Source organism: Alligator mississippiensis, chromosome 2, assembly GCF_030867095.1.
Source record: "Alligator mississippiensis isolate rAllMis1 chromosome 2, rAllMis1, whole genome shotgun sequence".
Taxonomy (NCBI): domain Eukaryota; kingdom Metazoa; phylum Chordata; order Crocodylia; family Alligatoridae; genus Alligator; species Alligator mississippiensis.
This window is the reverse complement of record NC_081825.1, coordinates 39,645,482-39,789,660: the sequence shown is the minus strand read 5'-3', so window position 1 is coordinate 39,789,660 and position 144,179 is coordinate 39,645,482. Positions and strand designations below refer to the sequence as shown.

General features: G+C 44.7%; 2 protein-coding genes and 1 long non-coding RNA gene across 3 annotated transcripts; 1 reads left to right on the top strand and 2 right to left on the bottom strand.

The window, feature by feature from the left end:
- Positions 1–45,633: 45,633 nt before the first annotated feature.
- Positions 45,634–53,252, bottom strand: SMIM20 (small integral membrane protein 20). Its single transcript, XM_006260433.4, has 3 exons — positions 53,096–53,252; positions 50,164–50,220; positions 45,634–46,207 (listed from the first exon to the last, which is right to left on the bottom strand). The coding sequence occupies exons 1-3, from the start codon at positions 53,202–53,204 to the stop codon at positions 46,170–46,172; spliced, it is 204 nt and encodes a 67-aa protein (XP_006260495.1). The 5' UTR covers positions 53,205–53,252; the 3' UTR covers positions 45,634–46,169.
- Positions 53,253–61,428: 8,176 nt separating this feature from the next.
- Positions 61,429–64,276, bottom strand: LOC132248527 (uncharacterized). The gene is made up of 2 exons (XR_009459742.1): positions 63,963–64,276; positions 61,429–63,017 (listed from the first exon to the last, which is right to left on the bottom strand). It is a non-coding gene; the product is annotated as an uncharacterized LOC132248527 (long non-coding RNA).
- A 147-nt stretch (positions 64,277–64,423) lies between these two features.
- Positions 64,424–121,587, top strand: SEL1L3 (SEL1L family member 3). Its single transcript, XM_014607631.3, has 24 exons — positions 64,424–64,567; positions 69,069–69,636; positions 71,889–72,015; positions 74,996–75,117; positions 77,650–77,765; positions 80,187–80,242; positions 81,740–81,872; positions 82,585–82,717; positions 83,893–84,039; positions 84,914–85,095; positions 88,043–88,222; positions 90,443–90,562; positions 90,785–90,925; positions 91,781–91,843; positions 94,750–94,926; positions 98,015–98,142; positions 99,318–99,401; positions 103,236–103,326; positions 103,420–103,504; positions 107,564–107,673; positions 110,000–110,127; positions 115,783–115,885; positions 115,985–116,057; positions 118,431–121,587. The coding sequence occupies exons 1-24, from the start codon at positions 64,502–64,504 to the stop codon at positions 118,571–118,573; spliced, it is 3,276 nt and encodes a 1,091-aa protein (XP_014463117.2). The 5' UTR covers positions 64,424–64,501; the 3' UTR covers positions 118,574–121,587.
- Positions 121,588–144,179: the final 22,592 nt, after the last annotated feature.

Below are 144,179 nucleotides of genomic sequence, written 5' to 3'. Positions count from 1 at the left end.
ATGGATAAATGGGTGGGAGATGGCAATAACCAAAAAGGTTTATAAATTATTAATTTTCCTTGTACTTAGTCTGAATTCTTCCATCTCAAAAACACTAGAAAGATTTTTAAGCATCTCAGCTTGCTATGTATAAAATGATCATAACACACCAATACATGAAGCAGGGAGTCCTACCATGTGTAGGAAAGCAGTATTTTCATTTGTCAAGGCCACAACAAGCTCTACAAGCTTTCTGGTGCCAAAACAGTTCTTTCAGATAATAGTAGTCTACAGTTCACTCCTACAAGCTGATAAATACCAGGTACTTTGGCTACAGTACAGGTACCTAAGGTTTTTGAGCCTATGAAAAGAAGTAATTCTTAATGTAGGCCTCACACCCTCAACCCACACTAATAAATTTATATTTCCAAGTGTGTAGTGAAAACCAGCTGCCATATTTTGGTTGGCAAACAGACTTTACTCCTTAGTTCCTCTCCTCCCTCACCCACATTCTGCCAAATCACCATCCTACCTAAAACAAGCAGACTTGACTAACACAGTTATGATCATGGTTAAGTAGTGGGGCTAAAGCAAGCAGCTCCTTCACATCCAAATCACTAGTATGAATAGTTTAAGTCCAATGCCAAAAGACACCACACACGATAAAAGCAATAGGAACTAGAGCACCAGCTAAGTACTTACTGGGCACATCTACACAAGACATTCACTGCACAACTGACTAATTAGCTGCACAGTAACTGTCTTGGCATCTACATATGCACCTCTCTTAAACTGGAGTAAAATAATTGGCTCTACAGCAGGATAGTACTTGTAACTACAAGTACTATCCTGCTGCAAAGTAAAAAAACTCCACAGCAGCGCACATGTAGATGATGCCTCACTGGCTGGGTCACAAAGGTGCTTCAGTGCAGGGGCTGCCTGCTGGCTAGCCTTGCTCTGAAGCTCCCTTGTGCCCCAGCCAACCCCTCAACAGCACATTGAGTTGAGGGGGAGCAGCCCTAGGCTGGCAGGCTGACCCCAGGATGCCCTGCCAGCGGAGCTGCTCCACCCAGGCTCCACATGCTGCACCTGAATAAAACTGTGGCGCTTATGACGCTCCCAGGCACCCAGAAGCAATTAACTCTGGAGCAATAAGCTCCACAGTTTATCAGGTGCTGTAACTGGATGTGTAGACACACCCACAGTAATGCGCTGTGCTCCATCTCCATCTCTTCACATTGCCTGGGGACTCTGCTCTTGAACTGAGGACAGTTCACTGCCTTGCAGTCTACATTTCTGGTGTGAGAAATATGATTATATTTTCCTACAGTTTAGAAAGGCATCTAGTAGTCTGATTGCTAAATAAGCTGCCAGCATGCATTGTAGGTTCACTGGGTATGTATTCTTTAGTGGATGGTGTTCACCATTAACTGGAGTTTCTTTACTGTTTGCTTTGTGACCTTAACATTGATTGATTTATACCTGTATAAACACATGGATTTCCCAAATGCCTGGTTTTGGAAAACCCTTATTAAATCAGATGCAAGTAGAAGGCTCCCTGATGCAATGAGAGGTATTATTATGCTAGTTTCTGACTCCCACTGTTAAGGCCAAAGTTCTTCAATCCTTATGAGTTAACTAAGCTCTGTGTCAGTGGTGGAAATGCACAGTAAAAACAACAGGAGAAAGATAATAGCTTTTCCTCTGCTTAGCCATTAAAGGCCAGATTCATGTATACAAAAGCAGGTGACCAGATGGAAGAAGTTGGATAAGCTATTCATTCATTTCAATCATATAGAAAACTATCATGGCTGAATGTGTACCTGGATCTAACACAGGCCATTAGTCACCAAATAAGGATGCCCTTGTGTTTTTGATTCATGGTCAGTCTTAGGACACCAAATCTTGATTAAGGGTTCAGGTCAGCATGTTCTAGCTTGACCAACAGGATGACACAAGAACATCTCCAAATTTTCATCAAGTAATGTTGTAAGTCTTCGCCTGAGGAGGGCAACAAAAAGAGGCTCAGAGCTTTGGTATCCTTCACCAAGGTTCCCATCTGCAGTTCTAATGAAGATCCCACATGAATCAGTCAAGACTAAGATTGGGTTATCACATTATCAGCTTTTAGAAGAGCTTTTTTTCAGCTCCAGCTTGCTAGAAAACTTTGGTCCTTCTTCCTAGATGAGGACCTGACCATCCACACTATTCAACTTCAGGATTAAGTTGCTGTGATTCATGATACTGAAGCCAAGTGTGAAGATGACACAAACGCTCCTTTACAGAACGCTGCTGCCCACTCAACATAGTGTATTCTGAGTCGTAAAATGTATGCTCACACCCCACTACTAACTTCCAGTCCATCTCTGATGACCGTTTAAAGACTGTCATTTTCAAAGTAATCAATGGAACCTACCTTAGGTACAAAGAATTTTAATCCATGAGCCACAACAGCTGCTTAGCTTCTTTGGGACAGCGTTAGGAAGAAGCTCAGCAGAACTGGGAGAAAGCCTTCACAGTCGAGGAAGCTGTGCAGGGAACACATTGGAATACGAGGACAGTCCAGATATTAGCAAATGCTACAACATGCCAAAAGGGGAGCACATAAAAAGTGGAAACAGGGAGAGATCACCAAAGACGAATATACCTCCTCTGCTCATGCTTGTAGGGAGGCAGTTAGACAGGCCAAAGCTACCATGGAGCTGAGGATGGCAACCCAAGTAAAAGACAACAAGAAATTGTTTTTTAGATATATAGGGAGTAAAAGGAAGGCCCAGGGAGGAATAGAACCCCTGCTAAATGGGCAGAAACAATTGGTGATGGACAGGGGGGACAAGGCTGAACTCCTCAACGAGTTCTTTGCCTCAGTGTTCCTAAGTGAGGGACACGACAAGTCTCTCACTGGGGTTGTAGAGAGACAGCAGCAAGGCACCAGACTTCCATGCGTAGACCCTGAGGTGGTGCAGAGTAACTTGGAAGAACTGGATGCCTTTAAGTCGTCAGGCCTGGATGAGCTCCATCCAAGGGTGCTGAAGGCACTGGCCGACATCATTGCAGAGCCACTGGCGGGAATATTTGAACACTCGTGTCGCATGGGACAAGTCCCGGAGGACTGGAAAAGGGCCAATGTGGTCCCCATTTTCAAGAAGGGGAGGAAGGAGGACCTGGGCAACTATAGGCCAGTCAGTCTCACCTCCATCCTTGGCAAAGTCTTTGAAAAAATTATCAAGGCTCACATTTGTGAGAGCCCGGCAGGACAAATTATGCTGAGGGGAAACCAGCACGGGTTCATGGCAGGCAGATCGTGCCTGACCAATCTAGTCTCTTTCTATGACCAGGTTACGAAACGCCTGGACACAGGAGGAGGGGTGGATGTCGTATACTTAGACTTCAGGAAGGTCTTCGATACGGTATCCCACCCCATACTGGTGAACAAGTTAAGAGGCTGTGACTTGGATGACTACACAGTCCGGTGGGTGGTGAATTGGCTGGAGGGTTGCACCCAGAGAGTCGTAGTGGATGGGTTGGTTTCGACCTGGAAGGGTGTGGGCAGTGGGGTCCCACAGGGCTCGGTCCTTGGACCGATACTCTTTAATGTCTTCATCAGCGACTTGGACGAGGGAGTGAAATGTACTCTGTCCAAGTTTGCAGATGACACAAAGCTATGGGGAGAAGTGGACACGCCGGAGGGCAGGGAACAGCTGCAAGCAGACCTGGACAGGTTAGACAAGTGGGCAGAAAACAACAGAATGCAGTTCAACAAGGAGAAATGCAAAGTGCCGAACCTAGGGAGGAAAAATGTCCAGCACACCTACAGCCTAGGGAATGACCTGCTGGGTGGCACGGAATTGGAAAGGGATTTTGGAGTCCTAGTGGACTCCAAGATGAACATGAGTCGGCAGTGTAACGAAGCCATCAGAAAAGCCAATGGCACTTTATCGTGCATCAGCAGTGTCAGGGCCGAGGGGCTGTGGCCAGCAGCCCGGGCACGTGGGTCGGGGAAGTTGGCACGGCGGACTAGAATTAGGCACTGACGCGTGGAGGTTGATTAAAGATTGTTTTACTTACACCATAGATGGTCGCGGTGCAGGCAGGAAAACTTGCTTGGTTACAGTTGTAGATAGAAGAAAAGAAGAAAAAAAGAAAACTTGAATGATGAGAGCTCTCTGAACCGATACGAGAGTCCGAGCTGTGACTCTCCACGAGAGCACAGGGCAGGGATACGTCAGGGATCGTTTGGTGACGGGGAGAGACTCTTGATGGCTGATCAAACCACCATTCGGTCCGAGATATACGTAGAAATCCACGAGGTAATCGTGGACTCCTTGCCAGAATTCTCTTGGATTTCTCCCGGAATTCTTGGAATCGGGGTTCTCAGGATCCTCCTGAGATTCTTGGAGATCTCCAACTTGGGCGGAAACTGCTCAAGCCTCTTATACAGCTAGCAAGCCAATCGCTAGCCGCCACGTGGGAATAATTTAGAATCAGCCAATAATGGGGTACAAATTTGCATGAGAGTGGCAGGAACTCCTTTGCACCGGGGTTTTCTCTCTGCAGCTGAGAATTGCACCGTGCAAAGAAAGCTCCATGTGGCGGGAAATAATTCTGCAGTGCCGAAGCACACAATCATTGGGTCATGACGAGCAGATGCATGACAAATAGGTCCAAGGAGGTGATACTTCCCCTCTATTGGGCGCTGGTCAGACCGCAGTTGGAGTACTGCGTGCAATTCTGGGCACCGCACTTCAAGAGGGATACAGATAACCTGGAGAGAGTCCAGAGAAGGGCCATTCGTATGGTTAAGGGCTTACAGACCAAGCCCTACGAGGAGAGACTAGAGAACCTGGACCTTTTCAGCCTCTGCAAGAGAAGGTTGAGAGGCGACCTTGTGGCTGCCTATAAGTTCATCACAGGGGCACAGAAGGGAATTGGTGAGGTTTTATTCACCAAGGCGCCCCCGGGGGTTACAAGAAACAATGGCCACAAGCTAGCAGAGAGCATATTTAGATTGGACATTAGGAAGAACTTCTTCACAGTTCGAGTGGCCAAGGTCTGGAACGGGCTCCCAAGGGAGGTGGTGCTCTCCCCTGCCCTGGGGGTCTTCAAGGGGAGGTTAGATAAGCATCTAGCTGGGGTCATCTAGACCCAGCACTCTTTCCTGCCTATGCAGGGGGTCGGACTCGATGATCTATTGAGGTCCCTTCCGACCCTAACATCTATGAATCTATGAACCTTTTTGCCATAAAAATAACAATACTAATATTTCCTTTTACCAAAAAAACCCCCTAAGAGATCACCCAAAGTTCTACCGCAACCAAAACACTTTTTAACCAAAAGGAGAGAAGTATCAGAGACTAGTAGAAATCTGCTGGTGACTTTGGCAGCAGTTTTACACAGAAGGTATTGAGATCACATGGTGATAAGCAACAAAATTAAGCCCTAAAACAGGAAAGGCTCAATCCCTGCCCCATAGGCCAGATCTAGCCCCTACAACGTACCCACAGGGCTCCCCAAAGGTCTGAGAGTTTGGTGGCAGGGCAGCAGTGGCAGCGTTAATTGCTGTTCTCCTGCTGCCAAATTTCTGTAGCCATGGGTAGGACTGCAGGCTAGATAACACGGCCCGGGAAATGAGATCACACCAGCACATGGGACCAGGCCAGAACACATCTGGATTTTGGTGTGCAGGGCCAGGCTGGAAAGCAGCTCGATTTGGGTGTGCAGGACTGGGCCAGAATATGCTGGCCGCACATGGGATCTGGCCTGTGGGCCAATCCCACACCACTCATCTAGCCCACGGGGCCAAAACAGATAAGCTATTAAGGAAAGATAAGCAAGACCAGGGAGAGGAGCGGAGGACTTGAAGAAGAGAGTACTGGTGACTGACTGAAAAGAGTAAATAGAAGAGAAAATAAAAGGAAGGTACTAGAGAAGGATAGGAAAAAGGAAAAAAAAAAGTCACAGGACTATTCTTTTAAAAAATGGTTTATTCTAGATACCATAAGATTTAAGAGAACCTGGCTTTGGGTATCATCTCTGAATAACACGTATCATTATTTTTTATATGAAAGAATGAGAGTAACACTGTGCTAACCTGCCAGATTACTTGGTATATGCTTGCTGCTTTGTGCCACTGTGGTGAGACAAAGCAGCTGGGATGCACTACTGAACATGGCCCCATATTTTACACCATTAAGTCTGCCCCAGGCCCCTCCCATCTCTGCTCCCTTTCATCCTTGTCCCCTCCCCCCCACTTTTTTTTTTTAATACCCCCCAACTCATTTTTTTCTTTTAAAATGATCCTCAATTAAGTTATGAAACAATGCTTTCCTTGCATAGTGTGTATGTAAAGAATGGCATATTTCAGTTCCTATTTGGAGTTAAGTACTGACTCCATTGCATGGAAAACCTCTCTGAAAAAAAACAGTTTGGGGGGGTGCAGGAAATCATTTCCAAGTGGTATTCCATGCTCCTCCCTCTCATTGGCTCAGAGGAGTAATTGCCTAGCTGGAAAATGAAATAGTGCTGCTATTTTAGTATGGCTCTGGGCCCTCAGCCTGGTTTCACATTTCAGATTAATAGTTTCTCTGCCTTTTGGCAATCCAGGATAGCAGAAAAGATACATTTTTAGATGGATAGCAGAAGGCAGGGCAGGGTACTACTTTACAGAGGAACTGGCTCTGAGAGGCATGAGCTTTCTTAGGCAACAACCTGCTTTCTTGATATGAAACATAGGTTCTGACAAAGTCTACAAAATTTCATGCCTCTTTGAACCATGTTTCTACCCTGTCCTACCTACTGCCTGACTTAGAACTAAATACCTCTCATTTTTAGATAGACTCTCAAATACAGCATTCAGATCTTTTTTTAGAAACTTGTACCCTCTTGTCCATCTCCTGCTTTGCAATGTCCCAAGGAGTGAACTTCTAACCTATCTCTACAGAGTCACATCACTTATTCCTGACACTTCTACCCTCAGTCTCCAATTACTGTGATATTTTTCCAGTTTCTTTCCAGATGATTTTTCTAGTTTGTGACAGTCTTTCTGAATCCTGATCATGTCCTCCAAAGTGTCTGCAGCTCAGAGTGGTGTTATCTGCAAATCTGCTAACTGTGCATTCCATCTCATCTTTCAAACCATTCAAGGTATCAAGCAGTACTGGAACTAGAACAGAGCCCTGGGAAACTGCACTTGAGACCTCCTCCCAACTAGACATTGAGCCACTGATAACTATTTTTTGAGCATGATGATCTAACAAGTTATGCACCATACTGAATAAGTAAGGGCTCAGGCAAAGAGGAGTGTAACACTGATCCATCAATTGACTGCTGCATTTATGTACAGTACAACTGTCAATCAAGACAAAAATAACCATCGATATCACCAAATGTCTCCACCTCCCTTGCATCCATCAATAAAGGTAAAAATAAAGGTATATGATCCTGTAACAGGTTCAGCCCTATGAAGCCAGAACTGATGCCCTCTGGCAGCCAGACCTACCTGCTGTGCCCCCCAGTCTGTTAGCTGCTTCCAGCTGCTTCCAGCTTCCTTTGTATTTTTTTTTTAAATTAGGAGGCTGTCCTCAGTTGCTGAAGGAGCACCATAGGTACTTTTTCCCCCAACCATCTCCCCATAGGGCGTCCTGCCTGGGCTACCCAGCATTCATTCTGGAGAACCCACCAGCAGCTACCTATTGGCCTGCCAGGCTTGCTCAACTCCTAAAGTAGTCTAAGGCTTGATTAGGCCTAACTGGACTCTGGCCTGTTGGCTCTCCCTCAGTCTGCTTGAGTCAATTAGCCCGCCAAAGAGTCCATATAGGTTGGTTAGCTATATCATCTCTCACTCTAGAGGACACCTTCCCCATGGCTGGCAAGGCCAGGCTTGTAGCATTTTCCAGGGAAACTTCTTTTTCCTCTGTGTCCTAAACCAGAGTAAACCATCAGCCCAGGTACCAGGCTCATATAGTTCTTATCTCCACCCACTCTGGTCACCCGACTTTCCCTTCCACACCAAGGCACAGACATTTTACATCAGCAGCCCTCTCAACTCTGCTGCAGCGGACAGCTTTACAATACTGCCCTCTTTCCACTTAAACAGTAGCGGGTAGGGGCCCCCAGGTACAGATTGCAAAAGGGCTTTATAGGTCTGTTCTCTTGTTTGGATATTTTAGAGAATGTGATTTTATTTAACACAGGAATTGTCATAATGGCTAAGAGCCAAGGTCTGTCTAGACTAGCAAGCATACTCTTTGTGGCTGGTCACTGCCAGGAAGGAAGGTACAAGAAACCTCATATTAAACAGATGTTGCTCTTATCTTCCTCTCCTCCACTACACACACGTGGTCTTGTCCTAATCCCTTAATAAAAGTATTTTAAGAAGGAAAAATGCTCTGTCATTTGTACATCTAGCTTGATGTACGTTCATGTAACCACAACAGTCCTTTCCACCATAAACTCTCTTCCTAAACCAATGCAGCTTATTATTAAAGTAAGAGAAAAAAGAAGTTACAGAGCTATCAGTAAAAGAATTAAGCTCCCATCTAAATCACCTAAAGGCATTTCAAAGCACCAGCTGACAGCAGTTATTGTTCCATGTAGCATCTACTCCTTCCTCTATAATCTTGCTCATCATACAAATCAAAGTAGTTGATAATTATCAATGATTATTGTCATGCACAAGGGAAAAAAACCTATCATTAGCACTGATGCTAACATAAAACACAAGAGATACTGTTCTCTGGCGCATTCCCACTTGACCTTTAGATGGAAAGTTTGTGCACAGATCATTTCTAAAGAGGGCAGTACGTGAAGGACAGCTTGAATTAATAAACAGCAGCCACATGCAACAGTTGATTTGTATGACTGTGTCCAAATTTTTCCAGAACTGGCTAACATCTCACTCTATGGCTTATGAAAGACTTTAGCTTTGCTTTCAAATGTGTTATGCAAAATGCAGCAGGAACACATCGTAGTGGGCACATTAGTCACTTAATATTACAAGTTAAATATACCTCTACCTACTAACTTTCAGACAGAAAAACCCCACAGTCCACACTCATCTTGCACCTGCCAAGCATATTACTGAATGTGTCACCAGGTTTTTGGTGTCTGGAAATAATTTCAATGGTTAATGTGAAAGCGTGCAGGGAGGATTACCTGGGTCAACAGTCAAGATGGAGATGAGATTAGGATCAACACTGCAGGAAATGACAAAAATCCCTTCCTCTTGGAGGGTTCGGAAATTCTGGCATCATGTACTTTCTTATGCATCCAGTATCCTACAACAATGATTTACTACAGCTTCCCATTAGTCAGTACTCCTTTCTATTGTGCAATCCAGCACATAAGTTTGACCATATTCCTGCACAAACCAGGGAGCTAGTTATTTCCAATAACTCCTATACACTTCAAAAATGCCAACTGTTTATTTTTCATGGTTCCCTGTCATGCTAGCCATCATATCCCATGCCCCTGAAAAACACCAATTTCTGCTATGTTCAGTTTCACAGTAGTGGCACACACCTCAGATTTCCCACCTCCAAACTTTCTGTCCACTATTCAATAGAAGATAGGATACATTATTTTTTCTTTCCTAAGAGAGCAGTGATTGCTCATTCTGGTAGCCTTAATATGACAATATCAGAATAAATTCTTCAGAGACAGAGATAAACACCCCATCCTTATTCTGAAGCCAAGTTATTTGTTCTAAAGTCTGAAAAGCAATTCCTTGCCACTTGTCTGTACTTGCATGGTGGACACAAAATGTAGAGTTTCATACGGCAAGAATGTTCTTCTAGCGGTATGTTGAGGCATTGCTCTGGGATGTAACTTGAATGTTGCAGGAAGAACTCCAGGCTCATCTTCTGAGTCTTCAATGGAAATCTCATTTGCTAAGCAATAGCTGAGCAATCTTCCTGGTCTCTATTTAAGCAAACAGATTCAAAATATCATTAGTATTTGGACTTTATGGGCATTCTCCCAGGGAATTATGGGCTTTTGAAGCCTTCTTCCAATCTTCCTAACAGAACAGACCTTTGAAGAATGCTACTTTATTGCTCGGAAGAAAGCAATTTCAATTAGGCAGCAGCTCCTTCACAAGTGTCTGCCTGGGAAAATTGACAAAGATGCTAAAGGATTTTAGAATTCATGTTCCACAGTGACTCCTGTTTCTGGCTCATATTTTATTTCATAGATTTCATAGACATTAGGGCTGGAAGGGACCTCGGAAGATCATCGAGTCCAGCCCCCCGCCCAAAGGGCAGGAAGTCAGCTGGGGTCATAGGATCCCAGCAAGATAAGCATCTAGTTTCATCTTGAAGGTGTTCAATGAAGGCGCTTGAACAACCTCCGGTGGCAGGCTGTTCCAGACCTTGGGGGCTCGGACAGTAAAGAAATTCTTCCTTATGTCCAGCCTGAAACGATCTTGTAGTAGTTTGTGACCATTCGACCTTGTCATCCCTTGGGGCGCTCTGGTGAACAAATGTTCCCCCAGATACTGGTGGTCACCCCTGATAAACTTGTAGGTGGCCATCAGATCACCCCTGAGCCTGCGCTTTTCCAGGCTAAAGAGCCCCAGGGCTCTCAGCCTGTCGTCGTAAGGTCTGCTTCCCTGACCTCTGATCACGCGCGTGGCTCTTCTCTGGACTCTCTCAAGCTTCTCCACATCCTTTTTGAATTGTGGAGCCCAAAACTGGACGCAGTACTCCAGCTGCGGCCTCACTAAGGCCGAGTACAGGGGGAGAATGACGTCCCGGGATTTGCTTGAGAAGCATCTATGGATGCAAGCCAGCGTTTTGGTCGCTTTACTAGCCACAGCATCGCATTGCAGGCTTATGTTCATCTTGTGGTCAATGATGACCCCCAAGTCTCTTTCTTCCATAGTGCTAGCCAACATAGCACTGCCGAGCCTATAAGGATGCTGCGGGTTTTTCTTCCCAAGGTGGAGAACCTTGCATTTATCGACGTTGAACACCATCAGATTCTTGTCCGCCCACTTGCTGAGCCTGTCCAGGTCAGCCTGGATCATCCGCCTGTCTTCTGGTGTGGATGCTTTGCCCCAAAGTTTTGTGTCATCTGCGAACTTGGCCAGTCCGCTTCTGACTCCAGTGTCCACATCATTAATGAAGATGTTGAACAGTACGGGTCCAAGGACAGAGCCCTGGGGGACTCCACTGGTCACAGGACACCACGATGAGTGACTTCCATCAATTACTACCCTCTGGGTCCGACCCCGGAGCCAATTTTCCAGCCAGTGAGTCGTGGAGGACTCAAGGCGACAATTGGCCAGTTTCTCCAAGAGACGATCATGGGACACCAGATCGAAGGCTTTTTTGAAGTCAATATATATGACATCAATCTCATCTCCCTTGTCCAGGTGATAGGTCACCTGGTCGTAGAAGGAAATGAGATTGGTCAAGCAAGACCCACCCGCAACAAACCCGTGCTGGCTATCCCTTAAGATGTTGGCGTCGGCCAGTCCATTAAGGATGGCCTCCATAATAAAGTTTTCTAAGATCTTCCCTGGGATAGAAGTCAGGCTGATGGGCCTATAGTTAGCCAGATCCACTTTCCTCCCTTTCTTGAAGATAGGCACCACATTGGCCTTCTTCCAGTCTTCGGGCACTACACCAGAGCGCCAAGAGTTTTCAAAGATCTGCGCTAGAGGCTGGGCTATGATGCTTGCCAGCTCCTTGAGTAACCTGGGGTGAAGATTGTCAGGGCCGGCTGACTTGAAGGTATCCAGCTTCTCAAGATGTTCCTTCACGAAGTCAGCATTAATGGAGGGCAGGGGATCACCCTCACCCGGACTTCCCGGCCCTGTAGCGGGCATGGGTGTCCCATGGGGCTGATGAAAGACCAACGCAAAGTACCTATTTAATAGGTTGGCTTTTTCCTGGGCGTCAGTTGTCAGTTGCCCCATCTGGTTCAGCAGGGGTCCAATGTTGTCCCTGCTTTTCCTCCGGCTCCCCACATATCTGAAAAAGGACTTTTTATTGTCCTTGATGCTCAAAGCTAGCTGGAGTTCAGTTGCAGCCTTGGCTTTCCTGGTCAGCTCCCTACAGGACCGGACCAGTGCAGAATAATCCTCCTTGGAGGTGACTCCCATCCTCCATCCTTTGTAGGCCTTTCTTTTTAGTCTCAGAAGGTCTGCTAGGTCGCTGGAGAGCCAGGGGGGCTGCTGTGCCCTCTTGCTGCCTTTCCTCCGAGATGGAATAGACTTAGTTTGTGCATTGAGGATCGCTCCCTTGAAGAGCAACCACTCTTCTTGAATTCCCCTCTCCCTGTGGTCACAGTCCCTTAGGGCCTCACTGACAAGCCTCCTGAGCTTGTCAAAGTCGGCTTTCCTCAAGTCAAGGACTTCCGTGTTGCTGACTGACTTGCCAGTTTTTCGGCGGATGGTGAAGGTGATCAGCTCGTGGTCGCTGTCACCCAGCTTCCCATCGATCACTAGGTCGCCAACTAGGTCATCCCCAGTAGTCAGTACCAGGTCGAGCAGCGCTTTGCCTCTCGTTGGCCCATAGACTTCTTGAGTCAGGTAGAGGTCATCCACGCACGAGAGGAAGCTCTGCGACCGCTCAGATTTTGCTGAGCGATCCTCCCGCGAGATGTCTGGGTAATTGAAGTCATCCATGACAACCATGGTCCTGGAGCAAGCTGCCTCAGCCAGTTCCTGGGCAAACTCCTGGTCAAGCTCAAGACTTTGGGTGGGAGGTCTGTAATAGACTCCCACCATTGTGTCCCCTGTGCCGTGTTCCCCATGGATTTTAACCCAGAGGGTCTCCAGCTGTCCACCCTGGTTGCCAATATCGGCTTGCAGGGACGCGTAGCTTTCAGTTCTTTCATTTATCATTTTCACTACCTTCTCTCCTTATTCTCCATTCTTATTCTTTCCCTTTGGTTCTCTTTCTTTCTCCTTGACTTGTTTGGTTTTCCTGTCTTTCCTTTCCCATTCTCCATGGTCTCCACCTTTTATATCCAGATATTATTCCCTCCCCCTCACCCATCCTTCTTCTATCTACCCATTTCCATCAATTCCAATATCTCTGATGGCATGACATACTTATTAGTGCAGGTGTTATCAGTTAATGCATCAGAGATCTGTATTTAAAGCTGGAAGAGAAATGATGGAGCCTCTGCCAATTGTGAACTACAAAAAGTTGATCCTGAGAACCCTGGTTCTCAGAATCAACCATCTATGCACTGCAGTGTTTTCTATTTATCTAATATAAATCCTTGTTCAAAGCTGCTATATATTTAATGTTTATCTCTGGGAAAAGTAATTACTAAAGGAATTCTACCTAGAATAATTTATTAATCCAGTATCTGTGTCTACTTATTTCCCTCCTGAGAAGAAAATAACTTATTTCTAGAGACCAAAGTTTATTGACAGCCCCAAGTCATGACAAATTTAACCCTGGGGAGAAGTGGTGGCTCAGCATTAGCTGAAGTACACAGTGAAGCACAGTTCTAGTGCTAATGGGCTTCCAAAAATGTTGACTGGTGAGAATATCACATGTGCATAAGAGCTTAATCAAGCCCATGATTCCTCAGGGTCACCAGGAATTAATTACCTTCCAGTCCAAAAAACATGAATCCCTTCCCAAAGCAGCAACGTTTTAGTGTGACAAACACACTGCCACCACTTTCTTGCTGGGAATCCCTCACAAAGTAGTTAATCAGCGTTGTTCCCTTTTTTAACAGAATAATTCCTTGGATGAAAAGCAGTGTGCAAGTGGGGATCATTAGAAAAAAAAAAGCATCTGACTTTGAGACTTCCCAGGTCTGCTGTTTTCTTTCTAACAACTTGCGGACTAACCATTTTCAATTTTCAGTCACTCCTGAATTAGATTCCAGGATCTTTTACTAGTTTACAAGCATTAATTACCCCCTTAGTGAGACAGGTAAATTACAGCCTGATTGATGGGTGCTCGGCACCTGCAAATCTAATTGACTTCAACTGGAGAGATGGGTTTTAGTCTCTGCTGGGAAATAGAACCATTATTTTTTCAAGAAAAGAAAGATTTGAAGGCAACTATCCAGTTACAATTTGCTGTTGATAGGGAAGCTGGGCAACACAGGCACAGATCTATTCAGAAGCACTCTTTCCTATTCTCCGTCTCTGAACTGCAATTTACTTTCCCAATCTACCCATTCAATCCTTTACACTCAAAATTTAGGGGAGAAGCCAGTGTAGAGGGAGAAACTTAAAAAAAAAAGGAGACCAAGAAAAGCATTAGTAAAAGTACACACCGAACTATAGCTCTGGTGCTAATGAGTGCTACCACAGGGTCTGACAGGTTTGAAAGGAAACCTGGAACTCCCTAGTTCATGAAGTTAAATGGTACTGAAGGAGACACAATTTCATCCCCATTTTCTCCTTATAAATTCTTTACCATAACAGGCAAACTTATCCCTGCTTTTGTTTGGATGGTAAGGGACTACTTGTGCATACCCAAGAGACTTATGCTTCCCACAAGAACATGTCTTTGAACAGCAAGCCCAGATCTTTCTCTTCAGCCTGGCCACTTTGACCTGCACTGCTAGATCTTGTCATGGCCAGCACTTCGTTGAAAAGTCTGAAGTTCAAAGATAGTTACTTCAACTTTTGGAAGTCCAGCCAGTGAGGAAGTAAATATTTATCATACAATAATGCCATTAATTAGGGTGGCCATCATAGAGGACAATCTGGTTGTCCTCTGTCCTCTATTGATACAAAACCCAACGCCTTTATGTCCTCTATTTTTCTCTTCAAGAGAAAAACTGGAATGTCCTCTATGATGGCCACCCTACCAGTAATCCTTCCCAGATCAAGGGCCCTGTTTAAGTGATGATCTAATAAAAGGAATCTTTATAAACTGAGACATTATACATAGAAGTGAATGAATTATCAAGGAAAATGGATTTAGATGATAAGTTGATACATAATTATAAATAGGAACACTTTAATACCTGTAAATCAAAACAGGGAGAGGAGATTAGCCTATATTTCAGGGGACTGACAAGAGAAAAGACCTCGAAAAAGGCCTGTTGTCAGTTCCTGGGTATGCAATGCCTTTGACCTTCACTTGGGGATTGGCACTTCTTTCAGTGACAGGCCACCACCTGCATTTCTCTGAGAGAAGAAGCCAATGATTCACCCATTTTTAGAATGGGTCTCTCAATTTTAAGACTCGCATTAGATAGCCATGTTCCCTCAACATATCCAACTAGGTTTGGCTCCAGCTTATGGCTCAGTGATCAGTGATTACAGTGACAGAGAACAAACTCCTCCAAACAAAAAGAGAAAAGGAAGAGAGTTTAAGAAAAAACCTACATACATATTTTCTGACCTAAGCTTAGCATTTCCCTGAAGACTTAAGTAGGCCTAACCTGTCCCAGATACTCTAAAATGAGGAAATGAGGCCCAGTCTGCTTCCTTCCAGATCCTGCCTTTTTCCTCAGCATCAGAGCTGTGGTGTTTTCAGTTTCTAAGTTCTTTATTCCAGGCTCCCTCCCAGAAGTTCCTCCCCATACCAAACTTACTTGGTGACAATGCCAGAAAGTAGAGGTAAAACATCAGATTATGACACCTAAGGTGAATTGCTTACCGAGGGTCAGTAAGTAGTCTATCTATAACCATCTTCACCTTCCTGCAGAAGTATAAAATTATCCCAGACTTAGGTAGGTCTTTGCAATCTCACTGCAGAGGATGTGCTAGTTATCAGACCAAGGTACACATACATACTTGTAAAATAATACATAGAATCATAGATGCTAGGGTTGGAAGGGACCTCAACACATCATCAAATCCAACCCCCTGCCTAGGCAGGAAAGAGTGCTGGGGTCAGATGACCCCAGCCAGATGCCTATCAGCCTTCTCTTAAAGACCCGCAAGGTAGGGGAGAGCACCACCTCCCTTGGAAGCCCATTTCAAATTTTCACCACTCTTACCACGAAGAAATCTCTTCTTTACACACAACAAATTGATGTGATTCTCATATAAGAAATGGGCTGAACATTAAGGTGTGTTTTATTCAAAATACAAGGTAATAATCATCCTAAATAGCTGGAGCATGTACAAGAGAATCCTTCTCTACATATGCTATCAGAATATAAACATCTTCTTTTGTGATTACTTAGCTATAATAGCACGTAAGTACAGTTTCCTTGTGAAGTATGAAGTGCATCTGTGAGACTGGAAAATAGAACCTTGTCTGTTACAAGGTGTAGCAGGAAGCCTAGCCCTGGGCCCTGCTACACTCACTTCTCTGGGCAAGTCTGATCTGGAAGTCTGACTTTAGAGGGGTACTGGGTTGGACATGAAGCAGTTAAGTCACACGCCTCTCCTCTCAGTCTGGCTGGGGGGAAGCAATCCCCCAGAAGACTCTGGGAGTTCCGGTTGTCCTTAAGAAGGAGACTGCAAAGAACAGAAGAAAAACAGGGATCCTTACCTGGAACCTGCACAGAAGCATGAGCTATCTGCTGCTGAAGCGCCCAGAGGATTTCACCCCCTAGAACCGCAGGAAAGCAAATGCTGAGGCTGCCTCTGGGTTGGATCACTGCTTACAGGACTGAGATCTCACAAGTAAAGGGAGGGGTTGTGGGATACTGCCTCCCCTCCACCCCCATAGAGTATGGACTATCTCTGAGAGAAGGGAAATCCTGAATACTGACCTGAGGTCTGCACAGAGGCACAGATGTGCTGCTGGTATTGTGAGCTGTGAATCCCCAGTGCCAGCAGAGGCAATGAGAGAGGGATGGCTGACTAGGTCCTGTGCCAGGAATGTGGGTTGACCATGGAAAGAGAGAAAATGAAAAGAAGTAAGTTGATCAGGCAATAGGGTAAGATCCAGCATACAGCTGGACCCTAATTAGGATGCTTAATTGAAGCAAGTTGACCCCTGCAGAAGGCGGATGGGCTGGGCTGAGTACAGTCTGAATTAAAGAAAGCTTTGAATGTTATACAGCATCTCACAGGAAGAGAAGCCAGTTCCCCTCCCTGTACATGGACTGTGTCAAGGAAAGACTCTGAGAACTCAGTTTGACAAAAGCAGTGAAGGCTGACTTAATTGATTATTCAGAGCATAGGCAGTACTGCAAGGATTCTGAGAGGCATTTGCTGGCTTACAGTAAGGACTGTCTCAAGAGAATCCTGAAGCTATTGAGTCTAGAAATACAGGAAGGGATTAAGTACTCAGAGGACAGACTCCAGTGACAACAACCTTAATGTTGTAAAGAATAGAGAGTATAGATGCAGATTATGAGTAAGGTGATCTGGGCTATGAAGGAGTCAGCTGTGGCTTGAATCAGGATTAGGGTGAGGAAGCTATTAAGAAGGCCCAAAGGGGCCAAAGTCACTAATTCCTGTTTTGATTGAATTTATGTATTTGTGGAGTTGAACTTGACTATGATAGACAAAGAGAAATCAATAGGCTAATTGAGCAAAGAAGATTTGGGAGAGGAAATGTTAAGATTTGTAACTACAAAGTACACCAGGTGAATGATGGACAAGGGTGTAGGGGAGGAGGAGCCCTGGAAAAGACCAACCATAAGAACTAGCAGTGGGAAAGGCATCCCGGGGCAGACATTCTTTCTGTCCCCCACAATAACAGCAAAGTATGGCTGGTGATAAATGTCACAACCCAAAGGTGTGATTTTTTGTTTGTGTGTGTGCTTCGGCACCTCTAAATTATTTTCCCGCTATTTGTCGCTTTCTTTGCACGGTAGAGTTCTCTGCTGCAAGAGAGAACTCTGGTGCAACGGGGGATTTCCCGCCAGATTACAGCTTCTTTGCAGGGTGCATTTCTTTTGCATCATAGTGATGCACACTGCAAAGAAGTTCCCGCCATTTGTATTAGGATTCACGCTACATTATTGGCCAATTCCTAATGTAGGCACATGTGGCGGCTAGCGATTGGCTTGCTAGCCATACAAAAGGCTTGGGTAGTTTCCGCCCAAGTCGGAGGAGATTCTGTGTGAAGATCTCCAAGCACTGCGGACCCTCGCGGACCCAACACGCCTCCCCTAAGCAGACAATAGAGGCAATAGAACCGAGCCTACGGAGCTTTCGCTTCTAGCCTCTCCCCATCGCCGAGCGCAATCCTAGACGTATCCCTTTCCTGTAACTTCGGACCCGCGGAGCCTAACTAACTCCGGGGAAACTTTTCGAATCTAACAAACCAGACCCGCGGAGCCTGAACAACTCTGTGGGAGCAATCGATTTGTCGTGTTCCTCTAGTGAGGATCCAAGCAGGAGCTGTGCCTGGAAACCTGTCCAGCCTACACCAATACCATCTTTGGGTGTAAGTAAACAATCTTTTCTATCAACCATTACACCTCCGTAACTAATTCTAACTTGCGTGCGCTAAACCGCCCAGCGGTTCTCTCCAGCCCCGTGTGCGCGGGCTGCTGGCCACAGCCTGTGTGCAATGAAGACAGGCCCGGCTTGCCCCTGGCTCGCACATGGCGACGGAAATGAGATCGGAATCGCCGCCGCACATGGTGACAAAGGTGGGATCGGGAGAGAATGCGCATGTAGCAACCCAGTCGGGATTAAGAGAGAATACGCTAGAGTTAGAATTGGTTAGGAACTGCCCTTGGCACGATAACCAACGCCAAGTGAAAAGCTTTGAAGAATTAGAGATACATATCGCTTACCACCAGGCGGGCAGAACGGGTGAAAGATTTGTAAGTGGCCATCTGTCGCTAAAGGGAGAAGAGGGAATCTCCGAAGACGGAGCCCTGAGAGAAAGGGAAGTGTACTTGCTCCCTGCGGCGTTCGGGTGTATAATGAGAGATGAGCAGGTCCTGTTTAGGCCCCTCGATACTGTGTCCCTGGCTGAACCCAACCTGGCGGGCGAAATGAACCCAACTTCCACCCAGGAGTGTGCCCGATGCCTACGATATGCTCGGGAGAGTGAAGAACCGGAGCCCATCGGCCCGTTCCCCCCGGGGATGATAATGTCTAGATTACGGGGTCGCGAGCTTCCATCCGAGCTCCGCGAAGATCTGGAGACAGAGGAATGCCCCGCGGATGAAAGAGTGGTCTTGCGGTACGACAAGAGGAGAGAAGGTAGTGCAACCATTCGTGCTATAATGAATCTAATGCAAAAAAACCTAAGTTTGAAAACCCAGCTGCAGATGGCGATCCGATCGGTCAAAGAAGCGGCTGAGAAAAAGGAGCCTGAAACGCCAGTCCAAGATGGCGCCGAGCAAGAGGGAGACCGTGTGGAAGAACCAGAAAAGAAGGGTGGAGCTTCTAATGAACCCGCGAGAGTTCGGTCAGCGACTCCGCCCATTGACACAGCGTCGTCGCCGGCAACCCTGCCTAGCGATGCAGCAGCGTCTCGGCTGACCATGCCTTCCTGCCGACGGAGAGAGTCAAGCGGAGGGGAGCATCCGCCCCTCCTGCCTGAAGCAGCAACAGCAGCAGTAACCCCTGCGGCAGCAGTTCAGCCTATGACAATATCGACTCCCGAAAAAGCAGCTTGCCCTACAGCCACAGTCAACCAAGCAACTGATACACAAGATACTGCCATCAGTCGCATTCGTGCTTGGACAGATCTACAACAATGGTATAAAGAATCTGAGATGGAATCTGAAGAAGCTATAATTTCATGGCTAGATCTTATGGCTACAGAATTTAAACATGATTAAAGAGTAATCTTCTTTGTCAATTGCTAAGACTGTGTATCCTGATGGAGCAAAGATTGTCTTTTGATTGGGACTGTCAACACCCGACCAGGACCCAAGGCACCAGACGATGTGGATCCAATCTTCCACCACTGCCACCGAGAACCCTAGAGGAGCGATACATGTTTGGATTTCTCCTACAGCGTTCCGGACTTAACAAGCGGCAGCTTCGGATTTTAGGGGACGCAGGCCAATGGCAGTTAGCTTATGAGTTAGGTTTCCGGTATTTAGAAGAACCAGATGATGAATCTTTGACGATTTTGTCTAATTAAGCCATGAAAATCATTTAAAATAGTTTAAGTTTGTTAAAATAGGTCATTAATCTGTTTTGAGAGTTTTCTGTTTACAGATCCGGGATTCAGAGCGTATGGCAAGGAGGAGCCTTAAGAAAGATGACATCACTGAGGAGAGTAAGGAGACGTGTAACCTCGTCACAATGCCCACTGAAGCCCTGATCGTGCAATTTTGTTATGAATCAGATTATGTGTTTATGTTGATTATTATTTCTTGATTGTTATGTAACTTGATCCCAGGACAGCGAATTTTAGGTTTGTATATTTGTTTATTGGCTTGTTGACTCGTTTGATGATCACGACAAACTTCTAGATTGCTCGGAAGAGTATGGCATAATTTAGCTATGCTGTCAGCAAGGGGGGATGTCACAACCCAAAGGTGTGATTTTTTGTTTGTGTGTGCGCTTTGGCACCGCTAAATTATTTTCCCGCTATTTGTCGCTTTCTTTGCACGGTAGAGTTCTCTGCTGCAAGAGAGAACTCTGGTGCAACGGGGGATTTCCCGCCAGATTACAGCTTCTTTTCAGGGTGCATTTCTTTTGCATCATAGTGATGCATGCTGCAAAGAAGTTCCCGCCATTTGTATTAGGATTCATGCTACATTATTGGCCAATTCCTAATGTAGGCACATGTGGCGGCTAGCGATTGGCTTGCTAGCCGTACAAAAGGCTTGGGTAGTTTCCGCCCAAGTCGGAGGAGGGAGGATGAGAGAGATTCTGTGTGAAGATCTCCAAGCGCTGTGGACCCTCGCGGACCCAACGCGCCTCCCCTAAGCAGGCAATAGAGGCAATAGAACCGAGCCTATGGAGCTTTCGCTTCTAGCCTCTCCCCGTCACCAAGCGCAATCCTAGACGTATCCCTTTCCTGTAACTTCGGACCCGCGGAGCCTAAGTAACTCCGGGGAAACTTCTCGAATCTAACCGAACCAGACCTGCGGAGCCTGAACAACTCCGTGGGAGCAATTGATTTGTCGTGTTCCTCTAGTGAGGATCCAAGTGGGAGCTGTGCCTGGAAACCTGTCCAGCCTACACCAATACCATCTTTGGGTGTAAGTAAACAATCTTTTCTATCAACCATTACACCTCCGTAACTAATTCTAACTTGCATGCGCTAAACCGCCCCGTGGTTCTCTCCAGCCCCGTGTGCCCGGGCTGCTGGCCACAGCCCGTGTGCAACAAAGACGGGCCCGGCTCACCCCTGGCTCGCGCATGGTGACGGGAACGAGATCGGAATCGCCGCCACACATGGCGACAAAGGTGGGATCGGGGCTCAGCCCGCACAATAAACAGGTGGACAGTGGAGTGCTACCCTGGTAAAGAGACTAAGCTTCTGATTAATCAGTGTCCACTGTTACACAAGGTCTTATTCAAAGCCAACTGATATCCAGGGGTACTTTAGAATCATATAATCTAGAAAATTAGAGTTGGAAGGGAACTCAGGAAGTCATCTACTCCAATCCCCTGCTCAAAGTAAGACCGTCTCCAAGTATATCATCCCAATGAAGGTCTTCTCATTGCCTTCACTGAGATTTGGGTGAGACTAGTGTAAGATAATAATAAAGTGGTGGCAGATTAGCCACAGACAAAGCCAGAACCTATGTTCCAGTGTGTTGTAAAGGTAACTATGAGCTTTGTAAGCACATAAGGATACATGGTCTGAAATTATTATACATAGAATCATAGAAATTAAGGGCTGGAAGAGACCTCAAAAGATCATCAAGTCCAACTCCCCTGTTCTGGGCAGGAATACAGCTGAGATCAAATGATCCCATCAAGGCTGTCTGTCCAGTCTCTTATTGAATACTTACAAGGTTGGGAACTGCATCACCTCCTTGGAAAGTCTACTCCAGATTCTGGTCAGCCTTACCATAAATAAGTTCTTTGTTACATTCAACCTGAAACCATCCTCTAACAGTTTATGGCTGTTGCCCCTTGTCCTTCCCTGGGGCACCCTAGTGTGCAGTTTTTCTCCCAGCTCCTGATATTCACCCCTTACATACTTATAGATAGCCACCAAGTCCCCCTCATTCTTCTCTTCCCCAGGCTGAACAGTCCTAGATCCCTTAGTCCTTCCTCGTAATGTTTGTCCTCCAGGCCCTTAATCATTCTTGTGGTCTTTCTCTGGACCCCTTCAAGATTGTCCATGTCTTTTTTGAAGTGCGGTGCCCAGAACTGGACACAGTACTCCAGCTAGGGTCTCACCAGCGCTAAGTAGAAAGGAAGTACCACTTCCTTAGCCCTGGTCATAACGCATTGGTTAATGTATCCCAATATGCAATTAGCTCTGTTTACTACAGTGTTGCACTGGCGGTTCATGTTCATCCTGTGAACCATAACCCCGAGGTCCCTACCAGCTATCATGCTGGCCAGGACGTCTCCTCCAAACCTATATTCATGTCACTAGTCACTTTTCCCCAAATGAAGCACTCTGCATTTATCCTTCTTGCACTGCATCCAGTTCTGCTCCACCCACCTTTCCAGCTTGTCTAGGTCTACTTGGATCTACATCCTATCTCCTAGCGTGACCACTTTTCCCCATAACTTAGTATCATCTGCAAACTTGGCTAGCATGCTTTCCACATCCTCATCTAAATTGTTGATAAAAATGTTGAACAGCATGGAGCCAAGAATCAAACCCTGTGGGACAGCACTGGCCATTGTAATTTATACAGTAAATTACTATTGTAATTTGTACAATTGTACTATTGTAACTAAAGTTATTATTTCATTAAATTAAAATTACATTATGCTTGGTTTCATACTTTCATTAGCAATGACCATTTAGTGATGAGGCCTGAAACATATCTGTTTGCTAGAAGTTTTATTCAAATTTAAGATTCAGCCCATAGGCCAATTCATATTTGGGTCAGGAAAATTGTCCTCCAGTGTCAGCTAAGCACTGTGAGTTATGTGATGTGAGGAACATCGTCCTCTAAAACATTCAGCTCTGGCCATCATCAGAGGCAGAATGCTGGGCCAAGGTACTTTCCACTCCATTCCACTCCACTAAAGCACTACTAAGTGCTCCACTAAGGCATTTTCCACATTCTTAGTATCCCTGGTTGGAAAAACATCCCTAATTTCAGGACTGAAAGTTAAGACTAAACAAAGCTATGGTTCAGTCTGATCAAGGAAAAGCTTTGAGCAGATCATTTATTAACCGACTTAAATATAGAGAGTAACCTGGGTGATAGCGACCATGAAACTATCTTGTTAACTGTCCATCACCAGACAAACAAATCAGATAGTGGGACTGAAGTTTTGGACTTCAAAAATACAAATTTCAACCAGCTCAGGTCATTAGTAGGGGTAGTGCTGTGGGACTAGGAACCAAAGGCAAAAGGAGTGCATGAAGAGTGGTAGTTCCTTAAGGACATGATCCTTTAAGCACAAAGGAAGTCCATTCCCATGCAGAGGAAAGGTACCAGAAGGGCTGGGAAGCCCTCTTGGCTAAACTGGGAAATCATGGTCCTCCTAAAAAAGAAGCAAGAGGTGTACAAACAATGGAAGCTTGGGACAGGCCCCAAGGACAAAAACAGCCCGCACATCAAAATGGGCACTTCAACAGCCTGCATGGGAAGTCTCCCATGACAACCATGCACCAAGAGTGTTTAGCCTCAGCTAGTTCCCTGGTAAATTCCTGGTTGAGCTCTTGTTCCTGGTTAGGGGGTCTGTAGCAGACTCCTACCATTGTGTCCCCTGTGCCACGTTTGCCATGTATTTTAACCCAGAGGGTCTCTAGTTGCTCTCCCTGGGTGCCAATGTCAGCTTGCAAGGATGTGTAGCTTTCCTTGACTCTATGTCCTTGACTCTATGTCAAGGAAAGCAATACGTCCCTGCAAGCCAACGTTGGCACCCAGAGAGAGCAACTAGAGACCCTCTGGGTTAAAATACATGGCAAACATGGCACAACGGACACAATGGTAGGAGTCTACTACAGACCCCCTAACCAGGAACAAGAGTTCAACCAGGAATTTGCCAGGGAACTGGCTAAGGCAAAAGCACTCTTGGTGCATGGTTGTCATGGGAGACTTCAGCTACCCAGACATCTCATGGGAAGAGCACTCAGCCAAATCCGAACAGTCGCAAAGCTTCCTCATGTGCATGGACAAGCTCTACCTGCCCCAAGAAGTCTATGGACCAACAAGAGGTAAAGCGCTGCTGGACCTGGTACTGGCTAAAGGGGATGATCTAATCAGCAACCTAAAAATTGAAGGAAAGCTGGGAGACAGTGACCACAAGCTGATCACTTTTACTATTCATCGTAAAGCTGGCAAGTCAGTCAGCAAAGCAGAAATCCTTGACGTTAGGAAAGCTGACTTCGATAAGCTCAGGAGGCTTGTTGTCAAGGCCCTAAGGGGCCATGACTCAACAGGGAGAGGAGTGCAAGAGGAGTGGTCACTCTTTAAGGGAGTGATACTGAAAGCACAAGGGATGTCCATCCCATCTTGGAAAGAAAGGTAGCAAAAGGGCACAGCAACCCCCTTGGCTCAGCAGGGAACTCATGGACCCCCTATGCCAAAAAAGAGAGGTTTATAAAGGATGGAAAATAGGAATCACCACAAAGGAGGATTATTCTGCACTGGTCCATACCTGTAGGGAGTAAACCAGGAAAGCCAAGACTGCAACTGAACTCCACCTGGCTACACATATCAAGGACAATAAAAAGTCCTTTTTTAGCTATGTGGGGAGTCGGAAGAAAAGCAAGGGTAACTTTGGACCCCTGCTAAATCAAATGGGACAACTGACAACTGACACCCAGGAAAAAGCTAACCTGCTTAATGGGTACTTCGCACCGGTTTTTCATCAACCCAAAGGGAACGCCCTGCCTAGCATGATGCGGGATGGCCAGGGTGAGGGTGAATTTATACCCAGCATCAGTGTAGACCTACTAAAGGAACACCTTGCAAAGTTGGACACCTTCAAGTCAGCAGATCCTGACAGATTGCATCTCAGAGTACTTAAGGAGCTGGCAGGAGTCATAGCCCAGCCACTGGCAAAGATATTCGAAAACTCCTGGTGCTCAGATGAAGTACCTGAAGATTGGAAGAAGGCCAATGTGGTGCCCATCTTCAAGAAAGAGAGGAAAGTAGATCCAGGGAACTACAGGCCAATCAGCTTGACCTCAATCCCTGGAAAGATTCTGGAAAAAATTATCAAAGGGACCATTCTTGACGAGCTAGCTAATGGCCACATCCTGCGGGACAGCCACAGTCCGATGGCTGGGGAATTGACTCTCAGGCTGGACTCAGAGTGGTGGTCAATGAAAGTGAATCATCACAGTGCTCCATGGCCAGTGGTGTCCCCCAAGACTCCATCCTTGGACCTGTTCTCTTTAACATCTTTATCAACAATGTGGATATTGGTGTCAGAAGTGGACTGGCCAAGTTTGCCAATGACATCAAACTTTGGGGTAGAGCATCCACACCTGAGGATAAGCTGGTGATCCAGGCTGACTTGGATAGGCTCAAAAGGTGGGCAGATACAAATCTGATGACATTCGATACCGACAAATGCGAGGTACTCCACCTTGGGGAAAAAAACCCGCAGCACACTTATAGGCTCAACAGTGCTACACTCACTAGCACCATGGCCAAAAGAGACTGTAGGGTCACGATTGACCAAAAGATGAACATAAGCCACCAATGCGATGTCGCAGCTGGTAAAGCGAACAAAACTCTGGCTTGCATCCATAGACACTTCTCAAGTTAATCTCAGGATATCATCCTCCCACTGTACTCGGCCTTGGTGAGGCCACAGCTCGAGTACTGAATCCAATTCTGGGCTCCACAATTCAAGAAGGATGTGGAGAAGCTTGAGAGAGTCCAGAGGAGAGCCACACATATGATCAGAGGGCAGGAGAATAGGCCTTATGAAGAGAGGCTGAGAGCCATGGGACTCTTCAGCCTGGAAAAGCGCAGGCTCAGGGGTGACCTGGTGGCAGCCTATAAGTACATCGGGGGTGTGCATCAGGATCTGGGGGAGCACCTGTTCACCAGAGCACCCCAAGGGATGACAAGGTCCAATGGTCACCAACTCCTCCAAAACCATTTTAGGCTGGACATAAGGAAAAACTTCTTTACTGTCTGAGCCTCCAAGGCCTGGAATAGACTCCCTGCAGAGGTGGTGCAAGCACCTACTCTGGACTCCTTTAAGAAGCGTTTGGACACTTATCTTGCTGGCATCCTTTGACCCTAGCTGACTTCCTGCCCTCTGGGTAGGGGGCTGGACTTGATCTCCCAAGGTCCCTTCCAGCCCTAATGTCTATGAAATCTATGAATTAGAAAGGCTAAAGCGGTGACTGAACTTAAATTATCAACAGGAATCAAAGACAACAAGAAGTCCTCCTTTAGGTACATAGGGAGCAAGAGGAAAACAAATGGGAGTTTGGGGCTCTTGCTCAGCAACTCTGGACAGCTGGTTATTGGCACTCAGGAGAAAACTGAACTTATGAATAACTACTTTGCCTTGGTATTTTACCAGGCCAAGGGGAAAATCATGCCAGGCAGAGTACAAAGTGAGCAGGGCAGGAATGACTGCCTTCCTACTATTGCCGTAGAACTGGTGTGTGATTAATTAAAGAAATTAAACATATAAGTCAGCAGGACCAAATGAACTCCATTCGAGAGTGCTGAGGGAGCTGGCTAAAGTCACCACAGAACCCCTGGCAAAACTCTTCCAAAACTTGTGGTGCTCTGGAGAGGTCCCTGAGGACTGTAAGAGTGCCAATGTTCTGCCCATCTTCAGGAAAGGGAAGAGGGAGGACCTAGGTAACTACAGGCCAGTTAGCCTAACTTCTAATCATGGATCATGGACACCAAACTGTGGGGAAGCGCAGACACACTGGAGGATAGGCTGGAAATTCAGGCCAACCTAGATAGGCTTGCAAGGTGGGCGGATACAAACCTGATGACCTTCAACATAGAGAACTGTAAGGAGCTCCACCTCAGGAGGAAAAACCACCATCTTACCTGTGTCACAACCCAAGGGTGTGATTTTTGTTTGTGCGCGCTTTGGCACTGCTAAATTATTTTCCGTCACTCGTAGCTTTCTTTGCAGGGTGCATTTCTAGGTTGCAAAAGAGAAATGCATGGTGCAAGGAGTTCCCGCCATTCGCATGCAAATTTGTGTCCCACTATTGGCCAGTTCTAAATTATTCCCACGTGGTGGCTAGCGATTGGCTTGCTAGCCGAATAAGAGGCTTGAGCAGTTTCCGCCCAAGTTGGAGAACTCCGAGGGGAACCCCGCAAGGGAGGACTCCACAACCATCTGGAGGAGGAGAACTTCACATCTCGTGAAGATCTCTAAGCGCTGCGGAGCCTATCGGACCCAGTGTGTATCTCAAGAAGGCTATAGGGGTCTGATCAGCCTCTCACCTCTCCCCGTCGCCGCCTGATCCCTCGACGTACCCTTCCCTGCGCGCAAGTTCCACGGAGCCTAGCAAACTTTGTGTGAGTGTATCCAGAGCTCTGTCCGGGTTTGAGTCCTGCAGGTTTATCTTCCCGTCGCCAAAAACCCATTGCGACATACTCTCGTGTTTTGCATCTTCCCATCGCCAAAAACCCCCTGCGACGTACTCTCGTGCCCTGCAGGTTCGAGTTTTGTTTTGTTTTGTAACTGCAACTCAAGCAAGTTTTCCTGCCTGCACCGCAACCATCTTCGGTGCAAGTAAAATAATCTTTAATCAACCACTAAGCTTCCGTGCCTAATTCTAGCGTGCCGCCTGCCTTCCCTGACCCGGCGTGTCTGGGCTGCTGGCCACAGCCCGCTGCGCGAAAAAAACACCCGAGGGCCTCGGACCGCTCCCGGCCCGCACAACCTGTAGGCTCTGCCATGCTTCACTCACTAGCACTACATATGAAAGAGGGGGGAGGGGTCAGGATTGACCGCAAGATGAACATGAGCCACCAGTGTGACGCCGCAGCTGGCAAAGCAAATAAAACTCTGGCTTGCATCTACTGATGCATCTCTAACAAGACCCAAGATGTCATTCTTCCACTTTAGTTGGCCTTGGTGTGGCTGCAGCTGGAGTACTGCAACCAATTCTGGGCTCCACACTTTAAAAAGGACTTGGAGAAGCTTGATAGTGTCCAGACGAGAGCCACGTGCATGATCAGAGGTCAAGAGAGCAGACCTTATGAGGAGAGGCTGAGAGCCATGGGACTCTTCAGCCTAGCTAAGTGCAGGCTCAGGGGGGACTTGGTGGCAGCCTAAGTATATCAGGGGTGTGCATCAGGAACTGTGAGAACATCTGTTCACCAGGGCTCCCCCCAGGGAAAACAAGGTCCAATGGTCACAACTCCTGGAAGACTGTTTTAGAGTGGACATAAGAAAGAACTTCTTTACTGTCTGAGTACGCGGAATCTGGAATAGACATCCCCCAGAAGTGGTGCAAGCACCTACTTTGGACACGATGCGCTTCGATTATTATCTTGCTGGGTCCTCTGACTCCAGCTGACTTCCTGCTCTTGGGCAGGGTGCTGGACCAGATGATCTCACGAGGTCCCTTCCAACCCTAATGTCTATGAAATCTATGAAAATCCTGGAAAAATGAATTAAGGATATGTGATAGGCTAGCAGAAGCCAGCATGATTTTGTCACAGGCAGGTCTTGCCTCACCAACCCCATCTCCTTTTATGATCAGGTAACTTGCCATCTGGATAAGAGAGAAAAGGTTGACATTGTATACCTTTACTCCCCAAAAGCTTTTGATCTTTTATCCCACAATGTTTGTGCTATAAAATTGGGGGATTGTGGGTTTACCTGCTCAACAGTTAGGTGGGTAGGAAGCTGGCTGCGGGGTAGGACCCAGAGAGTTCTAATGAACGGATCTGTGTTGTCCTGGCAAGAAATGGCCAGTGGTGTCCCACAGGGGTCAGTGCTTGGTCCAGTGCTTTTCAACATCTTTATCAATGATTTGGATATGGGGGCGAAGAGCTCACTGGCCAAGATCATGGATGACACCAAATTGTGGGGAAGCGTGGTCACACTTGAACATAGGCTACAGATGCAGGCAGGTCTAGACAGACTAACAAGTTGGGCGAGTCACAACCAGATGAAGTTTAACGTTGAGAAATGTAAAGTGCTCCATCTGGGGACGAACAACTCCCTACACACCTATAGGCTTGGCGGCGCCAAACTGACCAGCACCACGAACGAAAGGGACCTGGGAGTAATAATAGACCACAGTATGAATCTGAGCCAACCGTGCAATGCTGTAGCCAGCAGGGCAAATAATACTCTGGCGTACATCAATCAGTGCATCCCCAGCAAAACCAAGGAAGTGATTCTTCCACTTTACTCAGCATTGGCTAGGCCGCAGCTGGAGTACTGTGTCCAGTTCTGGACCTTGCACTTTAACAAGCTTCAGAGAGTCCAGAAAAGGGCCACCTGTATGATCAGAGACTTGCACGGCAAGCCATACAAGGAAAGGCTGTGAGATCTGGGACTCTTCAGCCTGAAAAAGAGAAGGCTGAGAAGGGACTTGGTAGTAGCTTACCACTACATCACAGGAATACATCAAGGGCTCAGTGAACAACTGTTCACCAGGGCAGCCTTGGGGAAAACCAGGAGTAATGGCCACAAACTCCTGGAAGACTGTTTCAGGCTCAACATTAGGAAAAACTTCTTCACAGTTAAGAGTGTCCAGACTGTGGAATAAGCTCCCTCCAGAGGTCATGCAATCACCTACCCTGCAATATTCAAGAGGAGCAATCTTCAAGAGGGACAGTCACTTTGCTGGGGTCACCTGACCCCAGTTGTCTTTCCTGCTTGGTGCAGCAGGGCTGGACCCGATGATCTTCCAAGGTTCCTTCCAACCTTACAGTCTATGAATCTAGCCTATGTTGTTCTATTTCTTTTATGAGCATTAGAGGGAAGAGCAGTCGAGAAGCACGTAAATCAGATGCATGCTTATGGTGAGTGTAGGAAATCCTTTAAATAATGCATTACCCTTTGTATTCTTCTCTGTTACAATAAACCTGGATTTATTCAGATTGTCTAAATCTTCTGAAACCTCCCCGTAAGCTCACATTTTATATAAGCAACATATCAAAATCAAAAGGGGGGGGGGAATAGGTGCTCAAAGACTTGATTACAAATCTTTGCCTCCTTCGTTTGAAAAAAGAGAAGAGCTGAGTTTGTGATTTTTCTCTAACAATAAATAATAAACATTGCAATGGCTGAAACATTAGAAATTTAACACAACACAAATAGTGTGCAGGCCAGTCCAGTTGGAAACAATCTGTCTTTTGTGCATAACTCCTAGCAGAAGTCTTGGCCACTTGCCAAAATGTAAATATCCCTGTGTGTACGCAGGAAATAGTTTTTAGCAAATTAGCATTGGTCTATTGGTAGGGGAGATTCTAAATGTTGGACGAGACATATACAGGCGTATACTGCTGTACCCTCTTATACTGGAACAGGTTTAAAAGGGCTCATGGCAGCATATTATAGATGATACCACTGAGAATTAAAGCATGCAGCATAATGGTAAAGTAATTAATGAAAACAATTTCTAGCAGTTGCACAATGGAGTGTTTAAAAATTCCTCTGCTCATTTACAATGATGTGGAGAGTGGCTGGCTTGGGAGAGACATTCCTTCAGTTCCTCTCAAAAGTTTGAAAAACCCCTGGATAGGAAAATAGGGCTGAGCAGCCAATTCTTTCCACATTTGGCTCAGCCCAATACCCAAAATACACAGAACACTACTTCACTTTGAAAGGATTGCAATACTCCTATCTGAGTCATCTGAAAGCAAATAAAATGAGACCTAAACAAATAAACCTAATTGTGCATGGAAACAAATCCAGCTCTCCAACTTGGCTGTGGCTTTGTTTTTGTTAGGTCAAAGCCAACATATGCAGTTTTAGTGGCATCAGGCGTTACACAGATAATGACAACAAATTGTCAATTTTTTCCTTTAGGTGCCCAACGTTGAAAAGCCTACATGATGCTTCTGAGAACCTTCCATGCCAAGCCCAAGCCACAACTGATGGGAGCTGGTCCAATCTTGGGATCTTTTCTGAAGAGTAAATGTAAACATAGCAATGATGTTCATTTACAATGTTTATGATTATTATCCTCTGGAACTTTTTTGTTCAACTATAAACTTATCTGAACTAAAATCCAGGCTTTTGAAACAGCATTCACATATTTGCACTATATCCAGGAGAGTTGTCACATGCTTCATCCATTGCTTGATGATTTGCTGCTGGTTCATGTCTTCTTTATCCTGCTTTTTTCATGGGTCAGCCAAGAAGAGAAATATACATGGAGAAAAATGAGAAAATCAAGATGCACTCTGAAACCATGACATTCCACCTTTTAAAAATGCTATATCACTTTTTTCCTATGGGGGAGCAGTCATCCTGAAATAAAAGCCTCATTCTTATGATTTCCTAGTGCAATCAGTCAAAGGAAAAAGTAGATACTGAGTTACTTGATCTGAGCATTTTGTGGTCTGGGTGGAAAAGGGACGATCTGTCAAAGTCAGATTTGCCAGAACCAAAGGAAAGTGAGGCATACTGGCTTTACACCTGACTGTTCAGCAATGAAACAGCAAGTTTTCTTCTTCTTTTCCTCAGAATCACAAGGCACTTATCATTATAGCTGTCCAGAAAACAAGACTTCTGTTTTGTGCAAAATCCCTGAAGTTTCAACATTTGCCCCTATTTCAGTAAATGACATTTTTTTACTTTTTTCACAAAAAGAGACAGATGTGCATACCCACCCTTATCAATAGCCCAGTAATTATGGCACAATTATGCAAGAGACCTATGTGCACAACCAGTTCAGGCTAGGGCCTTGAAGCTGGGTATTTCATACTTCAGATAACTGCCCTAGTTGGCAGGTTATTGGCTAGCCAGAGTAGGTCCCCCTAATTTTGAGCAGAAATTCCATTCTGCAGAGGAGATACTCTCCTAATAAATGCTTCATCAAAAATGGCATTTTCCTGGCAAAAATTTTGGCACTTTCTGGCAAAAATTATTTCATTATAAATTTCTGACCAGCTTTAAGTGCCAGAACCTGAATTATTTTAACACTATATTCCTCTGCTACTGGTTACAAATGTTGTTCAGAGATAGAGGGCTTGATAGGGCAATTTTTCCACAAGTTGAACTCAGTGGGAGTTCCAGCATGGATCAAATGCAGAATCAGGACAGTACTGCAGAAGCATCCATGAATGTATTTGTGTTCAACACTTTTTCAACCCACAGTGGAAGGCAATGGAAAGCATAACATAAGATTTGTGATTCTGTAGGAAAAAAAGAAAACAATTTCACCAGTTCTGGAGCTGCATCAATCCCAGAATAATGGGCAGCATCCACGCTGTGAGGAAAAACTGAAATATGACAAGTCATCAGGGCATAGCGAGTTACATGATATTCAGACAGCTGCTGCAGCTGCAGTTTGAATTCACCAACTGGCACACAGAAACAAATCTGAAATGCAAAAGGCTACGTTAATGATCCATTTTGGCAGAAATCTGACATGCACACAAGTCAGGAATTCCACTTCCCAGTCCCTGCAACTACCACACTTCATCATACACATGCACAGGGGGAGCAGGCAGCTGCAGTGTTTGGGTTGCAGGTACACTCAGTTTGGATTTGCTGACTGGGGTCTGAACAAAATCCCCCCCCATCATGTTTTGTTAGTGTTTTCTTTGCAGTCTTTCACCTTTTTTTTCTACATGGAAAACAGCAGTTATTTTTCTGTATGTGAAATGACTCCTCATGACATATCACTGGCTCCGTAGTGCCACAACGATATTTTATTGGGTTGGGCAGCAACAAGTTGCCATGACCCTCCTGCCAGAGGATTAGTGATGGAATTCTGCCCTCTTCATAGCCGAAATGCACTGCAGGTCCCATGGAGGAATCAGAGTGTATTCCTTTTAAGCTTTCAAGATTAAACCAACAGGGAGTTATTTGAGGAAAAAGAGCAGCTGAATCTGTCCATCAAGTGGGCTAAGGTAGCATCTGATAATACTTTCACCCATCCCTCCAACATACACAAACTTACCTGGCCTGGGAACACACTGGAGACATTTCAACTCAATAGACATATTTTCCAAAAAGAGTATAAAGCCCTAAAAACAGGAATTTAAAAAGAAACTGCCTCCTCTACCATAGCTATTGCCACTGTTTTATGAAGCAGCGGTGCCCAGGTGCCAGACTGTGACCCCTGTTCACATTGTATAGCACTTCGTTCTGCAGGTGGTCCCACTGGATTGTTCTCAGAGCCAGGCACAGCAGCTTACTAAGGCTCCAGCCCCAAGATTTTTTAAATAGCATCTATTACTGCGATAGCTCAGCTCTGAGACATTTCAGCTCTGACTATAGTGAGGCAAACTCTTGTTTTCCTCCTTTGCTGCCATTGTGGGTGGTCATTTAACTGTCTATTATCATTTGCACAGTCCTGGACACTTTAAACCGTACAAAATGTTCCATATGGCATGCTAAGGAAAACACCACATGCAGAGCTGTGTGCTTCCAGTGCTGTAGTTAGTTGTATTGTTATCTGACATTAGTATATAGAGCCACTGGCATGTGTTTCACTTGGAACTTCTGAATTAAAGATAAGAGAGAAAATATACTCTTCTCCCAGTTCATATAAATGAGTGGTCACAACTTCATGTACTACATTCAGAACAACGTGTACTTGCAATTTTCATTGTCCTATTTCCTTGGCTTCTCTTGTTCTCTCCTAGGTCTTTGTAGAGCATCTACCACGATAACATGTGAGCTTCCTGTGCTAGTTATTTGTGACCTGCTACTTCTGAGATTCCTCAGCAAGCTATTTACATTGCTGAAATGACATAAGTTCCTTTCCTCCCTCGGGCTGTCTGGTTTTCCCCAACAAGTCTGGCTGAAGTGACAAACCCTCTGCCCCAGCCAAACATTTGCTTTATGTGGTATTTTTATACCATCACTTCTTCCCCTCATCTCCCCCGCCCGCCCACCCACCACAAACATGCCCCATTGTGAGAGGACATTTTGGTTTCACATTATTCACAGTACTGATGTGACAAATTTCCCCACCTCTCAGTCACTTTTTTCAATACCTAGGTTTGCAAATGTAAGTCATAAGTGGCTAATTTCCCTTTATCTTTGCTCTCCTATGCAAATAGATTTATTTCTACCCATTTACCTAGAAAATCCAATGGAAATGAATAGAAAATGGTTTCTATTCTATAGATTTTTGAAAGAACTTATTTTTCCTGCAATATAGCCAGGATTACATTTTCTAGAATGCTAGAGTCATTTCTGCATATCCCTGTGATACCAGTTTTTGAAAACAAGGCAAAATTATCATTCTGTAATCTTCATTAACTCAACACAATGCATCTTCTCTGTGTAACGAAGAACAGAGTCATTTCCATCTGGAGAACACCTAACTTCTAGTGTATTGAACATCAGGCTTGGAGCTCTGACAATCTGAACTTTTAGCCCTGCAAGGATCAACAGAACAAACTTTGGCTCAAAGTAAAGCTAAGTTAGCCATGGCAACCAGTGAGAGAACTTAGCAACAAAAACCTTAGTGGCAACCAAATACTTGATTTGGTCAGAGTACAAAAGGGTAAAAAAGTCACTTGAAAAAATAGGGTGGGTCAGCTCATCCACTGTAGCTGAGAAAGAAAGTGCAAAAGCACTTGCACTGAATCTTCCCTTGAAGACAAAGTTGTTACGGGGTGACTTCCATTTACCATGTGGTAAGAACACACACTTGGGTGCACTGTGCAGAATAACTTCTATGCCCTGCTCCGCATGCTCACCTATCGAGGAAATTATCAAAAAGAACAAGTTACAGTACATGCAGTACAGCTCCTTGGGATCAAATACATTTTGCTGCCATTATACCGTACAGATTCACACAGCACATTCAGTCAGGCAGATGGCAGCATGAGAAGAAACAAAAGCCCTCCATACACCAAAGAGCCGTAATGACTCAGGACAGGACATGGGCTGTTGGAGCACTGCACCCTGTGCTTTTGTTTTGTTTAGACTTGGATGATTTGAGGAGAGTGTCAGCAGAAAAGCAGCAGGAATGAGCAGGACAGATGGAAACAAAAGACGTTTTCATTAAAATATACAAGTGGGAAGATCCTAAGCCACTTTCTCTAGCCCAGGAATTCATATTATTTTCCAGAGACCACTCACCAGCTTTGTGTTTTGGAATAGCACTGCCAAAAGTGACCAAACCATCATAAAAGCCACTGGTATCTGAAAGACAATCCACCAAATGATCACAAACCACCAGGAACATGTTTAAAAACCTTGAGTTAATCCTCTCTAATTGCCTGGATCATGACAAAAAAATATGGCCATAGCCCAGGCCAGGAACCAGTGAAAAGTAACAAAATTACTCCAACCTCTCTGTCTGGGGTTAAGAGTCAAGAGAGGTATCAGAAGGAAATACATGGCTGAATCCAATGCAACCAAGAATGAAAACTTTTTAAGAGCGTTTCTTACTTTCATCTCCTACTTTTAGCAGTGGACATTGCTCTATAATTGCTGTGACCAGGGAATAGGCTCACTATGAAGTACATCACAGTCTCAGCATGAAGCTGTTTTTCTTGACTCTAAAGGCCAGTTGTAGCAGTGGGGTTTTTTTCTAAAAATTAAAACAACCTTGTTTAAGGAAGAAACAGTGAAGTGAGATACAGCTCACACTTCAGTTGTGTGACCTGGGACAGACTTGTCATTTCCATCTTGGGCCTCAGATTTCCTATTGCTGAAATGGGAATAATTCACTGCTTATGGCATGTGACATGCATGGAAATACCTCAAACCAGCTTTAAACTACCTACCTCAGGTCCTACCAGCAACATAGATAACACAGGCCTGAGCAAAAAAAAAAAAGCTCCATGCTACTGTGGCCAAATCACTACCAGAACACAAGCTGGCTTAGGTATGTCTGTGTTAGCTGCAGGCATGTCTGTGACTGCAGTACAGCCATACCCTATCATTTCCAAAATGTTTTGAGATCTTTGGATTAAAAATGCTGCATAACCACAAAGGGAGGTTGCAATAATATGTACATTTGGCCTCTTCTGGGGTATCCCTTTGGCTCAGCTGAATAAAATTATTGTTCATTTCACAGTCTCAGGAAGCAAGCATCTGCTGTCTATGAGGAGCTAAGTAAAAAAAATTCCAGATTGAAATCCTCCCCCTCTCCCAGCTAGCTGTATACACAGCTTTTCTCAGAGGCCTGCTAGTAATAGAACTTTTGGCCTACAATAAATTGCAGTGTTTTGTAGGTGCTCTGAACTGTCCCTGCCATTGCTGGCTCTTGGTCTCCTGCCTCATGCTGCACTCAAGGTTACGTCCCAATTCAAATTCCTGAGGAGCCTATGCAGTCTAAGCTGTGTTTTATACCTATCAAGGGAATAACATGTTGCTTATAAACTGTGATTCCTTTAGTCAGCAGTGGGGTAGAACAAGAGGAATCATCTGCATTAGGAGAAGGTCACTAATGGAATGTGCAAGGAGGGGCTTCAAGGAGGGCTTTAAGGAGAATAAGGATGTTTGGCTTACTGGAAGAAGGAGATTGTTCCAGGAATAGGGAACAATGTGGAGAAAGCAAAGGGAGCAAGAAGGCGAGGGGAGCAGTGAAGTCAGAGGGTGTGAGACAGCAAATAAACTGACAATGGATGAAATGAAAATTCTGGCAGAGCCAGGTAGTGGGCAGGAGTCTGAACTTCATCCAGAATACTGGGAGCCTGTGACAACCTATGAGAAAGCGGAAAGGAGATGTGGGGAATTGTCAGGTATTTTAACTAAGGGATGGTGAATAGATTGAGAAGGCAGCTTGGGAATCTGGAGAAATGACAGGAGTTTGGTAAGAGAATAAAGTCAAGAACCAGAATTCTGAGAGCTAGAGACAGAAACATTTTTTTAGAAAAGCTAAAGAGGGAGAAACAGTAAGTTTTGGTGATAGCCAGGGTATGAATAAAGGGGAGAAATCAAAACAACCCTTGCATGACACAAAGGATATGGGAGTATAAACTGCCCCCCATAAGCATTGACTGAGATTAGAACAATGCCTTCACTCTATGCAGTGGACTTTGGAGACAGTGGGCCAAATCCTACCTATTTACTAACACGGTACAATGAGGGGAACTTAACTGACTTCAGTGGAGCTGCGCTCAATTTATAGTAGTGTAAATTTGGCCTAGTAAGTACTACCTCCCTTTCAGCCACATCTAGACTAGAAGTATCCTACCAACTATCAGAGGTCACGTATAATGGATCAGGAATTTTCTGACTTGACATTTTCTTTAGAAAGTGCTGAGATAGGCTTCTCACATCAAGGTTGGCGTTTCTGGTGAAAAGGAGAGAGGAAGACAGACAGACAGACAGACACTGACTAACTCTAGAGTAGCAAACAATCTAGTGGTTAAGGCCCTCGCATGGGATGTAAGACTCAGCTTCAAATCACAGCTCTGCCTAATTCAGAGCCATGATTTGATCCTAGGTCTCCCATAAGACAATGGGTCATGGTGGATATTTCTCAATATCTCTTGTCCAAGCTGTTCTGCTTTGCATAACTGACATAACGTCAAATGGGAGAACAGGTGACTGACAGCTTTAGAACTTATTCACCAGAAATGACAGGAAAAGGATTCTTTGGGGAAGGGAAATGCAGGAGTAAAGCCTGCAGGAAGCAGGGATTGAACCTACAACTTTTGGATTGGCAGACCAGTTGAGAAGACAGCTCGGGAATCTGGAGAGAACAAGAATTTGGTAAGAGAATAAAGTCGAGATCCAGAATTCTGACAGCTAGGGAGAGAAAGGGATTTTTAAAAAAGCTACAGAGGGAGAAACAATAACCTGCCTTCTCTACCAGCTGCAACATAAAAGGCCCAGGTTCAAATCCCTACATCAAAAAACAGTTAATTTATGTAAGGCAGAATAGCTACAGGAGAAGTGAGTTGGAGAAAATCACCCAGAACGCTTACATGGCTAGGACAATCACCTAGGAAATTGGACAAGAACAGGGCAGGGACTTCCACATGAACCTTCCCAGATCCCAGGAGAGTGCTCTGACCTTTCAGGCTATTGGCTGGATCAGGGGAGGGCTCTCTTTCACTCGTGCTTTTTACAAAAACCTTCCAAATCTTTCTGTTTTACCCAATGGGAGGTAGGAACACTTTTGAAACCTCAACAACTTTCAGGGGACAGGAATGGGTGTTTCCCCACCCGCATTAATCTCATGTTTGCGAAGAAAATAATTCCAGTTACATCAAAAGGACATCATTTGAATTTTAAAGGGCAAAGGCAAAAAAGCTCAAACTGTTATTTTATGTTGAGAGCCAAAGAAGGATACATTTTAACCTAGCTTTTACCAAGACACATTTTCTCCTAACTGCCGTATCACTGGCCCCATCTAGTGGTCAAAATAGTTTTAAATGAAGCTTAGCATAATTAAGTTCCCTGATTCAGCAGAGTCCTCAGGAACACGTCTAGACTTAAACAGGTGCTTAATTTCTACCGACTTAAGCAGGATGGAAGGACGTGCTTTAGTGGAAGAGGAAAAAAAATGTAAAAGACATTTTTAATCAAGTAAAAAGAACTCCTGAGATAAATCTTCTGTAATATGAAATGTTCTGTTATATTTTATTTTACACTAAAATGAGCTAAATTAATTTAACATTATACAACAAAATTTGTAGAATCTAGAACACAAATAAGTGAAGCCAGGCTCAGTAGTGAGGCTGTCAGATACTATGGTATTTTATGGAATAAAAAGGAGTGGTGGCTCCCTTGAGAATATCTGAGGTTCCCTGATGCTCAGTGACCATGTTGCTTCCATTGTTGCTTGCATTCCTCCTTGCAGGGGGATAGCCTACCCTAAAAATATAGCCCACAACAAGACAGCCTGCACGTAAGCAAAGAGTTCAAGTGAAGGAGTTCCAATACTAGCTGCTGGTGTTCATTTCCAAGCAACTGTAGCTCCTACAGCTGCCTCACAGTGCTCCCAGGTGGATCCCAGAGTAAAGCTGGGAGCTTTACCAAGAAGGATCTGGGAGGCAGTGGATCACAGTCTCAGTGCAAGTCAGTAACATGCTGCTGCTGCTGCAAAAAGAGAAATGTTGGGTTCTTCAACTGAAGTAATGTACGCAAGACACAAAAGGTAATAGTACCACTCTACGCACTGCTAGTTAAGTCTAAACTTAGAGTCCTGTGTCCAGATTTAGGCACTGTATTATCAGAAGAAAACAGAAAAGAGTGCTCAAAAGGGGGCACCAAAGATGATAAAGGGGTTGGAAACCAAGTGGTATAAGGAAAAGCTGAAGGAGCTTTCTACGTAGATTTCCACATGCAACACCTGATCTATAGAGACACTGAATGAGCTGGGTCAAACTAACATGATGGCTCTACTGGGCATGTGTTGCACTTGGTGTGGAGGCGTGCCAAGCTTAAAGCACTGAGGTTTTGTTCCCCCCACATCTGTAAGCAGCCTGGGTGGCATTACCATCTTGCAAAGGCATATTTTTAAAACATGGAAATTATTTTAATTATCATGGCTGGAACTGGAATTAAGATAAACAAAAGTTGCTCCTTGAAAAAAAAACTAGCCAAAAAACCGAAATCTAGACATAATTCTAATAATTGGTTGCTAATTACCTAAGAAAATAATCTACACTACCATGTAGTGTAGATCTACACAGTAAACATGAAGGTCCAACTTGGCAAAAGCTGATTTATAGCCAAGAGCAGTGAGAAGGAATAGAGAGGTCGGCCCTTTATACCTTTTGGCAGGAAACAGGAGTCTACTTGAGATATAAACATGGCTCAAAAATTATCGCTTCAAACCGAAACACTTTGTGCACAAACACAATATTAGTGGAATACATGAACAAACATTCATATTAAAAGTCCAAGTTGAAATTACAAAATGGTGGCTTGGACATAGACAGCCTCAGGAAGGTTCCTCTGGTTTTTGCTGATGGTTTGAGCATGACTCTAAAAAGTGACTTTTTTCTGAATTTGAGACAAAATTATTCATAAGTGGAAATAGCAATATTTGTACATCAACCAAAATATTCTCACCCCCTCCGACTCTGGAATCAGTATGCGAGGCAATTAAAACAAGCAAAAATAAGCAGGTATCAACAATTTGAGTGAAACCCTGGACCAGTGAATAAAATAGGAGTAGGTCTGCATTATCATTTTTAAAAGCTGCTTGCATGAAAAAAGTTAGCGTGGCTAAGTTCAATAAAATGTCATTAAAATAGTACTGCATTAGATTGCTTGTTTAAGTATACGACATGAAAGTAGCAGTCTGTCAGTTGTGGGTGTAACATCTTTATCAGTACTCTGATAAGTATTTATTGCCTCACTCACTTCTAGGAATGACTGTCTGAACTGAATTGCCACTATGCAATTACATCAATACAAAACCTGTATCTAGGGTGCCCCAACAGTTTCACAGGCCTCAGGACTGACTTGACTTTTACTAAAAAGAAGAGAAGGAACAAATGAGAGTACTGTACAGACTCTGATATCCCCTATTACACTGAATAAGAGCAGATACCAGACTTTTCAGCTTGATCTGTTCTGCTTTACGCATATGTCCAACCTTGCTCACATTCACATGAGGTTGAATCTTTGCTTTCATGTAATAGTTCTAGCTGAAGACAACTGAAAATTCTTGGGTAGAAAAGTTTTCCATTGGAAACCGTGGGTTGGAAAATTCTGCAAATTGTTTGCTTTTAACTCTTTTGAAAATTCATTTTGAAATCGTAAAAAAAGCATTTTGATATCAGAATGTTCTATTTGAACCTTTTTAGAAGAACATATCTGCCCAAAACACAAATCATCATCTAAATCCATGGGAAATTTTAAAATTGTTTAATTTCTACCACAGACATATCTACCCTATGGATATTACATTCCAATGCTGAACATTAGCATGATTTATACTTCAAGTGATGCTTTACTTCACGTGTACAACATAGAACTGAAGGGCATTTTCTCAGAAAGGTGGAAAATATTTTCCTCCCTGTCCAATGTGACCTCCATTTAGCAAACATGTAATTGGGCTGTACGGTAGGGTAAAAGCAGTCAACACCGCTCTTTGTTTACATCTGCGACAGCACACGGACATCACTGAGGTCAGTAAGCCCATACACAATTCTGGGAAAAATGGTAGTTAATTATTGCTAGAGTGCAAAAAGGAAAAAGCCACATGGTTTAATTTTGATGTAGAACAGAAACATCAAGATTGCCTGCTGGGTTTTTAAACAAAGGAACAAATTAATATACCTAACCCAGCAGGCAATCTCACTTATCTTCCTGAGGTGAATAATCCCATTAACATGGGGGGAATTTTACAAATATCATGACGTATAGGCCTTGTTGCCTACCTTTGTATTCTGTTTGACTCACTAGAAGCCATTGCTTTGTTCATCTCTCTTTAGAAGTTTAGGTTTTAGTGCAAACTAAGCATTCAGTGTTTGGTGCAGGGGTGGCCAACTTGCAGCATGAGTGCCACAAGAGGCCCAGGCATGCAGACAAGCATCATGGCAGCAGACAGGGCAGGAAGCACAAGGCAGAGAAGCATATCAGGAAGGGAAAGGCTATTGGAGTTTGGAGCCAATTTGCAGTATGTCTGTCAAAAAGGTTGGGTGTTTCTGTCCTGGGTGGCAAATCCATAGCATATATGCTACAATTGGCACATGTAGCCACAGTGTGCGACACACAAGGGCTGGGAGTTAAGAGAAGAGGGGACAGGGCAGGGTGGGGACAGGGCCAGCTTGCTGAGTCTGTGCTACTCCATCAGGGAGTACAGCAGGGGCCTGGGTGATGGAGCCCATCCTGCCCACTGCACCCTACTCACCTGCTTGGCTGCTCTACTTGGTCTGGCTAAAAGCAACCCCATGGTGTTCCAAGGACAGTGGGTACAATAGGGAAGATAAGACAAGCCCACACTGCCCAGCCAAGCCTCATGCTGGCTGGCTGGAGATTTGGAAAATGGAACAGCTCGGTGTCACCTGGCTGGAGTGATGGGGTAGAGGGAAGCGTCCCCTGCTGCCTAGTTGGAGGGAGGGGAAAAGGAAGGAAAGAACTCCTGGCGCTCTGGTGTAGTGCCCGAAGACTGGAAGAAGGCCAACGTGGTGCCCATCTTCAAGAAAGGGAGAAACATGGATCCGGCAAACTGTAGGCCCATCAGCCTGACCTCTATCCCAGGGAAGGTCTTAGAAAAGTTTATTAAAGAGGCCATCCTTAATGGACTGGCCAACACCAACATCCTAAGGGATAGTCAGCACGGGTTTGTTGTGGGTAGGTCTTGCTTGACAAATCTCATTTCCTTCTATGACCAGGTGACCTATCACCTGGACAAGGGAGAAGAGATTGATGTCATATATCTTGACTTCAAAAAAGCCTTCGATCTGGTATCCCATGATCACCTCTTGGCAAAACTGGCCAATTGTCCACCACAATCCACTGGCTGGGAAACTGTCTCCGTGGTCGGACCCAGAGGGTGGTAATTGACAGAAGTCAATCATCATGGTGTCCTGTGACCAGTGGGGTCCCCCAAGGCTCTGTCCTTGGACCCATATTGTTCAACATCTTCATTAATGATGTGGACATTAGAGTCAGAAGTGGACTGGCCAAGTTCACCGATGACACCAAACTTCGGTGTAAAGCATCCACACCTGAAGACAGGACGGCAATCCAGGCTGACCTGGACAGGCTCAGGAAATGGGCGGACAAGAACCTGATGGTGTTTAACAGTGAAAAATGCAGGGTTCTCCACCTTGGGAGGAAAAACGTGCAGCATCTTTATAGGCTCAGCAGTGTTACGCTGGCTAGCAGTATGGAAGAAAAGAGACTTAGGGGTGATCACTGACCACAAGATGAACATGAGCCTTCAATGTGATGCTGTGGCTAGTGAAGTGACCAAAACGCTGGCTTGCATCCATAGGTGCTTCTCAAGCAAATCCCGGGATGTCATTCTCTCCTTGTACTAGGCCTCGGTGAGGCCACAGCTGGAGTACTGCGTCCAGTTTTGGGCCCCACAATTCAAAAAAGATCTGGAGAAGCTTGAGAGAGTCCAGAGAAGAGCCACACGCATGATCAGAGGTCAGGAAAACAGACCTTTACGACGACAGGCTGAGAGCTATGGGGCTCTTTAGCCTAGAAAAGCGCAGGCTCAGGGGTGATCTGATGGCCACCTATAAATTTATCAGGGGTGACCACCAGTATCTGGGGGAACGTTTGTTTACCAGAGTGCCCCAAGGGATGACGAGGTTGAACAGTTAAAAACTACTGCAAGACGGTTTCAAGTTGGACGTAAGGAAGAATTTCTTTACTGTCCGAGCCCCCAAGGTCTGGAATAGCCTGCTATCGGAGGTGGTTCAAGCACCTACATTGAACACCTTCAAGAAAAAATTGGATGCTTATCTTGCTGGCATCCTATGACCCCAGCTGACTTCCTGCCTTCGGGCAGGGGGCTGGACTCGATGATCTTCCGAGGTCCCTTCCAGCCCTAATGTCTATGAAATCTATGATCAGCCCCACACAGGCCCACATGGGGTTGAGAAGGACAGGCTAGCACATGGCTGCTCCATAGGAGCTAGGTACAGAAAAGCAGCAGCTTAGGAATTTTTCTCTCTAGGACAGGCAGGACTGAACACTGTCCTTCCCTCTTCCCACTCGGCACCCCACACACACCCCTCAGAGGACAAGGAGATTTGGCCCACAGTTCAAACTTATTTATACCTCTGCCTGACAGTCCCAGACCAAGACCTGCATTTCCTGCAGCAAGCTCTAAGAGGGGAGAACCCAGAGTGAAACCAGTCCCATCACTGCTCCTCGCCAAGCCCTCCATGCTTGATGGCCCCAGAAACACAACTGGGCACCTCCCATGCAACACCATGTGCCCATTTCATCTCTCAGAGCCCTCCATCTCAGATACGCCCAGTTAAACCCAAACCCAGGGTTCCAGTATCACTGCCCCACCCTACCATGACATTAAGATCCCACAGGATGACACTGCTGCAAAAGCAGCTCAAGGACATCTCATCCCACTGCCCCAGACCCCAAGAGTGCCATCCAGCTGGGTCCCGAGGATGCTCCTGGGGGAAACTCCATTGATTCCCACTAAAGGGGCTGCCCAGTGAGGGGAGAGCAGGCTGCTCCAGGGGACCCCAATGGCACCTCTCTCAGGCAGCCTCTGACCCAGTTGCCCCAGGGTGCAAGTCATCCTGTCAGTGTCTTGGGTTTGCCATGTCTCTGAAGATGCCACCTCACAAGGTCCTGCAGATGCCAGCATACTGCTCCATCCCTAGGTGTAGTATAAGGCATATGGTGCTGAAGGCAGTATCCTGTCAGGCAGGCAGGACCCTGCTTGTTCTGTCCCATGCAAAGTGTGAGCCCAGATGCTTTCCCCCGGGTACATGGAAAATTCATTACTGAAAAGTGAAGCAGCCTCACAAAGGTGCCTTAACTGAGGGTGTCACAAGATAATGACACCCATTACAGCTGTGACAATTAAATAATACAGTTAATCACAGCTGATAAGGGACATGGAAACCCTTAGCCCTGAGACTCCCTCAAAGATGCCACTCAGGACTAATGCATAGAAGTGTTTTTTCAAACCTCTTTAAAATGTTTACAAATGCTTTTATTTTTTCTTTTTCGTAGTCCAAGAGATGAAAAACAATGAAACAGGGATGTCTCCCAGCCCATGTCATAAGCAGCCACTGTGTGGGGCACCACAAGCTCCCAACAGTCAGTAAGAGGAGGAGATAGGGGGTTCAAGCCTCCAGCCATGTCAAATGGAGAGGCAGCAGAATGCTTCTGCAAGAAGTATCACTGCCAAAAACCAAGGTATGATTTTACTGGCCCTGCAGCTGCTGCCAAATGAAGGTTTTTGGATCCTTGCTTGCCATATAAACCCACAGTGGTTGCAGAGCCAGGGAGGGGTTAACCTGACTCTTGGAGGTGACACCTTTTGGCAGCATTCTGCCACTGTCCTGTTCTGTACCACCAGAGACTTGACTGCCCCACCCCTCCATTCTGGTGCCCCAGGGTGCACACTCTGTCAGGTACACTTCTGGGGGCAGGAATCAGTGTGGGGAGCAGTGGGGTGCTTAACCTTTGCAACACTGCCAAAAGGATTGGCCATCACTGACTTAATCCATCCTATCGCATGTTACAAATGACTTAATATGAGGAAAATATTGACCTGTTATACATAGATCTTTCAATTAAATTGGGAACTATAGCACAAGTCCTGATTGGAATAAACAGTCTAAATAAGAAGCATAAAATCATTATAATGTATTACTCCTTAAAAGCAACCTTATCTATTCTTCATTAGCAAGAAAGTTGCTACAGTAATGATTGATATACCCACTTCTAGATTAAAGGGTTGTGAAGACAAAAGGGACCTTTATGACTGCTTGTGTAAAGTACTGGATTAAAGCCTGCAATAATAACTGTATCAAGCCTAATAATGTGCAGCTGATCTAGAACCCAGCTTAAAACATGTGACTGGATCTAAAAATTCAGTAAGCAGGAATCTACCACATCCTTTAAATTGTTCCAGGAGCCAGTTACTCTTACCAGAAATGTATGCTTTAAAAATAATTGAGAAAGTTTAACCCCGGTGACATTCAGTTTTCCTATGTTTAAAATAATTAAACTAATAAATACACACAATTCAAATAAAAACATGATTTTTATATAATTTAATAGATGTACATTTATTGTATTTTTTCTGTACTCTTCACTCAACCTACATATACTATCTTTAATTTTATTACAATAGAATATGTACAAAATTACAAAAAGAAATAATCAAACAATGGAGTAAACTCAACGGTGGTCTGCATAACTTGTCCCAATCATACTTAATCTATACATGGTGAGACATAAATCACACCAACAAAATCTTTTCCCTTCCTTACAATGAAAGCATGTTTCAGCTTTAAACACTGTTCACTTAGCCTTTACAGTTAGAGCATTTTGTTCCAGGAACTTTGTCAAAATTAATACTGGAGCAGTAGAGGCAGAAAAACAAAACAAAACCAAACCCCAATCAATAGCACTTATGCTCTCTATATAAGCAGATAACATCACTCAGCCCCAATATTAAGAAAACTTCTCTTCTAAGAGCACCTGCACAACTCATCCGCTAGCATCAGAGAGAAGAGCTGCTTTGAAGATGTCCATCCTCAGTTACATCTTGTAACATACACAGGCAGCACTGTTATTTCCTTCCAAATGGATCAGACCATACTTTTAACCCTACAAAATAAGAGAATGGCTCTCAGAAACTCATAGCATGACTTCTTGCACAACAAATGCCAAAAAAAATCCAGTAATTTCAGCATCAAGACTGTAACTTATTTGAGCTACTGCCCATCTTTTAGAAAGATATTGAGGGTGTAGACGCACAGCACATTTACACCAATGCAACTTACATGATTCTGTACATGAAAATAAGTTATGCTGTTAGTAGGAGTGGGAATACGACCACTTCTCTGGAGATGGGCACTATTACAGTGGCTTATCACTAGGTGGTGGACTAGTCAGCTTCTTTGCATGGAGCAAACAAATACCCTGGAATGAAATTGTTAAGAACTGTGGACCCACATGCCAGTAAATTACACAAGTATAGTATTTGTACATCATATGCTCACACCTCAGGGAAGCCCTGAGGTGCCACAGCAGGAACTGGAAGGAGGGAAGGAGAGAGGTGTGAGGAGGAAGGGAATGGGGGAGAAGGGAGGGGTGATTAATACAGTAATACCTTGGTTAATGAAGTAGATGCATTCCATGACATCACTTTGTTATCAGAGGTAGAAATAACATAGGAGGTGCAGGGGGATGGGGGTATAGTAAGAAAATATAATTAAATACTCAATTAAAAGCCTCCCAGAGCCCCTCTAGCCTTGCTGGTTCTCCTCAACCCCTAGCCCTGCTGGAGGGGGCCCCCAGCTGCCAGGGCTATGGACCCGAGTCACAGCCCCCTGCTGTGGCCTTGGGCAGGGCAGCTCCCCACCACCACACGTGCTCCCGGGAGCAGGGAAGACCCATGCCCTCCAGATGTGTATGGGGAGCAGACACAGGCTGAAGGCTCCTGCCCTGCTTCCCTCCCCCAGGTCCTCCGCCACCCAGTGGGCATGACCCAGTGTGGCTGGGGATAGCGGGGATCTTGCTGCTGCAAGCTGCCGACCCCTGCTCCCTTCCCCCCCACTTTGGGGGGTGCAGCCCTGCGCTGCTGCCTGCATTGAACCCCTGTGTGCAGGAGGTGCTTCACCAGGGCTGTGCAGGGCAAGTGGCAGCAAGAAGATCTCCAAGATCTCCATGTGGCTCCTCCGCTCCCTGCAGCACCTCAGAGAACAACACCGCAGGAACTCCCTGCAGAGAACAGCTGCCTCCCAGCTTCCCTCTCCCGCAACCCAGCGTTGCAGGGAGTGGAAGAGCTGTGCAGAAAACTGCCTTGCAGAAAAGTTCCCTGCAGCGCTGTTTCCTGAGGCGCTGCAGGGAGTGGAGGAGTCGCACAAGGATCTTCTCGCTGCTGCTAGCCCCGCGCTGCCCTGGCGAAACACCTTCTGCACACAGGGCTGCAGTGAGGGCTGCAGCATGGGGCTGCGCCCCTCAAAGAGCAGCCGGGTGAACAGCTGCCATTCCCTGCCACTCTGCTTCCCACCCCTGGTTGCCTCTACAGCCCGGTAGACACAATCATCCCAGCTGAGTTGCAGAGGCACCTGGGGGAGGGAAGCAGAGTGGCAGGGAATGGCAGCTGCTCACTGCTCCTCGCTCTGCCCTGCTTCCCTGCCCCAAGTCCGCGCAGAAAGGCTGTGAGCTCCATGCTGCATGCAGTGGCACACATAGGGTGCGCGTCGCCAAGGCAGCCGGGGCGAGCACCTTTGGCAGGGAATGGCAGCCGGTTGCCCTACTGCTCTTTGAGGGGCACAGCCCCACGCAGCTGTCCTGTACACAGGAAGCGTGACACCAGGGCAGCGTGAGGTGAGTAGGTTCATTGTGTGGCCCCGCTGTTCCCTGCCACCCCACTTCCCTTCCCCTGAGCCTCTGCAGCCCAACAAGCATGACCAACAGGCACAGCAGGGCCACGTGACGATCTGTGCACCACTGCAAGCTCAGCACTGCCCTGGCAACACACCTCCCTAATGCCAAGCTGCAGTAAGGGCAGTGGCGCCAGAGCTTGCAGCCTGTCCCTGCCCCGCTTACAGATGTGGGGGGCATGGGTACCTGCTGCCCCTTGGAAGTGTGCACAGCAGCGGGGAGTCAGCCCTCCCCCGATGAGCCACCCAAGGCTCCGTCATGCTCCTTGCTGGGGTCCTGCAGCTGCACACAGCAGCCCTGGGCCCCAAGCACCCCCCGAGCTGGGCAACAGCCCCAGCCCCTGCCCAGCTCCCTCCCTACAGAGACCTTAATCCCCCACTTCCACCCCCACTTACTTGCCAGAGCTGCTTTGAGCCTGCCTGGGGGCACGTGCATATGCTGTACGTGCATGTGGTGCCCCCTGTCTCACCGCCTTCCTTCCACTTCCACCCAGCTCCCTGAAGACTGGAACTCTGCCAGCCTGCAGGGAGCTCAATGCCAGCAGACTTTGTTATAAAGAAGCTTTGCTCCCAGAGGCTTCTTTAGCCTAGCTATTAGATACCTTGGTTAGTCAGAGGAAGGGTGGGAGGGGGTGAAGAGGGAGGGAAAGGGGTTACTGCAGCTGGCTGGTAAAGCTTCTGGCTGGCTGCTGCAGCCCCATCAGGACTTCCTGAGCTGTGTCAGGCAGCACAGCCCCACCAGACAGGCAGCACAGCCTAGGGAGCCCCGGGCAGCAGCTGCCAGCCAGGACCAGATTAATGCATAGGCCCTGCCACCAGCAAGAGGCTGCAGTCCCTGGCATGTCCCACAGCTTCCCAGGGCCAGCTGTAGCAGTGCAGGGGGGAGAATAGAGGCAAGCAGCAGAACCCCACTAGGCAAACAACTCCTCCTTCCTCCCACCCCTCCCTGCACTGCTGCAGCCCCTCACTGGCTGCTGCCTCCTTCCCTCCCCCCATTTTCTGGGTTGTGCTGCCTGCTGGCAGGGCTGCTTTGGCCCCCAGCTCCCTACCCTGCCCTGGAGGGGTGGGTGTAGCCCCTCCTCCATGGTAGGGCAGGACAGGTGCCAGCCCAGGGCTCAGCGCCCACCTGTCTCATCCCCCACTACCCGCAACTTTGCAGAGCCACAGGCTGGAAGCCAGTGCTGCCACACCCACCCCCATCCATGCACCCAATTGATTAATTGCTTAAATTACTTTAATTACAATAGGTTAATGAATATTCATTTAATCAGTATTTGCATCCCTATTTCATTCCATTCCTGGCAACTGACATGGAGACAATGGGCAGCCCCTGCAGAGTACCCAGCATGCTAGAAACCCAGGAGCAGGGATCTTTTAGAAAGGTTTTCTTGAGCTCACATAGAACTCTTGAAGCTCTTGTCCCATACTCTAGTCATTTTTTCAATAGCCTTTTTGAAGAGCTGGCACAAGCCTGTAGCAACAGTCTCTATAATGCCCAATACAGAAGTAATATAACCTCCCTAAACTGATTCCATAGTCCCTTAGAGACTTTCACAGAAATGGAAGTAAGTGATCCTTTATTATAATTCAGTATATTTGGATTATTGCAGCCAACTCTGAATGGCTAGTAGCCAACATCCGAATCATCCCCTAGCTCTTGGTATTATTTTATCCATCAGCAAGAATCTTTCAAAGACATAGCAAGCTAGCTGGAAATTAAAACAGCAATTACTTACAAAAATTTTATGTGGTTGAAAAAAGTCACAGATGGTCCAGTACTTCAATTCTACTTACTTGTTTAATTATGTAGGTACTATTCAGAGGAGACTGCAACCATATTTTTTACACATTTAAGACTGAGTCTTTAAACAGAAATTATTCCACTTGGACATCTATTTAAATCTAAGAAACCTGTACAGCGGCTGCTCTGAAACTTGTTTGAGAGAAACCTTCATGTGAAAAAGCTGCACTGATTTACTTCAATCAGTTGCAAAACAAATTTAGTTAAATCAGTAGAGCTCTTATGTCAAGAACTAGTCTGATGTAGGATGTGATATGAAATCACTATTACAAGAATTTTTTTATAAGTGAAAAACTAAACTAGCAGACTTCACCATCTTTTCAATTATGTTTAGATGCTCACTTTGAATTCTCATGGACAAAGAGACATACCTGGAGGCTGGATGTCTTCTTGAACAATACCAGCTCGATTCTGTGCCTGCTCTTGCTCTGGGAAAAGCATAAGTGCAAAGACAAGAATCACCATTCACTTTCATGGTTGCTAAACAAACATCTATTAAAACCAGCAAAAAATGAAGGTTAAGGCATGAGGTGCTAGTGAATACTTTTGTGCCCAGCAAAAGTGATACAAAATTTCTCTCTCACAGCAATGAATGTCAAATGTCAGTTTCAGGTTCTTATAACCAAACTGCAAGGAAGCCACATGAGCGTAACAAGCTCTTGTGCTTCTTTAAATGCTAAAATAAATAAATAAATAAATGTATATATAGAGATTTTACACACACAAAATCTTTAAAAGTTTATTTATTTTTACTTCAGCATGGTTGTGAAGTAACATGTTTTGGACACCCAAAAGTCGGATATAATTGGAGATTATCCATTATACATATGAGAGGTTCCCAAACTTTTTCTTATTGTGTACCCCTTCCAGATTTAATCAGCTGCCCCCATGCCCCTACTACCATACATTTTATATTTTAACCCCTTAATGACAATTATTATAATGGACATTAAAATCCACTGTTACGCAATTTCTCCAGTGTACCCCCTAAAGATGTCACGTACTCCCAGGAGTACACGTACCAGTTTGGGAACCCATGATATACATGATATCCAAATATATCCAACTTCAGGTGTCTGAAGCACAATACTTTAAGGTGTCCAAAAATCATGCTATAAAGTTGGGTATACCTGGGGGGGGAGAGAGAGAGAGAAAGAAAAAAAAAACAACACAGTCGCCAAATATATCCAACTTGAGGTGTCGGAAGCATGTTACTTCACAATCATGCTGAAGTAAAAATAAATACACATTTTATTTATACATATAGGTAAATAAATAAATAGTGTCTTTTTTATTTCCTGACACCTGAAGTGTGATATACACATAGATCTCCAAACATGTCTCAAAATACAGTCAACTCATGGGCATCCAAAAGTTATGCTGTGAAGTAAATAAATATACAAACATATAAATATACAAACATAATTGAAGATGCAGACAGAAGTGACAATTTTCATCCAATCTCGCCACAGAAAGCAGTCTATAGCTGTGACCAAACAACTGCTCGGCTGCAGACAGCTTAAAAATGGCCAATCTGGTGAAATCTGACCCTTCGTTACATGAAGTATCAAATAAAGATATTTCAAAATATAGCGCCTTCTGTAACCTGTGTCTGTGGAGCTCCCAGCCCGTCGCTGCTTTCAGAATGGGAGGAAGGAAAGGGAAAAGGAGTTCAGTCTGGGGGGGGGGGGGGGGGTTGACCCCGGGAGGTGGGGCAGGAATATTGGAGCCCCCCCGCCAGAGATGGGGGGGCCCAATTCACCCACCTCACCCTTCAGCACCAGCAGGGAGCCCCGAGAATGAGCTCTCCCCATTGCCGTTCCCCTTCCCATTCTGAAAACAGGGAGCACTGGCAGAGTGCCCTGGCCGTTGCTATGGGAACCTGACTGCAGGGACAGCTAGATTCCCCTCCCAGGGGAGGGAAGGAACATGGGGGGGCAGATCGAGGCCCCCATGGTGAGGGAAGGAATGGGGCAGGAGCAGGAACTGCCCAGCCAGGGCGGTGAATGGGACCCCAGGGCCAGGAGCTGGATGGAGTCGCAGGCAAGTCGTCTGGGGGCAAGGGGAGGTAGGGAGGGAGAGTGGCTCCCCACCACAGCTAGTGCCCCTGGGAGATGCATGGGGGACATATTCCCCCCCAGACTTGTGCGCGGGTGAGGGTGGACTGTCTGCTGCGTGCTCATGGCCAGGGGCAGCACCAGCCTCTTCCCAGCAGGGGGACTGGGATGGGGCTATGCTTGGGCGGGAGAAGGGCAGACTCAGATGCATGGGGGAAGGTGGCAGTGCTGGGAGGGTTGGCTATGGGGTGGGGGAGTGGGGAGGCTATGGGGAATTTTGTGATTGCTAGAGCGCACCCCCAGCACCACCCTTGCTTAAGGCACTCCACTCTACTGCCTTTTCCCTCAGGGGCCCCTCTGGCCACAAGTCCCTGCCCACCCCACAGCAGGGGGCTCCTGAGTGAAAGGCAGCAGAGTGCCCAGAGCAGGGGCGGTGCTAGGGGAGGGGCTTTGGGGGCTCTAATCACCCCAATAGTTTCCATAGCCCCCCCATAGCCAGCCTTCCCAGCACCACCACCTGCCTGTGCAGTGGAGACTGTCCAGCCCCCTGCTAATAAGAGGCTGGCACGTCCTGGGCCAGCAGTGGGCAGCCCACCCTTGCCCCATGCACAAATCGGGGGCGGGGGAAGGGGACACATGCCTCCATGGACGAGCCACCTGTGACTCCAGTGACTCCACCCTGCTCCCAGCCCCAGGATCCCGTTCACTGCCCCACTCCCTCCCTCACCACCCTGGCCTCCATCTGCACCCTCATGCCCCTTCCCAGCAGACTTATTGGCAGGGCAAGACACTGCTCTCCAAACTGCCAGGCTACTTTCTTAGCTGCTGCATGTGCCAGCTGCGGCTGCACGTGTGCATGCGGCGTTTATTGGGGATGTTTCTGGCCAAAAAAAGCCGACTACCAGTTACATTATTTTTCCAGTTGTGGGTGACCACTCTCTCTAGCTAGAAGTGTGGTGCTTTGCAGAACAGGCTCGGAGGCACAGCCAAGAGTTGCACGTCCCTCTACCCCCTGGCCTCCCCTTCGATGCCACCCACCGTGCCCACCAGGGACGCGACAAAAAGGGGCGCAGCCGTGTCCTCAGGCAGGGACTCGCCCTCTCCGACTAGAGCCGGGAGCCGCCAGCGCCCCCTTGCCCCGGCCCGCACGGAAAGGGGCCAGTGGCCCCGAGGAAGCGACGGGCGGGGCGGGGCGAGGCGTCCCGCTGCACCGCGCTGGCAGGGCGGAGCCCGCGGGGCCACTCACTGTAGCGCTCTATCTGCTGCAGCGGCAGGACGTAGATGGGGTAAACCACCGCCCCCACTGCGGCCACGAAACTGCCGAAGATGAGCAGCGCGCGGGAAACTCGCGCCATCGCCGCCGGAAGTACCCGCTTCCGCGGGGCGCGGGGCACGCCGGGAAGAACTTGCGTCACGGCAACGCCCTCCCCCTGCGTGGGAGGTGCCTCTCCTGCCCCGCATCCGCCCCGCCCCTGCTTGACTTTGACATCACTGAGTTGATCTTGTGCGTCACGGTCCCCCCGGCACGCGCTGCCCTTCTCTCCTACTCGTCATTTCCCTTCTTGTGGGTGTCGCCTGCCGGGTCTCACCTGGGCCGGTAGCGGCCTGGTGCATCACCGCACTCGCATACTGCACGGGCCTTTCCACCCGCCCGAGCCCAGCCACGCGGGAGCGGGCAGTGCGGGGGGCCCGGGCCAGCCCTGACCCAGCTGCGCTGGGCGGCGGGGGCACGGCCCCACCCTGGCCTGGCGGGGGGAAGCAGGCGCGGGGCTGGCGGTATTAACTGCCGCCACGTGTCCTGGCCTCCGGGGACCCGCACAGGCCCGATTCCGAGGGTTTGCGCTCCGTTTGGCGCATGGGCTGGAGGCTGAGCGCCCAGAGGCTAGACCAGGGGTAAGCAACGTTTTTTGCCCGGAGTGCCGAAAAACACCACAGTGCCTACCTTGGAAGGTGCCGCGGTGCCGGCAAGGGGTACATAGCAGGATGCCCTGCTTGTGCCCCTTGCCCCCCACCCAAAGCCTCTTGCCCCATGCCCTGTGCCCCCACCTCTACTGCCCCTCGCCCCCCACCCAAAGCCCCTTTCTCCCAGCCTGGGCTCTGTGGCTGTCAGCAGCTCCCCAGAGCCGGGGTCAATTGCAGCCGGGAGGCTCCAAACAGCTGCGCGGGGCCCCGGGCTCCGGCATCAGCTCCGCACCGGCGCGTGCGCCTGCGTGTCAGAGCTGACGGGGCTGAGGCAGCGCAGCCCCGGCCTCCCCCCACCCCGCTCCCGGCACGGAGGTGATGGCGGGCTTCCAGAGCCCCGCGCAGCTGTTTGCAGCCTGCCCCCTGCTTGCTTGCTGCAGCTGCCCAGAGCCCAGGCTGGCTACAAACAGCAGCGCCGGGCTCTGGAAGCCCGCCATCACCTCCGTGCCCGGAGCGGGGTGGGGGGAGACCGGGGCTGCGCTGCCTCAGCCCCGCCTTCGCCGCCTGCTCTAAGGCGCGGGTGCAAGCGCCAGTGTGGAGCTGATGCCGGAGCCCGGCACAGCTGTTTGGAGCTCCCGGCTGCACCCGCCTTGGCTCTGGGGAGCTGCTGCCAGCCGGGAGCCCGGGCGGCTCCCAGCAGGCAGCTGGGATGCTGCAAGCCCTGCTGGAAGCATCTTAGAGCTGGGGCTGGCTGTGGGTGCTAAGCAAAATGGCCTCGCGTGCCATGCTTGGCACAGATGCCGGGGGTTGTCGACCCCTGGGCTAGACAGTGGATTTGTACAAGTTTCCTTGCTTTATGCGGTACACGAATTCCTGGAAAACAGCGCATAACTCAATTTTGCATAAAGGGACCCACTTTATGGTGTAAGAAATAGGGATACGTTCCAAGACCTTGACTGTTCTGACTCCCAGACCCATTTCTGCCACTTTTACAAGACAATTCTGGTACTCACCAACAGGGCACACTCATAATGGGGATGGCAACTACAGAAACACATGTCTCAGACAACAAGTCAGGAGCACAGAACCACACAAGAGACTATATTTTAGTGCGCATCACTCCTACAATGCACTGCACAAAGCAGCTGACTGCAGGCTTCCACCACACCAATCACATAAGAGTGAATTTACCTCGCATATAATGTATTTTTGGTATAAAAAGGGTTGTTGCATAAGAGCAAATTCACACATACAGAACCCGCATAAAGCGAGGGAAACCTATAGGCTGGTTTGGATAGGGATGATCCTTCCTTAGGCAGGGGTTGGACTAGGGTGCATCCTACAGATCAGTGATTCTCAACCAGGTGAGGCAGCACCACTGGAGTGTCTTGGGATTGTCTCAAGGCTGTAACAAGGCCATGCCATGTTAGCACTGTTATTTTTATTTTATTGCTCTGTTTTATTTTAGTCAAAAAACAAGAGCTGGCAGTTTTGGAAGGGTGCCTTGGGTCTAGCCAGGGGTGCCTTGAGTCTGAAAAAGCCCAAGAACCACTTCTATATCATAATTGAATAACAGTATAAGAGCTTTCATGAGCAGCAACTCACTTCAGTCTCCCTTTAGCTTAGCTCCCATGTTTCCTTTCTAGTTGTTAGACTTAGTTGTGTCAGGGCTGACTGTGGCTTTGCTAATAGGTTAGACAATGCATTTGGATAGGATGGTTTGGATAGGGATGATACTGCCTCTGACACGGTTGGATTAGATGACCTCTGGAGGTCCCTTCCAGACCTACTTTTCTATGATTCCATGACATCATGATGCAGAAAAGCATATAAATGTGAGGGGTATTAAACACAACAGAAATGCTGCTAAAGTTGCAGGCTTAAGTGAATACAGGCGGGTACTATTGAGGTTTTGTAATATTTTTATCTATGATCTCAAATAGTAGGGGTAGGAGGCCAAATTGATTTTTTCTGCAGATAACCAGTATGACATGGGTGTTAGAAAAATCCAGTCCCTTACATACTTTGAAGGGTTTGTTGTTTTTTAAAGAAATGTCAGCCAGTCTTCTCTGATTTCTAAGAGAGGTCATCTTATATATATATATATATATATCAGAGGTGAATTGAGAGATTTCTCTGTCATTAGCAGAAGGGGTAGCAGCATTTAGATGCTTCTCTGTGGCAGTAGGGGACAGGACTAGGAGTAATAACCTCAAGCTCCAGCAGTAGAAATTCGGGCTGAAGATTAAAAGGAACTTTCTTACTATGAGGGTGGTCAGGCTGCCTAGAGAAGTTGTGAAATCTCCATCCTTGGAAACTTTCAAAAGCAGGTTAGACACTTGGCTGGGATGCTTTAGTCAGGAATGATCCTGCTTCAAGCAAGGAGCTGGATTAGATGACCTTCTGAGGTCCCTTCCAGCCATGAACACCGCATGCCCCCAGAGGCTGGGGGGTCATGACCGCCCGCAGGTGTCAGAGGCAGTGGAGGAGGGGTCAGTTGGCAGCAAGTGAGGAGCTCCCGCAGGCGGCCATGGCAGTGTCGGCAGCGGGTGGTGGGGAGAGTTGGCGAGCGCCAACCAGCAGTCAGCGACCACTTGCAGTTGCTACCGAGGGGGGGTGCCACTGGGTGGGGAGGAGTGGTGAGTGGCAACCACCCATAGGCACCGCTGGCAGCGTCTGCAGCGCTTTTTGCAAGGGGTGCACATGCACCTGCATGCAGCCCCTATGCATCACCAGTGCTCCCAGCCCTACTTTCTTATGATGCTATTTAACAGATAGCTTTTCACCCAAGCTGTTTTCTTTGGAGTTTGTGTTATATGTGTTATCAAAAATATGTCAAACAGGCCACCCCTGTCAGTTCATCACCTTTCATTTGCAGGGTATTCCTATCAAAATCTACAATTTCTCCAGTTGTCTATTGAGGTGATGTTTTGGAATCATTTCAGAGCTATTTTATTTACGTGTGACATACTATAAAGGCAGTTGTATCAAGGGAAATTGTTTCCTAATGTCCCTATTTCAATGGATGCATTTCCAACAGAATCATTTGAGACAAGGGATTAATGCAAAATTCCATGACTAGATATGCCAGTTCTCAGCCTTTGAAATTCTTCCCTCCATGGGAAAGCTTTTACCTGGCTCAGGAGAACTGTACCTCTGATCCTCCAAAATATATAAAAGAACAGCTGAATCTGAGGGAGACATACCAACTCTGAAACAACCAAAAGCAAAGACGGACTCAGACAGTGTACCTGCCCTGGCCCAATGACAGCCATGGGCAATACCTGCTAAGCTTTGGATGTGTAGACTCATGTAGACACCTTTTCCCATTGTGGAATACTGTTCTGGCCCTGATTAATAGGACTGTGAGAAATTTCACTGGCTGTTCATTTTGACACTGTTTCGACTCGTTTCAAGCTCGAAACAGAAAAATTGAAATGAAACGAAGGGCTTCAAAACAGCCTTGAAATGAAATGAGGGCAGTTGAAACTTTTTGAAAGTTTTGAAACATTTCAAAGCTGAAGCTGGGCTTGCCTGCAGGGAAACAGAAAGTAAGGAGAGGGATGGGGAAGAAGGGGGAAGGAATGCTCTGTTATTGACTGTGTAGCTGGCCAGTGACTGTGATCCTTCCCTGAGATCCCTTCCAATCCCAGTGCTCTGGGGGAGGGATGGAAAAACAGAATAAAAGGCAGCATTGTTTGAAATGGCCTGCTTTCTGCCTTGGGGTCAGTTACTGAGCTATCTTCCACCTCAGGAACGTTAGACAACAAAGGCTACTACTAGCATTGATTTGATTTCCTACTTGCTAGCCTAGCAAGTGGGATTCCTCAATACCTTTTGCTTTCTTTCTAGACCCATTAATTTTATTATAATATTAATTGATTTATTCTTTTCAATTTCATAATTATGTTGCATATTATACTATAGAATTTATATAGGAAGGCACATATACATTTATAAATTTTTATTTTTACACATTTATAGCTTACATGTTATACTATGGAATTTATATAGGAAGGCACATATATATTTATATATTTTTATAAAAGCAAGACACTATGAAACACACCATGAAGTGTGCTGGTAAGGCAGCTGGCAAGCCTTCAGGGAGGGGCAGAAGAGGGGGTAGAGGGAGAGGTGTAAATTCCCCGCCCCCAAACTGAGATGCAGCCTCTTTGCTACAACAAGCAGGCATGAGGCTTCCACTAGTACAGGCAGCAAGGAGAGGGGAGCAGTGCCAGTGCCACTGCCTGTGCCTAAGTCTGCATCCCCTCCAAGAGCATCAGCCATAACCCCCACCACCACAACCACAAGCAGCACCACCAGCACCAGCATGACAGTCTCTTCCACCCCCATGTCACTTCCCATGCTGAGCCTTCCAATGCCGGAAGAAGAGCTGGAGCTGGATTTGAGTGCCCTAGCAAGGGAAATTCTGGGGAAGGATGGGGAATCAACTGAGTTTGTGCTCTGCACCCCTCAAGTTTCCCCTAGAACCAGATCTCCTTCTCCAGAAGGCACTTCAGAGGAGGCTGAGGTAGAGATTGCGGAGGCAAGCGGCTTAGCTGGGTCTGCTTCTCCTGTTGCTGTGCCTCTGCCTGCTGAGGAGGGGGAAACTGCAGCATCCACACATACACCCGTACCTCAGAAGTGAGCAGGTAGTGTGGTCTTGGATCATTTTGAGCTGGCAGATTATTCCCACATATGCTATCTGCCTGTGCTGCTGAGCCAAAACCAGCTGGGGCAAGGGAACAAAACACATGAGCACCGATGCTGATGCCCTTGCTCCTCCTCAGCCTGGCACCAGCAGGAGCATGCCTAAAGGGAAGTCCCCCTCTCACTCCAAAGCCCCCAGCCCCCAAAAGCAGAGGCAGGCCACCCTGGAACAGTGTGGGAAAGGCAGACAGAAAAGGGGGGTGTATTGCAAGGGCGAGCAAGATTACCCAGAGCATTGGGGAGATGCTTGCTGTGGATGGCCAGACCTTCTCCTTAGTTGAGTGACCAGGGTTCATGCAGCTCATGATGCTCATGTCCCCATCATACCAAGTGCCTGCATACACCACCTTCAGCAGGATGGTCATGCCCTCCCTGTATGAGGCATGCAGGGAGTACTTGAGGGAGGAGCTGCACAAGGCAGGTCCACAGGTGGCCTTAGGCTTCACCTCAGACATCTGGAGCAGCCAGGGTGGAAATCATGCCTACCTCTCCCTCACAGGGCACTGGTGTGACCAGTCAGGCTGTCGGTGGTCTCTCCTTCAAGCTGAGGTGATGGATGAATCTCACACAGCAACAGAGATCATGGGGGCCATGAACCGCTTGGTGCAGGGTGGCTCGTTGGGCAGGGCAAGCTCACATGTGGGTTCATGGTCACCGACAATGGGGCCATTATGGTCAAGGTGATCCATGATGCTGACTTTGTTGGCTTCCACTATGTGGCACACAAGTTCCACCTCGTAGTCAGGGAAGTCTTGGAGGGGCACAGGGCTGCCAGTGACGTCGCCCTTCTTTGAGACCACCGAGCCCCTCAGTGCTGGAGATGCCCTCCTTAGCCAGGTGATTCCCATAGTGAGGGAACTTCAGAGCCAAATGGAGAGCTTCCAGGGAATCAATGTTCCTGGCTGGGGCAAGCCACTGTCACCAGACGCACAGGAACTGGTAAGGCGGCTGAAGGAGGTCAAAGGACCTTGTCTGCCAGTGCCATGTCCTTAGACCAACACCCCTAGCACCTGACTGGAAGGATGCAGGGCTTTGGGCACATCTAAGCCCCAGGGCTGGGGCTGGCAGAGAGAGTTCCTTGGCAGCTGCTGGAGAAGAAGCTCCTGCAGGAAAGGAAAGAAAGGCTCTAGTCTGTCACAGTTTGGCTGCCTGAGATGCTGCTGGTGCTACTGTGCTGCTGCTCACTAAGTTATTATTTTACTTCTTGTTATTTAAAGTGGTGGACCAGACTGAGGCTGCAGAGGAAGAGGAGACCTCATTGGGGCACACCACTGTGTTATGTAGAGGCCCTAGTGCCAGTGAGGGTGCACCTTAATACACACACAAAGTCACGCGTCATGAGTTTTTCTTGTCAGCAGCTTGAGGTGCAGTTTCCCAGAAACCCCTGCACCTATCTCCTTGAAACTTGGCAGGCTTCATGGGCTCAGCAGGGGCTACCGTCCCTGCTGCTTTCATCCAAATCTACCCAAGTTATAGGTAGTTTCATGCTTTCCCATTATAGCCTATGGGCGAAACCTTGAAACAGCGTTGAAACAGCGAAACAGTTTCGATGAAATGAAATGGAACAGTGCTTTCGAAATTAAATGAAACTTGAAACGAAACCCTGTCCCGTTGAAATGAAGAAATGGAAGTCGAAACGAAACAGTGCTGTTTTGCATAGCCCTACTGGCTAAAAAGCCTGCCTTGTTCTTACTGAGGCCTTGCGTTGTCTGTTTGTGTTCGGTTACACAGATGGATGGCTTTCTGTATTCTGCTGACCAAGCCAACCACAGCATCTGCAAATGCTCACATTATGGTGCATCACTCAAGGACAGGCTTCAGGCCTGCTGTTGCCATTCAGCCATAGGCCCTTTGAAAATGGCCACGTTTGGCAGCAACATACCCATGGCTCATGTTGCAGAGATCTATGTATGGCCTACACTGTCATGTGGTAGGAGAGGAACACCAGAAGACAAAAAAAATCAGGTAGCATATGTCCTCTGTGTTCATTAGGAAATGTGACATCAGAGGCTGGAGGTCTGCAGTTTGAGGCCAGAGAGAAGTAAGAGGTAGCCCTTGAATTGTGACAGATGCACCTTTATGCAGGTGTGTACTAATGGAAGCAGCAGCATACTATACTTCACATGAACTGTTTATGACTGATTATGTCTTTTTCTGCATGTGACAAGAGCCTAATACAGATTCTAGTCCAGGGCTCCACACTTCAAAAAGGAAGTGGGCAGTTTTGAAAGAGTTTAGGGCAGAGCAGCAAAAATAATTTGGGACCTGGGAGACTTATGAGGAAAATCTGAAAGAGCTACAGTTAGTTACTATGAAGAAGACAAGACAAGGGGAGATTTGTTAACAGTCGCCAAATATCTGAAGGGCGATAACAGAGAAGATGGAGATAGACTATTCGCTGTGGCAGAAGGGGATAGTGTAGGCCAGAAAGCTGCCTTGATATAAGTGATGCCATTTTTTTTTTCCTTTCCAGTGAACACCACAAGCTATAAGTGAAATGAACACAGAGGCAACTAGCACAGAGGCACTGTAGGAAACTATGTTAGGCAAAAAAAAAAATGTAGACAGCTGTAGAGTGTAGAAAAAACAAGACAGAGTAAAGAAGCAAAACAAGCCCAAAATGGTGTGACTATCCTCGAAAAGTAGCAATAATAAGTTTATTAAATCAGGGAGTGCTTATAGAAACTCAAAATGTAGCTGTGCAAACAAGGGGTGTTTTTCTTAGAAGTTATCTTAAACAAAAGGGGAAGAAGCCCAACAAAAAATAGGTCTTTTCCGTAAATGGCCCGCTCCCACAGACATTATGGTTTTGAAGTCCTTTTTAGGACTGACCGGATTCTGAAAAGATTATATCAAGGAATATGCGGAGAAGGCCGTTCCATTGTACAGGTTGTTAAAAAAGTGAGTGCCCTGGGGGAAAGTGGTTTAAAAGAGGAGAGTCATTTGGAAAAGTAAAACAAGGAATCCAGGTGTATATTGTTTATTGATGGATTCAGCTATTACAAAAAGGGAAAGCCTGTTACAGGTTATGCAGCAGTCAATGTGAGAAATAAAGTTCAAAGTGGGAAGTGTGTTCATGGCTGCCCATGGAATCGTACCTCACAAGGTAATGACAGGCCAAGAAATGTGAATGCCCTAGTGGTTGGTAGCAGGGGACATACCTACAGGTATGCAACCCCACAACTGAGTTAATTTGGGAAAATCATACCCTAGACCCCACATGTGCATGTTTGGACGTAAGACACTGCATATGTGATTTTGTGTTGACACCATCACAGCAGCATGACAAGTCTATTGTGGTGTATGTTGGGCAAAGATGTCTGTGCCCTTTGTTGTTATTAATAATAAAGCATATAATCAAACCATAGATAATAGTGGTTATATGTGTAGTTATAATGTTACTAGCATATGTAGATATGACTTTGTGTTCAAAACACCAGTACTCACTGCACAATTCTTAATTCATAATCTCACACTATATACTGATATTGTGCCAGTCAAATTAGGAATGAATATAAAACAACTAATGAAACACTCTGAGTTAGCTCAATTAACAAAACAGAGAGCAACAAGGTGAACAAATTCTAATATCAATTTGATATAACAACTGTGAGATTACCGAGGTGTTAAAAACGTTAAATGAGCAGCAACACACCATTGGTGGAAATTGTTACTTGGATGGTTCCCATCTGCCACAAGAGTATTCAATGTGATTTTACAGTCTATTGTTTTTATTCTAATTGTTTGAGCTTTTATTGTTATTAGCAGCATGATAGCAAAATTTGTAGCTGTAAGGTATATATATGCAAAAATAGCCATGGTGGCTCGGCATCAAGAACTTGCAGATATCTTGTAAGGTCCCCAATCATCAGGTAAGGCCAGGGTAAGCACTGAAAGCTGCCACACATCATCCCTGAGCTACAAGCGAACACCATGAGCTACAAGCAATATGAACACAGAAGCAGCTAACACAGGGACAACATAAGCAAAACAAAATGTAGATGTCATGACCCAATGATTGTGTGCACGCTTCGGCACTGCAGAATTTTTTCCCGCCACATGGAGCTTTCTTTGCACGGTGCAATTCTCAGCTGCAGAGAGAAAACCCCGGTGCAAAGGAGTTCCCGCCACCCGTTTGTAAATTCGTACCCCACTATTGGCTGTTTCTAAATTATTCCCATGTGGCGGCTAGCGATTGGCTTGCTAGTCGTGTAAGAGGTTTGGGCGGTTTCCGCCCAAATTGTAGAGGACTCCACAACCATCTCGTGGGGACTCTGAGCACACGGCAGAGTAATAGAAACTTTGTGTGTATCTCAGAGGAGTTCGGTGGCCTGATCAACCACCAACCTCTTCCCGTCTCGTTCGTTAAATTCTTCTTAAGACGCATGTACGGTTTCTGCGTGCTCGTCAAGGGTATCCAGAGCTCTGTCGTGTTTGTTTTGCGGAGCCTAGCAAACTCCGTGTGTGTGTCTTCGGTGGAGCCTAGCAAACTCCGCTTGTGTTTGTCTGTAACTGCAACTCAAGAAAGTTTTTCCTGCCTGCACCGCGACCACCTACGGTGTAAGTAAAACAATCTTTAATTAACTGCTACGAGTCCGTGCCTAATTCTAGCCCGTCATGCAAAAGTACCCGCCCTACCGTTGCGGGCTCCCAGCCACAGCCCGCTGCGCGCCCCCAAAAGCCTCAGACCGCTCCCGGCCCGCACAGTAGATAGCTACAGAATGCAGAAAAACAAGATAGAAGAGAGAAACAAAACAAGTGCCAAGATGGCTTAGTAGGTGAGAAGTTCAAAAGAAACAGGCTGAGGGTGATATTAATAAGAAAAGAACCTCTGTAAAAGGTAAGTGGTGAGAATCTATAGCATGACCATATAAATACACAAAAGAGGGCTGCAAAAGGGTATGAAAACCTAAGAAAACAGGTTTTGGGAGCTGTCAACAAGCAAAAGGGAGACCATGCCAGTCAAAACTGCAGCCCCTGGTGCCAAAACTGTGCCTGGCCCCTGAGTTGTTGTGCATCTTTCAGAAGGCCCATGTAAAAATACCTTTACAAACTGGGGTTTTGCTTGAGTCATGGTATTGCTTAAGTGTGCAACAAATTAAGATTTTAGAGCAAAATAGTTTCAGGGATCATTTCATTCCATTCACACCACCCCCTGCATCAAAACGGAAGCAGAACAACAGGACTAGGAGGATGGGCCGCAAGCTGCAGCAAGGGAAATTCAGGTTGGAGATGAAGAGAAACTTAGGCTCTGAGAGTGGACAAGCAGGGGAGCAGGTTTCCTAGAGAAACTGGGATTTCTGTCCTTGGAAGTTTTCAAAAGCAGGTTGCAGGGGTGGTTGGGGCAGGCGGTGCACTGGTGCACTTGCAGCCCCCCTTCCCCCTCTTTTTTGATACTTGCTCTACCCAAAGTTTAAAACAAGCTGTATGGGCTGTGAGGGCAACATTTCTATTCGGGCAGTGCTGAGGGAGTCACTGGACTCATGACTTGTTACTACCTATATCTGATCCCTTTTAAGCTCTTCATTCACCGGATGGTAAGGCAGGCCCCTCTCTTCTTGTTCAGGATTTCCTGGTCCACCAGCCTTTGCTCCTGCCCCACAGGGAAGCTCCTAGGCAGGTTTTTAACTCGTTTCGCTTCAGTCTTGAGCTGAATCCTGCACCCCCCCAACTTAGTGGTCGAGCTTCTCGTTTCTTTCTCACTGGAGAAAAATGGGAGCTGCGGACACTTCGCGGCTGCGACTCGCGGGCGCGAGGCTCGGTCCGGCCCGAATAGCCCAACCCCGGGCTCAAAGCAGGACCGTGCCCAGCTCTCCGCCCCGCCCCGCCCCGCCCCGCCAAGGCTTTGTGCCCCGGGGTCGCGAGCGCCTCCCCAACCCCGATCCCGACCCACCACGGGAGCAGGGCCGGGCTCCGCATCCCCGCCCGCAGCACCTGCCCCGGGAAGCGCCGCGCCGCGCCGCCCCGCCCCGCCCCGCGCGCCTGCCCCAGGAAGCCGGAGCTAGCGTGGCCCGCGGCAGCACCCGGCGACCCGGCCATGCGGTGCGGGGCGCTCCCGCCGCCCGCCTTCCTCCTCCCGCTGCTGCTGCTGCTGAGCCTGCCGGTGAGTGCCCCCGGCCCGCGGGTGCTGCCGGGCCTGGGGATCCGAGCGCAGGTCGCTTCCGCAGCCCTGGCCCAGGCGGGGCGCTGACCCAGGCTGCCGCTCGCGAGGACTTGAGTCATTGCGGGGCCCGGGCCGGTCCCTCCCCAGCTCCTGCGCCCTGCCATCGCTCTAACAAGGCAGTGGGATCGGACCATTCCCGCCGCTCAGCACCCAGCAAGTGGTCAATGCCGGGGCCAGAAACCTGGAGGCCCCTCAAGATGCAGCAAGGGGCGTTTAGGTTAGATAGGAGGAGAAGCCCACTCCTGAGAAGTGTAGTGTAGCCCTGAAGCAGGCTCCCCAGAGCAGCTGTTCAGTCTCCATCCTTGGAGGTTTTTAAGAAGCAGGTAGACAAAGCCTTGGCTGGGATGATCTAGTTGGGGGATGGTCCTGCTTTGAGCAGGGGGTTGGACTAGATGTGACCTCCTGGGGTCCCGTCCAACCTTCATTGTCTATGCTTGTAGACCTGGCCAGGAATCGTTGGGCCAGATACTCGGGGCAGTGTGGCACTTGCACTCAGGATCACCCTGTCAGAGCAGCTCAACACCCAGTGCTGGGAAGCGTAGCTCTACTGACAGTCTTCTTGGACTGCCTAAGGTAGAAACTTCACAACTGGTTCTGTTGGTGGGCCCTGAGCACCTGATTTGTCTGAAACATCTAGCTTTACACTTCTAAATCATCTTACCTTCCTACATATTTATTTCCTTGTTTTCAAAAAACTACCAATTTTAGGTTATTTTTTTTCCATAAACAGGAGGGGGCAGGTTATAAGAGGTTTTTATAAACTTCTCAACCAGGTCCTTTATCTCAGCATGAGAATTTATCATCAGAACATTGCGTGCTGGCTGCGTCTGCTTCCCTTACAAAAGGCCGTGTGCACACCTGTGTGCAATCTTGGTTCATGCTTCAGATTCCCATCTTTGCCTCTGGCAACAACAGTCCTACAAACTGTGAAGTAGAAAATGCCACATAGATGATTAACCCTGTGGAGATACTGATCTCTTGTAGCCTGCTGAAAAAGGATCCTCAATCATTTTAATGATTTAATTCCCCTTTACACTAAATTAGGACTACTGCTTTTTGGTGTACATACCTGAACAAACAAAGACTCAGTTATTAAATTAGTGCAATAAAAAGCTTTGTATGTGAGGTGCCATTAACATAACTGCTTTGATTCCAGAGGGCTTCCGGTGTCTTTGATATCTCCTGTTTTACCTGTAACTGTAGGTTCTCATACTGCATATGCTCAGAGTGGTGAATAATACTGAGCTTTAATGGCACCAATTACATTTATTAACTTAATTTCAGACACTTCTGGGAATCTGCTTTGGTTCCTTGGGCTCCCATTGAAGTCAAATATCTTTTTGCTATTTTTTGCTATTTATATGCATGGAAGCGAAGTGAGGCTCTTTGTGTCCTGCTTCTGATTCTGGGCCTTCTTCACTCATCTTACAACATAGAGTAGTATGAAACAGTTGGGTTTTCACACAGAAAGTACTGGGTCATATTCAGTCTTGTGTAAGCTGGTGAAACATCACTAAGGTCAGTCCAGTTCTGCCAGTGTTAAATAGATCTCAGTGACAGTTTTATCCCAGTTTTTAAAGGACAAATTAATCATGTCCACTCATTCTTTTTCCTTTGTTGCTGCCTTGTATTTGCATTGCATTGTATTTCCTTTGTTGTTGCATTTGTTGTTCCTGTGATGTTTCAGAACCTCACTGATCAGTGATTTTTCTGATAAACTCCTTTACCCATTGCTGATGAGTCTGGCAAGTTGATAGAAGCCACACAATCAAATTCAGCAGCATTAATAAAAAATTTCTAGTCTTTTTGGATGTGAAAATAACCTTATGGACATAAACTTAATGCAGTATTGTTTTCCTGTGACTGCAAAGCATGACACAAGACAGTTTCACTATTGCTGTTTGCACGCACATGAGCATCAGTGAAACTATAAAAAATCATGCCTCTGTGGCACTGCTCCTATTTGAGGAGGCTAGGAGCAACTACAGAAAGAGGAAGCAAAGATATTCACAAGTAAGGAAAACTTTGGGATGAAGGCTAAGATGAAATGTAGCAGAGATTTCCTCTCAGTTACAGCACCTGGGATAGCTACCAAGGAATAAAACTGGTAGAAACACATCCCACTCTTCTCGCCTCAGATAAAAAAGAATGTGTTCTTTTTTATTTCATGATTCATATTTCTTTTTATCCTCCTTTTGTTGTCTGGCCACAGGTCTTATTTAAGGTACACCATTCAAACCCTGCCTCCAAAGACAGAATTATCTCGTGGGCTTTTATCATGAGCTTTCCAGTGGTGATTTCCTGTGTCCCTCACAAACATTAATGAATTTATTTTCACAGCACTCTATAAGAGGAGTGTCTATCCATTTCCAGGCAAGGAAGTATGGCACAGATAAAAAAATGGTGAAATTGCCAAAAGAGCCCACTCATCGTAGATGCCCAAATTGAGGTACCTTGGCCCTGACTTTTCAAAGAAGTTGGCATTTTAGTATATTCAGAGTGCAGCTCTCATGGGTTTCTGTTGCAGTTGTGAGCACTCAACAAATTTAACCCCCAGGAATGAAGGGGGAAGGAGGGAAGGTGAAGTGGTAAGGCGCACAGTTTGCTAGTGGGATTTACAGCTGTTGATAGCAGAGGACTCCTGGATTCCATCCCAGTTTTGGAAGGGAATTTTCTTAAGAGATTATTGACCCTTCTACTCCCAATCTCCCAGTTTATCTCCTCCCTCTCTGTTCCTGTCAGCCTCATGCCTCCACTTTTCTGCTCACATATGCTTCTCTGCTCACCTCTGGTCCTACCACTGCCATCTGGCTTCTGCCCTTTATGCTTCTGTCACCTGGGCTCCTGCAACCCTCCCCTGCTGTGTACCCTCGCTCCCTCCCATTGTACACCATGCTGCTCCTTCCCCCACCCTCACTTCTCCAGCATGCCTCTTTTTGTCAACATTCCTGCCTTTTGCATTAAAACAGAGTTCCTCTGTTGCCTGCACACCTGCATTGGTAGCATAGGAAAGACTGTCTCTCTGCTGTCAGTCAAGATGCTGAGTACCACAGTGGACCCTGGCACTCAGAAGCAATCATGGGTAGAGTTCTGCTTAGCCTTTACAATTCTGGGATGAAGCAAATCACGTCATTGGGGATGGCAGATTCTGGCTGGAGCTGGGAAGAGGGAGAGGGTACTAAGCACAAAAAGGATCTTTAGAGAGATTAGCTGCCAAACTGTAGTCAGACTTGATTGAGCACATTCAAACTGAGAGTGTTCAGAGGCTTTTAGTTTGGCCAATTTGGGTAAATATTTACGCGGGAGTCAAGAGGCATAATGCTGACACTAAAGTAATTCCCACCTAATTTCAAGTTCATTCATCTATGGCTTCTCAATATGAACAATTGCAAGGATATTTTAACATGGCAAAATTATGTATTTTCTTCTCATCTCAATCTCAAAATTTTCTGAACTACATTGAAAAAATCACCTGAGACAGACACCCAGCATAGATTATTTCAGTCCAGGTTGTGAAAGTTTGACCAGCAACTGCAAACAGGGCTTTGTAATGGAAAGTCTCAGCTACAAAGGGTCTAAGGCTACAATGCTGTAAACAGCAACAGCCTTAGTATTTTAAACAGTTAAAATTAATCAGATGTGATCAGACCAAAAAGTACTGGTAGATATGCCTGCCAACTTGTAAAATTCACAGCAACCTGAAGATCTTGGACACATGTCAGGCCAACTGTTGAAAGTAAATTGTAAATTCTTCTGCAGAGAAGAAACAAAAGGAAAAGGATTAGCTTTACAGAGAACTGCAGAATTACCTGGGGAGGTGATGTATTGGCCAACTGAAACCCCTCCAAAATGTGTTCTCCTCCATCCTTACAAAGGAGTTAACACTGAGTAAATAACAGCTGCTGTGCTTTTCATCCGGGTTTGTAAGTGAACCATTATGACCCAGCGTATTTCTTAAAGTACATTTGAAAATCACTTTTAATGCTTTATGAATATGAATTAATCCTCACAAAACTCTTGTGAAGTGGGTTAGATGCTATTCCTATTTTACAAATTACTAATTTTAAAGCTACTGTTTAGTAACAACATTTATTTTAAAATTATTCCAATGAAGCTGGCAACAACAAAATGAGCAAAAGCTGGTAAATTACAGTAGGTGTTTTGCAATAAGTAATTAGTATTTCTTAAAGTCAGTCTTTTTGCATTAGATCCCATGCGAGACCCTTGTGTACATGATACCTGGGGTTTGTTTGTTTTTCTTGTTGTTAAATCCTAAGAATTTAAAATGGGTCAATTTTCTTCAATAGCTCATAGTAAATTTCTTTATGTTGTGTCTAAGTACTTAGTTTTAAATTTGCAATTGATATATCACTGTTGAAAACGTATTAATAATCAGTGTAATTCAGGGAGGTGGAGTTAACATTATATATTTTTTCTCCAGAATTTTTTGCCATCATTTGGAAAGGAGACACTGCGGACAACATCAGTTACTCTACAGTCTGAGCTCAATATAGCTTATGAAGATTTTATTCATCTTAACATAGTAGAAAAGAAAATTGTTAATGATTCCAAAGTTTCAGTTCAGTATTTATGTTCTAAGCCCTGCATTGTCAACTTGGAAGCTGTAGCTTCCTCGGAGTTCAGAACTGGTGTGTCAGTGTATAGGAAGAGATGGAAGAATGAGAAACAACTTCATATCAGTAATACTCGAACACTGCACTTAAAATTCCCAAGCATCATGGTTTACAGAGATGATTTCTTCATCAAACACTCCGTAATAGTGGACACTGTGATACTGTATGCATGGATTAGTCACAAACCTATGGGGAGGTATGATGCTGTGGGCAATGAAAGCTACCAGCAGGCAGTTGCCAGGAATTATACTTTTCTGGAAGCAGTTCCACCTCTTGAACGCCCATACAAAGATCACAGAATATGCTGGAAGTGGGGCTCTGAATATATATGGAAACTCCAGGCAAGTTGGATACCTCAGTGTCCTCATGAGGATGGTAAGTATTATTGCCATTTTTGTTTAATGGAAAGCTAAGACCAAAATGACATGTTCTTTAATTTGCTGAGAAAGGGTGTATTTACGAAAATATTAGTGCCAAAAGAATGTACTTTTGGTGGCAAAATGTGACTGCCTACATTGTGAAATATTCCGCATTAGTTTCATAATAGCATGGGCAAACTCATAGGCTAGGTACAGACGTTCAAAAAGCCTGAGGCAGAATCGATCTAAGTTATGTGGTTTTCTGTAAGCAGCGTAGTTTAGATTGGTAGCGAACAGAATACAGAATACACAGGGAAAATCTTAGACCAGGTTCTACCATTTTTAAACCTGTCTATGTGTACCAAACTTTTGTTCTGTTATGGGTATACACTGGTTTTGTGTGCCGAACTTCTGTTATGGGTATAGACCAGTTTCTGATCACTTATACTGGTAAAAGTGTAACGTGTGTACCTGACTATAGTGCCAAAACAACACAACAATTTAGAGCTTTAACTGAATCACTGAAATCAGTTTCTGTTGCCTTCCATAGACTTTCACTTGGAGCTATAGTGCACTGTTCTAGGGCTAATCCTGTAATTTTACATGTGTAATCCTTATAGAAGTAATTTAGGGAGTGCTAACCACAAATTAGGCCATGAACACCACATGTCCACGGTGGCGCTGGTGGCAGTGGGAGCACGGCAGTGGTAAGCGGGGGAGCTCCCGCAGATGCCACCAGCGCTATCGGTGGCAGGGGTGGGACAGAGCGTGACATGCCACTGGCAGTGTCTGCAGCAGGGGGCAAGGAGGGAGAGCGGTGAATGCCTGCAGGCACCGCTGACACTTTTTGTAAAGGGTGCACCGCCACGCTCAGGGGGTGCATGTGCACCCCCTACACATCGTCAGTGAGTTAGGTGTTACCCACTCCCATCCAACCTTTCTCATGAAGTTGATCCACTTTACCTTGCATTTAATACTCATTGGATAAAATGGATGGAGAGCAATGAAGAAGGATCAAAATTAAGAAAAAAAAAATTATATTAAATTGGATATTTTTTAGTTGAAGTCATACTTTTTTTTAAAATAAAGTTCTTAAAATTAAATGTAACATTTTGCTAGTCTGTGTTAAAGCCCCAATTTTCCATAATCTATTAAAATAATTTATATTAAATTAGAGTAATATTCAAGTAGCACTTGTTTACTACAGATGTTTTGAAGTGGAAGTTACTTGCTGAGCACCTGGACCCAGAGTTTGTTGAAGTGTTAAACCAGCTTTGGGTAGCCTCTTTGAGAGGTGCAGGTGGGCAAATTATTCAAAGTAGTTCATTTAAAGTTGAGAAACCAATTTGGACATGAAAAAGCAGGAAGTATATTTGTTTTCTTTTTCTAATCTATAAATAAAAGTGAGATGTGAAAGGTTGAGATCTGAGCGTTCTAAAGTCTAACAGGCAGAGTGATCAGAAACAGTTCAATTTATTAACTACAAATCATTTTTATTTTGTTTAATAAATCAGGTTAATATCAAATGATAGACATCCTAATTAGCTTACACAATAACAAAAATATATTCATGGTGTTTCTGTGCATTTTAATAGAATTCCATTTTCTGTCCAATTGCAGCCTCACACAAATAAGAAGATAAAAAGTGGATCATCTCAGGCATAAAAATGTATCATTTACAAATTTTGTTTACAATAAAATTATAAAAGTTTGGCCTCTAAATAAATATCTGCTTTGCATGTAACTGTGGAAGTAACTGGGTACAGTGGTAGGATATCTTCCCAATTAGCAGAAATAAGTACCACATTTACTATAAAAATTATGTGTAATTGCAAAGCAACTTGTTTTAATAGCTACCAATGAAAGAGAATACTGAATTATGTGGAAAATTAGCTAAAAAACAGCACGGCTATAAAAGATTAAAATCAACTATTTAAATCAAGTTTTCTACTTGTACAAGACAGCATCCAAATGGTTATTTTTATCACACATTTAAATCACTCTACCCTGTCCTCATTTGTAAATACAGGCCTGAAATAGACTCCATGCTCCTTCCCCTCCCTTGAGCTACTCTTTAAACAGCTGCAGTCTTTTAATAGAAGAAAGGTGAAATAACAAGTATGTGTGGATTCATTAGCTCTTATTTTTTTATTCTGTGTTACCAGATCACTGATTTAAACATTTGAGGGTTTGAACAAAGGTCATTAATAAGGATTGTCTCTAACCCTGTACCTTTTCTGGCAGATTAAGAATTATTTCATTTTACAGATGCTGTCCAGATCCTCAATTTTCTGTATGCATCCACTGGAGAGAAAACAGGAATTGTGAAGAAATTTGAGAAATTTAAGAACAAAGAGCTTGAGACAATCAGACAGCATCAGATCGATTACCCGGTGTAAGCAAGTGCAAATAACTGAAGATGGTTCTTGACAAGCCCTGGTGTTGTTTATAAGGTTTCTCAGTATAGAATAGACAGGAGAGTAGCTAAACCAGATAGATTTGGCCTCACTCCCCTTGCTACTTAGTCCTTGTGTAAATTCTCCAGCAGTACTGGAGTAAAACCTCTCAACCCCTTATACTGAGGTCTCATAGAACAGTGGTATATTGTGAAGAGCACTTTGCCTGCAGGCTCCTAGGCCTCCTTGCAGGTCCTTACATGAGAGGAAGGACATCCACATTCCTCTGGATTTCTGACCCTGTAATCTCAATCCAGGGTATCAGTGTTAATGAAATACAGAATGCTCACTAGAGTCACATATGGGCTTTCATAGAATCATAGAAGTAGGGTCGGAAGGGACCTTGTAGATCTTCAAGTCTGACCCCCTGCCTGGGCAGGAGGAAAACTGGGCTCAAGTGACCCCAGCCAGGTAGGCATCGAGCCACTTCTTAAAGACCCCCAGGGTAGGAGCCAGCACCACTTCCCTTGGAAGTTGTTTCCAGAGCCTAGCCGCCCTAACTGTGAAGTAGTTCTTACGGATGACTAATCTAAACCTACTTTCCAACAACTTGTGGCCGTTATTCCTTGTTATCCCAGGAGGCGCTAGGGGAAACAAGGTCTCCCCCAAACCCTTCTGGTCCCCCCTAGTGAGTTTATAGATGGCCACATGGTCCGCCCTCAGCCTTCTCTTGTGAAGGACAGGTTCAGGTCCCGTAGCCTCTCGTTGTAGGGTCTGCCCTGCTGTCCCCAGATCATGCGGGTGGCCCTCCTCTGGACCCTCTCAATGTTGTCCACATTCCTCTTGAAGTGGGGTGCCCAGAACTGGACACAGTACTCCAGAAACTGGACACAGTACACAGTACTTTAAATAGCAGAAGACAAGAAGGATGGCTTGCCAAATGAGCTGAGGATCTGCCAGCTTTAGTAGCTGTAGACCCATGGGCTAGATACAGACATTAAGGAAGTCCAGGGCAGAATCAATCTAAGTTAGTGGTTTTCTATAAGTGGTGTAGTTTAGATAGGTAGCAAACAGAACACACATTCACTCTTGGGGATGGGAGGGGGGCAAATTTTAGACCGGGTTCCACCATTTTTAAACCAGTATATGTATACTGAACTTCTGTTCTGTTACAGGTGTAAACCAGTTTTATGCGCCAAACTTCTGTTCTCTTATGGGTATAGACCAGTTTCTGATCACTTATACTGGTAAAAGTGTAAAGTCTGTACCTGGTCTTTTGCATTAATAGTTTTTCATGGACTCAAGGAGGATGGAATAAGATTGCACTAGGTACCTAAGTCCACTGAGGCACCCTCAGTAAATACAATAGAATCTGGCCACAGCTCAGCGTTATACCCTTCTGTAGCATTATAACTGAGATATGTAGAGACATGGGTGCTGAGTCACCACTGTGTTCCATAAAGCCTGTCAGAGGGGTCACTGCACACTTTTAGTCAGGAGATTAAGGGGAATGTAGCAGTTGACCACAGTGGTATACAGACCTGAGGAATGCCTACAAAAGGCACAGTCTTTACATGTAGATATTCACTGTATCAATCGTTGTACAAGTGATTTACAAACTACTCTGCCTCTCCCACATACATATAGGAGTGATGTAGCAATACACATTATATGGGGGCACAGGTTTTATTGAATAACAATTAATCTCCCATCCACTTATCAGGAGTTACCATTAGGTTGGATGACCCATGCTGTTTTAGTTTAAATGAAGTTACACACTGCCATACAATATTCAGTGTCTCTAAAGAACAACTTGATACAAGTAAATAAAAGTAACATATTTTAAACGCATTTAAAATACTCGTATTTTTATAGTTTATAAAAATATGCATGTTTGATTTCACTTTTTAAAGGCCATTCAAACTATACTACTAAATGTAGTTTTCTGCAGAGTTATTCACCAGAGCTGGGATGTTCAAAGGACCCAAACCCTGGCCTAATTCTGCTCCAGTTGAAGTAAACAATAGCATCCCAGCCTATTGAACAGATTCTGCATTTTGTGTCTCAGACTCTCCACTGTGGATCTGCACCAGAATCAGCATAGTTTCTTCATAGTTTCTCCAGCTCAGTGAAGCATTTGATCCTGCTCTTGTGTTTATTGTTGTATGGTTTGCAAAAGCCACACCTTTATTTATCCTGCACAACCTTGTAACAGTTGCTCATGACCATGTTACAGAGGGTGGATTCCTATAATTCCCTCAAAGCTGACTTCCCACGGTGCATATCCTGTTTTTTAACTAGCACAGAATATTTGTTCAGTGGTTTCAGCAGCCAAGGTTACAAAGGCACCCACTCTGAGGATGTTTGCCTACAAAACTGTGAGCTGGTTCTCATTTGTCACAGTTGATTTCCATACTAGTGTAGGATCTGACAGTAGCTGAGATCTACTTCTCTGGCAGTGGCCTGATGAGTTTCTGTGCTCAGCTATTACCCACCTTTTGGAGATCTTTGCCATTAGGCTTTAGGTTGTAAAAAAGGGCTTTCCCCTTTTTCCTTTCAGAGTTTTGGTACCCAAGCACCCTAGCCACATGATCATCAGCCCCTGCACAAAAGCAAAAGCTAAGGGGCAGGAAGGCTGTTATGTCCTCCTCACTCCTTCTGTATCAGCAGAAAGGAAGGCTATGATCTTGCCATTGAAGATTTTGTAGGAATTTGCTCAAATCACTAGTGTAATCTATCACTGAGTTTAGAATAGTCAAGTATTATATCTGATTTCTCTCTGTACTACATCAGTGCACAGAAGCAGAGAATCAGGAGCAAGAATCTTGGATTCTGAAGAATTCTGACAGCTCTAGGTTCTGTTTTGAAGATCAGTTTGTAAATTAAAGCAGAGCAAGCACTTTTAAATTAATAACTTTTAAAACTCAAAATGATATTTATCTTTAAGAGTGGGTCAATTGTTTCTTTTTGCCCATGTAGGTTTACTATTTCAGTCTGGCTTTATTTGCTCCATCACTGCAAAAAGAACCTGTGTGGAATACTTTACTTTATTGACCCCAAAGAAATGTACAGTACCCCTGCTGTATTTCTCAGTGAAGAAGGTAAGTAATAGCATAAGGTTATCTATAGGAAACCTAATACAGTCTTCCCTGTGCCTGTAGCAAAGAACAGCATTTACAGGAATTTTTATTGTGTCTTTTTGTCAAATTTATCCCTCAGGGAATGCTTCATTTTAGGCCTTTTTCTGGGAACAGAAGATATCCAGAAGTCAGTTACACTTTGCTATGGATTGTCCAGCTTTGACCAACTCAGAAAGTGTCCATTTTTTTTCTAATTTTCCTTTCAAGACAATCCCACACTGAAGAACTAAAGGATTTAATAGAATGTTTTCACAGTGTTCAACATTATAGAAACACCATCCTTGAATGTGTAAATGGAGAAAAATTGAGTAGGAGTAAAGAACAACAGAAGTGAAGCTATTACTGGAATGTCGCACCCAGTTCTCAAGTCCACTATTCAAAAAGAATGTTTAAAAATTGGAAATGCCTCACAAAAGGGCTACCATAATGATTCTTATACTCCTCAGTCTATTTATCTTATCTCCAAAAAGGTGTAGAGGTGACTGGATCACAGTCTGCAAAGAGTAACAGAAAAAGTTGCTATTCACTGGTTGCATCTACCTGTGCTATTAATGCTATAAAGGCTTACTGCACAGTAAAGTACTGCACAGTAAGCCTTCTCTAAGAGCACATCTAAACGTGCTACCTGTTGAGAGTAAATCTGTTACCAATGAGAGTAGCCCAGTACAGGGCTGCTCCTACCCTGTGCTGGTCCCCTGCAACAGCCAGGGGCAACTCTAGGCTCCCCTGGGGGATGGCCGGGAACACAGAGGACTGGTCCTGATGCACACAGGGCCAGAAGAGCTATGCTGGCTTCAGCACCAGCTGTCTCCTGGACCTGTGCACATTAGGAAGGGTCCTGATGTGATTGGGGCCAGGAGACAGTGGCTGCTGCAAAGTTCTCCCAGCCACATGCACATGGGGACAAGCCCGTGCTCAGTGGGGCTTCACTGCGCAGCCAGGGGCTGGCCAGGTATTGTCCCACTTTTGGCGTGGCTCCTAGCCAGCCCCTGGCTGGGCAGAGAAATCCCTGAGTAATTAAGGGCTGGCTAGGAGCTGTCCCACTTCTGGGGCAATTCCCAGCCAGTCCCATGCTGGGCAGGGATTTCCCCAAGCTGTCGGGCTGGCCAGGAGCTGCCCCAGAAGCAGGACAGCTCCTAGCCAGCACCCTGCTAGGCAGGGAAGCAGAGTGCTCCCCTGTCTTGGAGCTGCTCAGCTCCCAGCTCCTGTGGGGAGCCAGGAGATGAGCAGCACTGGGATGGTGGGCAGGGAGCTACTCCATCTGAACACAGTTCAGTTCTCGGCTCTTGTGGGGAGCTGGGAGATGAGTAGCACCAGGATCGGGTTGAGTTCCCCATTCTCTTTTGCCCCTGGTGTTGAGGCTGACCAGGAGCAAATTTGCCCCTATTAAGTGTCTACACATGCACAGCATCTATATTTACAGGTAGCAGCTAACTGCAGCAGATGGTGCACACATGTAGATGGTGAGGCTTTACTGTGCAGTAGATTAGTCTAATATGCAGTAAAGCATCTCATGTCAATATGCCCATAGAGAACAATTCAATCTAGCAGTCAAGGCTATAGCAAAATCCAGTGACTAGAACTGTGGTTTTCTAGCTCTTTTCATTTGCAGACCCTTAAAAGATTTCAAATGGAGGTGCAGACCCCTTTGGAAATTTTGAATGGCGTGCAGGCCCCTTTGGATTTTAAGTGTGAGTATTGTCATTTGATTGGTCATAGACATCTTTCACAGACCTTTTAGACATAGTCTGAGGACCCGCAGGGATCTGCAGACCACAGGTTGAAAACCACTGGACTAGAAGATGAATTCAGACAAATTCAGACTGGACATTTTAATTATCTGTGAATAACTAACCATTGGGATAACTTACCTTGGGGTGCAGTGGATTCTACATTATATAAATGTATACTCAAGAATTGACATTTTTTCTTAAAATGTATGGTACAGTGCCACTGGACGTTCCAGGCTTGATGTAAGAATCAGTTGGAGAAATGCTATGTATTGTGTTATACATGACATTAGACTGCAAGATCATAACAATCCTGAAGACCTTATACCCATAACAGTGCCTGAAGACCTTAGATTCTGAATCTGACTTCTGCAATTCTAAATAATACAGTCAAGTTTTCATCCTACTTCTTCACATTATGTTAAATTCGACCTTTCTAGAGCCAGCATTAGTGCATGTGGCAAACAATATTTTCTTCCATTTTTATACATCATTTGCTGTTCTTTCTCTCGGATCCCTTCAGGGTTTTCTTGAACGCAACGCAATTCTGTTTATGTATACCTAGAGCATATGTCTCACACACGTTCAGCATTTCCTGTTCATTCTGGTAGAGACAGGTGGCTGGTTGGTGATTTCTCAGATCTCCTCACTGGTGATGAACAGGACAGGATTATTGTAAACAGCATTTGAGGAAGCCAGCTTTTAGCATTAGTATTTTCATAATTTTCTATTGCCTTGTTGTCCTTCATTGTTCTTTTGTCAGGTTACATTCATATTCAGATGCACCTTGTTGAAGGAGAAGACACTGCAGTGGTAACTAGTTTCAGCCTTCCTCTCAAACAGTGGTTTCGTCTAGATCTCTCTTTTGAGGGTGGACAGGTATGTGTGCTGGTACAGCTGCTGAATGATAGTAGCATGGTTGGGGTTTGCAGAGGGTTATTTATATTTAATTGTCACTAACAAACCCATTAATAAACTGGGCTAAGGGACATTCCCTGATGTACACATGTTCATACATCAAAGAATGAGAGACCCAAGATTTGAAATGACATATTTTGACCTGGGGCTAATGTTTATCACCAGTCCATACATATGAATCAATCACGGTGCATCCACATCACAAAGTTTTCCAGCGGTGATGTAAGTACTGGTGTAGACTGAGCTCTGATGTTTTCCCTGTTGTGCCAAGAAAACTAAGGCCATATCTACATGGTAAATTTCCTGTGCCAGCAGCACCCTCAGACATGTTGTGCTGCCTCCTGTAACAGTAGAGCTGTATAGTGCTGCAGGTGAGCTAAATAACATAACAGCCATTTGCAGACACAGCTACATTGTTTCTAGTTTAGGAAGCAGCACCAGGGAGCTGTGTAGACATGGTCTAAAATATCTTCAGCCCTATTTAGGATTGAGTTAATGCTGTTTCTGGCTCTAGTGTAGCTGTGCAGCTGCTGGGAAAGAGTGACAAAGTTTTCTAGTGCAAACAAGGTCTTTGATGTTATGGTTAATTTTTTCCTCTTATTGGAAGTGCCTCAGTCTCCTCAAGTGCCTCCTGTCTCTCTCCAGTAATCCAAAAACTGCTCTAATCAAAGCAGCTCTCCTTTATAACTCATCCCAAAACCATATGCCTTCTTTAACTTGTTGCGTGCACGCAGAGAGCCAATAGAACACTGTTAAGAAGGACTGTGTTACAAAACCCATGGCCCATACACAAAATATTCTGTAAAGCCCTGTAATTTTAATTATATTTTTTTCACCAGGCTATCAAAAAATACATCTGAGAACAAGAGATTGTTTCTTTGCCACCAACCACTAGGCCTATTACCACTAGAGCTATGTAAGGAAAGAAATGTAGAGACCTGTTTTGTTCAAAATATTTTAAAATTAGTTTTTTAATTGAGAAGACAATCCTGGCAAATTTTACACCTAAAGCTAAAAGACTGATAAACTAGAACTAACATTTTACAATGACAGCACTTGTGTAACCTTAATTACAGGTATGTCTTTGCACTCCACCTGTAATATAAATATGTACATGAAAAAGGTCAAAGTTCTAAAAAGCAGCCTACCTCATTTCAAAAAATAAAAATTGAGAGTTAATTTGCATTTCTGTTATCTCATTTATTGTCAATATGTTCAGTTTCCTACCTCAGTTGTTAAAGAGGGAATTAAAAAAAAATTAAAAACATTTTTTTATTTCCTGTTTTATCTGTTTGGAACTAGTGTTTCATTCAGGTGGAAGGAGAAGAGGACATAGTGTAAAACCTATTTCAGGTGCAAATGTGAATGGAATTGTCAATATTAACATAAGGTGTATTGGTCCTTTCCTGTTTGAGGATTTGCTGGCCTCTTAGATAAGTACATTAAGAAATTATTCTGCTATCTGAGAGCAGATAACATGTTTAATTCATACAGGTGTGAGGTAAAACTTCAAATTTTATGGCTGCATAATTTTTTTCCACTAAGAAACAGGAAGGGAACATGAGAGGTTTAATCTGATTTTCTGTAGAAAGGGAAACAGTCATTTACTGTGCAGAGTCAGCTACTGGAAAGATATCTAGTGGTCAGAGCCATAGCTTGGGACTTTGGAGACCCAGATGTAACACCCTGCTCTGCCTTAGATTTCCTGTGACAAATGGCTAAGGCTCCCATCTTCTGAGGGATTTAGACATCTAACTTTTCTTTAAGCACCTAGCTTCTATTGATCAGGTCCATCCTGTTCAGTATGGCTCTAGTCAACATGAATGCATTAGTGAGGGATTATTATTCCTATTTTATATATGAGAAATTGAGGCATAAAGAGGTTCCAGGCCTGTTTTTGTGAAGATATTTTTGTGCCTAGGGATGCAGATAAATGCCTACTTATAGATGTGTCTGCAGCAGTATGGAAATGTAATCACCTCTAGATTTTGGGGGAATGGAGGGGCAGAAGGGGCAAGAAGGGAAGGATAGAGTAAAACAGTGGAGGTATAGATATGAACTTTTAAGAATTTTTGTGAAGTATAATGTCTTAACAACAAAAATACTGGAGAGAGATAACTGATATAAGCAACTTCTATGCCAGGACTGGAACTTTGGTAAATCAGTCAAATACTTTCAAGTGAAATTTCCTAATATAGTTCAGATATGAGAATTGCTCCTTGAGATATGGTGTCATATTTCTTGTAATATCCAGAAAGATGAAGCAAGATACAAATCTGTATTTTCAAAATTAAGAATTAAAGTGGACTGAATAAATGTTATAGGCTAAATACTGCAAGTCAATTAGCTATCACAACTGACATTTATTTTACACTCTTTTAGATAGAAATAAGCAGTGTCGAGAAGAATGTGAAAAGACAGCAGCATCAGTCCTTTGAGTAAGAAGAACCTTCTCCCTTGCAGATTAATGTGGTTAGGTGTGGGAGGGGGGGTATCTGTGCATACAGGTGACAGAGCTCCCAAAACTTTAGAAAATAAGTTTCAGTAGTCTCTCTTCACTGCTACAATCTCAGAACTAAATGCTGTTACCTGTACCCATGTTGAATGCTATATGGGTAATCAATGGAACTAGTTAAGAACTAATGCATTTCTCAAACCTGTCTATAGAGAGTGGTACAAAGCCTGCTGGAATTGATGGAAGTTGTGAATTTCAGTGGATTTTGGATGAGATTCTTGGAGTGAAACTGTCGTGCCACTGAAGTGACTGAAAGTTTTGCCACTGATTTCAGTGAATCAGGATTTTACCCTCTGGGTCTAGATCTGTTTCATTTAAGCTAGGGCTGTCCAATGGCAGCCCTTGGGCCACATGCAGCGTACAAGTAGTTTTTGTGTGGTTCCTGGGTTCCTATCTGGCCAACCCTCCTCATATCACTCCCAGCTGCTGCTGCAGCTGAGGTCTCTTGGCTCCTCCCTACTCCATCAGCTTTCACCTCCTCTTCCCAATGCAGCGGGTGGGGTGGCACAGCCAATGATACTGTGAGAGCCCAGGGTGTGCTGGAGTGAGGGACCTGAGGTGGGTACTGCCCACATAGTGCAACAGCCCCCTGTTCATGGGATGCAGCAGCAGCTGGGGGGGGGGCGACTACTGTCAGCTCAGTGCAGCAGTGTAGGGGCTTGCAGTAATGTGGGCCTTGCTGATGCACCACATATGGCATGTGGCCCCAGCCCCTTGAAGTTGGGCAGCCCTGATATAAACAGACAGCAATACTTCTATCAAATTTAGGAGAAAGGAGCATCAGGCCTCTAAAGTGCATGGTTGGGAGCGAATTCTTTATTTGTAGCATTTCATTGATTCTTACTTTCTTTTTTTCATTCTTGGATCCAAACAATTGAGTCATTTCTTCTCTTAAAATTGTCCTTTTCTTTCTGTCTTTTTGTGCAAGAATTTTAGGATAATGAAGAGTGTTATATATTAATAAATTATCTTGTAAACCTCAGTGTTAGTCTTTCTCCTTTCTATTCCTGTTTACAAGATTTGAACTGTGTAAAACAAATGTACAGCTAATCACTGTTAAAAGGATGTGCAGCCTACATTTCATATACCAAGCTATGGCTGACTTGCACGAAATGTGGGGAAAAAATCAAGATCTCTGACATGTTACTGATGCACAGTCATTCAGGAAGACACCTGAAGTATGTAAATCAGCAGCAAGAAAAAACTCAGTGCTCTTAAAATATTAGCTGGAAGCAAGATATTTTTCAACTCTTTTCTAGAGCTGGTCTGAGTAGATTGAACTGATTTTAAGACTAAACAGATAAAGAACAGGAATAGATGCTGGGGATGAATTAAAAATTGTCTATACCAGAATTGTAAGACACAGGTTTCTAGTTTACTATATCAAATACCCAAAGCATTTATCTGTCTTGTTTTGTAGTTTTAGGGAAGATTTCTATTTTGATGATACAGCTGGATACTTAGTTCTTGGAGGCAGTGTGTATGCATCTGGCATTGAAGGATTCTTTGGACCTGTGAAATACTATCGTCTTAGTGTTTTGGAAACAAAGCAGGTAAGTGTGTGTAGAGTAACAAAAATGATTATATTATAAGTTCACCTGTTGAAATGCCACCGTTGTCACAGATTGATTCTGAGTACATGGGTTCTAAGTAGAGACAAATTACAAAATCTGGTCACCCCAGATGATAAGCTTGTCATCAAACAAAATAGAATTTGAGGATTTTGTCAGTATGTAAACTCTGCCAGAAGTGATTTAACCCTGGAGCCCAGAGACCTCAGCTGCAACAGCAAGGCAGACAGGCTAGGGCACCTGGGCAGCAGGGCTGGATCTGGTACAGGTGAAGGAGACTGGCAGCGGCAGCTGAAAGGAACCACTGCTGTGGGGGGTGCTGGGAAGTGAGTCTGGCTGCTGTGCTGCCCCAGCCCCACTGTGTGCCCGGGAGTGGTAAGATCAGCTGCATGCACCATGTCCTGGGCTGCCCCCCACGCCTGGGCTGGGTGCATCCAAGGGACCCATTGCAGGCTGAATAAAATCCCTTGGTAGCCAGATCCAGTCCATGGGCGATATTTTGCTCACTCCTGGGCTGGAGGAATGCTTGTAGTTTGGCTCCTGGGCTATTTTCTACCTGAAGAAATGTCTTTTGGTAGAAATGAATGCCTGTACACAGCCAATGTCTACAAAATTTTCTCCTATCAAAATGTAAATAGCTATAGGTCTTGCAGTTACTACTGTTTTGATTTAATGGTAATTTGATTCTGTCTAGATTTCTAATCCTATTTATGACAGAGAAATTATGGAACAAATTGAACTCTACTATGAGAGCTGTGCAGACATTCAAGAAATAGTATCCTGGTATGGACACATTGTACAACAAGGTCAAACAGTGCATAAAGATTGTAAGTATTGAATTGTGAGGTCTGAATATTAGGCTCCATGTTATTGACTTCTCCTTTGCTTTATTTTTAACAGAGACTGAATGGTCACCTGTAGACGTGCGGGGATACTGCTCTACACTATAATTACAGTGCATCAGAGCAGACCCAATTAATCGAGTCTGCTGGAGTGTGCTGATTAGTGTGCTCCAACAGCCTCCGTGTCTCATGTATTCAGCATCTCCACACTTCAAAATGGCGGCAGGGTGCTTTAACTAAAGCTTGTCAAATGAGCTTTAGTTAAAGCTCCCCCACTGCCATTTTGAAGCATGTGACACTGAATACACATGATGCTGAGGGCACTTTAATTAGAGCAGCTCTCAAAGCCCCTCTAATTAAAGCTCTCCCATCCCCAGAGCACATGTAAAGATGCCCATTGTAATTTGATAATTGTTTTGTCAATAAACATAAGCTATGTGCATAGTAAGGGAAAAATATTGCTTTTGCAGTAATTATCATGGCTGCTGGCTGATTAAAACCATGTTTCTTGTTATTAGAAAGGCTCCCATTCTGTGGAATACTAACATAAAAAGAAGTGATATTGTTGAATTCTTTTAAAAGACAGAGAAATAAAATGGAACAATAACATGATTTCAGGCTAACATACTATACCACTCAAATCCTCCTATTTTTTTCTCTAACCAGAACTATACAAGTATTTTTGTAGCTGGCTGTACAAATATATGCTAAGTATACCATCAAATTCACAAATATTTTATAGTACAACAAAGCAGCTAGCCACCACTGCATACATATTTTTAAAATTCCCAACCATTTTCATGATTGTTTGGAATATCTATTCTATAGATGCCTCATGTAAAGGAAGCAAGAGGCAAAATGCTTACCCTTGCATCCATTCTGTTTCATAACAGCATAACAGTCCAGGTCTAGTTATGTATTGGAAAACTCATCATTGCAACACTATTATATATTCCCAATAGGAATTTTGTTACCATGTCCCAGTAAGACTGTGGCAAATGTTATAATAAATCATCTCTTTTTATTTTAAGTGAGCTTACCAGCATTATCACTTCACTGATCCTTTCTCTTCTTCCCATCCTATATGCCAGTTGTTAATCATTTTTGGAACATTATTTAGTTAGTTTAGATATTTTTTTTAGATATATCACTTTCTCTAGGTAAACAAGAACACTATTATTCATACCTGAACCACAAATATGGAGAGAAGCCCAAGTGCAATGCCTTTGTGTGGAGGAAGGCTCTAAGGGAGAAATATCACAGCTTGTTCAAGCTGCTGCAAGAGATGGATTTCAGTTCACCAAGCGGTAATCATGACTTTGTCTTGCCTTGCTGAAATTACTATGCAGTTGGTGTGTCTACACATACCCCAGACTATGCATTTGGTGCTATGCAGTCATTTAGTACTTGCTTTAGTACTGTGCAGTCCCAGCAGCGCACTGCTATTTTTAGATGGTATGTCGCCATAGCAATGAGCTATGGCAACATAGCTCATCGCTACAGCAATGTAGCATTGACATCGTGGTTTATGCCTGCTGGCACTATGTTGCTGTCACAACAAGCTACTTCACCATAGCTTGTTGCTACGGCAATGTAGCTGCACCAAGTATCACTTCAAATTTTAACTTAAGTCGCAGCAATTTTTTTTTAATTTTAATATCACCTAATTTAATGAAAGAGAAATTTACTATGTCATGATGGGATGGACATAATGCAAAAGATGGTCATGTTTCACATTTTAACACAGTTCCCCTGGACCAGATTCTGCCCCCATTGTTAATGTTGACCTGTCTTCTAATATCCTGTTCCATGAATTTCAATTATGCAAGTGTCTGAATTTTTTTCCCCTAGGACCAATTTTTAATTTACCCTTACTTCTGTTCTAGGAGTTTCTTTATTTTCAGGGTGTGCCTTAATCAGTAAAGTATTATTTTGTGTGAGAACATATGGCAAAAGGGACAGCCATACTAACCCAGTAAGGAAGGATAAATGAAACAGTTAAAAACATGACAACTGATTTAAACTGTTTTTACATATAGCAGTTAGTTATGTATTGTTTGTTGTTGTACTTTTTTAAATTTGAATATCACCTAACTTAATGAAAGAGAAATTTACTGTGTCATGATGGGATGGACATAATGCAAAAGATGGGCATGTTTCACAAAAATTATACAATTTTAGAAACTGGCCAGAAGATATTTGAGAAGGTTGCCAAAGATCTCTCCAGAGCTGATGGTCTAAGCTCCGTGAACAACTCAGTCCCTTTTTTGATGGATTCCAGCTGCTGTGGATACCACAGAGCTTCTTATTTCCTTGCAGTGATTTTTGAAATGGGACTCGGCGTGCCTGCGGATCCTGTAAAGGTAGTTTATTCATTACATCTGATCAACCCAGTTACCTTTAAAAGCAATTTACAAAATTGGTTGTATAGATAAAATTTGGCCCATTTGAGAAAAACAACGACAGATATTTTGGTAGTTTGCCCCATCTCAGTGCTAAACAATAGTTTCCTTATCCATGTCTTTCCTTTCTTCTTGCTCCTTTAGTGGGCAGCTGGTCACAGATACTTATGAATCCCCTTATGCTTGGGCACTAATGGCAGGGAAATCTAGTAGAGGGACTTCTATGTTCTACTGTTCCAGAGTGGCAGAATGAACAGATTTGTCACCCCTAAAAGAAGGTAGCAAAGTGAACAGGGGTGGAGGGAAAATCTTTTCAGGTAACTGAAGAAGCAGGGAAAATGGTCTTCTTTATATCCATAGTTACTTGCAGATGAGCATGCAGACTAGAAATGGACTGGAGAAAGCAGAGCTCCTGTCCATCCCCCTGAAGTCTGGTTAAGAAAATATCATCCTCAGGCTGATAGGGACAGCAGATCACAGGGTTCCTCCTGTGTAGATTTAGTTAGGGAATTTAATTAGGGAATTGGTTGTATAGAATAAGGAGGGAATGAGATCCTGGGTTATATTGTGCAAGAGTGAAGTTCTGTAAGTGGGCAAGGAGGGGAAACATTCATAAAGTTTTTGATAATTCGGTTACACTTCAGATAAGCATCTGAACTCCAAACTTAAGCATAGGTACTGAGTACATTGGGGCCCGAGGGCCCTGACCCCCTTCAAGAAGACAGTAGGGTGACCACCTGTCCCTAATTGAGCGGGACAGTCGTGAAATGGGAACATCAATTCCTGGTTCTAGGGTGCATGACTCTGGGACAGCATTTGTCTTGGATCCCCATTATCATGCAGGGATCCAGGTTTTCCACTCACTGTGGAAAAACATGAGAAACAACAGGTTTCCCCTCGCAGGCTGGCAGAGTTCCAGCCTACAAGGGGCTGCAGGGAGCGGGATGCAGGGGGTCCCATGTGCATATGGGCACGCATATGGCCAGGGATACAGCTCCAGGCAGCAGTAGAGAGCAGCTCTTCCAGCTGCCTGCAGGTAAGTCTTTGGGGAAGGGGGCAGATTGAGGCCCCCACGGTGAGGGAGGGAGTGGAGCAGGGTCTGGGCCTGGGGGTGCTGCCCAGCTGTGGGGTGGTTTGGTGGGCATGGCTCCCTGCCACTGTGTGCACTCCCGGGGAGGGAGGGAGGATGCAGATTTTGTGTGCAGGGCGGATGCAGGCTGCCTGCTGTGGGCTCAGGGCTCCTCACTCTGCTGCCCTTCCCCTGGGAGCCCCATGCTAGCCTCACTGCCATGGCGAAGCGCCCCCTGCCTGCCTGGCAGCAGCAGGGGCAGTGGCATAGAGTTGTGCCCTCCACTGGTACCGGGCGGGCAGGAGGTGCCTCGCCATGGTGGCACAGTCAGTGAGGAGCTCCTGGGGAGAAAAGGAGAAAGTTCTTTGTGTGGAACTTAAGATGCTTACAATGAGATTGCTGAGAGAGGCAAGGATTTCTTAGGGTGATATCTTTTATCAGACCAACTGTGTAGTTGGGATAAAGTTAGACAAGCTTTTGAATGCAAGACATTTTTCCTCAGGTCTCACGTTCTTACATTCAAATGTTATACATTTGAAAGTTTGCCTAACTTTATCCCACTGATATAAAAGAGATAACCCTAAGAAATCCTTGCCTCTGTCAGCAATTTTGTTGTAAGCATCTTAGGTTCCACACAAATAACTTTCTTCTCTTCTGGCCATCATTTGACCCAGAAGAGAAATCACAGGGATATAATTTTGATCTTATGATTGATTTGGGGCATGCCTTAAGTTCATAGGCACTGACTTTATTTTTGCTGGGGATGGGCAGGGGGTGGGGGGAGGCCTAAGATAATGCTCCCCTCCTCTCCCCCCATGGCATGGCCAGAGCTGAGCAGAGCCTGTGGATAATTAATCACATAATTTCTGGACCATCACAGCTACAACATCACACTTACACTAAAGAAATTGCTGACAGAAATTAACTATGAAAAGGTAGCAGGCCACAAAGCACTCTAAAGAATGCCGGGCCTGACTGGGTGTTAGTCAGCAGAAGAGGAGACGGGGTCGGCAGTGCTGAGAATCATCTGAGGCAAAGCTTGCCACATCCTATTGTGGTGAGAGAGAGAGAGAGATGTTACCAGTACATTGCCTTCCAGGTCCTCCCAATGGTGTTGGGAAGGCTTTAATAGCTAGTGCAGATAGGACAAAATGGTTTTCAGCACAGTTAGAGACCAGTTGGAGGGGGGGAGGTGGGATATGTTTTCTGTAACAGTGCTGAAAAATGGTTTTGTTTGATCTGCAGTAGCCAGACTGCTTTCAGCACCAGCTGAAGTGGGGCAGTGGAAGCCTCTTGCTGAAAACTGTTCTCAGTACCAGGTCATTTTTCTAGTCTAGGCAGCAATACAGAGTGACATTTTCAAATGCTCCTACTGCTTCCACTAAAGTTGGAGCAAAATACCCATTAGCACTAGTGCGTGAAGGCTATGGAAAATCCTGTCCTTAGAGCCCCATTTATAAGTTGATGCCTTTTAGTGTCCAAAGAGTATAATTTGAATTAAGTAGCAATGTATCAAATTCCCTACCCACTCTAGTGATGGCAGAATGACAAGCAGGAATACTCACAGGGAAGAATTGTGGAGTTTCTTTCATAGCTTTCTATGTAAAAAAGCAAAACAAAACAAAAAAAACCCTAATCGCTTTGAGACAACATTCTTAATATTTGAGACAATTCTGTTTGCTTATACATTCTATAAGGTGTAACTCCTGCATCAGCCAGCATGATGGATGCACTATTCCAACTGTGTATATTCTGTAAGACAAAGTGGTTTGTAGCTGGTGAACTTGTCATATGTCTTATTAATTCTCTGTTGCTTACCCTTGCTGATTTTTTTGACAGGGGCTGCTGTATAGTTTGGTTGGTGCTCAGGGGAATGACAGACTTGCAGGGTTGAATCTTGGATATAAACATTACCAAGGCATTAATAACTATCCACTGGACTTTGAGCTATCATATGCTTACTACAGCAATATTGCACTAAAGACTTCTCTTGATCAACACACTATAAAAGAAGATCAGGTAAAAAGATTTTAGATGTATTTGCATTTATTTTCCATGTTAGTAGTTTTTAATGCTTTAATAATATTCATTATTTAATATTCATAATTAAAGGTGGCTGAAACAATATGCTGAAACCATATATGTTAAATCAGTCATTTAAACAGAACTTTTTATCACCTGGGTATTTTACAAACACTAATTAGTGCTCACAACTCCCCACAACATAGATATTACTATCTCATTTCACAGAAGGGGAAAACCAAGTTACAGAAAAATTAAGGGCCAGATCCAAAAAAAATTGTAAGAACCTAAAATGCAACTTTGACAAAATTTAAGCAGCAATGCCCAATGGAGCAATCCACAACTCACCTTGGGTGCCTGAGTGACTATAGATGCCAGACTTTTCACCAGTAAATGTATTTACATGCCAAAAATTATGCTCCTGTGTATGCCCAGAGATGCCACCACCTTGGCAGAGTGAGCATCTGATTCCTACCTCCTGCCTAAACTGCTTCGAGAGTCACAAAATAGGTCTCCGTGAGCCTAAGTCCACTGAGGAGACAGATCTTGTAACTGTAATGGGCTTTGTCTTCAGGGATGGCTGCAGTGCTTCCTAGGGCCCTATGCCCATTCTCCTACTCTGGTTTCCCTCATCTCTCCTTCTCTTTCGCCTGCCATTTCTTGATGTCAAAAAAAGATTTGAGAGGCTGCCTTTGGATACCTAGAGTTTGGCTTTCAGTACCTTGCCCCACCCTGCTCATCATTAGGCTGCCAGTCAGCTCATCCTCACTCTAACTGGAACAGAGCTCTCTCTCACATGTCTGGCTCCCCTGGCCCAATCTCTCTCTCTCTCTCTCTCATCTGGGCCAATTTCTAAAAGAAAAAAAGAGCCAGCTAGTCACCCATATTCCAAGGAACAACTTAGATGCCAGGAATTAGGTTCAGGTAGCGAATCTCTCTTGCAGCTGTGCCTACAGGGGAGAGTCCAAGTCCTAAAGAAAAGCAGGTTTTAAGAAACACTTGGAGTTTCCTATTGGCTAGCTTGTGTCACCCCACTTAGCACAGTGGGTGCTGTGAGTCCCTTTCTAGGCACCTGACTCTGCCTGTTCACTGCATAGGGAACCACACAAGTGATCCAGTAAAAATATCACCCCCAAAAATCCTTGCCTCTCATATAACTTGGGTCTGTGAATTCCACTCCTGGTATATTATGTATTGCTTGATTGTTTGAAAGAAACTCATCTTGGTTTGATGTCTTGTGTGTCTGCAGGCATCTCTACTAGTTTTTATTTCTATAGTGTCTCTTCTTTACAGTTATCTATATATTAACAAAGGAGAGAACTTTAAAACTTTAACCATATCTTTTTAATCCATACCGAGAAGGTCTGGACAGTTGAGTCGTTAAAATTCCAGCAGCAGTCAGTCCATCATCTGCACTAATGCTTCTACTTCCGCTACCACCATGGGAACTACACAAGGGGCATGTCTACATGTGCCATTAAGGCAAAGCAATAAACTCCTGCGCTTATTGCGCCAGAGTTTACTGCTTCCAGGTGCTGCATTTACATGTGTGCCTAGGTCCACAACAGATTGAGCCAGATCGGAGCAGCCCTGACTGGCAGGGAGCCCGGGGAGTGAGCCTTGCCAGCCTGGGGCTGCTTCAACCTGGCTCAACATGCTGCGGAGGCGCTGGCTGGGGCACGAGAGTACTCCAGCACGCGGCAAGCTGGCAGGCAGCCCTTGCACTAAAGCACCCTTGTGCCCCAGCTAGTCACATCAACATTTACACATGCAGTGCTGTGGAGTAAAAAACTCCACAGCAGGCTAGTACTTTACAAGTACAAGGACAGGATTTACACGTACTACCCTGCTGCAGTGTTAATTAGTTTCCTGTAGTCTAATAGGGCCTCACGTGTAGATGCAAAACATTTACTGTAGAGCTAATTAGTCTACTCTGCAGTAAACATTTCATGTAGACACACCCAGAAAGTAGCAATAGAAGAGAGTTTAAAAAAAATACATCTAGTAGACATAGGGCAGTGGCATCTATGGCAGTCTGCCTGACAGTGCCATGAAGAAATGGCAAATGGTTTTAAAATGGCTAAAGAGGTTTCCTAATGAACTGGCCAATAAAGAGACTGTCAGAATGTTCAACATAAACAGGAAACATGTACTGTATTCACTTGGAGAGCATGTTGATCAATTTGCTGTTTGTGTCTTTTTTCACGCTCTTTTCAGGCACTTGTAGAAGCTGTTAGGCTAACAGATGATGAACTACTAAAATCTCAAACCAAAGAAACCGGTGATATCTTCATGTGGTTAAAATATGAAGCAGTAAGGGGAAATGCGGTGGCACAGGTATGGGCTGCAGCACAGCACATAGAATTCCTGTTTTGCTTCTCTTTGTGTTTAAGAATAAATTTTAAACATATTGGTAATGCTTTCACCTTTGTGTCTTAAACTCAGACCTTTCACTCCCTTCCTGACACCTCTAATGCCTGTGCAATTCTGAATACCTTCCCTTGTACTACATTTACGGTTAATGTGAATTAAGTTGGTAGTTGTGTTGTTTTGTTTTAGCAAAGAATGGCACAGATGCTTTTCTGGGGCCAGCAAGGAGTGGCAAAAAATCCCAAAGCAGCAATAGAATGGTATCAAAAAGGTGCCCTGGAAACTGAGGACCCAGTATTAATATATGATTATGCCATTGTGTTGTTCAAGGTAGGTCCTGCTTCATATTTTAATTTTGGAACTGGTAGAATTGGATCAATGTGTTTCAGAGTTTAGATTATTGAGAGAAGTTTGTATGTTTTCTGTATTAATACGTTATGCACGCGTAGTATGATGATACTCTTGTATTATTTGGACCTATTGGGAACTTTTTACAATTTTTGACCAATATTTGACCTGTCAATTGACCCAACTTCATTTGACCAGTCAAATACCCAACCCTAACTTAATTGTCCTGTTGTGACATTTTAATGCCATCATACCCATGCAATAAATTGCACCATTGTGCAGTTGAGACTTCACTGACAAAAAAGATTTTTTTCATGAGCAAGGGTAGTACTGTAGTTATGGATATGAAACAGACCCAAACTTTATTCCTTGAGATAGGTTATGTGCCTGTGCACAAAGAAAGTTCTAGGTTTTAAGGGAACTTGCGAAGGAGTTTATAGCAATGGAAGAATAGCAGTAACACACCTGACAAATAGTAAATCCCAAGGACATTCCTTTTACCCAGTCTGATATTTTAATAAAAGAAAAGTTCTGTATTGCGCTGTATCACATTAAGACAGCCATGCAAAATTGCCATTATAATTCAACCGCCCAAGCGCAAAAGATATTTCATGAGTGAGTTATTAAGCTTCTCTTAATATAGGATATTAAATTAGAAAGACATACACACAGCTTTTACTTTGCTTTTATAAGGTTGAAAAATGATTTGTAAGCTATAGCATCTAAGCCTTAAAACTGCTTTTTGAATTTGTAGGTGTAAATTTTCAACAGTGTATATTGTAGATCCTTTAATTATTTAATTATGTTTCATATTATTTAATTATGTTTATCATTTAGGGCCAAGGCGTGAAAAAGAACACAAAACTTGCTTTAGAACTGATGAAAAAAGCAGCAGCCAAGGTAAAACACACATCATAAAAATAGTCTATTGGTGCAGTGTTGTAAGTTTGAAGTATTATTATAATAATTAACCATAATGCTGTATAGTTGCTTCTCTCCAGTATGTTAGGAAAGCATTGTTATACAGAGGAGGAAGTGAGATGTATAAGATCAAATAAGATTCTGGAGTAAGCAGTAATTCCATTGAAGTTAATTGAATTTTTTCTGCTTTCACCAAAGCTAAATTTGGAGTAGAAAGTTAAGTGCCTTATACAAAATCATGTAGTGACTGATCCAGGATTAGAACTCAGGTATTTTAGCTTCCCCTTTCTGTTATCATTAGGATTACTTAGCTGGCCTGATAATTGAAGATACTGGTACACACTCATCTACCAGAATCCATTTGGAGAAAGAAATGACTATCGCTTGCAAGAAATCAGACCGAGAGATTTCATTACACTGAATAAGAGCTTGTTAATTGGAAGTGTAAAAGAGAATGTAAGGAGGGGTTAAGAATCAGACGAGGTTTTGCAGCCTGTACTTTAAAAGGGGTAACTTTTAGCTAATCATCTCAAAAGCATCAAAGGAACCAAAGGGTGGCTCTAAGGCAGGAACCCTATCACACTTGGGGATTGTACAAGCTCTCTCTGTGTGCAGGTTATTGCCTCTTGTGCCAGCTCTGCTCCACTAGCTGAGTCAGGTAGCTGAAAAAAGATCTCTGCTTCTTACTTTTCATTCTCCTATAGAATAGGGAAGTAATGGATGTACAGAGCTGCTTATTCCGCTATGCCTGAACCCCAGAACTCAAGGCTAGTCACACAAGGTCAGGGGTTCTCTCTCCCTTTTACAGCCCAGAACACTCAGAGAGGCTATGCCATAATATGGCCCATAATGAAAAATGCATGTACTTTTGCCCTTATTTGTAATGCTCAGGCATCGGGTACATTTATAGCTGTAAAACAAACTATTCAAACCACTCACAGTTTGTTTCTGACCTTAGCTAGCAAGTATATCCTCAATTACTAATCACCAGAGGGAGAAATAAAAAAGCTCAGAGCACTATTTCTCTTTGCTTTAAAACACAAGATTACCAGGGTGCATCTATATGAGACGTTTACTGCCCAGTAGACTAATTAGGTGTTCAGTAAACATCTCTGCCTCTACATGTGCACCCCTATTAGCCTGGAGTAAACTAATTTATTCCGGTGTAGAATAGTACTTGTAAATACTTGAGCCAGGAGAGCAGCCCTAGCCTGGCAGGCTGACCCCTGGGGCCCCTGCCAGCTGGGGCTGCTCTGACCCGGCTCCAGGTGCTGTGCATGAATAAACTGCAGAGCTTATTGCTCCAGAGTTAATTGCTCCCAGGCACATGTTCAAATGGCACTCCTGGGAGCAATACACTCTGGAGCAATAAGCTCTGCAGCTTATTAATGCACAGTAATAGCACATGTAGGCATGCCCCCTGTGTTCAAATCCCTGCTCAGGAAAATCCTGAGTCAACAGACTGACTTTCACAGCAAAGTGTAATACCTGCTAACTCATGTCCTGGCAAGCTACATACAGAAGCAAATTCCTGACCATTTCTAACCTGAAGATAATTCTCTTACTGTTGATTGTAGTCAGTGATTAAACCATATGTTCTAGTACACTGTTTCTATAAAGAGATCTGTAGCTCTGTAAAGAAAGATCATTGATGAATAGTTAATCTTCTGTTCAGTAAAATGTCAGGTTTGGGTTGAAATTTTAAAGGTAAATAATCCTTCCCTAGAGGGCCTTTGAAATATCCTACACAGTCTAAATTTCCTGTTATAGATAGAAATGATGTGAACAGACTGTAGCACAGCAGCCTTTAGATAAAAGTTTATAGTAACAAATAAAAGGTGTGAGTTTATGAACTGAGCTTCTTAGACCTCAGTTACCTTTCATATATGACTGCTTTTGGCATGGCCCCTTCAAAACCCAAGAGGGAATAGTATATCAAACCAGGTTTGTTGGCATAGTAATTGAACTGCTGATGTAGACATGGCCATCATACAATTTAACAGATTAAGCAAGGAAATAATCAAACAATGCTGACATAAAAAAAATTGCCACAGAAAAAAATATCTTTTCTTACTGCCTAATTACTGAGGCAAAGACAAGGCCTAATGACCGTATATGACACTGCCTTAAAAAAGATCTGAGTTGCTGTGGGAGGGCATACTTAGTGTTTCCTAAAAATGGTGTGCATTGCACTGGCCAATCAAATCATGTCTCTGGTCAGTAAAAATAGCATTGTGAACTTCCATGTTTTTGTCTCCCATTTATTTCTAGAACAAATGTAGTAATTCACAAGTGAAAATATTGTTCTGATTGGTAGTCCTGCCAATTCATCTTGAGATTTGAGAGTTACATCCTGGTGTTCTGTAGGGGATACCTTCAGTGACCCATGTGCAAACTCAGTAAATACTATGTAGTTGCACTAATAATGCACAGGAATAGACCCTTTCTCTTACAGCTGTGTTAGATTTGTAGGGAGAGCAAAGAGAAAACAGTAGAAATTTGTTGTTGCAAACGGATATAAACCTGAATGCACATAGTAAGCAGAGCCATAGCACAGCAAGTCATCATGCTCGCTTCCAGAGCAGAACCTTCCTTTAATATCCACCATGGTTCTGAAGGAAATGTCTTTTACTTTGCATTGGCAGGAAGAGACTTGATTTCCATACAAGGCCTCATGGAAGAAAAGATGGGAAAACAGGGTTCCAGTAGGAACATGCATAAGACTTTACAAAACCCTGAGTGACACAGTTTGGGGGAACTTTCAAGGACCTGTACAGAATAGCTTTCTAAAACACTGGACCACAGAGAACAAGTTGACATCAAAAGATGATCCAAAATTCAACTGAACCTGTGTGATCTGAGGAATGTTGTATTTTCACCCACAGGGATTACCTCAGGCAGTAAATGGTTTGGGATGGTATTACCATAATTTCAAACAAAACTATGTAAAAGCAGCCCAATACTGGTTAGAAGCTGAAAAAATGGGAATTCCAGATGCATCCTATAACCTTGGTGTTCTACATTTAGCTGGGCTTTACCCTGGAGTTCCTGGCAAAAATGAAGTGAGTAAATATGTGGTGATATTTCTTACAGGATTTAGTTTACACCTCTTGGCTTTACTCTTGACTATGCTATGTTCACTTAGAACTGGATTCTGACACCCTAAACTGTGGTGGGTAGTGCTTTATTCTGTACAGACTCAGTGGGAAATCAGTGGGACACCTTTTGGAAAGAGGAACTATGCAAACTTCCTGAGACCGTGTGTGTGTGTGTGTGTGTGTGTGTGTGCGCGCTTCAAATGTGTTTGTTCCTCTGATTTGTGTAGTTCAGTGGTATTAAATTTTTTGGGCCTGTGGGTGGCATGGGGCTGGTTCACAGGCTAGATCAGCCAGTACATGCCCAGATTGGGCCCCATGCTCCTCCCCCACCCTCCACTGCACACCCAGTCTAGAGCACAGAACCATGCTGTCCATCCTGTAGGGCTCCCTTCAGGTTTGGAAATTTGGCAGTAGGGGAGTGGTGCCACTCTGACAAATTTTTAAACTCTTGAATAACCCCACTGGCCAGATGACAGTACTGGGGGCTGGATCTGGCCCGCAGGCCAGGGTTTGAGCACCCCTGATGTATTTTCATCTCAAGAGTATGAATCATTTACAAGTAAAACACCATTTCTATGAAATGTGTCATACAAATAAGCAAAGGAACATTTTTTAAATAGTTGGATTTTATACCTTCTTGAATCTTGAAGTGGAGATTATTCTGGAGTAGGTCTTTGTCATTGACTTCAATCGTATTTTTCATGGGATAAAGTACAACTCAATGCAGATTCTACACCAGGATATTTCAGCAGTTACACTATCCTCACATTGTAGCTTTGGTAAAAACAGGTCATTGGGGTGAAAAATCTCCTTCAAGCCAGCTCTTAACTTAAATTTCCCTTTCAGAATTTGGTTTGAACTTACACTATATACTTCTGACACATATATTCCATTTTTGCCTTTCTAAGCTAGGGCCAATTGATTTCATTTTAGATTTATCAAGACAAATTGTTGTATTCCTAACAGAAGATTAAAATATTTTGGGTATGCTTCCTGTAGGTACCCTTTTAAAAATGCTGCAAAATTTATGATGAAACCTGTCATTTAGAGGTAGGCATGCTAAGATATGTCGAGACCCGGCCAGCAGCTCTCCCTGACTCCCACCCGAGCAGATAAGGGTCCGGGGCCTTAGAAGGCCATCAGGCGGGTACTTGTGACACTTGGAGTGGAATTAATTAGGTGGACGCTTATCGGTTGTAAAGCAAGATTATTTACTCACGCCGTTAAGGTGGTGAATAGTGGAGGTCAGAGATACTTTGGTTAGTTACAGCTTAAGGTTCGTAGGTCGTATGTCGGTCTGCATAAGAGTTCGTCGGTCGGGCAGAGAAATGGAGAGAAAGGTCGGGCTGGCAGGTCGTTGATTTACGTCTGAGAATTGGGTTGAGACGGGGGAAACTGACAAGTGATCAATTTGTCAGTTACACTCACGCATATGTTCCGAGGTTTTTTAGGTGTGTGCGCGGAGGTCTCCCGTTCTTCACGGAAGTGAAGACAGGTTTTATTTGTGTAATAGCCAATTGCTTTTCGCCACGTCATAAATTTAATTAGAATCGCCAATTATCTAGCGGTCTTCGCTAGGGTGTTATCATAGGGTTACTCCTTGTTTTCTTTGGCCAATTATAATGATTTATGTACAGCACAGAAGGCTAAGTTTTATCTCTGTTAGTGGCGCAGCAATACATTTCTTTTTGACATGCGCAGCAAAAAAGCGGTTATTATCATTATTGTTAACCCTTAGTTAACCTAGTGCAGAAAAAAACTGTTTTGAATGGTTTTATTTGTTTGTGACATGGGCACTATTTAATCTGGTTGTGACAAGATAAAAGCTAGAAAACCTCATGCCTAATGTCACCATGTGTTTTCGAAGGAGGCCGAGTAATATGGCCTTTGAGTTCAAGAGTATGTCTAGTGCCCCTACCAGTGAGCTTGCTTGCCACCCACAGCAGCTGATGCTACTCCACAAATGGTGGTCAAGTATACTTCTACTACTGAGGGTATGCAAATACATAGTGTATAATGGACTGTCCATAAGAATACATTTTCAATGTAACAGCAGCTCCTCGCAAAAATCCTCTATGGTCCTTCATTCACCAAAAGCCCAGGAAACGAGAGGAGCTCTTCTGTGACCTCTTTAAGGTTAACCATAACAGGTTAGATTGGATCAAATAAAAAAGCAAATTCCAAGGTTCAGGGCCCCTCAACAAAAACACTTTAGGCCAGATTCTACTCCACCCATTAGAAGTCTAATTAGAATTAGATGCCTAAATGTAATTCTGATCTACCCTGCTTGAGACCCTGAAGATCCATTCACGTATCAACTTTTTGTCACGTATCATCATCTGACCCTTAAGGCCGAGTCACAAAAAGTGACAAAGAGGAAGATGCCGCCCACATGTACTTCATTTGTATTAATAGTTTTTCAGGGACTGGAGCATGGGGGAACAGAATTCCACATATGTGCCTAATCGGTGGACTAGAATCTGGCCCCAAGACTCTTTTAGAGGTTGCCGATTAGAAGTTCCTGGAAAAATTCATGGAGTGGTGTGCCACTGTCACTTCACTCCAGTTCCCTTTCCAATAGCAAATTTCTGGTGGTGAGAACTGGATACTGTCTCACTTACCTCCACAGTTCTGGCTTGGGAGCTGTGGGCCTGTTCTTACAATGCTTTTACCATTGCATCATTTCATCCTGACCTACGTCTGGACAACAAGAGGGTAGAAATGCTTTTTTCACTTGTGGTGAATTATTGGTTCTATTTTGGCAGTGTCAGCAAAGCCATGCTGTACAGTACCTGGGGTTGGATGTGTGCTTACACATTTCTCTACCTGATATTCAGTACAGTACTGCCATTTCAACTATAAAGAACTTTTCCAGCTTAAACTATGAAGATTGTGGAATAAAGAAACTGATTTCTTTTGTGCACATGGGAATTGATTAAACTGACTTGCTTCATTAGCTAGGTTGCCATTTTTTAAAATGAATCATCATGGATGTAGCAATTTCCCAGAATGTTCCAAAGAGGTTACTATTTTTCCCTTGGTTTTTTTGCAGACACGAGCTGCTCAGTACTTCTATAAAGCAGCCCACAGTGGACATATAGAAGGGACCTTACGATGCTCTCTGTATTACATCACAGGAAATATGGAAGACTTTCCTAGAGATCCTGAAAGAGCTGTAATGTAAGGGAAATTTCATTTCAGGTTGGAAAAAGATCATTTCAATTATGGCAAAATCTTGAGCCTTCAACCTAAGAAATGTGGATTATTATAGAGTAATTTTCTTCCTTTGAAAAATTAGGTCTGCTTGATTATCTGTATAATAACTAATATCCACAATGTAATTCAGCTTTGGCTTTCAGTGGAGTTGAGCATTGGCAATAACTCTAGATTTTGCAGGTGTTTAGCATCTCTGAAAGTCAATCTGATGCAGCTATCTTGCAAGGCTTTTGTTTGACGTGAGGATTTTTTGGAACCATATATATTCAGTTCACTTGTGCTTCTTTGTCAAAGGGTACAGAAATTTACAGAGCGAATTCACAATTAGTAAAAGAGAGAGATGGAACCTGTATTTTCCATGACAAGAGACACTGGGGATCCTTTACAATAACTTAATCTTTTTCTCCAAAAATAGAAAGTAATCCAAAAAATATATATATCTGGAATAGACTGCCACCACAGGCGGTTCAAGCACCTACTTTGAATGCCTGCCTTTAAGACACATTTGGATGCTTATCTTGCTGGGATCCTATGATCCCTGCTGACTTCCTGCCCCTGGGGCAGGTGGCTGGACTCGATGATCCTCCGGGGTCCCTTCCAGCCCTAATGTCTATGAAATCTATGAAATATCCTGGATTAGTGCAGGGAATTTCCACTTATATCAGTGAGAAATCCATGGAGCAGGATAATCTCATTCAACCAAAAGTAATTCCTGTATAACTGAATGAAATTTTATAGCGTTCTTTAATGGAGGAGATTAGGCAAGATGATTTAATGGCCAATTTTAAACTTAAAACCTATATGAATTGGTATAAATTTGGCTTCTTTCCTCTTATACCCATATAAAGATATATTCTCAATCTACCTCTTAATGAAAGGAATTTGATATGGAGTTTTGTTTTGGTGTTTTGTATACATTTCCATACAAAAATGTGCCAAAAATTAAATATTGCATTAAGAACATTCATAGCAGATCAAGAATTCAGTGTATAGTGGAAATAACATTGTGTGCCTTTCATGACAAGAAGGCTGTTTCTGCACCCAGTGAAGTCAGTGACAAAACTCTCATCATCTTGAGGGGAAACAGCACTGAGCCATGGTGTTTTAAAGTGTGTGTATTCATTTATTGTCTTTAACAGCTGGGCAAAACATATTGCAGAAAGGAATGGCTACTTAGGTCATGTAATCAGAAAAGCTCTCAATGCCTATCTGGATCTGTCATGGTAAGGTTGTTTTATATATTCTTTACAAACTCATTTTACATATTTATGAATGTGATTTGTTTAGATTAACCAGGATGGCAAAATGTAACTAGGATGGCAAAATAATTTAACACCTGCTCGCCATACCCACACACACAGGGAATGAAATCATAACCTCAGTGAAGTTAATAGCAAAACTTCCATTAACTTTAATGGGGTCCTGGTTTTACCCATGGAGTCTCCTGCACAAGAGAATAAATATACCCCAAACCAGATCCATACAGAAAGGTTGGTTATCACTGAAGTGGAAACCAAGTACAATCACATGTGTTTAGATCATCTCTATGTTATAAAAAATGTTATTATTTATATTATATATTTCAGTCTTATGTAAACTCTGCTTTAAGGGACTCTAAGTTTGGGCCACTCGCAATGGGAATTCAGTACAAACCCCAGACTGTGTACATGCATATATACACACGTGTACATTCATTCATACAGTCACAAATGTTGATTCAAAACCAGCGCTATTTGTTTCCCCCAGCCTGCCAGCATCATCTCAGTCTTATATGGAAAGCCAGTCAGCTTTCCTCCAAGTATCCTTCAGACACTGTGTTGGGCATTCATCAGCACTAGAATAATTAGGTGAAATGCAGATATAAGCTGAGATATAATATCTAACTACCCAGTAGACTGTATGTACTTGTACAAGATGACTGTTTGATGTCAAACTTGTGTGCACAAAACAATATGAACAATTGCTATCTCTATAGATATGCTTGTAGACCAGTCAGAATTTGGACTCCATTATGCTAGGCACTGTACCAATGCAGAGGAAAACAATGGGTGCATCTACACATGCTATTAATGTACCTGAATAAACTCCAGTGCAGTTCACACTAGAGTTTATTGCTCCCAGATGCAGCATATGCACATGCACCCAGGACCACAACACATTGAGCCAGGGTGGCACAGCCCCGGCTGGCAGGGAGCCTGGGGGTCAGCCTGCCAGCTTGGAGGAGTTCCCCAGCTCAATGTGCTGTGGAGGGGTTGGCTGGGGCACAAGGGTGCTCCAGTGTGGGGCTAGCTGGAAGGCAGCCCCCCATACTATAGCAATCTCATGTCCCAGCCAGCCCCAATTACTGTCTGCATGTGTGTTGCAGTGTACTAAATAGCTCCACCATAGGATAGTACTTGTGTCAGACAATACTATCCTACAGCAGAGTTAATTAGTTTCCTGCAGCTTAATAGCACCACATTTATACATGGTGATGCTTTACTGAGCAGCTAATTAGTCAACTCCACAGTAAAGCACACGTGTAAATGCACCCAAAGTCTGTTTTGCAGAGATCTTACAATCCCCTTCACCCTCCAAAAGCTGTAATAAACAAACACAATTTAATCAAAATGCCTGTTTAAGGAAAGTCTGTTGGGAACATGTTAAAAAAATACAGTAAATCTTTTTTCTTAAAGTAGCAGCCTTTGACTTGCTATGAGACCTAAAGTATGTCTACGCAGCAGACTGCAGTGCATTACATACCTGAGAAGCAGGGTGCCTCTATGCTACATTGCATTGACCTTATACAGATCTTATGATTTCATCCCACAATAGTTTAGCTTATGTCAAAAAGCCAAATGTTGCCCTGATGGTTTTAGATGGCTTTATGACAGTAGTTTCCAACCTTTTTGTCTACAGGGCTGAATGAGCAGTACCCAGTCCCTCCGTGGGCTGGGTCTCGCCAGCGGACCAATCCAGCACCTAGGGCATGCACCGTGGGGCCCCATCTCCAGCCACACAGGCAAAGGGGGCATGGCCTGGCTCTGAAGGGAAGAGGGGATAAGGAGGAGATGTAGCCCATCTCTGGGGGGTCATGACCCAGCTTTGAAGTAGCCATACAGGGCAGGGGGCATGGCCCAGCCCTGTGACAGGAGAGGTATGGTCCAGCTCTAACCTGGCCCAGCAGAAGGAGGAGGATGTGGCCTGGCTCTGATCTGTCTCACAGCGCTTGGGATTTTGGCAGCAGGGAGCGTAGTGGCATCAACTGCCACTGCTCCCCCGCCACCAGATTTTCTGACCTATGGGGAGCCCTGCAGGCTGTATTCCAAGGCTCTATTTGGCCTGTGGGTCAGAGGTTGAGCACTCCTAATTTATGGTACTCCTGCAGTTTAACTGTGACACTTTCTCCTTTCCCCAAACATAATTTGTGATTTCAAAATAAACACATAGTCCACATGGATTTGTTTGGCACATGTATTTTCAAAATATCCAGATCAGTCTGAGCCATAGTCATTCAGGAAATTCAGGAAAGTTTATGAAATATATTACTGAAAACAACAAATATGCTGCATCAGCATAGTGTCATAAAAATCTGTGGAAGAACCAACAGCAAAAGTCTCACATTTTGTGTCATTCCCTCTTTTGCATGTGTTTTCTAGTCAACAATGTTTTGCTTGTCTAAAATTTTCCTAGGAGATTTAGGTCTGAAGGCAGTCAGAATTTAGATTGGGCTTCAGGGAAGATTAAATACAGTCTGCTGAGATGAGGCATGCTTTAAACCCTGCACTGCATTAAACCCTGACCATTTACTTTAAACAATGCCTTGCTTTGGTCTTACTAGACTAGAAAGGAGCCTCTATAAAACACACTCTCCTGGCTACATTGTCTTCTCAGATACACCTATGCTACCTCCCAGTGAAATCCATCCTAATCTGTGTGCATAGCTGGGGATGCGGTTAAGGTCCTAAAATATCAGCCCCTCTTCAGCTAGCAGCAGAGATCTGGTTTCTCCAATACTGTCGTCCGTAAATGCTTAGAACCGAGATGCAAATAAGTTGTAGTTGTGCATGTTGTACATATCTGATCATTCTGGTTGCAGTGATCAGTGTTGATCATTCTGATGGTGGTGGAAACTTCAGTTTGTGGAAGTTTTCAGTGCTGATATTGCTGCAAAGGGGTGGCTACAAAAACCCAGCAAGGCTGCCCAGTTATGACTACAGCCAGTCATACTGAGCAGAACGGTCTCTGTTTACTTGTTCTCACCTCTTTTTTCACCTGTTGTCCCCTGTCTTATGTTGTAAACTTACTGGGGCAGGTCAAACTGTCTTTTTGTTCTGTGCTTACAGTTCCTAGCACAATGGTTGGTGCATGAGAAGGAAACATAATGCCACTGTAATGCATATAATTAACAATAGTAAAAGTGTTTGTTACAGCTTGCTGCTGGACCTGTTGAACCCTGACCTTAATGCAATGATTTGCTTTCCAAAAAACATTGCATATACTGAAGGTTTTGAACTAATCTATGGGCCACTGGCAATCCACAAAAAACCTGCTGGTAGAGCAGGGAAAGTCCGTCATCTGGAACACAGGAGGATTAATGCTGTAGGGAGCAGCTGTTAGGCAGTGCTGCTAACTCTTATAGTTATATTAGACATTTATTTACTTGAGCTACTGCCACTGAAGTCCTAAGCATATGTGAGAATCACAGCTTTCACTGAAAGATGTTTTTAGCCTTCAGGGGTTCAGGAAAAAGCTTTTAAAAAGTGATTCCTGGATACTCTAAAACCAGAAGGCAGATAAAAAGAATCCCTAATTTTATTTTATTTATTATACTTCATAATTTTAAGCCTCTCTCATGATTTTGGGGGGCTGAAACCACTCTGGACCAAATTGTGATGTGTTATTTTGAATACGGCCAGTAGATGTAGCTGTTGCATGTATTAACTAGTTCTAACTTTCCAGCCCTGGTTCACAAATTCTGCTTTTCAAATGGATGTCATTTTATTTAGAGGTTGTAACTAGAACTAAAATTATTGCGATTTCAGTTTGTTTTTTCTATTTCTGTCATCTAAATTTAGGCATGAAGCTCTGTTATATTATGTTTTAGCAGCCGAGACTGGTTTTGAAGTGTCACAGACAAATTTAGCACATATCTGTGAAGAGAGACCAGTAAGTAATACACTCACAATACAATGCCCCTTTAAAACAGTGATAGTAATAACCCATGCAAATATAAATGGTTCAACTCATTTTTCTTTTCAGGAACTAGCAAGAAAATACTTAGCCACTGATTGTGTTTGGAGATACTATAATTTCTCTGTTTTTCAAGTCAATGCTCCCTCATTTGGTACGTATACTAAATCTTGTTGTTAACTCAGATTGTAATAGGTATCTAGTTTTTATATTTGGTAACAAAGAGAAGGTGTTACCAAAGAGGCTATTTGGCTGATTTCTAGCTTGCAGCTCTGGGGGGGACACTTTTAGGGGGGCTCAGTGCGAGTCTGCTTTAATGTAAATCGTTGCTGTAAATACTTTCATAAGTAGGACATCAAATGCCGTTTTCACCCCAGGAGGAAATGGCAGTCTGGGCCCAGCAGCAGGCCAGAGCTTGTTCTCTGACCAGTTCCCCATAACATTATGCTTCATTTGAAAGGGTGAGTGTTAGTCCTTGGGTTAACAGTATAATTTTGTAAGTGTTGCAGAGTGTGGTTGACTGCTCGGGAGGGAGAACGAGTGCTGTTCTGAGAGAGCTGGGAAAGAAAGGGTAGAGAGAGTAGGAAGACAGAGTAGAGAGAAAGGAACAGTCCCAGGGACGACAGAGTGGAGTCTGAGGAAGGACAGAGGGACCTGCAGTGACACAAGAAAGACTGCTCATTTGGAAACAAGCAGTCAGTCGGCTGTGCTGTTTGGAAAGCCGACAATCTCATGTTCTCCTCTGAAGAAGAAAACATGCCCCCTTCTGGGAGCTGACGAAAAAGAAGGAGCTCTGTGAGGTAGGGGGGTTATGAATCTCTAGGGAAACCAGAGACAGAGAAGAGCCAGGGCCTCAAAGTCAGGTGCTTGCCTCTCAAGAAACCACGTCAGGGTTGGCATCAAGGAGTTCTTGGAGAGAGGGAGACTGGATAGGGCTGCTTCTTCAGGGGCGTAATCCATAACAGAAGGTAATAACAATATCTACAGTGAAATATTCAATAACTTAATACCTACAGTGAATATAACTTCATATCTACAGTGAAATATTTATATCAGTGAACAGATTCAAGAAGAAAGAAGACTGGAGCATGAGGCCCAGCTTTTTGTAGCTGTCATGACTTGTAGCTGCCTGCCTTTGTCCTTTCATGGTTCTGGGGTCTAGACAAATGTAGATTATCCTTTTCTAGTTCAACTTTTCAATGAGAAATTCTTGCCTGTTCAAAATTCCTTTTAAGAATCGTCATGTTCCAGTAGAAATATAGCAAAACAAATGCATCTGCAGTATTCATTGTACCTCAACGCAGTTTTCTAGGACTTACCTGTTTTGTAGGTCCTGGATAACAGTTCCAAAAGCACTTAAGTCTCAATTTCAAAAATGACTTAGACATGCAAGGGTCTAAGCTAGGGGTTCCCCAACTTTCACCCCAAATATCAAAGGTTCTTTCATTTAGTATAAAATTGTTTATAGTAAAGTCCCCTTTCTTAACAGTGAGGGGGATCAGATTATCCATCTCTAGGGTTTTTAAATGAATACTTAGTGTTTTACTGGTAGATATGCTATAATCAAACATAACTATATTAAACACCATACTACTGGACAAATGACCTGTGCTGTACAGGCAGTCAAGCTAAATGATCTAATTGTCCTTTCTGGCCTTAAATTTTATGTCTGACCTCAGTGAAGACTTCTAAGTTATTTAGATGTCTTTGAAAACCTTATTCATGAATTAAATTGCTGTGTGTTCCCCAAGACACAATTTTGTGGCTTTTATGGATGGCATACAAGGAAGTGATATAAAGCTATCCAAGTGAAACAGAAACCACCACCATACTGGAGTCAAAACTGAATTGTTGGAGCCTGAAACCAGCTCAGTCCAGAGAGATTCTGGGAGTCTACAAACTGAAGGTTTTTACAATAGCTTACAAGCAAGAGCTTGTAAGTATTATTTGGCTGACAGGTCTTATTGGATTCACTGATGCCACCTTTATGTTAGTGAATCTTCTGAAGTTTATCAGACTGATAGGGTGAAATCCTGGTCCTGCTAAATTCAGTGACAAAACGCTTTTTATGTCAGGGGAGCCATGATTTCACCCCTGCTCAGGAGTGCAGTCTGTTCAATCTTTCAAACTAAAGTTTGAAAAACAAAGGTCCTTTGTATGCAGTGTAGGTTTTGATCCTACTTGAATGACGCCAGTGGCTTAAAATCCCATTAACTGCAAAGTTTCAGGATCATGCCCACTAAAAATTTATAAACTGGGAATGGTAGAGCTTACAAATGCTGTAGCCTGAGTTCATTGGACTTTATAAACCCTGAACTCTTCAGAACAGGGTATCGTAATAACACATCATGAATTGCTCACTCACACTTGGACCAGACATCCTCTGCCAGACCATTCCTTCAACACTGAAGGTAGAAGAAGGAGGTAGTGAGCCATGGTAGTCTGAAGTTAGGCAGAAGGCAGGGCAGAGTGGCACCTTATAGACTAACTTGTTCAGAGAGCTTTCATAGGCTACAGTCTACTTTGTCAGATGCTAAACAAGAGAGATCCCATGATCACTCACCTCTGCAGAGAAGTTTAGCAATGCAGCTTCCCTGAGTTTGGGGATAGTCTTGAAAAACTACCTTAAAAAATTCTCTCTGTCAGGACAGCACAACTCTGTACTTCAGGGCAGAGTCCAGATACCATGTTTATGGATGCAAAATAAGCACCTAAATAGAACAGAATTACTTGAAGTCTGTACAAATGATCAAGGCTAGTAATTAGAATAGGCTCAGATTTCCCCCAAAAGATTATTAGTAGGTTTGCCAGAATTTGATTTTTTATTTTTTTTTAATAATTTCAGTGGCTAGAATAGGTTTTATTTTTAAGCATGTATTTTATTTTTTAGCAATTAAAATTTTCAGGATTGTGCAAAATTAGGAGTGTGGGGGCAGACAATTTAGTTATGACAGTATACTGTTAAAAAGTTTTATAAATCACATGTCAAAATATAAAAAATAAATATCCATAAATCAAGAAAGAATACCTGCTTTTAAATAATTCTGTTCATTTAGTACTGTGGAAGGAGGCTTATCAGGGGATTCCTGGCTGTCAAATGCCACTGACTTCCCCAAGATTCATACTGTGCTGGGAGGCAGCAGTTGCCCCACCTGGAGCAGGAAGCAGCTCCCCTTAACCTCTTAGGAGGTGAGCCCCACCTGGTGGGTACCAATGGAGGGGTGGCCCAGCCCTTTGAGAGCCATGGCCTCCTGCCCCTCTGGGCAGTGTGCGGGCAGTAGCTGGACCTCAGGAGCACCCCCACGTGCTCTGCCCTGAGCATGCAGGGCATGGAGCCAGGGTCAGCAGGATTTTGGCACCCAGTCCCTGCCTGGGATCTAGGCAGAGTGAGCGGCCAGCAGCACCGGGTTCCTGGCTGCCAACAGCCTTGGCCCTCAGTGGCAGACCCTCACTCCAGGCTCTGTCACCAGTAGCTGATATCCAACTAGCCTCCCCACCCAGAATGGCCCCCAGCACCTGCAACAGCTATCCAAGTTCCCCCCACCTGCAGTAGCAACTGTGTGTGTATGTGCACATACATGCACAGCACCCTCTGTCCTGGATTTCCTTACCATACCCTGGATTTTTCTTTTCTTCCATCCCCTTTCTGTAAATTTTGATTATTACCAATGGGAATATTTTTTGTCGGTCTATGAGTGTGAGGTGAAATTGACATTTATCGACATTTAGCAATAAAAATAAAATCCTGCAAAACCTAATTATTAGGCACTAGTTCTCAGGGAAACTGAACAAATAAAAGAATTAGAAGTTTCTAGGTTCTGAAGATTTTGAAAATTATTATTATTATTGTGGAAGCTATTATTATTGCAGAAAACATTGCACAAACTTCTTTGCAGATTTTTGCAAGAGTAGAAAATATTTCATTAGTTAATCTCATAGTTTCAGAATGCCTTGGCAGACTATTATGAAATGACATCCGAAAAACAGCCCTGGGCATAAAAATAACCATGGGATGTTTCAGACAGAATATGTTTTCAGGGGGTGGAGCTCTAGCAAAAACTGAGGTTGGAATGGAAAGCTGGTCATGGTCTTAATCAAGGAGAGACAACTTCAGTTTGCATTAAATAGAAAATATATTAGATATTCCAAATATATTGTTAGCATAATTCTCTTGATACACATACTAAGGGCCTGCTGATCTTACCTTCCACAGCGTATTTGAAGATGGGAGATTTCTATTACTATGGATACCAGAACCAGTCCAAAGATCTTGAGTTGTCAGTGTGGATGTATGCACAAGCTGCGCTAGAGGGAGATTCACAGGTATGTTAAAGCAGTTATAGAAAAAAAACAACATTCTTGAAACACAAGTGCTGGAATTAACTATGAGTACCTAAGGAACCAGTTACTCTGCTTGATTACTCACAGCCAGTAACATGGAAATTCTAATTTATTTTAAGTTATTGTCAAATTCTAGAGCAGGGATAGGCAACTCCCAGCATATCCACTAAAATGTGTTATGTGAGGGCATTTTCACTGGCATGCGCACCTTGGGATGGAGAGCAGTGAGGGGCCTGATCCTTGTTGTGGCAGTGCAGCCCTGGCCCCTTCCCTGCTGTCTGCCTCGATGCACACATGCATCTGTCACCAGCAACAAGCCAGGCCAGGGCTCTGTAGAACCTAGTGCAGCTGCTTGCAGCCTCCCCGCTGGCTGCTGCAAACAGCACAGGCTCCTTGATGGGTGACAGGGGCCTGCCCAGAGCCCAGGTCAGCTGCTGCAGGCAGCCAGGAGGCTGCAGGTGGCTGCACTGAGTCTGCAGAGCCCCAGCCTGGCTTGTTGCTGATGGTTGCATGTACACCTCAGGGCGGACACCAGGAAAGAGGCTGGGGCTATGCTGCCACAACAAAGATCAGGCCCTTCACACCTCCTCCACCATCCGCCCCTAGCACGCCAACATCTTACAAGTCAAGTTTACCCAAAAACTTGCCAACCCCTGATGTAGGGTTTGCTGTTTTACAATAAGGGAAGACAAATGCCAAGTCTATGGTGATATTTTAAGAGCTAATGATGAAGGTACTAATCTTTTTCGTGGTAGGGAAGATGCACTCTGTATAACTCTACAATCAAACCTGTTGCCAGATATGCCAGAGAAAAAGTTGTTTTTTCTCCTTGAGGGGCTGCAAGGAAGTCTCCAGCCAGTTTCGTAATAACAATCCTGACTGGGAACCTTTGGGCATTTATACATGTGCTTCGGGAGGCGTGAGGAGGAGGCACTTTAATTAGTGCAGCTCTGAGATCCGTGCTAATTAAAAGCACCTGGAGCATCATGTGTATCAGTGTCCCTATGCTGAAAAATGGTGGCAGGGTGCTTTTAATTAGAGCTCGTTGAACAATCTTTAGTTTAAAGCACCCTGCCACCATTTTTCAGCACAGGGATGCTGATACATATGACACTGAACGCTGCTGGAGCACGTTAATTTCCGCGCTCCAGCAGACTTGATTAATTTGAGTTTTCTCTGATGCGCTGGAATTACAGTGCATCAGAGCAGGCTTCCTGCACATGTATAGAAGCCCTTAGATACTGTTGCAGTACCTATACATATTATTACTAATAATAATAGGGGGGTATTTTTCTTGAATTCAACAGAACTTTCTTTGGAATTAATTCACAAATCACAAAAACTTCAGTTTATGCATCATCATATACTGCCAAGACATTCCAGGACACATTATCAAAGGCATTCAGTAATTTACCACAGGATGGCCAGATGTGAAGTTAGCCATGTCGTTCCCTTCTGTCCTGTTGGTTACAGATACTGGCAGGCTTCAACCTCAGTCACATGACAGGACACCTAGGCTGACAAGAGACCATGAACATTTTTTGAGTATTCTGTTCTCAGTTCCTCATAGCAGATCTCAGGTGTGATACTCTGCTGTCCTCATGCAATGCATGGAAGTACCACTGACAGCAGAGAAATTCTTACATGTGAGCTGAGCAGAGCTACCCAAGTTGGGATCCACACTGAGGATCTGAGAACAAGTTGCCAAGGCTTGTAGTAACTAGTAGTGAAAATGTGAAAGAAAAACCAAAGCTGCAATTGCTTCCACATGAGCTGACTCTTGTGCCTCTACAGTGTGCATTGAAATCAGAGATCTGCCTGAGTAGATGTAATGGTAAGATTGTGGCGAAAGCTATATGGCTTTCAGGTGCACAGTTGCAATTTGCACTGAATTAAGAAGGGTTAAATGGGAATACATGGGAGCAGAGTTTAGTTCATTTCTGCCTTCAGTTTCAACTATTGAATGTCTGTAGTAGGTGACACTTACCAGCATGATGAAATCTTCAAGTGTTATTGTATTCAGCAGGCATCTAGAAATGCTAGTTTCTGGGAAAATGGAACTGATCATCACAACAGAAGAATGCTTTTTTCATGTAAATACACTTCATATGACTACATACTTGTATGGGGGGGAAGGAACTTAAGGTTATTCAGCAAAGATCACAAAATCATACTGCTCTAGGGTTTGAAAAGACTATTGTAAATGTTTAAATGCTGTTCAGTAGCTCAGTGAAATTTCAGTGGTACAGGATGGGGCCCTCCCTGTGTTCATCTTTATTTATGTATTATGTATATATTTCATTTGTAGGGATTCTTTAATTTGGCCCTCCTCATGGAAGAGGGCAGATCCATACCACCTCACATTCTAGATCGCTTAGAAATTGACAGGACTCTTCGTTCAAATAACATTTCCATTCTGCAGCAGCTTTATCAAAGGTGAGTCTGTATTTTCTTTATGAATCAGCCTCTTGCATTTTCTATCTGAATAACATTTTCACTTGTCAACACAAAAAGCTGGAGTTGTTATTCTTGCTCACCTATATCAAGTTTCACAAGCTTCAATGCTCCACTCTCAAGAGTGTGTTCCTGCCAAACCAGGGAAGGGAGAGTATGTATGATGATTGCCTGTGATAGCAGGGGAAACAGGAGGCCTCTTCCTATCTCTTTGTTCCTAAACTAGATACCAGTATTTTGTATCTGCTATATTTGTATCCATTGCCAAAGGAAAAAGGCCAAAGTTGTTTCTTCCTCTTAGGGGGAATAGCATACCTACCCAGAAGAAAAGAGGAGGCTATTAGATGAGCTGTTGCAGATATCTCTACATATTTCCTTTAAACACTTTCCAGCTCTTCAAATAAATTTGTTCAGCCCTTCTCAGTCTTACATGTGTCACACTTAAGTGAAAGCCCAAGGTTAGATCTTCAGTCAAAGGAGGATTTGGGGTGGGCATATCGATATACATCCTAAGCTCCATTTTCATAAGAAATAAAACATCTCTGTCCTCTCCTTGTACCCCACGCTAAGCACATCAAGTATGGTACACATTCCCTGCTCCTCCTAACCTCCTTGACTTTCTCCATTTTCTTCTCTCAACCCAAGCAGGCCTCTCCCATAACTGTCAGCCTGGCTTTCCCCAGACTTGCTGGTTTCAGGATATGTCCCTCCAGGACAAGTGTGCCACAGATGGGCCTGGTGAATGCCTTAACTATTTAGTGGGGTGTAGGTTGTAGCTGTGTTGGTCTAAGCACATAGGCAGACAAGGTTCTTTGGGTAAATCTAATATCTTTTATTAGATGAACTAAATAGTTGGAAAAAAAGTTTTTAGCAATCTTTTGGGTTTGAAAACCCTTCATCAGACTGAAGAAGCATCTGCAGTTGGTGTGTGCTCTTCCTGGACTCATTAATTGTTTAGCAGGCTCATGTAATAAGGCCAGATCAGACCTCCAATATCAGCCAGTCCCAATCAGAGAATCAGGACAGTTCATCCCCTGAAGTTGCAGAAAAACAGGCACCATCTGCAGTGAGCCCAGATCATGCCCTGGGCCCAGCTCATCCTAATGAGGCAACCAGGGCAGCCAATCCCCTGAAGCCACAGGTGATAAACTCCACCTGCTTCAACCTTTGAAAACTAGGCCCAGCTTACAGTACTCTGGGCAAAGACTTAGTTATTGTTCCTGACCTCCCTATGCTTTACTGCTCCTCGTATTCGATCTCCGACCCAATCTCAGCTTTGGCTTTTGATTCTGGTTCAGACACCTGGTATAGCCCAACACTGGCTCTGAATTTTGGCATATCCTGACTCGGATTCTGGCTCTAATGTACCTGATTCGGCTCTGGTTCCTGATTCACCCTGACTCTGTGCAACACTGGTCAGGCTGCAGTTGAAGTACTGCATCCTGTTCTGGACGCCGCACTTCAGGAGGGATGTGGACAGCATCAAGAGGGTCCAGAGGAGGGCCACTCACGTGATCAGGGGGCAGCAAGGCAGGCCCTATGAGTGGAGGCTATGGGACCTGAACCTGTTCAGCCTCCACAAGAGAAGGCTGAGAGGGGATCTGGTGGCCACCTACAAACTGGCCAAGGGGGACCAGCAGGCTATGGGAGAGTCCCTGTTCCCCCGAGCACTACCGGGAGTAATGAGGAATAACGGCCATAAGTTGACCGAGAGTAGATTCAGGCTAGATATCAGGAGGCACTACTTCACAGTCAGGGAGGCTAGTATCTGGAACCAACTTCCAAGGGAAGTGGTGCTTGCTCCTACCCTGGGGGTCTTCAAAAGGAGGCTAGATAATCACCTAGCCAGGGTTGTTTGACCCCACCATTCTTTCCTGCCCATGGCAGGGGGTCGGACTTGATGATCTGCTCAGGTCCCTTCCGACCCTACCTACTATGAAGCTATGACTTGGGGCAAACCAGAAGCTGATGCCGGACTCCCAGTGCCCTGGAAACCCAGCTCCTGGAATCACCTGTGTATGACGCAACCTTCCCCAGATGCCCACACCCCAGTTCCTAAGAACTCATTCATATCCCTCAGAATGTGCAATCTGCAGTCATTTTCTTCCTGGGTGTAGGTGGACTTTGAAGCTAAACTCTAGTGTCAGGACCCCAGGGCTTGAGCCCTGGTCTTCCAGCACAGCTGGGTGCTGGATCTAGCCCAGCCTGAGCCTTCCTGCAAGGTTCCCAATAGAAGATCATGTGACCCAATGGGAGCCACCAGGCCCTAGTGGGAGGGCTTTAAAACCGTTTGACTTGCTGCAGGGCCTAGTTCTTGCAAAAGTGCTCATGCTTCTGTTTTCGTTGTTGTGGATCTCTTTGCCTGACTCCAGTACTCTCGCTTCTTTCCTGGACCTCCTGGTTCTGAAACCCTGTCTTGCTCCTGCCTTATGTCTACCTTGACCCTCTCCCTGCTATGTCCTGCCCCTGTCTCGCCTCTGCCTTGCACCGTCATCTCATGGATTCCTCATCTCCTGACCTCTGGCCTTGCCTTGACCATGTACTCACTTGATCCCCTGACATGAACCATTGGATTCAGACTGACACTTGGTACTGCAACCCTCATTTTGGCTTCTGGACCAACATTATTGTAGCCTCTCAGTTTCTGAGCCCTGATCCCCCTGCATCTGGGTCATAACCATGCCATTTAGATATACCTTTTATTGCACTGGATAAATAGATGCTGAAGATACTGGAAGATAGTTATACAATTTGGTTCCTTTCTTCCACCCCTTCTGCCTTCTCTCCCCTCCCCCCAACCTACATGTCCACTTCCATGCCTATTCAGGATATCACCTATCACAGTATCTTAGGGTCAAAGATTACTTTTAACACAAGTCTACTGCAAAGGACCCAAGTCCCCCTACTTTCCCCAGGAATTTACAGTCAGGATTTAGAGATCAGGGTCATGGAAGTGCTTCATCAAAATATCACTGAAAAAGTAATGTCCTTTCATGTCTCATGGCTTCAAACCACTTCTGTCACACAATATGTTTAGTGCAGATTGAGAAGTCTGCAACACTGGCTGGCTTTACAAATCAAACACAGATATTACTCACTTGTAACTCATGTTGGGGGTTGGACTAGATGATCTTGTGAGGTCCTGTCTAGCACTGCTTTCCTATGTTTGTACAGGAGACCCTCGTCATTCGCAGGGGATACATTCCGGAGATCCCCACAAATAGCAAAATCCTCAAATACTGACGGGGCTCCCTGTCAGACCCCACAGCCGCCCCCTGCTCCCCCCTGTTGTTCGCGGGGCTCCCCTGCAGCACCTAGGGAGCAATCCCTTCCCCCCCCCCGAGCACTACCACGGCTGCTGCCAGGAGAGAAAATGCCACCACTGCCTCCCTCCATGTCCCCGGGCCTCGCTCTCCGCCTACCTTCCAGTTCTGCCCTCCCCTGCAAGTATTTGAATCTGCAAATCCCGAGTTTGTGAATAGCGAGGGTTTCCTGTATTATGTTCACAGAGGCCATGTCTACATGTGATGCTGACTGCACAGTAGCCCATGACTACCATGCAGTAGTGTCGCATGGCAGAAAGCATGACACAATACTACTGTGCAGTAATCTCGGGCTCCTGCACAGTCAGTGTCACAAAAAAGCTGTTTAGCAACACTACTGCACAGTAACTCAAGTTACCATGCAGTCAGTTAGTACTTGTTTATACAGTTGTTTATATAACTGTGTATACAAGTACTAAATGACTGTGCAGTAATGACTATGCAGTCAGCATCTTGTGCAGATGTGGCCAGAGTTGATCACTTTCAAGAAAGATACTGCTGTTCCTTCTGTGATGGACTCAACATTGCAGTGTTTCAAGAGAAGCAGTTTTCAATTCTCTACCTCCTTTGGGAACAATCACGTTATTTCTCATACTGCAAAATAGTCTGCAACTTGGCAAATATGTAAGGAAGGTTGGGTTAGTGGCTAATAGACTGAAATAAGTATTCTTATTCCTGCTCTGCCCTTTAAATTGTTGTGTGGCCTAACATAAGATTCTGAGGGGCAACACTACCAGCCTTTCTCATAATAATCCATAAGTTTTTTTCCTGGGTTACATGTTCATTGTAGTTAGACTGGACTCTTACTCATCATGCGCTGAGATTCTCAGATGCTGCTAACTATTACCTGTCCCTTTTACCTAAGTCAGGTGAATTAACCTCTGAGTTAAGAGTATAGGATTCACTTTCACTTAGGTAACCTGGCCACTTTGAAGTGAGGATAATACAGGCTCATATACGGGCAGCATATCACTGGAGTGTTGGCAGTCTTTCACTGCTTTCACACAGTTCATTCTGGTTGTCCAAAAGGATGGAAGGATTCTTTAAAGCAGCGATCAGCATTTTTTAGCAGAGAGCCAGAATGACCCAGATCAGGTGCAAGGCTCTAGGACCCAGCCATTGCTGCTTCTGGCTGTGACCCAGGCACAGCTCTCCGCTATCTGGCTGTGGTGTAGGTAAGGCTCCTAGCCATGGCATGGATGAACCTCCCTACCACCTGGCCAAACAAAGTCCCCCCACTGCCAGAATGCTGTGAAAGCTGCTAAGCTCTGTGGGCTGGATATAAAGGCTCCATGGGATGGATTCAGCCCATGGACCATAGGTTGCCAACCCATGTCACAACCCTAAGTTGTAAAGCATAACTTAGTCTGAGTAAAAGTAAGGTTCATTTTACTCTTATACAGGCTAATTTATACCTTGCTTTAGGGCAGTGTTTCTCAACCCACGGGTCGCAATCCAAAAGTGGGTCACAAGAATATTTGAAAGGGTCACAAGTTCCAGAAAAACATGGGGAAAGCGTGGATTTCACCTTGCAGGCTGGCAGCATTCCAGCCTGCAAGGGGCTGCTTGGGGTGATTGGCGGCAGCGGGCACATATGCAGAGATATGTGGCCAGCATGCAGCCAGGCAGGGTCATGGGAGCAGCTCCAACAACTGGATGCAGGTAAGTGTATGGGGAGCTGGGGTTGGAGGTCCAGGGCTTGGGGACTGTCCAGGGGGCTGTGTGTTTGTGTGGCGGGAGTGTGTGTGAGGTGGGGGCCTGCCAGCACTGGGGGAAGGTGGCTGGGCACCAAGGCTGTGGCAGGGCAGGAGAGGTGGGAGAGGAAGGCGCCTGCCTGTTCAGTGGGGAAGGGGCGGGCGGGGGGGGTCTTTCAGGGGAAGCAGGGAGCTGTGTGGGTGAGCCGGTGGCACCGGGGCTGGTGCCCATACTCGCTGGGGCATGGCAGCTGGGAGACAATGCTTGGAGGGTGGGGGGGCCATGACCAGGCTACTTAGTTTGATGCTGGCAGGGCTGCCACAAGCCTCCCCCCCTCCTCCCTCCAGCCCATGCTGAGGCCAGATTCACCTCACTGCCGCCCACATGAGCCAGAGCTGCTGCAGCCACCACGCTCTAGTCCAAACAGGACACGGGCAGCCCCCTCTGGCAGGGCTGGGAGGGGCAGGGGGCTATGGGTCAGGACTGGCCATCCATCTTTACAAATGGGTCCTGGTACAAAAAAGGTAAAATCCTTTCAGATGGCTAAATTGTAAATGCATACAGAAGTACAAAGAACTACTATTAAATATTCAGCACCTTTTCTTCTTTGTTGTTCCAGGTGCTGGAATCATAGCAACCAAAATTCCATTAGTCCGTGCTCATTAGCATTGCTTTATTTTTACTTAAGAGTTTTCTGGAATAACATTTTGCCTTCTACTCAGGTATGTATTATTTCACAGTCATATTCATGAATACAGTTACAGCCAATACATTGGTTGCCTTTGCACCGGATCTAAAATACGTTTCTAAACTTGTCACAGATCTACTTCATGGGAACCTTTCTTGTTTCAATACTGATCGCATTTGCAGTACAGTATTTTCAGTCTCTATCTGGTAAGTGTTTGTTATGGTAAGATTGAAACAATCTAAAAAATTATTTAATACCTAAAAGATAACCAATATTGGAATTTCTGGAGTAACTAGTAATGGGCTACAGTCTCATCTCAAAGGGCCCGTAAAACTTCACCGGAGTTGATCTGACATCTAGAAATAGTACCATTGCCTTCAAAGAGTCTCTGTGGGGATATAAGTGTACAAACTCAGGCCTTAAATATTGCATAGTAATTTACTGCCATATAAGTAATTTGGAATTTTATATTAAATGTTAGATTATGTTATACGCCACAGTTTGCAATTTGCTTGAAAATCATCCTAATCACATAATATATTGCTTGTAATGCTGTGGGGCTTTTTGAGCATCCTAAATTACTAGTTTTAGCTTCATCTGTTAAATTACTAATAAATCACTTGTGTTTTATTATTGAGGCCTTCCCATTTTTAACATAAATTGTACTTTCAAAACTGTATGCTCCTTTGATTTTGAATACAGTATTACAGAAATAGAAAAGACCTAATCCTCCAACGTATTTCTCTGCCAGGGCAGGACTATTCTTTTCCTATGCTTTTTCTAAGGGATGGGCACATGAATAAATAGCTGTGACAAATGATGATGGGAACCTACAGCATTTCAGCTGCCACATGTGCGCTGATCCTATAACATGAATGCTACCCCATGGTAGCTTGCCCCTCAGTGAGAGGCTCTCTTTTTATCACAGGGTAGAAGCATGTGTATGAGAAGTTATAACGGAGATTATGTCTCTTAATTCCCCACTCTGTTTGTTACAGTAATTTTTTCACGCTTTTGTCTGTAGTATTTTGTCCAGTCTACTTTCAAATGCTCTAAATGATCCACTACTACTCTCCTTGGGAGACTGAAAAAAAACCAAGAAAATATCTGAAAACAAACAATAATTAGATTTACTGGAACAATTACACTCTCTTTAGCTTCTTCTGAATTTTAATAGTCCTAATCACATCCAGTTTATCTCCATCATTATCTCTCCCTGCATTATGTTCCAGCCTACTTAGTTATTGCTTATAAAAATGATATTGCATTATGTTGTATTGTGTTGCATTTAGCTCTTTTACTCCTACGTCATGTCAGTCCATTCAGCCTCATGAATATTTCTTTCCTATCTCTGATTTCCTTCCTTCTCTTGAAATCATACTAGTGAACAATATCTTGCCTCCTGTTTGCAGATACAGATCATACCATAAAAATTTAAGTAAATTAGTATACTGGAAATAAAACAAACATGCCCTCCCCCCCCCCCCAAAATGGTTTAGTATTTTTCATGTTTCTAATTCATGTCAAACATGTAGTTAGCATCAGATTAACCAGCAATCAAAGGGATTTTTAATCCAACCTTTATTTCAAGGTTCACAGAAATAATTAGGTTGACAGCCGAGATCAGTTCTCTCTCCCACATTACCCTATATATTAAGTCTTTTTAACGTGTAAGTAATTCCTTGACCCTTACATTTGTTACTGAGCTCTGAATAAAGCCTGAAACTGATGGCTGGTTTAAACCTGTTAATATCTGACCAACTGTGTTAGATAAAAGAGATTCCTAGTATAGCATTAACTTTGAGAGATAATGGAAAAAAAGATTATTTCCTTTATAGTTCTTATATCTCCCAGCATGTAGTACTGCCTGAGTAATCACTGATGAGTTTGATTTTAGGTGACTTTGACTTTAGATACCAGATGCAATGAGCTGTGTTCCTGTACTCAAATGCAGAGAGGTGGGTACAGCCAGCCAGTTGCATAATAGTGGTTGAGTAGCAGCTCTAATTTACTCTGCATGTGTAAGATACTTCAGTGACCTTATACTAGTTGAGTATCAATTGAAGCAGAGCTTGTATAGCTGAAAATAGATCAGGAGGACTGGAAAATCCTGCATAGTGTTCTCTTTTCTGATAAGGAGAAAGGAGAAAACATATCACACTTTAGTCTCTTAGGACTGCCATCTAAAATGACTTATCTTATTTTTTGATTTAAGTAATATCACAGAGAAAAATATGTTCTAGTGGAGGAAAAAAAAAAAATCACAATATATGATAGCTAGTGATCTGTTAGTCAAAGGTGAAGAGCACAGCACAGTCAAACACAAATAAAAATACTAATTTGAGACCACAGGCAAGCTTGCATTTTAAAAATGAGACTGAATCTTTGACCAGAAAATTAGTATGTGGGCAAATGAGGGAAATAATGTGTTCATTCCACTGTAGTTTCTTGCAGACTTAAAACAGTTATCTTTTAATCTTCACAGAGTTGGCAAACACTGACGACATTATTATTTTTAGAGAATGAAGTAAAATGAGTTATACTAAATTTCAATATTCTGTTTTGGTGTTTTTCTAAAGCCAGTGATTCTCATGCACAAAGGCAAGAACAGTCTTCAGATGAACTTTCTTCCACAGAAAATGCCAATGATACAACATCAACAGAGCAAGAAGAATCTACTCTCACAAACAATTTAGCAGAGCAGGAGTTACACCTCAGCTGATCAAAAGAGGATGTGGAGGGTTTAATTTTAAGGTGTTGAAATCCTAAAACAAACATTAGAAAGTTGTGGACATGATGAGTGTTTACAAAGCTAGAAATTCAAAACTGTATTGAATGGTTTTAAAAATACACTTCATAGACTAACACCTCCTGTTACTTACTTTGGGACAAATCAGCTGATCTTATTTATCTTTCATTAAAAAATGTGAGAATTTTAAGAAATCCAAACAAAGAATATATCCTGAAAATGTCCTTACACTGTGTAAGTAAATATATTGTATGGTCTTATTTTCAGCTAGAACAAAAAAAAAAAAAATGAGTAAATTCCAGCCATATTGAAATCAATGGCAAAGTTCCCACTGCCAAGATTCCACCCTAGGATCTAATATTTTATCAAACAGCATGCATCTCGCACAAATGTCATACCAGCACAGTTAAAGGGAGTAGGAATGTGAATAAAGAATCATATTCCTTACTGACACCATATGCTAGCCAAAATCTTAATGTGGCATGCCCATACTGATATTTAGGTCAAACCTGAGGGTTGTCTTCAATTAGCTTAAGCGAAAAGAGTTTCCTTTCTCCCACATAAAACTTTTTTAGTGACCCTTGTACAATTTATTTCCTGTTTGAATGGCTCCCTTGTAGAATTTAGTTTGCTGTATATTTGTCTTTCCCTCTGGACTTGGCTCTCATTATTGCCAGTAGAGATGGGAAGAGGACTGAAGAAGATCTGAAAATCTAGAACAGAAAGTTGTGGGGTTCCTGCTTACTGACTTCCTGAGCTTGCAATCAGTAGTGCCCAGACATGCTGAGGGCGTGCATGCGTAATCATGCAATCAGTAATGCCCAGACATGCTGAGGGCATGCATACGTAGCAGCAAGATTGGCTTTTGACATTGATCCAAGTTCCAAGTTCAGGCTGGATGGCTGCCAGGGGTCAAGCAAGGGGGTTTCCATTGTCAGCATATTTGGGTTTCATGACATTTCTAAGTTCGCCCCAAGTACGTGTGCAAACATACTTAGGTGTGCCAGAAAAATAATCCTTTGGCCAGTCAAGCTTATTCCATTCAGAAAACTGGTTTCAACTGCACCAGCAAAATAAATCTTACTAGCATAAGTTGCTAGCATAAGCATATCTAACACCATAATGCAGGGTGCTGTGGAGGGAAAAAAAGAGGTAGACCCAAGAAGAGCTGGGAGGCTGGGGTTTCAACTGACAGAGTACACAGGGCTAGCCAAGCACAGGGCAGAGTAGAGGAGGGTTGTTAAAGCATCTAAGGTGCCCCAACAGTCACAGTGGCCTCAGAACTGACTTGACATGACTTCAGCATAAGTTGTGATTCCAAGAGGAGGGTTTACCAACAAACTCTTGTAAGTATGGGCATGTTCTTAGACACAGTCTTCAAAGCAAAAGACTGGAGGCCCAGCTACCAGCCTTTTGCTTTGAAATCATTGGGTAGTTGCCCAGGAGACACGCAGCAGATAAGGAGTATCTTCCTCACAAAAAGAAGTGGAAGGGCCACAGTGGGCACTAGGGCTATGAGAAGCTTCCATCCCCGATTCAATTCGGCCCGATTCAGTAGCTGAATCTCTGAATCTGAATTGAATTAGACAACCTTTTAATCTCTCTGAATCAAATCTGTACCCTCTGAATCAATTCGGAAAGATTTGAAGATTCAGAAATAGAGAGAACTTTAAATGTTTTTTTCTACCTACCTCTGGGTAGCAGGCGGCTCGTGAATGCTGTGATGCTGGGGCACGTGGAGCATCCCACAGAAGCACAGGGGCTCCCCAGCGCACTCGGTAGCAGACCCAGAAATGGACCAGAAGCACTTCCAGTCCACTTCCGGGTTTGCTGGGGAGCGTGCTGGGAGGCTCCCCCACACCCTTCTGGCTTGGCAACTGGTTCCTCCTGGGTCTGAGGGGGGCACCCAGGGTCCCCCTGTGGCTGATTGCCGAGCCGGGAGGCCCGGGGAAGCTGACAGCCCACTCCCCGGCAGACCCAGAAGTGGACCGGAAGTACTTCTGGTCCACTTCCGGGTTCACCACTGAACATATGAAGGGCCCCCCTGCACACCTGTGGGACACTCCAGTGCATCACAGCGAGCCACGCCTGCTACCTCAACGTATGTAGAGAAAACTTTTAAAGCTGTGACTGTCTGAATCGCTGATTCTCCGAATCAGCATCGAATCTTCAGATTCAGATTCGGCCAAATCGAATTGGGGACAGTGATCCAAATCAATGAATCAAATCACTGTCCCTGATTTGAGCCAAATCCGAATTGAATAGGGCCCGCTTCGCACACCCCTAGCAGGCACGTCTATACAATCTCTTTCTTGATTCCAGGACCACTGCCAACAAACTACACCCCTCCCATTTATTCCCACTTAGGCACATATATTAAGTAACTGGGCAGAGAATACAGTTTGGGAGGTATCTGAAGTGACTCGATGAAGCCCTGCATGCATGGTCTAGTGCCAGCCTTAGGTGAGGGCAAGAGTTACATTGGGAGACAGCTCAAGTTCTTTACTTTTCCTAAATTGGCAGTGTTTGGTGCAGTACTGAGTGGGCAGGGCTTAGTTGTAGCTGTGGCATGGGTAGGGTGGCAAGGGAGAACATGGCCAATGAAGTCAGTCAGCAGTTGCTTCTTAAATTCTTATGGGGGAACCTAAGAAGATTTCTTTCCTGTTTTACAACATATTGTAAATTGTCCTTAAGAAAAATATTAATTAGGAGTCATTTTCATTTAATAAATGTGCTAATCAGGCCAGTCAGGATACTTGAATTTCCTAGTAGCAGTCGTAGAGCACAGATCTCTGGTGTCTGATTCTAAGGCTACGAGAGGTGAATGGATGCAGGAAAGGTGTGACTGTATGTGTACTATACACATATGGAATTATGTAAATTATAAGTACTTGTTTCAATCTATGCATAACTGAAAGTTTAATTTCCTTCCTTTCGCAGCTTTATCTACAAGAGTAAATAAAATTATTTTTCTATTGGAAACTGTATGGAAGCGTGTTTTTGTCTTGTATTTTTACTTAACATTCCAGTCACTCCCAAAATTTGGCAACAATGAGCTGGCCTTCAAACATATAATCGGTGCAAGTATCCTTATTAAATTTGGTAACAAGCATGATTCTTTTGGCCAAAAACAAGGAAATACTAGAAACAAGAGTAATTTCAGGTTTGGGATTTCTTTTTCTTAGTTTTTTGACAAAAATGAAAATGTTTTGTGGCAACAGACCATCCTAGCAAAAACTTTCATTTAGTAAAAAACCCCCTCAATTTTTTTATCAATTTTTTTAAAAAGAATTATTGGCCAGCTCTAAAGTTCACATCAGCAGCATTATCAGAATATCTGCTTTGAGCATGTATCTTGTTACTAAAATATTTATGTTATTTTAGGTAAGAAAAACAGCTTTATCATAGAATAGTCTTGATTTGTTTGCAATATAGTACATTTCATAGCTATATTGTGTATCATAGAGAATTTGTGAATGAAAAACCATATTGTTGCCCATCTAGCAGTTATCTTTACTTATGGCCTGATTCTCAGGGCCCTGCTACACATTCAAATTAAAGTGGGATAGAAACCAGCTATAGAATTATTGCACATTTTCAAGCACTAACTTTGTAGCTGTTTAGATCTTTTTATAGCTCAGTAGTCATTTTTAGGGTGTGATAATTACTTTGCAGATGTGGCTGGTCTAAATCTACTGCATGATTAACCAGTTAATTGTGTGATAATTATCTTTTATGTGTGGCCAATCTTACTTTGTGCATGTGGCAGGTCTAAATTCATTTAACCAGTTGATTGCATAATATATGTAACATATAGCAGGGGTGTCATTTATATTTAGGATCCACCGGCAATATCAAGGGACCTTAGTGGGCATTAATTACATTTAAAATGTAAATGATGGTCAGGCTTCTAGTGTAATATCACATTATCCACATGTATCTACTGCAAATTTTCTCCTCGGTGTTGTTGAGCTCGTTTTAAATGGTAGAAACTTGCTATATTATATTTGATCTCACACATTATAACCAGAACTCTTTACAAAACCCATAGGCTTTATTATAATGGAAATAATTCAAATATAATTTAAAAGAAAGAACTGACTTTAAGACGCATGGCATTATATGTTTGTACTTTATCCATGTTTGTATTAAAACTCAAATAGATATTATTTTGGGAAAGAGATTTTATTCAGTCAGACACAAACTTTAATTATGGAGAAGCTGCTGTCACAATACAGTATTTTTAACATGGTACCTTCTTTAAAAATATGTGTTGTTAGTTGTCTACTTTGCATGTACAATTACTATAAGTATATGCAAAAATAATGTACTTATATATGCAAATGGTAGCTTTGCCTTCCAGTAGCCATTTATGTTAAACCAGTTTTAACATATAGTTTATATGTTATGACATGGGTCATAACATCCATATGAATCACTGGGTTTTGCATGCAGAGTTGCAATTTTCAAACATCATGAGTAAGATCATATTCTTATGGGAGTTGGAGTTAATGTCTGCTGACTTTACTGGTTCCACACTGGTACTCAATGGGCTAATCTACAAATTCATTAATGTGCCTTTACTACTGAGCGTTAAGTTTAGTACTTCTAACATGAGGTACTACATAAAGGCACATTAGCCTGCACTACTGCACAGTACCAAAGGCAAACCATTTTTTTGTGACAATGTGAAGTAGACTAATTCTACTGCACATTAGCTCACTAGGACAGGTTTTGCCATGATATGCTAATGAGCAGTAGAATAGGCTACTGCACATTACAGCATCTCATGTAGACTCAATGTGTATTAGGTTTAAGTTATGTGCAGAGGGGTCAGAGTTTAAACTAAACATTAAGGCCTGAACTCTGCAGTTTTCTTATGAATAAGAGTTCAACTTCCCAATGTGAACACTAAATTAACACTTTTTTTGCATTTAGTATCAACTGTATCTGTATCTCCAAAAAAAATTGCTAAAACAGCAATATATTGCTTGACGCCAATAGCTAATAGTTAATAAGTAGCTCTTTATATTACTGAGTACGTCAGAAAGCCTATCAGTAATTAATGTTCAAGTAATACAAAGATAAACAATACAATAAGTTGGCTTAATAAAACCCGACATAACAGAGATTTAATTAAGTCACTGTCCTTTGCTTACGATAAGACCTGATTTCTGGGAGATAATTAGTATTATAAAACAGAGAGAGAGAGAGAGAGAGAGAGAGATTTAGAACCTGTATTTTTGCAAGAGAAAACTAGTTGTTTAGCTGAGCAACTACCTACATGCACTCTCAAAAGAGAGGTAATTCTACTACTGCTATAGAAAAGGAAAAAGTTTTTTGCTTAACTTGGAATATTTGTAGAATCCCTGAAGTTTAGATTTTCCATAGCCCTTTTTAAATCTTAGGATGAATTCAAAGTAATGAAAGAGTTGAGAAGTAGGGAACAAGAGCAAAGTATTCATTTCAGTTCTTTTCATATTGAAAAATAATGTTTTTATATACACTGTATATGCACAACATGCACAGCCACCTTTAGAGCCTGAGGTGGAAAGTTATAATGTTCATGCCACCTAAATAGCACATGTAATGGAGTAATGGGAATTTCTTCTACTCTTCTCTTGATTTCAGCTTAACACCTACTATAGTAAAACACAAATGGCAACATAGCAGAATTGAAAATCATTACAAACTTGATTTTCCAAAACAGTTGCACAATTATTCAATTACAGCTATTGGATAAGCAAATGGATGTCTGTTTTCCTGCAAGTGGCTAGAGATGATTATCATCATCATCCCTAACACTTACACATGTGATGAATAAAATGCCAAAGCCCTTTACAAAGACAGAGGCAATTATATGCAATTTGCAGATGAGAAAAGGAATACAGGGAAGTTGCAACTCAAACTTAAAAGAAAGATTAATTTTAATTGCTTGGTACTCCACGTGGTCAGCATATCTGAAAACGAAGTCATGGGCATCTCAAATGGAACCCCAACATTTGTGGATGTCCCAGGGACAACGGGACTAGAGGGAGCCCCCAGCCCAGGGCCAGGGGAAACACTCACTTATGCTCCGCAGGAGGGGGGAGCAGCGGCGATGTGCAGGCTGGGGAACCACCCACACGGCTCGTTAGCTGTGCTTTCATATGGCTGGGGCGGAGCGACATCAGCGAGAGGCGCCGCTCAGGGGAAATAAAACGCAGCCCCGAAGACAGAGGGGGCGCGCAGCGGGAGGACGTGGAGCCCGGGAGGAAGCCCAGGAGTGGAACCGGGCCCCTGCAAGGGGCCTTTGCTGTGGGCCGAATAGGCTGCAGCTGCGCCGGGAGCAACGGAGGCTGGGAGAGCCGCAGCGCCGTGGAAGAGCGACGAAATTGACGAGGGAGCCGGCAGAAGCTCCGAGGAGGAGCCCAGAGAGAGGGCCAGCTGGAACCACCGGTGAGGTAACTGGGGACGAGCCGGCAGAGGCTTCGGGGAGGAGCCCAGAGCGGGAGCCGGCAGAAACTCCGGTGAGGGAACCGGACTGGAGCCGGCAGAAACTCCGGTGAGGGAACCGGACTGGAGCCGGCGGGAATCCCGGTGAGGGAACCAGGGAAGACCAGGAAGAGACGCCGGCGGGGCGTCGGGGAAGAGGGCCGCAAGGGGCAGAGAGGGCCCTTGACGCCCAGTCCTCGTTCGGGGACAAGGAACAGAAGGTCCACGACCAAAGGTGGCATTGGCCGGGGTGTAGGGGAGGTCGGAGCCCCGTGGGAGCCCGCCCAGGGGCGCTTCAGTGCTGGAGGCCGCAGTGAGGGGGACCCCCCTGCTGCGGGCCCACCCGCAACTGCGGTCGGCGAGTTCCGGGGATTCCCCAGCGACAGCGGGGCAAGCCCAGTTAGCCACCCGCGCAAGAGCTGCCCGAGAGCACCTTCTGGAGCAGAGGCGGGCACAACGTGGTGGCAGCGGTGGGATGATGGAGAACCCCGATCTGGCAACTTACGCCGACATGCAGGCCCCGGCTATGGGTCCCGTTGATATTCTCGGGCAGAACCTGCAACTGCTGACCCAGATTCTGGGCTCCCAGCAACAGATGTTGGACCAGCAACAAGAATGGCGCCAGCACAGCCTGGCATCCTTTAAGATGCCTAAGATGACTAAAGAGGATGACCCGGAGGCATATATTGAGGCCTTTGAACGGCATGCCCTCGTGGCAGGGTTGGACAAGAGATACTGGGCCAGCCAGCTGGGGGCCTTAGTAGTGGGCAAGGCCCAAGCCGCATACCGGGCCCTGTCGAGGGAGAATGCCCTGGACTACGAGTCCATAAGGGAAGCCATCTTATATCGCTTGGAGATCAACCCCGAGCACTACCGGCACCGATTCCGAGCTAAGAAGGGCCATGAGATAAGACAGCCGAGAGTGTTGTTACAACAGTTGCGCGACTTGCTGGATAAGTGGGTGAGCCCAGCGGGGCATGACCGAGAGGCACTAGCCGACCAGATCGTCCTGGAGCAGTTCCAGAACGACTTAGAGGAGCGGATGCAACGATGGGTCCGGCAGCATACCCCACAGAATTGTGAGGAAGCTCTGAGGTTGACCGAAGCTTTCTCTGCCTCGGAGGCATACTACCCCAGGGAGAAAAGGAGCCAGGGACCCTCGGTGGCAGCCCCACGAGAACCGGAGCGCAGGCATCCGCCCGGCCGAGGGACTCCCAGGGATACGGTATGTTTCCGGTGCAGGCAGAAGGGCCATTTTTTTCAGAGAATGCCCGCGGCAGGCCACGGAACAATGGGCCCTGGATAACTGAACAAAAGCCCCAGCAGAACGGTGGTGAGGTCAAGACCTCGGCGAGCCTATGGACTGCAGTTATGTGGTCGGCGGAGGGAACGTGGCTTGGAAGCGCCCGGTTGTCACAACGTGGGTGGAAGGCCACCCCGTGCGAGCTACCTTGGATTCGGGATGTGCTCAATCCCTCGTCAGGGAAGATTTGATACCACCGCACGGTCAGGGGACAGCTTCCCCCGTGAGAATTGCCTGCCTCCATGGGGATGCGAAGCAGACCGAGCGCCAGTGGGTCCGCCTACAGGTAATGGAGCATCAGGGAGAACTCCTGGTGGGCACGGTGCCCTGGTTAGCCTGTGAAATGCTCCTGGGGCGCGACTGGGCACCGATATATGACGTCCTAGACAGGGTAAGGGACGCAGAAGGGGCCCGTAAAAGGATCCAGAGCCGAGAGGGCTGGTTGGGCGAGCTGGAAGAAGGCGAGGGGCCAACCGATGAGGCGAATATGTTGGACCTTGACAACCTCACGAGTATTCTCCTGTTCCGCTACGCCCAGGAGAAGGATCCGGAGATTGGGACGCTTCGAGAGCAGGCCCAAGGTACCCAGAGGGCCTCTATGTTGACACCGGAAAAACGAGCCCACTTTGAGGTAAGGGATCGACTCCTGTACCGTCTACAGGGGGACAGGGGGGAGGAGGTCGAGGGTCCGCAGCTAGTGCCCGCCCAATTCCGCCAGGCTATTTGGCAGTTGGCGCATGCGAGCCCCGTAGGGGGGCATCTGGGCCGAGACAAAACCCTCGTGAAGGTGAACAGATGGTTTTTTTGGCCCGGGATGAGGGAGGAAGTAGCCCGCCGGTGTGCGGCCTGCCCCATTTGTCAAAAGACAAGAACCGAACGCCCTCCTCGGGCCCCCCTCCAATCCATGCCTGTTATTACTACCCTGTTCACGAGGATTGCATTAGATGTCGTGGGCCCTGTGTCCCGCAGTAGCTCGGGTCACCAATATATTCTAGTTATCATGGACTATGCCACCCGATACCCGGAGGCAATCCCCCTGCTAACGGTGACGGCCCCGCGTATCGCGGAGGAACTAATAAATTGGATAGCCCGGGTGGGGATCCCACAAGAAATCCTGACAGACCAAGGGAAAAATTTCATGTCTGGGGTTTTAAGATCGGTATGCCGGAACCTTCAGATAAAGCAGCTCCGCACCTCGGTCTACCATATCTAGACCAACGGGCTGGTAGAACATCTTAACAGAACCATAAAACAGGCATTGCGCCGGTGTATACAGGGGGATCCCCGGAAATGGGACCTCCTCCTCCCCCTAATACTGTTCACTCTCAGGGACACCCCCCAAGAATCCACAAAGTTCTCACCATTCAAGCTAGTATTGGGACATTGCCCGCGGAGCCTATTACAGGTCCTAAGAGAAGAATGGGAGCGAGGAGAAGGACCCTCTCAGGACCCGAAGACATACCAGCAGACGTTCCAACAGAGGATCAGACTGGCCCGGAATCTGGCCCACGAGAACCTCAGGGAAGCCCAAGCCCGCCAAAAGGGCCAGTATGATCGCCGGGCCAAGGAGCGAGAATTCGAACTGGGGCAGAGGGTCCTGGTATTGCTCCCCACGTCCACCAGTAAGCTCCTAACGCAGTGGCAGGGGCCGTTCGAGATCCTCCGCCGGGTGGGGCCCGTAGATTATGAGGTTCACAGACCCAGACACCTCCAGGAGAAGCAGATCTATCACGTGAACCTCCCGCAGGAATGGCGGGATCCCGAGGGATGGGCAGCCTTTTCCGAGGCCGAGGACGAAGAACTAGGACCCCAAGGGCTGGAGAGAGGTATGGAGCCCGCTTCAGAAAATACCCCAGTCAGGCTGGGGGAGGAACTAACTCTGGCACAACAGCAAGAGGCCAAACCCTGATAAAGGAATTCAGAGGGGTCTTTCGTGAAGAGCCTGGTTGGGTTCGGAATGCGTGCCACGCCATAAAAACACCCCCTGGGGCAATAGTGAGGGAGAGATGGTGACCCATTCCCCACCATCTCCTGGAAATGGTCCGCAAAGAAGTTAAGTCCATGTTGCAGCTAGGAGTTATCCGGCCTTTCAGAAGTCCCTGGAGAAGCCCATTGGTACCTGTGCGTAAGCCGGACAGATCATTAAGACTTTGCGTGGACTACCGGTGCTTGAATGCCATGGCAGTCTTTGATGCATTCCCCATGCCCCACGTGGCAGAGCTGGTAGAAAGGATAGGAGATGCACGGTATATATCGACCCTTGACATGGCCAAGGGATATTGGCAGATTCCAGTAGCCAAGAGAGACCGGCAGAAGATGGCATTCGGCACCCCGTGGGGGCTGTACAAATTTGTTAGGATGCCTTTTGGATTGCACGGCGCCGCTGCAACATTCCAATGTTTGATGGATCAAATCCTGGCGCCCCACACCGAATATGCAGCGGCGTATATAGATGACATCATCATATACACCCGGACTTGGGAGCAACACATGGGAGCCCTTCGGGCCGTCCTCACAGAGTTGAGGCGCGTCGGCCTAACCGCAAATCCTCGGAAGTGCGCTTTTGCGCAGAAAGAAACAAAATATTTGGGATTCTTGGTCGGCAGGGGCACAATTAATTTCTACTTTGTCGGCCAAAGGTTTATCCGAAACTTTATGGCCCCACAAGATTGTCTCCAGTTATGGTCCTTCCTGGGACTAACCAACTATTATAGGCGATTTGTACCCCATTTCGCAGAATTAGCAGCACCCCTGTCGGGGTCCCTCAAAGGGCGGAAAACGGGAGTAGTCAGGTGGTCGGAGGAAATGATACAAAGTTTTGAAAAGTTGAAGAGGGCATTATGCGAAGATGTCATAATTCATACCCCTGACTTCCGAAAACCCTTTATCTTGCAGACGGACGCCTCGGAGACGGCGGTGGGTGCAGTCCTCACCCAAGAAGGGGGGGGGGGCAAAAGACCTGTGGCATATGCGAGCCACAAGCTACTACCGGCAGAAAAAAGGTACGCCACTATTGAGCGCGAGTGCCTGGCAATTCAGTGGGCGGTGGATTACTTCAGGTACTACCTGATGGGCAGAGAATTTACACTAGTGACGGACCACCCCCCACTGAAGTGGCTAAGTACAGCCAAGTCTGATAATGCTTGGATCACCCGGTGGGCATTAGCGCTCCAACCGTATACGTTCCGTGTCACATACCGACCTGGGAAAACCAACACCGTGGCGGACTTCTTATCTAGGTGTGGAAATGAAGACCAGGCCGGGGACCAAAAGGATCCAGGGAAAGGGTGGACCGACCCTACAGGTACGACCCGCAGGGGAAACAAAGCAGCGCCCCAAGGCATCTTAAGGGGGGGGTTATGTCCCAGGGACAACGGGACTAGAGGGAGCCCCCAGCCCAGGGCCAGGGGAAACACTCACTTATGCTCCGCAGGAGGGGGGAGCAGCGGCGATGTGCAGGCTGGGGAACCACCCGCGCGGCTCGTTAGCCGCGCTTTCATACGGCTGGGGCGGAGCGACGTCAGCAAGAGGCGCTGCTCAGGGGAAATAAAACGCGGCCCCGAAGACAGAGGGGGCGCGCAGCGGGAGGACGTGGAGCCCGGGAGGAAGCCCAGGAGTGGAACCGGGCCCCCGCAAGGGGCCTTTGCCATGGGCCGAATAGGCTGCAGCTGCGCCGGGAGCGACGGAGGCTGGGAGAGCCGCGGCGCCGTGGAAAAGCGACGAAATTGACGAGGGAGCCGGCAGAAGCTCCGAGGAGGAGCCCAGAGAGAGGGCCAGCTGGAACCACCGGTGAGGTAACTGGGGACGAGCTGGCAGAGGCTCCGGGGAGGAGCCCAGAGCGGGAGCCGGCAGAAACTCTGGTGAGGGAACCGGACTGGAGCCGGTGGAAACTCTGGTGAGGGAACCGGACTGGAGCCAGTGGGAATCCCAGTGAGGGAACCAGGGAAGACCAGGCAGAGACGCCAGTGGGGCGTCGGGGAAGAGGGCCGCAAGGGGCAGAGAGGGCCCTCGACACCCAGTCCTCATTCGGGGACAAGGAACAGAAGGTCCACAACCAAAGGTGGCGTTGGCTGGGGTGTAGGGGAGGTCGGAGCCCCGTGGGAGCCCGCCCAGGGGCGCTTTGGTGCTGGAGGCCGCAGTGAGGGGGACCCCCCTGCTGCGGGCTCACCCACGACCGCGGTCGGCGAGTTCCGGGGACTCCCCAGCGAGAGTGGGGCAGGTCCGGTTAGCCACCCGCGCAAGAGTTGCCCGAGAGCACCTTCTGGAGCAGAGGCGGGCACAGTAGACATGCTGAAAATGTTGTCATTTGTGATCTACTCAGGTTACAGGGTAAGCAGGAGACAGAATCTAGGTGTCCTTACTCTCAGATTGTAGACAGGCTTAATTTCAAACTGTTTTGAAATGGAAACAGGGAGTTGTCACTCTGGAGCATACAGAAGATTTAACTGGTACATCTGTCTGATCCTATACCAGAATAACTAAACTAAACCACTGCAACTTTAAGCCTGATCAACACAGATTCAAAGTTACGGTGGTATAGCATCACTTCTACCAGTATAGGAGGAATAGAAACAACAGTTGTATTGCTACTTCTTATACCTGTATAAAAGAATACCAGTATAGTTGTTACATCTGTCCAAACACTCAGACTGGTACTATGACTAGTAGGCCATGCTGCCTCCTAATTTGTGTGATCACAAGCATTAAGCATTGAATTCTGACTGTGTATTAGTATGTTTAATTATGCATAAACATGCAGGAAAAACGTGACTTACAATGCTAAACCTTTTTCATAGAATCTTAGACAACTAGAGCTGGAAGGACCCTCAGGAAATCACCTAGTCCAGCCCCCTGCTTGAGGCAGGACCATCCCTGTCTAAACCATTGCAGACAAGTGTGTTTGTCTAACTTGCTCTTAAAACTTCCAAAGATGGAGATTCCACTACATCTCTTGGTAGCTTGCTCCAATGATTAACCACCTGCACAGTTAGAAAGTTCTTCCTAATATCCAAACTAAATTTCCCTTGTTGAAAATTAAGCCCATTATTTCTCGTGTCACCCACAGCCAAAAAAAACCAGGCTATTTCCTAGGAGCAGATCCAGAGGCAGGGTGCAGCATGTGGCCACACCCTGCGTTCCTGTCCCACTCCAGCCAGGTTGCACGGGGGCTAGGCACATCTCAACACTATGGAGCTAACGGTGGGCAGGCAGGTTCTCCCTTCTCACTTCCTCCCCCCCAGGTGTTCCCTATGAACCCAGGAGCAGATGCAAAGAGGGGAAATTCATGTGCCTGCTGCCACTGTCCCTGGCTGAACCCCAACCCAATGCAGCACAGCTGTAGCACCTCTGGAGCTCTCCTCACAGAGGCAGTGGCAGAAGCAGGTGGGGGAGGGAAAGAAAGGGAGATGAAGGGATATGACTGAGCAGGAAGGGGAAGTGTGCGTGTTTTGAGGGAGAGGCAGGGATTCTTGCCTGCTTTAGGGACTTATAAGGTCCTCAGCTGCTGCTCCCATGATGATTTGCCTGACTTGGGGGGGGGCGGCTAGGAGTGCGGAGTGCAGCCTTCCCTGCAGTTCCAGTTGCTGCTCCTATATCCTAATTTGCAAAAACCCAGAGCTGCTTCTGTTATCTCCATCCACTTTATAACATCCCTTCAGTTATTGGAAGACTGTTATTCAATCCCTATTTAGTCTCCTCTTTTCACATGTTCTTAGTGAACTTCATTTGATTAGTTTGAACTGCATTCCATATACTTATATTGGAAAAGACATCATACATATGAAACATTATATGTGTCTAATGTTGTTATTAGATGCACAGATAATACATGTGTGTTAGACACATATAATAACATATATTCAGGTTCACATATTTCCCCACTTCAAAAAGTACTTAAATGCAAAGTGTCTATATAACTCTTGGGAAAAATATTAAAGTCCTTCTTGATTGAAGAAGCCTGTGCTCCCAACTGCAAATCTTGCTTGTATTATTGCAGAGATGACTTGCTCTCTTCTGGTCCTTCAAACAGCAGTAGTTGCTTACTAAGGCCCATAAGAAGATGAACAGTCTCACAATGCCCTTAATCAAGGGGTTAAAGGCTAAATATACATGTTTATTCTCCAGCAACAGTACAAAGACCATCCTCTTTTCTCTGTCTAATCTCTCTGCAGTTACTTGCTTTTTCCTTAAACAGAGGCAGGGCCTGCTTAATCTCTACTACACCCACAAGCCTGAACCAAGTACAACCCAATTTATATGGGCTACATGAGCACCAGCTAAGATTTCCAGGCAAGGTCCCACTGAAGAGTAATTTTCTGTGGCAGTTATCACAGGGAATAGGCCTAGGAGTGGTGTGAGGCCAAGCCTTAAAAGGAGGAATCCTTCCTTCCTGAGTAGTGAAGAAGGCCAGCCGGCAGGCCTGTGAGACTGAGCCGGGCCCCAGGAAACTGGTAGGAAAGAGAAGCTCTGCCAGAAGGAGTTTGCAATTTGGAGGTGCTCAGGAGAAGTACAACCCTATTTCTATTCCCTTATCCCCGTGCAAGAAAAAATGAAGTGCACTTAAAAATCTGAGGCATCAGAAAGACAGGAGACAAAGGAGAAAAAAGCTCAGGATGAAAAGGGGAGGCAGACACTGGATCAGTTTGGATGGGTGGTGAAAGGAAATAAGGAAGTTGGAAGTGGAACAGGTGATGCAGGTGGCACATCACTTGCAGGGGATGAAGAATATTCTGATCGTGAAAACATCACAAAGGAAGCAAGCAGTGATGTAGCAGGAGAATGTGAAAATGAGTCAGGTTTGGTGTCGCAAGATGAAGGAGACGTAGCATCAAATAAGAAAAATAAGACAATTGACTTGGTTTCCGGATCTACACCTGAGCTTCACCAGGAAATGCTCTCCAATGACCCAGCCACCTGGGGGCATCTCAATAGGTTGCAAAGGGACCTAATTGTGTCCAAGGGCCCACCATCCAAACCTGCAAGCTCCCCATGTGATCTCTCCAAATGGTCATTCCCTGTTTTCTGCAAGACTGTCCAATGACAACAGTGTGAAAAGGGACTGGCTCATTTGGAGCCAGAAGGCAGCTGGCCTGTTCTGCTTTCCATGCTGCCTCTTCTGAGATTAGAACAAAAATCAAGCCCTGTACCATTCCAGATTCTGCCATGGGGGTGTGAGTGATAACTGGAGAAAACTGCATGACAAAGTGAAGAGTCACAAGGCCAATTCTGGTCATCTTTAACATTATTTACAGTGGAAAGATTTTGCAAATGCTCTTAGTGGAAAAGGAGCCATTGATAATGCTCTTGAAAAGGGTATACATTCAGAGAAGGAACAGGGACGTAAAGTGTTGCGAGATCTGGTTGACGTTATTCTGTTTCTGGCAGAGCAAAATTTGCTGTTCCAAGGATCACATTCTACCCTACAGCATGACGACTGCGGGTTGTTCCTTTCTCCTGTACAGTTCATCACTAAATACAATCAAGATCTGAACTGCCACCTTGAAACTGTTATGGAGCATTGAATGGCTGGGGAGAGAACACAAGCAAACTACATTCCTGGCATAGCCAGGATGAGTATTTGGAGGTGTGTGCCAAGACAGTACTAAATATGATTCTTGAGGAGGTGAGAAATGCTCGCTGCTATGGAATCATCGTAGATGAGACACCTGATGTCTCACATACTGAGCAGTTGGTATTTATCATGAGTTATGTACGTGAAAGAGACGGGAAATGGGATGTGCAGGAACAATTTCTGAAAATGGTGGACTGCGATAAAAAGGCGTAGACATCATGGAGCAGATAAAGAAAGTACTGGCAGAGTGTAAGGTAGAGTTGTAGATCTGTAGAGGCCAACAGTACGACAATGCTTCTAATATGTCTGGGAAATACCAGGGTGTAAAAACTAGGATACAGGATGAAAATCCTTGGGCATTGTTTTTACCCTGCAGCGCACACTCTCTGAACTTATGTGGTACCCATGCCATGGAGAAGAGCCCTGAAGTGAAATCATATTTCAGAAATGTACAGAAGCTGTTCACTGTATTTTCATGCAGTCCTGCAAGATGGAAAATTCTTCAGGAAACTGCAGGACTCTCTCTTCACTCAGTGTCAACAAATAGATGGAGCTTGAGAATGGATGCTGTTTGCCCCCTTGTGAAAAATCTTAAAGGGACGCTCAATTCTCTCTTCAAAATTGAGGAAGAATTGGACTTGACAGTATAAACCCAGGCTGATGTTTCAGGTCTCATTGAGTGGATGCAACCCTTTGAGTTCATTCTTCTGACTACAGTGTGGTACAAGATATTGCAGTCCATCAATATTCAAAGCAAGCTTGTCCAAGAATCCAAGCTCATCATGGAAGAAGGGGTGCAAGAGCCTCCTGGAAAAAATTCAATAATTGAATGATTCCTGGCCAAGTCTTCTCATGGAAGCTAAGGTCATCACTGAGGGGCTAGGTATCACCACCAATTCAAGAGAACACACAAAGGAATCCAAAGAACGAAGCATTTCCATGATGAGCCAGTCAATACAGAACACACAGTCTCTTCCCCTGAAGATAAATTCAGGGTTGAAGTGTTCATTACAGCCATGGATATGCTCCTCTCAGATCCCTGAAGCTTAACTGAGATCATGGGGAAACTCTCAAGCTTGTTCTCACTCATACTTGACCCACCATCTGTTACAGAGGATGAAGAAATTGCTAAGTTTGCGGCCTCCCTGTCCACCACATACCCATGAGATGTGAACAAGGATGAATTACAAGAACTCTTTGCCTGTTTTACAAAATCAGGAAAGACTCAAATTTGTGCACCACTGGAGGAGACATGGGCATTGCACTTGAGCTTCTCAGCCAGATTTATGGCAAAGGTGTAGAATCTGCGTTCCCTCAGATATACATTTGCTTGAAAATGCTCATTGCCTTGCCAGTCTCTGTTGTCTCCGGGGAATGCACTTTTAGTAAGCTTAAGATTATGAAGAACTACTTGCAGTGGTCAGCGATTGGGAAAGATAGGTTGAACCATTTGATCATGCTCTCAGTGGAGAATGCACTTGAAAAGCAAATGAATTATGATGATGTCATTGATGACTTTGCATCCATGAAGGTGAGAAAAAAATACTTTACTTAAACTTTCCTCTTCTTATTTTGTTCTTAAGTTCCTAACTTTGTAGCATAAGTTTAATAAATGTTTCACTTGCAAACTGTTAATGTCATTTTGCTTTAGTATCCTGTCTCCAAGGTAAATTATCTCTGCCTAGCCCTCCTTGCCATGGGAACAAGCAGGGAAAGCCCACTTTTTCCCCACTTCCCAGGGCAAGGGAAGGAGTCGTCGCACGTGAGAATTTTCACTTGTGATGTGTGTGCACAAGAATTCTCGCACATGGTCCCCCAGCTTTGTACACACACACACAGGTCCTTGTAGGGGGCAGTGATGGTGCCCCCAACATTACACCTGCCCCAGGCCCCATAAACTCTCTGGTTAGTCCTGACTAGCTTTAGTCCCAAGTCAGTCCACACACTACATTAATGCACCTTAATGCATGCACATGTAGACCTGTGCCTAAGTCGCATTACTGCGCATTAGGAAAATACACATTATGTTTAGGCTTGCATAAAAGCACATGTAGACACGCCCATTATGTTACTTAGGATCCTGAGTGGACAGACAATCATTCTGGGGTAGGAACCATAGTTTGTGCTATTACAGTGCCTTGTCATCATTAGGTGGCAGGTAGGAGATAATGCTCTGTGTTATACAAACAGCCACCTTTGGCTAACAGCAGAGGCACAGCCCTGGCATAATCTACACTGGTACAATGTTACTGCTGTGTTTTTCTGGTGTAACTCTACATTGGATTCTGGCATGTTATGCCAATGTAGGGTTGTGGTGTGTGTCTGCTCCTTGTTTACATTGTTATAAAGGCAGCTTGCCCTGATGGTTTACACTGGGACTCACCCCCTATATGTATTATTCTGGGTGCAGATATTTTAAAGGTCTTCTCACATTGCAGTGTAAAGGAATTTTAACATAAATGAAAATCAGGCTCAAGCAGTCTGAATGTGATAAAACAGAAAGCTGCTAGGAGACTGGTGCAGGCAGTAAGTGAAAGCATCAGGGCAGCACAGGAATGGTGATGTGCAGAACTTCCACTCTTCTGTATTTCCTTCAGGTTACTGCACATGTACAGTACAAGTCTTGCACAGAATACTACTGAGTCATTATTACAGGCCACATGCTCTAAGGTATCCAAGGTATTGCTCCACACAGTACTATGTAGAAGGGCCAAGTAGGATTTAGAAAAGTGCAGAAGTTAGTTACGTTTTAGAATCCAGTTTACTTTCCCTTTCCCTATATTTTCCTGTTAACAAAGCTGCATGGCAATATCAAAAGCATGCATATAAAGAACAAGATTATGCAAGCATCGTCAGGGTACCAGCGGTGATTATCCAAATAAATGTGCCAGTGACTTCCCTCAAAGTCACTGTCTATTAGGTTTTCCTCAGAAGGAGGCTAGTGCTATGTTTCATGCTGTCTTTTCATTTTTTTAATGGATTTGGATCTCCACATTGCAATTGAACCATGTTGCTTTTCTTTTATTGTCCCCTTGTGTTAGATAGTTGTAGCATAGTATAAAAATCCTTATACTTGTCATTTAGTGAAGGAGATACCTTTGCTATGGTGACTGTATATCATATTCTTACCATCTGTTCTCCCTTAGCAGGCCTGCTCATTTCCATGCTCTGGTCATCACATTGACAACTGCTGAGATGAGTGGTACGTGTTGGTACTAGCAAATGGTGTATTAGTATAGATGGTGATGCTTTACTGAGTATTAGATTAGTCTAACAGTAAAGCCTCTCATGTAGACACGTCTATTATTGTGTTTCTCTTGATATGAAGGGATGGTTAGGAAGATCCACTCTCATTAGCATGAGTTCTGAGGGAGTGGAAAAGGGGCCAAATCAGCATGCAACTGCATAAATTAGTTACCATATTATGCCCGTGCTGTTTATATGACGTTTCATGTGGATTTATAGGATGTGCATGGCCTTGGACTTTTACACAGGCTTTGTGGGAGTTTCCCTTTTTCTTAGTGCTAGGCCATAGGCCTCCACCCTTTTCAAGGTACCTCATATACCAGAAGCTCTATATTGCAGTAGGGTGAACAACACATGCTTAACTTCCCTGTGTATAGCTCCTAACAGAGCTAGTTAGCTCACATACCCCACTGCATTGGTTCTTATACTAGCCTAGATCTAGTGTTCAATCTAATCTGGCCCTTGTTGGGCCAGATGAATGGCTCAGAACTGGTTTGTGGGCCAGATCCCACACAGCACAGGCCTGATCCAATGCAGGATCCATGGGCGAGATCCAGTGCTCTGGCCTGACCCCATATAGTGACTACACTGCATTCCAGGCCACATCATCCAGCTTTTGGGTCTCCCCACAGATCTGGAAATTTGACAGCAGGGAAGCAGCAATTAGTGCTGACACCATTCCCCTGCCACTGGATTATTGACCCCTGGAGACACCCATGGGCCAAATGACAGGGCTTTGCATGTGGATCTGGCTCACAGGCTGGAGTTTGAGCCCCAATGGCCTACAGATCTCTAGACAGCACCGCACAATGCCATGTAGGCATCCCACAGTGATCAAATCACTCTCTCTTGTTTTTCAATTGTAGTCAGGTCCATTCCACATGCTCCTGCACTTGGCTGCCAGTCATTTAAAGTAAATATCCAGTTACTGGTATAACCAGCTAGGACCAGATTTTAAAAATTAACATGCCCGACTCCAACTGGCTTCAATGCAAGAAGCCATCTGGATACCTTCAATAGCTGTCCTTTGGCTTCTCTGTGCTTTAGTTCTCCTTCTGTAAAAGGGGTTAAATAGTAATGTTGCGAGGATACATAAACCCATGAAAGATGGCGAGGTATTCATATGCTATGGACACCCTATAAGTACTGTAGTTAGGGATGTGTGGGAAAACTGTTAAGGTGATGTTCTGATGTAGTTTTGTAGGGTTTATAGACAGAACGTTTGCTATGCAAGGCATTTCTGTTTGTTGGAATGCAGTAATAAAAAAAATTAAAAAAAAAAAAGGGTACACGGTCCTAGGGACAATAAAATAGACATTTTATTATCATCTTGTGTTTTACCTTAGCTGGGAACAGATAGCCAGAGCTCTGCTGCCTACCGAGATTATTCCCTTTTACTCATCCAAATTAATCATCATTCTTCAACTGTGAACTGTTAGAGTCTCTTTTTACATGTTAGACTAATATGAAGGGTTTGTTCTTTTAAAAATGTCTCCCAGGAACAGCTGAAATAGTTTGCTGTTTGATTAAGTGTGGGTACAAATGATAGTCAGACACAGATTCAGTCACTCAAGTGCTGATACTCTTCCAGTGCTTTTCTAGCCATTTACTCAGAAGGCCAGATGAGCAACCACATGTATTGGTTACCATGTTACCACACCACTAATGCACAGCACAATAATTCATTTATTGGTGCTGTGGTGACATGTGGAGCTGTGCACAAGTGACCTCTGGGCTGGTTGCTTACAGATCCTATCCAGTACAACAGGGGTGTTAAACTCATGTAGGTCAACTCCAACACCAGGGGCAAGATGAAGGGGCTTGTGGGCCAGATATGACCTGTTGGCTGCAACTCTGACACCCCTGTAGTACAGCTCTTGTCTTTCACAGCTCCGATTGCCATTTCATATCTGCTATTTAGGTTGGCAAGGAAATGCCCTGGCCTTTATGAGGGCATAAGTATTTTGTCAAACTTAATACTGAACTGCACAGTTCTTAAAACACACAAACTCCAACTCAAAGGCAACTGGAGTGCATATATGCCTCTCTGAATCTGGTCTGCAAATCCTAACTTGAATGATCTTAAAAACAGCTAAAACAACAACAAACCCCCCCCCCCCCCCCAAAACCCCAACATACACTCATGTCTTCCTTCCTTATGAAAAAAAGAAGGCCCAGGAAATCTAGGTTTCTTGGCCTAGGCATGACCATTTTCAGTAGATTTCTATCAAACTAAGCAAATACACTAAAACTTCCCCAGTGTAAATTTTCTTCCAGTACAGAAAAAAAAAAAAAAATGCAGTGTCTGCATCATTAGCCTCATTCTCCTTGATGAATCATTAATCTAGTTTGCTGCAACTGAACCTGGGAAGTAACTTGTTTAAAAATTAAAAGAACAAAAAATGATAAAGCCCCTCTCTCTATGCAGGCTGAGCAGGGAGAAAGTTTTGTTGCCATTTGCAACAGGGAGGATTTCACAGCTGTATTTTTATTGTTATTAATTGGAGATGTCTAAATCTTCTTCTCCATCCACCCCACACATTAGGATAATACTCAGCAAAAGAATTTTAACAATTCAGAGCTAAAGCAACTCTTTAGTCTTCAAACCTCTCCTGCTTTGAAGGCTGAATTACAATAATTAACAAACTTGTGTTAAGGAAGAAAACAAAACAAAAGAGCCACATTTTTAAAGGCATTTGAAGCTTAAAGATGCAGGTAGGCACCTGGTAAGATTTTCAAAAGTATCCGAGATAGGCCTCCAAGTCTCACTGAATACCTGTTTGAAAATCCCATTAAGGGCTAGATCTAATAAAAGACTCAGGTGCCTAAGCACAACTTAGAAAAGCATTGAAGCACCTACATCCAAAATTGTGATCCAAAAAGATCCCTGCAGAGCCACTGCCCAGTGTGTAAGACACACAAAGTTCGCACTTCAACTTCTATGTATTCATAACAGCACCCAGCTCTCGCCCTTAGAACAAGAGATCAGCCCTCCCAACTAAGTTCTCCGACTACGATCTTTAGAGTCACTTAAATATGCCCTGTGCCCAAGAGGGAGTTAAAATGTTTTCTAGAAATTTGAACAAGAAAAAGTAAGCTGAGAGACCCTTATCCTACACCTTACAGAGCAGATGTCATCGTACTTTCCTGGTAGGTAGAACCACTAAGTTTAAATTAGGCAGGGTTCTTAGAAAATGGGTCTCACACAGCATCATAGGAAAGTAGTGCTGGAAAGGACCTCATGGGGTCAACAACTCTCATCCCCTTGCTCAGGACAGGATTATTCTTACTAAACTATCCCAAATAAGTGCTCTAACCATGGAATTAGTAAATGAAAGGGCACCATCTCTTTTGAGGCCCTCACAAGAAAAGTGGGGGGGACTGGCACAGATTCAGCATGTAACTACAGGGGCTCATGCCTGAGCCTCCAGAGCTAGGCACAGCCCACTTGCCTGAAGGTTGGTGGCTAGAACCTAAGTTCTCATGATGGCAGGAACCTAATTTCCATCCGTCTCCTCACCACTGCCTTCTAGTTAGTTTCACTGGCTGTCCACTCAGCACACTATCTTCTGTGGATCCCATTCTTAGGAATCGTCACTCTCCCCATATATTATAGAAGGAAGTTTGGTGGGTTGTTGAAAAGGGTGAAGTTTTGATCCCCCTTCTGAATGTGGCCATTAGGTGCTTTTGAAAAAAGTTTTCCTCTGTGGCTGTAATCAGGATTATTTCCAAAACAAAGGGAATTTTGATATTAAGTTGAACTTTATATCCCAAGCCCCTCTACCCCCCCCCCACTAACAACTTAAATATGCATAAAAAAAAGTTTATTGCCATGTCCTTCTGGTTATGGACCCCTTTTTATTGCTTCACTCTAATATACTGCATGCTACATAAGTCAAAATACTGTCTGGTAATAAAATGCATAGTATACTATGATCTTTCAACACGCAAGGACCTTTGCTACAGTAATTTTCTGCATATTCATCTATCTTTTGTTTGCATCGTGTAAAAAAAAACAATGGGGTCATAAAGGTGGTACCTGATTTTTCCAATGGAATTTTTTTTTTTTTTTGGATAAAGTTAGGAATCAGGCTATATGCATAAGTACCCAACTACAAAAACAAGGGGTGAACATTCAAGGTCCAGTCCTCTACTCCAGCCAAAAAGACTTCAGCCTAACTCTAAGGCTGTTCCAGTTTAAGCTACATACTGTTGGTTTATGGTATCCCTAATCTCCAGGGAATTGCTGGTGGGGAGATATGCCCTGGCTAGGCACTCAGGACACATAGCTGAAGGTAGGGTTGTATAGGTGTGTAGGGTTGCATAGCAACCCTAAATCCACCCTCAGTAGAAAGAATACTCTAGTGGCCCCTTCAGCTGACTTTAGGAATATCTTACATTGCTTGAGTGCCTTTACACACTGGAGAAGCAGGCCTTCAACAAGTAACTAGATATCAGTTTTTGCAAATATTAGCATATCATCTCTGGTGCTGCCAGAGATGGGTCTTCTCTCCCTCTCACATTTCCTGCTTTGGGAGGGCCATGCTGCTACCAGGTGTTGTATTAGCCAAGGCAAACATGTGGCAAATGGCACTTATCCCTTAAACTTCAGTTGACCTCTGTGCTGTGATAGCCTGGCATGAAGTCTCTCTCTTTTGTCTCGTGGGACAATTTCTGTCTCCACGTGTATCCCCACGATCAACATCCTTCATTTCAAGGGACACTTCACACCCAAGACCCATGTGCTCAGATACTGCAGTGATATGGCCTCACAAGTACCTAGGTAGTTGGATTTTCTTCAAAGCTATTAATATATTTTTTAAAACCTGTGGTATTCTCACATTGTTTAATTACTTCGAATTCAATTCTGTCAGAAACATGGAATCACGACCCATAGGTAAAACAGTGTGTTATGGCCAATAAAATAACCTATAAGCTTTTTCATTTCCTGCATTCATATTTTTCCTGTGGCCCTGTAACACATGATGCCTTGCCCTTGCAGGAATAAAAGACTGAGTTTCTGATTAAAGCTAAATCTGTTTAAACAACTGTGAACTGACCAAACAACAACACTGAACTGGACAAATTTTGCCTAAGGTTTCTTTCTTTATTTGCGCCATCCTATATGCAGTAGACTGATATGAGGCAAAACACAGATACAGACTGGCTTCTGGAAGTCTGTCCCATAGAAGCCCCATCACTCCCTTTCTGCAGTGCACACTGATGAAGATAAGGCGAGACAGGAAACACTTAGCATTTCCCCTAGGAGTCTGCCACAGCACAACACAGGCCTGGGCATTTCATCACTGGCCATAGAAATAGGCCTCCCAAAAGGCCAGATCCAAAACCTGTCCTTATCGCTGGAGTTCTTTCCAATGACTCAGATTGGTTTGACCCAAGATAATGAAGGAATCCTTCTGATCAACTTTTCCTTTAAGACTGTAATTTTGTCTGTATTGGTAATAAAATAGATGTAAAAGCATGGCTAAGATGCCAGCCCGTGGCGTGAGAAGAAATTTCAGACATCTCATAGATCAAATCCATCTAGCATTCATAAAAGACACAAACAAATCAAGCTGAAATGAACCTAGTTGAGACTCCCATTTTCTTTTCCCCTTTCTGTGCTGTGATTGTTCTCACAAGAACACACCCTCCTATTGTAAAGGAAAAATATAGTTATGGAAAAAATGCATCAAACTCTGATACCAAAATGAAGGGGCTCATTTCGAGAGCTGTTCACTTTCTTGATTGCTCATTCATTGGCTAAGGTTACTTCCTTATAAAGAAAGATCAACCAGATCAGCTCTTCATGAGAAAGGAAAAAAAATAAATCGAGTACAAAGGGCTGTGGAGTTTGGCCCATTATTTTATGGAAGTGTCTCAAAGTGGCAGTAAACATTAAAATGCCAACAAGAAAAACACCTGTTCTAGAAATTAATATCTTATTTTGCACAGATAATATTCAGAGCATGATACAAGCTTTTTCATTTTACTGTTATTTTACGTAAACTTGGTAATTCTATGGAAACTTGCAAAGGAATGCATTCTCTCCTTTACATGCAGGTCAATTGTATACATACAGAGCAATCCACAGGATTCTCCTTTCTAATCTACCTACTAGGTTGCAATGGTTATAACATGCTCTCTGCATGATCAGAAAAGTCGTTGTTATGCAGGAAGAACAGATCCACCACGCTGATATGCGAACAACATTCCTCTGCTTCATATAAGCTAAGGAGGTTTGAAAATAGCCGCTTTTGATGAAAACTTGGAAGTTATGTATATAGAACACTGACTAGCTAATGAATTTAAGTCGCATAAACATGAGCGGGATATCAGCACCAAGATCTTTTAGGTAGACCTGGTGAATTATACCCCCTCCAGTGTCACAGCTCGGAAAGTATCCTTACATTACCAGCAGCTCTGATTTTATCTGGGCTTCTCTGTATATTAACAGTGAGGTCATTCAAGTTCATGGATATATTTACAGTAGCTCTACCACTTCTTATTTGGAATACATTAAAATTGTCATTATTTTGCAATTCGCCTTTCCACTGACAATGGAACAAAGGCCAAACTAGAGCTTTTATAACCATTTAATTGCAATACTTTTTACTATTCCTTGTTGTGGAATTTGAACTACAGGTGGATTTATCCTCACATACGCACACACGCAAGCACACCACTTTCCACTGACTTCAGCGAGAGCTGCTGGGGTGTGTAGAGACTTGAGCTCTAAATGTTCCACACATGGCCATTTTCCATGAGGAAAGATCTGTCTGGACTTCACTTTGGCTGAACACACCCCTTTTTTCCTTTAACTTGGATATAGCAGAGGAAATTACAATTCTGTGGATAAAAGAAAATCCAAACATTAACTTTGACAGGCATTTTCTGAGGGGGTTCCTTGAGTCTAATGAGGGATGCCTTAAGTCTAAAAAGGTTGAGAACCACTGCCTTAGAGCTATATCAATGGTTAAGGGCCA

Excerpts from the sequence above, each read along its gene's own strand:
- SMIM20 (XM_006260433.4), bottom strand. The coding sequence starts at position 53,204 with ATGGCGCGAGTTTCCCGCGCGCTGCTCATCTTCGGCAGTTTCGTGGCC. Across the intron at positions 50,221-53,095 it reads GCAGCAGATAGAGCGCTACA|AGCAAGAGCAGGCACAGAAT; the intron begins GTGAGTGGCCCC and ends TGCTTTTCCCAG. Across the intron at positions 46,208-50,163 it reads AGAAGACATCCAGCCTCCAG|GGTTAAAAGTATGGTCTGAT; the intron begins GTATGTCTCTTT and ends CTTATTTTGTAG.
- SEL1L3 (XM_014607631.3), top strand. The coding sequence starts at position 64,502 with ATGCGGTGCGGGGCGCTCCCGCCGCCCGCCTTCCTCCTCCCGCTGCTG. Across the intron at positions 85,096-88,042 it reads TGCCTGCGGATCCTGTAAAG|GGGCTGCTGTATAGTTTGGT; the intron begins GTAGTTTATTCA and ends TTTTTTTGACAG. Across the intron at positions 110,128-115,782 it reads CTGCAGCAGCTTTATCAAAG|GTGCTGGAATCATAGCAACC; the intron begins GTGAGTCTGTAT and ends TTGTTGTTCCAG.